The sequence below is a fragment of the Lynx rufus genome, unplaced genomic scaffold (assembly GCF_022079265.1).
Source record: "Lynx rufus isolate CCGP_SWC_20201006 ecotype Redwood Valley unplaced genomic scaffold, mLynRuf1.p SCAF_20, whole genome shotgun sequence".
Taxonomy (NCBI): domain Eukaryota; kingdom Metazoa; phylum Chordata; class Mammalia; order Carnivora; family Felidae; genus Lynx; species Lynx rufus.
In genome coordinates, this window is record NW_025814835.1 from 53,082 (window position 1) to 183,895 (window position 130,814).

The following is a 130,814-nucleotide window of genomic DNA, read 5'->3' on the forward strand; positions in this document are numbered from 1 at the left end:
GTGGAGATTGGGAATGTTCCAGGAGGATGGGCAGTGCACGGCTACATGTGGCACTGTGACTGCGCATTCACCAGAAGATGACCAGGCTGGGGTGGTGGGCTGAGGGGATGACCAGGCACCAGGAAAAAGCAGGTGCTGCCCCAGCCCAAGACATTCAGGCAGCACCTCAGGCTCACCCAGGCCTGTACTGGCCCTCTCTTCCCCTGTCCTACCATCTGCCATGATGGCTCTGGGAAAACTGTCTCCTCATCCAACCCCCCTCCCTCACCTCACCCACCTCGGACCTTGCTGGACCCAGAGCACCAGAGAAGCCCAGAGAAGTCTTTGCAGTCAGGGGACCAAAGGCTACAATCTGCTCCCAGAGCTGGCCAGCCCTCTGGGGCCCCCAACACACCCCTGATGTTCCCTGATGGTATTGACAGAGATGCAGCTGGTGTCTGAGCTGTAGAGTCTGTTCATCTCACCTTCACTGAGAAGGGCTCTACCCGTGATGCACACTTCGATTTATACTCTTTAAGAAACATCTTCCTAGAGACTTTTATCCCAAGGTGTCTTCAGTAAGGCAAAAGTTCAGTAATGAGACTTCTTTCAGCACAATTTCCTTTTACGTGACTCCTTAGATGAGTCCTTAAAGCAGGTTGTGCATAAAACGAGGTGTGTAGTTTGCCATTTCTTTCAAGTTTGAGGCACCAAGGGCAGAGCACGCCTGATAGTTATTATTGTTGCTTTCACAGAATGCTGAGTTTTCCCGCCTTTATCTCCAGACCCAAGGAGCGAACAAAGGCCGGATGAATCTGCACACTTTGAAATGTGTGCAGGAATCTGAAAACCCAGGTTCCCACAGAAGTGAGCTAAATAAAGTTTAGGGACCTGGGTGACCAAAATGGGGGGAAGATAGCAAGTAACGAAAACAAAGTGTCACGGTGTCTGCAACCTTCTCTACCTGTTCAGAGTGAGCCACAGCTGATAGGAGGAAGCCACAGTGAGCCTGGCTCCTCTTCTTGGGCTGTGCTCAGGCATAGCAGAAGCAGTGCTGAGCCAGTGCTGAGCCAGTGCTGAGTCAAGGGGAGAGGGAGCAGCCAGCCACGGGCAACACCTGCCAAGAACCTGTGGGATCAACTCCCAGCCCTCACCTGTGGTTTAACAATAGTTACAATTATTTGTGTTTTTACTGTGACCAGTCATGTGCTCAGTGCTTTGATTATATTCTCTCTTATTTGATTTTCTAAGCCACTTTATGGAGGTATGACTGACATACAAAAAGCGCTACGTAACAAATGTATGCAATAGACAAATACCATAAACATATCCATCACCTCCAAAAGTTTCCACTTGCACTATTTATTTATCATCATCGTCTCCACCATCATCTTCATCATTTGTGTATGTGGTACGAACACTTAACATATGATCCATCCTCTGAGAAAATTTTAATTTTGCAACACATCCTCGTTAACTACAGCAACCATGCGGTACAGATCTCCAGGACTCATTCATCTTGCACACCTGACAACTTTGACAGGCACCTCTCCCTTTCCGTGGGAGTCGGGGACTGGGGGTTGGGGGTGAGGCAGGGAATACTGTTTCAGGTCTTTACAGCTCCGATGTAGCAGAGGATTGGTGTCTTCCTAGTCTGTACAGATCCTCTGCACCTGGCCACGCCCCCTTGATCACACACCCTAAATCTCAGCCTGTCCCCCAGGCCCACCCATGGGTTGCAGAAAACCTTATTTCATGGACCTAAGAATACCCTACATATTCTCTTCTCCCTTCTTCCAATGACCCTCCTTGCTTCCCCACTGAAAAAGAGCTGGTGGATCCATTTCTGGGTTCTCTATTCTGTTTCATTGATCTATGTGTCTGTTTTTGTGCCAATACTGTACTGGGCTCCCCTTTCTCCAAATCCTTGTCAACATCTCTTGTTTCCTGAGTTGTTAATTTTAGCCACTCTGACCAGCGTGAGGTGGTATCTCAATGTGATTTTGATTTGTATTTCCCTGTTGATGAGTGATGTTGAGCATCTTTTCATGTGTCTGTTGGCCATCTGGATGTCTTCTTTTGAAAAGTGTCTCTTCATGTCTTTTGCCCGTTTCTTCACTGGATTTTTTTTCGGGTGTTAAGTTTGGTAAGTTCTTTACAGATTTTTTATACTAATGCTTTATCCAATGTCATTTGCAAATATCTTCTCCCATTCGTCGGTTGCCTTTTAGTTTTGTTGATTATTTCCTTTGCTATACAGAAGCTTTTTATCTTGATGAGATCCCAATAGTTCATTTTTGCTTTTATTTCCCTTGCCCTTGGAGACATGTCAAGTAAGAAGTTGTTGCAGCTGAAGTCAAAGAGCTTGTTGCCTATGCTCTCCTCAAGGATTTTGATGGTTTCCTGTCTCATATTTAGGTCTTCCATCCATTTTGAATTTATTTTTGTGTATGGTGTAAGAAAATGGTCCAGTTTCATTCTTTTGTATGTTGCTGTCCAGTTCTCCCAGCAACATTTGCTAAAGAGACTTTTTTTCCACTGGATACTCTTTCCTGCTTTGTCAAAGATCAGTTGGCCATACATTTGTGGGTCCATTAACAACTCAGGGAACAACAGATGTTGGTGAGGATGTGGAGAAAGGGGAACCCTCTCACACTGTTGGTGGGAAAGCAACTGGTGCAGCCACTCTGGAAAACAGTGTGGAGGTTCCTCAAAAAATTAAAAATAGCACCCTACTATCCAGCAATAGCACTACTAGGAATCTATCCAAAGGATACAGGAGTGACGATGTGTAGGGGCACATGTACCCCAATATTTATAGCAGTGCTATCAACAATAGCCAAATTATGGAAACAGCCCAAATGTCCATCAACTGATTAATGGATCAAGAAGATGTGGTATATGTGTATGTGTACACACACATACACACACACACACACAACAGAATATTACTCGGCGATGAAAAAGAATGAAATGTTGCGATTTGCAACAACGTGGATGGAACTGGAGGGTATTATGCTAAGTGAACTAAGTCAGTCAGAAAAAGACATATATCGTATGTTTTCACTAGTATGTGGAATTTGAGACACTTAACAGAAGACCATAGGGGAAGGGAAGGAAACATAAATTACAGAGAGGGAGGCAAATCGTAAGAGACTCCTAAATACAGAGAACAAACTGAGGGTTGGTGGGATGGGGGCGGGGAAGTAGGGAAAATAGGAGATGGGCATTGAGGAGGGCACCTGTTGGGATGAGCACTGAGTGTTGTATGTCAGTGATGAATGACAGGAATCTACTCCTGAAGCCAAGACTACACTGTACACACGGTATGTAGGCTAACTTGACAATAAATTATTTAAAATTATTTAATTAATTAAATTTAAAAAGAAAGAAAGAGCTGGTGGAGAAAAGGTGAAGTCAGGCTATGCTAATAACGACACACATGTGGGGCCTCCTGCTTCAAGGAGGGCTGTTGACAGTGCTTACTACTTCACACATTTATTTATTCCTCATAACAACCTCAGGTAAGCAAGGGTCGCTATTACCTTCATTTCACACATGAGAGAGCCGAGGCAGAGTGCTGGAATAAAGTACCCAGCCTCACACACGATGAGTGGTCAGAGATGCAATACAACCCAGATGTTTTTAACCTGGGCCTCACCTAAAAGGAAGGTTCTGGTTCCAGCCCCCCATGAAATGTAGCCACATCCCACCTCAGGTTTTAGGAGACACTGCTGGATCCTCATCTTAAATCCCCTCAAGATCAACAGGCTCTCAAATAATCTAAGTTGTCAAGTTACTTCAACCTCAGGCTACAAATCTGAAACACTGAAGACAGATTGGGAGAGCCCAGGACACAGACGAGGAGGAAGCAGCCACCCAGCTGGAGAAGGGGGAGGGCTTGGGGAAGTGGGACACATGTAGCCAGGAAGGAAGAGCTTGTGGACCCTCTCACTGCCCTGCCTCCACTCAAGCACAGACTCTTACCAAGTCCAAGGCTGCATCAGGACTCTCCTCAACAAATGTCTGCGTAAGAAAAGAAACAAAATGCATAGTTGTGTTGTGAGTCAGAGAGACTGAGCTATGAGAGGCAGACACAAGCATCACCTGCACTCTGTCCAGCACATGCACATGCCCAGAGGTAGGTTCTCCACAAGTCATTTCAGACATTTGTGGACAGTATCTGCTCTTCCCCAAGCCGAGGAAACTGAGACTCACAGAACTCAAGTCTCTGGACCAGGATCACATGCAGTCTGCAGACAGAAGGTGGGAAACACCAGTGTTCTGGGAGGTCCCCATTACTGATGGAGCCATGGCTGAACACGCTGGTCAAGAGCCAGACAGGATCCTTTTGCAAAGCTGCGAACCTGCACTGGGCTGCCACTCTATTAGGTGACTTATAACAGATATGCATACTCATGGCAGACGCTTCAAAAGTGCAAAAGAGAGAAAATAAAACTCCCCCGTGATTCCATCCCAAGATATACCCCACCATTAATCTACTGATGGGCCTCCTTCAGCCTCAGGCTGAGCTGCTCCGACCTGGAGTTTGGTCTGGAGTGGATGCCACACGCCACACACTATTCCTGGATCTGCCGGTGCACAGCTGAACAACACGCTGAGAGCCTAAGGGTGGGTGCCTGTGGCCGGGAGAGCCTTCGGAGGGTGTTGACTGGGAAAGGTCCTGGGCTTGGAGCATGGGTGTGAGTGTGTGTCTTCATCAGACCTCTGCTACTCGTCAGCCTCGCTGCTCAAGGATGGTCCACAGAGCAGCTGCTGCCTCACCGCTAATTGGCCTGATTTGTCTCTTTCTAGCCCAAACACCACAGCCCGCATTACCAGTGGGACTGACACCAAAGCTGCCAACACTAAAGTCAACAGCCACCTGCCCCAGCTTTTTAGACCCTGCCCCAGGGCAGAGAAGGAAGGGGTGGGGTGGAGGTACTGGGGTGGTCACTCAGAGTTAGGGAACTAATGAGCCCTCTATTCCTGACTTCTAAGGATGGGGCACCAGATCACCCAACATTGGTGGACAACAGAAGGTCCTCAAACTTGACCAAGCTAAAGGAGAGGATGGCCTGGGTTGGGGGATGGAAAAGGGATGGTCCAGGATCCTGAGCTTCTCCTGGAGGCCAGCATTACCACACACCCATGTTTGTCACTTTGGCACCACTGACATTCTGGGAAGGATCACAGGATCACAGTGGGGGATTTGCAGTGGGGGCTGTTCTATGCGTTGTAGGGTGTTTAGCTGCATCCTGGCCTCTACCTGCCATCAGCACACCCTCCAGACATTGCAAAGTACCCTTGCAGAGAGAGAGGGTAGGAATTCTGTTTAGAAACCCCTGAACTTATCCTGCTGCACAAACCCAGGCTCTGGGCAGCTCTCACGCCAGCCATGCATGCAGGACTCCCCTCCTAGCCTGGCACTCCAGGAGGTGAAGCAGGGTGGGTGGCCCTGGCTGGTTCTCGACTACTTCACAGACTCTTCTCCATCACACTTGGAATTGACAAGATGTGTGGACAGCTGATTTAGTGACTCACACAAGGTTGACATTTCTCTCTTTGTTATCAGGGCCTTAAAAATAATTTATCACTGTGTGTTCCATTATTAAATACTAACGATTTTTCTGATGATGGTACCTTTAGTCCTCAACTATTTAGAAGTTTGAGATTTGAGGGCCACCTGAGAGGCTCAGTTGTTTGAGCATCCAACTCTTGATTTCGGCTCAGGTCATGATCTCAGGGTTGTGAGATCGAGCCCCGCATCAGGCTCTGTGCTGAGTGTAGAGTCTGCTTAAGATTCTCTCTCTCCTGGGGCACCTGGGTGGCTCAGTGGGTTAGGTGTCCAACTTCAGCTCAGGTCATGATCTCATGGCCCCTGAGTTTAAGCCCCACATCGAGGTCACTGCTGTCAGTACAGAGCCCGCTTCGGATCTTCTGTCCCCCTCTCTCACTCTGCCCCTCCCCTGCTTGCACTCTCTCTCTCAAAAATAAATAAATCTTAAGAAAAAAAAAATTTTCTCTCCCCCCCCACCTTCTCCCTGGCTGGTGTCTCCCTCTCTCTCTCTAAAAAAAAAAAAAAAGGAAGAAATTTGAGATTTTTTAACTTTATTACTCATTCCATTGTGGATGCTAATGACTGCAAGGTCAGGCCTAGGGCTTTGGGGAACATATTTTCCTGGGTCTACAATGTTTCCTTTTTGATACTGGGGGACTTGGTCATCATTTTGGATGGATTGTCTGAAGCCAAACACGTGAGGAGGATTAGGCCCCTAGCTCTCCCACTTTTCTTTCTCAGCCTCTGTCTGAAACCAGCTGCTCACCCTGTACAAATGGTAAGGGTGTATCTCTGTGATCCAGGCCTCTGCCTCGGCCATGAGCTTCTCTCATGGCTGATACACTCACTCCTGGCACCGACTCTGCTCCAGGCCAGGCGGGAGACCCCTCGGAGCACTTCTATTGGCAGAGCACTTTTCAAGATTTCACAGTGGGACCCATCTGCCCCATTATGATACCAGGATACTGCCAGGAAGCTGCCAAGGCACCCGCTTCACATATAAAGAAACCTGAGGCCCAGGTAAGTGACATGCTCAAGTTCAGGTCCTTTGTGAGATGCCTGCACAACACACAGCATAAAGACAAGGCCTACCAAAATTTCCAACACCTTTGCTGAGAGTCTCAATTAACTTCACCTAACTCTCTGAACACTTTACTGAGGCAGCTAGCTCCACGATCACAAACAGAACAGCAATTAGGAGTGTGCGTCCGGCCTGTGACTGGGGCATAGCACGAACCATTTGGAGCCCACCTGCCCCAGCTAGAGAGAGCCCAACAATAGGGCTGCCCGCTGCTCCTGGGCTCCTGTGGTTGTGTGTCAGGCCAGGATCTGTGGGGAGATTTGCAATCATGCTGCTGGATTAAGAAGCTTTTCCATCTGAAGGTTTGGCCCAGCCACTTGGTTTTGACTCTACCCGACCCACACACAGGCTTGAAGCCCAAAAGAATCACCTTCAAGTCCCCCCTGGAGACTCAGGCTCCGTCCACATACATGTCCTCCTGCTGACCATGCCCCTCTAGAACCGACAGAGCAATAGAAAACTACAAACAAGGACACACAACCCAGCAGAGGATCTTGTTCAAGTGCAGATTCTGCTTCAGTGGGGCTGAGGGGGGTATTGATGAGAAGCACCAGATGGGACAAATGTAGCTGGGCCACAGGCATGACAGAAATGATCTCACTTCCATCAAGGATGGAATTTTGTAGCTTCCAGCCCTCTCCCCATCGCCGAGCCCTGAGTAGGCCAGTTGGTGCCCTGCACCTGCCCACATCACCTAGAATGCTGCCCAACTCCTTCACCCCTTGTCCCCACTTCTTAAGAAATCTACGGGGTGCTCTCCCCCCAGCAAGATCACTGTTTGCTGACAGTGATGACCATTCTCAACAATCAGCAATGGCCACAGACCCACATTGCCATTTAGGGGATTTCTCTTAGAAAGTCAGCACCTCCGTGCACAGTTTGCTCTCTCAGCTGGCAGAGTGTGTATCTCTTTGGAATTCAACTTGGAATTTATTAAAATTTGAATTGATAACAAACCATTATATCAGGTCCTTTGTAGTTTTCACACCAGTGGACATCCTCAAACTTTTTTCTGGAATAGTCTTTTCCTCTTGGCATTTCTGCCTTAATTTGGAATCCTGTCTACATGACTGGACCCCTGGCCAGATTGGTGTCTTTTTTAAAAAGCAGGAACTATAACTCTATGCCTCTGCAATGTCCCTGCAATGCCCCTGGCATGTATGTAACAGGAGATCTTAGTGAAAAGAAGTAAAAATTAAATTCTAAGTGATACAGTTTGCCAATCTGTGTTAAAGGATTTAGATATATGTGTGCTCCGTGACATAGTCATTCCATTTTTTTGCAGTCAATTCTAATGAAATAATTAGAAGTAAGTGAATTCAAGAAACACAGTATGTTATAAAAGCTAAACATTGAGAACATCTTGAATATCCAGTAATGCAATGATTAAAAATTATGTCTATAGGGGCGTCTGGGAGGCTCAGTTGGTTAAGCATCTGAATCTTGATTTCGGCTCAGGTATGATCTCCCAGTTTATGGGATCGAGCCCCACTTCGGGCTCTGTGTTGGCAGCATTGAGCTTGCTTGGGATTCTCTCTCTCCCCCTCTCTCTGTCCCTCCCCTGCTCGAGCCCTCTCTCTCTCTCTCAAAAGAAATAAACAGTTTTTAAAAATTATGTCTATATTTATATATGCAGCTCTTAAAAACCTTATTTAAGAACATTTAATGAATGTGTTTCTTACATAACATGAGGTGAAAAAAACAGGTTGCAAAACTGGTTAAACAGCATGATCACAATTTTATAAAATATATAAATATATATTCAGAAAAAAACCCATAAATAATATATACCAAAAGGTTAATAGAATTGATTGCTGACCAGTATAATTGTAGGTGACCGTATTTTTTTTCTTTCAATTCTTGTATTCTCCAGATTTCTTTTATAGTAATTTATAGTAATTTCATAATTGCATAACTTATAAATTACGATTATTTATGGTATACCATAATATAATAATATTTAACCTTACTTGTCCCGTCTTCTTAGCTCCATCACAAATTCCTGAAGGATGAGGATTTTGGTTTCCCACTTCCAGAGGGAAGCTTCCAGCTCCTCTTCCAGAGCCCTCTAGAAAATAAGTACACAGGGGCGCCTGGGTGGCGCAGTCTGTTGGGCGTCCGACTTCAGCCAGGTCACGATCTCGCGGTCCGTGAGTTCGAGCCCTGCGTCGGGCTCTGGGCTGATGGCTCAGAACCTGGAGCCTGTGTCCGATTCTGTGTCTCCCTCTCTCTCTGCCCCTCGCCCGTTCATGCTTTGTCTCTCTCTGTCCCAAAAATAAATAAACGTTGAAAAAAAAATTAAAAAAAAAAAAAGAAAAAAAAAAGAAAATAAGTACACAGTGACGGTGCTAACAACCGATTCCGTCTTTCTCCTAAGATACCCTTTTTTTCATTGGCCTTACGGAAGACTTCCTTTCCATCGGATAGGCCTAGAGGTGCTTCTGACCCTCTCCTTGCTTCTACCTGTGCTAAGTACGCCTTAGGAGTTTGCCTCCTTGCAAAACTTTCGCCTGGACCCATCTACTACCTGGCAGCTAGTACCGACAGGTGTGGCCCGAGGGAGTCAGTCAAGCCTCCACTGGTTCGCGCATCACCCAAGAAAATGACAAAAACCAACCCAAATCAGCCCCTTTCCCTGGCCGCCCAGGGGAGGTAAACAGAATCATGGTGGAGGGGAGATGAAGGAGAAGTTGCGGGCGCCCAGGTGTGAGTGAGGCGCCCCGAGTTGGTCCAAGCTTCTTTTCCCTGCTCCGGTCGCTGCCACCTCCCGCGGAGCAGCGGCTTTGGGGGCTGGCCGCGGGGGCAGGTCCTCGGGGCGCCGGGCGGGACCAGGTTCCTCGGGACTCGTGGGGCGGGTCCTCGGGGAATGGGGCGGGGATTGGGGGGCGGGCCCTCGGGGCACGGGGCGGCACTAGGGTCCTTGAGAGTCGTGGGGCGGGTCTTCGGGGAGCGGGGTGGGCAGGGGGGGCGGGTCCTCGCGGCGCGTGGCGGGACGTGGGTTCTCGGGACTCGCGGAACGGGCCCTCGGGGGCGGGTCCTCTGGGCGCGGGTGAGACTGGGGCCCCCGGAGCTTTGGGGGCGGGCCCTGGGTGGGCGTGGGGTGGGGGGGAGTTGGCGGCTCCTCGGGAAGCGGGGCGGGCCCTCGGGGCTCGCGGGGCGGAGATTGGGGGCGGGTCCTCGGGGCGGCGCGCGCCGGCGTCCCCCCGCTCCTCCCGCGCGCGGCCCCTGGAGTCCCGAGGCGCGCGGCCAGCCCAGCTCCGGCCGCCGCACTGAGAGCTGCGGGGCGGCCGAGCGCGCGCGGGCCGGGGCCGGGGCCGGGGCGGGGGGCGCCGCCCCCAGCGTCCTCTGCAGCCCCGGGAGCGAGGAGCCGAGGCGAGGACGAGGCTGAGTGGGGCCGGAACCATGAACCGGAGCTTCCACAAGTCTCAGACCCTGCGCTTCTACGACTGCAGCGCCGTGGAAGTCAAGAGCAAGGTAAGCCGGGCCCCCCTGCGAATGAATGGGCGCCCCCGGGGGGACTGGACGCTGCGGGAGGTACCGGGGCAGGCGACAACTTTGGAGTGCGGGGGTCCAGCCGCCTTTCCCGCCGCTGCACGGACACAAAGCCCGGCCGCCCGGCGGGTGCAGCTGGAGCCCGGCGGTAGGAGGGCCGCGCGGGCTCCGGACCCCCGCGGGAGCGGCTCTTTTGTTCCACGAGCGGGAGGCGACCCGGCGCGCCACACGGTGGAGGGGCGGCGTTTCCGGGGCGACCCGGGGGCTGCTCGGAGTGGGGTCGTGGGGGGGGAGGTGCTGGGGGGCCCGGGCCGGGGGAGGGCCTGGCCGCGCCGCCTCCTTCGCTGCGGAGGAGGCTCGGGACTAGCGAGGGGAGAGCGGCAGCGGGCCGGGACCACCCCCCCCCCCCGCCCCTGGCCCAGGCTCTCTGGGCGCGCCCGGCCGGTGGCCCCTCCCGCTGTCCGCGCCCCGGCCCGAGCGTGCCCCAACTTGAGGGCTGCTGTGCGCGTTCGGGTAATTGGCTGATAGGATCTGGCGCTTCTGCCCTCTGCGGGGGCGGCTCATTCGCGGCTGACGCTTTTGTCTGCGAGGGTCTTGTTGCAGTTGCTCAGGGTCCCGGAGGAGGGGGCTCCTCGGGCCCTAAGCTGCTGCCGCCTGGGGGTCGGCCCTCTCGCCCTTCCTCCACGCCTCCCCCCTCCTGTAAAGCGAGGCGGAGCAGCTTGACCGGTGGGAGAGGGGCAGGGCCGGAGGGTGGGCTCAGACCCCCATCTCCACACGCACTTGGGCGCCGGGCGTTCGTGTCTAAGGAGCCGAGTCCAGTGCCCCCACTGTGCAGGCCGCCCCTGACCGCCAAGGGCGGAGGGGGTCCTCTGGTAAAGGGTTTACAGGGCGTCCGCCGAGGATGGGGGGCGGCTTCTCCGCAGTGAGCCAATGGAGTTTCGGGATTTCGTTTTCATCTTGAGGAGACAGTCTTTTTATGAACCCCTCACTTCTGTTAAGGTCGCACCCTTCCCCCGAATGCTGACTCTGTGACCCTCGCCCGGAACTCATCCCCTCTTTAGCCCAGGACTGCCCCCAGCCTCCCAAATCAAGTGTGCCTGCTGCGGGGTGTGTGAGGGAAGAACCCACAGGCATGAGTGGGAGCTCCAAACAGTTGTGGGTTTCTTTAACTGGGTGGAGACAGCTGATTGGAGCTCCCGGACCACTACCATAGGCATTGAGCACATGTAGTGGTTCCTTTTTTTTTTTTTTTTTTTGACTTTTTATTTTGAGATTATTTTGGATTCACAGGCAGTTGTGGGAGAGAATACAGACTCCCAAGAAGGTCACTTGTAGTGGCGCAGTGTCATATCCAGGACCTGGTCATGTACCTCTGCTCTGTGCACGTCCCTGGGATTACCAGCAAGCACAGACAAGCCACAGAACACTTCCATCAAGGGTCCCTCCGGCTGCCCTTTTAGGGTGTTTGATTTCAGGTGTAAACTGACTAACACTAAACGCTTTCCCTAAATCACACGAGCCACATTTCTCATGCTCAGGAGCCATGTGCGCCTCACAGCTGCCTGATGACAAGCACAGCTCCAGAGGACCGATCTAGAAGGACAGATCTGGAGGAGAGGCCCTCACCAGGCCTCATCACACAGTTCTGGACTGCTGGTACAGGGCAGGCTACTGGGGGCCTGCCTTTGCCTCTCCTCCAGGACAGGAGTGAGAGGCTATGGGGGTTCTGGCTGCCCAGCCAGCTGTGTCAGACTGCCCTACCCCTTCTGGCTCCCCACTTGCTGGCCCGTGCTCCAAGCTTGGGTTCAGGTTCAGATGCAGTGAATGTTCCCCTGGAGGTGAGCGGCAGAGCTGGCGTTTGGGTTGGATTTGGGAGCACCCCTGAAAGGGCCACACCAACCTGGGTGCAGGGAGTGCCTGCTGAGCTGGCTGTTGGACACACACACGTTCCATTTTGGATGACGGGGCTTGCCTTCTTGTCTGTCCAGAGAGTACACCTGGCTCTTCCTTCCGCGTACACCCTCCCACTGCCCCCCTTAGTGGTTAATACTTGACACCATGCGTCCATCTCCGCAGGGAGCCTTTACTCCAGCTGCTCTTGTCAAAATACAGGAAGCAAAACTTGATGACAATGATGTCTTTATTCAGGTTAAACGTAGCGCCATAGCATCTCGGTTTGCGTGTGGGGAAAATGGTGCCGGGGCCTGAGTCCAGCTAGGTCTGCTACCTACTTCTCTTTTGAACTTTCAGGAAAGTCATTTAAACTTTCAGAGCCTTGGTTATTTCATCTGTAAAATGGGCATTGTTCCTGTTCTGCTTACTTCCCAGGACAAAAATGAGGTAATGAATGTGAAAGCACGTGGAAGACTTGAGGAGTTCCTGCAGTTGTAAATGTCAGTTCCTGCAGTTCAGAATATTGGGTATGAAATTGTGTGGCATTTCAGGATATTGGGTCTGAAATTCACCTCTCACCCTCTCAGAATTTTGGGCCATGTGCTACAGCTAGTCAATTCCCAAAGCCTTGACCTGGTGGCTCTCCCCCATCACAAACATTTCCACATACTTGTGATTGATCTGTTCCTCCCCAGACCAACAGAATGTACTTCCTACTCCCCAGCCCTGGCAGTGGGACTGCCTTTTTGCCACTTGCTTTGACTTTTGCCTCTCCTCCCATGAGACCTGCAGTGTGGAGGGAGGAACTGTGCACAGGTCTGGGGGAGCATGTTCAGGCCCAAGGGAGCACATCTTGGAGCCTCGTAGGGGTAGCAAGAAGGCCAGTGTCTAGGGGAGGTGTCTGCAAGGGGCATAGGAGTTAGAGGATGTCTGAAGGAGCACAGTCACCCTCTGTCAGCAGTGTGCCCCCCCCGCACAAGCCCCTGCCTTCTAGTTGAAGACCCTGGTGCTAAAGGAGGCCCATCATTGTCCAGATACCCAGTCCCAGTCGGGCCTCATTCACATTCTCTTAACCTGGTGGCCTGTCTGCCATGGTTATGTAGCTTTCCCCCACCTGAAGTGCTCTCTGAGAATCCACGCTGTGCACCAGCCCTTTCCTACAAAGCCCATCCGATGCCTTCACCAGGCCAAGCCCCCTCCAACTCCTGACCCCTTCTCATCTTATGGCCCTTGTCACAGTGTGGCACAAGGCAGTTGTTCACAACAGAGACCAAAGACTGTGTTTACAACTCAGGGGCATGTCATGTCCATTGTGTTTGGCGGAGATTCACTGCTAAGGGTTTTAATCCAGTGTTTGCTGCTTTGTTTAAATCATGTTGGAGATGGGGCGCCTGGGTGGCTCAGTCGGTTAAGCGTCCGACTTCGGCTCAGGTCACGATCTTGTGGTCCATGAGTTCGAGCCCCGCATCGGCCTCTGGGCTGATGGCTCAGAGCCTGGAGCCTGCTTCCGATTCTGTGTCTCCCTCTCTCTCTGCCCCTCCCATTCATGCTCTGTCTCTCTCTGTCTCAAAAATAAATAAACGTTAAAAAAAATTAAAAAATAAACAAAAAATTAAAAAAAAATCATGTTGGAGGCTTTTCTGGATTGTAAACAAATATGTTGTCATTATAGAAAATTTAAAAACTGTATCAGGCACAAAATGGGATAAGTCTCCCATCCAGAAATGAGCCACTGTTCAGCGTTGCTGTGTGTCTTCTTGACCCTTTATATGCATATGTAGCATCTTTATGCTACACAATCAGGATCATATTTTACAGGCATGTCATTCTATAGCCTGCTTTCCCCCGTCAGTTTAACAGTGTGTTTTCTCGTGTCATTAGAATTTTCTTAAAAACATTCTTAAAACATATTTTAAAATTACTACTTAGTATTTATTTTATGTGTAAACCATAATTAACTTAACCAGTATCCTATTTGGGTCATTTCCAGTTGTTTTGTGTAATAAACGATGCCATGAATAACATTTATATTTAAAGTCTAAATAAACATTACCTACAGAGTATGTATAGATATGCTACATAAAAGGTATAAAGAACTGCTGATTTATTAAGTCTTATTGTTTCTTCAGGACAGATTCCTAGAGTGCAGTTGTTATGTTAAAAACATGCACATTTATAAGACTTTGAATATATATATATATGTATATATTGCTAAATTTTCTTGCAGAAAGTCTCTTCTGCAGATTTATATACTGTTTCACATCTGCCCACCCATCTCTGTCACCCCTCCCTCCCTCTAGCACTGATATTTCCTCCTTTCTTTTCTTTCTTTCTTTCTTTTAGTTTATTTATTTATTTTGAGAGAGAGCACGAGTGGGAGAGGGAGACAGAGAGCTGAAATCCAGAGTTGGATACTTAACCGACTAAGCCACCCAGGTGCCCCTGCCCCTAGCACTGGGCATTATTCTTTCCCAGGTAGATAAGTGGAACCCCATCCCATTGTTTTAATTTGTATCTTTGAATTATTGGTGAATTGAACGGTTTCATATTTGTGGGCTATTTGTCTATTTTTAGCTGCCTCTTTCTTTCCTACATGCTTTTTTTTTTTTTCCTGTTAGTCCTTATTTTTTATTGAATTATGGGAGCTGCTTGACAACAGATTTTCCCACCTGTGCTGAGGTAACAGTGTTTCGGCCCACAAGTTCCCTGGTCCCCAGACCTTATCTCTGGCTGAGGTTGTTGGCTGCCCGGTGCTGCAGGAACATGTCTTTCCATCTGGTGGGCTGGGGGCTGGGCCAGGCCCTCCCCATGGGGTGATTGGGCACTTGCCTGCAGCCAGCCAGTTAAGAACTGCCTGACACAGTTTGACTCACCTGTGTGTGTCAGCTACACCCTTTTAAGATTCCAGCTTTGTATGTGTGCACGTCTGTGTTCAAACAGGTTCGGTGACTTGATGTGGGAAGCTGCATCTGGAGGAGACTCTCACCAGGGACCCAGGTAGCAGACGTCAGTCTAGTGGGTGCCAGTGGTGTCCATGCCAACCTTTTTGGGTCTCAGAGCCCTGTGAACTCTCCCAGAGGGTACTCCAACTAGTCAGGAGTTCGAGCCTTTTTCTAGGACCCATGGCGTTTCAGATGGAGGGTTCTCCCAGTTTCAGGGAAGGAGTGTCAAGAATTGGAAGGTGCAGCCATTCAGGGTATCAGAAGCTCAAAGGTTTCTGAGTCATGTTTAAAATCAGTGAAAAAGGAGAGGCACCCGACCCTTTCCCATGAAGGTGCTCCCCGGACCTTTAGAGGCAAGCAAGGAATGAGCTAGGAACGATGGCAGCAGAAGCCACCGTGACAGTAGTCGTCGAACAAGGGAGCATCAAGAGTTAGGGTAAGACTTGTTCAGCTGGCCGAGTACGTGTTTACTGGCTCACCACTTCCTCCTGGCAAATCTCTGGTCTTCTGTGAGCCTGGGGAGTGATGGGAGGTACTGTGAGCCTTTTTAGACCCTGCAGCTTTCCTCTGAAGCTACCCCTGGACACAGCAGGGGTATACAGATGGTCCAGGCTGGACACTCCCCTCTGTGTACAGGGTGCACTCAGAAGTATTTCTTCAAGTTTGTTTAACTGCAGATACACACGCCAGACACTGTTCTAAATACACAACAATTGCAAATAATAGTTCCTTAAGTCCCATCACAGCCCTGCAAGATGGGTTCCGTTATCACCACCAGTATGTAAGAGAGAACACTGAGGCCCAGGGAGTTCCACGAAGCTGCCCAAGGTCAGAGACCCCCAGCAGTCTGGCTCCAGAGTGCATGCTCTTTGCCATGAACTGTCAGCGGCCGCTGGGGGAGGAGGGCTCCTGATTTCTCTTCCTCTGACAAGCCCTGAAATCCAGGTCTGGGTATTGATGCAGGTGTTCCTAGCATGCCCTGTGCAGAATGAGACAGACCCCCTTGGGCTGTCTGGATCTAGAGCTTGTAAGGGTAAGCTCTTGTGCTTTTGGGGCAAGAAGTTCTATTTTTCTTACATCACCATTATAGGTTCTTATGGGATGGTCTCAAGGGAAGTTTTCTACTCAGTAGTTGTTCTGGAAAGTCTGATTCCACAATGCGTTGATTTTTATTTTATTTTATTTTATTTTATTTTATTTTATTTTATTTTAATTTACTGAGCAACCACTATGTGCCAAGCATAGGGCTCATGATGGGCGTACAAAGATAGCTAAGACAAATGTTATCTCCTCCTTATAAAACTATGCTCCAGGGACGCCTGGGTGGCTCAGTAGGTTGAGCGTCCGACTTCGGCTCAGGTCAAGATCTCACAGTTCGGGAGTTCGAGCCCTGCGTTGGACTCTGTGCTGACAGCTCAGAGCCTGGAGCCTGCTTCAGATTCTGTCTCCCTCTCTCTCTGTTCCTCCCCCACTTGCACTCTGTCTCTCTCAAAAATAAATAAAGATTAAAAAAGAAAGAAAGAAAGAAAACTATGGTCCAGTGAAGGTTTGGTCTGGCACGTGGGAAGATTAGGGTGGGGGTGGGGGTGGGGTGGAGGTCCTTCATTCTGATATCCCAAGTGTCACCAAATCACCACTTCCCATTTCCTTGAGCTCAGAGGCTTCCGGCGCATCCCAGCTGGCCTGTCAGCCCACCAAGACCAGTCATGGTGGTCAGCCTCCAGGAACCACCCGCCTGCTTTCTAGCAGCAGCAGCAGCGTCAAAGTCTGCTATGGTTGCTTCGAGATAAGTCAGACCACCTTCTCCCTTCATTGCTTCCAGAAGCAGCTGGGCTCTGGCCTCCACTTTTCCTCATCTGGGGGCTCTCCTCTGCACTAGACCAGGAGGCCAGCTCCGAAAACTGGCTGCATTTCTCAGTGATCTGCTCCAAGGAGAAACTCGGCATCTAAAGTGTGAAAAGCAGTGTTTTGCACACAGGAGGTGCCCAAAAAATGTTGGCTGAGTTGAATTCAGATAAGGAACAGCTGGATTTTCCTGTTGGCTACTAGTCCAGAAGTTGTTAGGATACTTTAGAAAAGAACTACTTTTTGAGGAAGGTGACCAAAACTTGGCTCACTGATGGGATTATTCTCCGGGCACCTCTGAGAGGAGCCTTGTCCCCTCCCTGCCAGTGCTGCAGGGGACAGCGTGGACAGAAGCGGGGAGAGGATGAGCTAAACAGAAAAGAGAAACTTTGAGAGTTGAAAGGAAATTGTTTTAAAAGTCCATGTTGATATTTCTGCTGTGTTGGTGTCTGCTAATTTCCTTAGTGTTTGATCACAGGCCGAGAGCCCCAGGGGGTGCAGCCCGTGGGCCCCTTTTCAAAGCCAGCTCTGTGTGCGTCTCCAGGAGCCAAGCTCATAGCCCTTCCTTGCAAGCTCCATTGGCCCTACATGCTTCCTCCTTCGGAGCTGCCGCGGGCAGCCCCGAGTTACCTACAGGTAGGGGTAACAGGCCCAGGACACTCACTGTTACAGCTGTGACATCAGTTACCTTTGATGCCTTTTTTTCCATGTCCCCTCATTTCAGTTCTTCCCAGGTTCTCAGGGTCCAGGGATGTGTGTCCCACACCCCAACACCCATCACTCTGTCTCCTCCCAAGGCCGTGTTCCTCATTGGGGCTCTGAGCAGATGCTTGCCGGCACGCTCCACTCCTCATCCCCAACCAGAGCACCTGCTCTGTATTTTGGGGTATGTGTGTTGCATTTTACTTGGGGGTAGAAAAAAAGCTTTTGCTGCTCACGGAGTTTGAAAACCACCCAGAGCCTCATGCATGGCCCAGCCCTGTTAAATTCTTGGTTTGTCTCCTCCCCCTGCTCCACAGGCTGACCTTCTTACAACCCGATCCCTTCCCACTCTTGCCCAGGCTTGAGGCTGAATAGCTGCCTTTTCAGTTGGCTGTTCCAGACCTACTTAATGCGGCAGGCTCTCTCCTTGTGACACTAAAATACACTAATCTCAGGCGTGCAGCTTAATGAAAGTTTGCATGCTTACACACCCAGGTGACCACTATGCAGATCACAGTGTGGAACATTCCAGTATCCAGGAAGCTTCCCTCATACCCTGTCTAGTCAGCACCCACCCCCAGTGTAACCACCATCAGGGGCTCGGTCACTAACGATGAGTGTTCTGGTCCTGTGACGTAATGATACACTCCTGTGTCCAGAGGGTACGTTGTGTGCATCAGTGGAGATTTTTTATGGGTGCCAAGTGTTGTGCTTCTGCCTGTGTTGATGGTGCCCAGAGCCGCGTGCATGTCCTTTGGTGGCTGTGTGCATGAGTGCCTCTTCAGTGCACTCATGCTCTCCGCTGGCCTTCGCGATACTGCTATGCTCGGTGCGGGGGGACACTGAGCTGCCCTGGTGGTCCTGCTGAGTCTAACCCACCACGCAGTGCGACTGTTCTCAGCTCGGGCCCTGGACTAGACTGGATTTAGGGGAGTGGCTGCTGTGGGACGTCTGAGCATTTGAGAGTCCCAAAGGCCTTGAACCACAACGTATTAAGTGTGTGTTGATTAATAAATTAAAATAAATCAGGAAGAGATTCTTTGTCGCAGAATTTATGTTTCTGCCGCTGACTGGTGAAGGGACTCTGATACTTCTCCATGTGATTCTGTGGTTCCTTTTGCTGTTCTCTTGCCTTTCTTGCCTTTCCTTCAGTCCACACCAGCTTCCATGGGCCCCTCTGGTGGACCTGGCATTGTGCAAGAAGCTGAGACTCTGGGCGAACAAGGATGGGCCTGCGGGCTGCTCGACAGGTCACAGGGCATCTCACGCACAGGCTCTTCAGTGAGATGCGTTGTCTCCTTTTTGAATAGTGTCTGACCTTCATGTGTAGAATGAAAACCCCACAAGCAGCCTCAGCTTGGTGGGCTGTGGACACCTGCGCAGGTCAGAGCTTTCAACCACCTCCACCCTGGGAGGTTTGCTGTGTTACCCGGAAGCTCTCCCTGATACACACCTGTGGATGTCGACAGATCACAGTGCAGCCACCGGTGGGGCTTTGTCTGCTCCTCCTAAAAGCCCTGCCCAGTGAGCAGGTGTATCTGTTCTCCGTGTTATCACATCGGTGTGCTTGCCGAAAGCTGGATTAGGCGTCAGTGTACCAGGCAGACCTCTCTTGGTATCTTTGCTTCTGAGGCAAGGTGAGGACAGACAGGGCACCCCTTTTGGGGGACGTGTGCTTTGTGGAAGGACCCCAAGGTCCCTGGGTAAGGGCTGTGGAAGAGAGAATTGTGAGGCACAGCTGAGAGAGGTGCCATGCTGGAAGGATGTGGAGGATAAAGTAACATCCATATCCTGTTTTCCACGGCACGGGGGCCTGAGCCACTGGCTCCCCACCCACAAGTCCTGACCTGACTTCCCCTGTTGGCCTGGGATAATGATGGGGTGTTGCTATGGGACAAAACAAACTTCTGTGCCTGTAGGATGTTCCCTCACGTGGGGCCGCAGGTGGCCCCAGCCTCAGGCCCATCAGCAGCTGTCCAGACCCAGGGGCACAGGCCCAAACCTCATAGGAACATGCTCCTGTCGACGGCAGGTGAGGCAGGGGCTCTGCTTCTCTGGGCAGATGCTGGCAGCACCGTCAGGGAGACACTCCCGGGTGAAACAGCGTGTTGAGGAACACCCTTCGCTGTTCACGAGGTGCGGTGAGCTGCCCTGGGGTCCCCCTCACCACGCTTGGAGGCGCCTGTCCCATCCCCCATCTCCCAGGGGCATGGCCCCATTGCCAGTCTGTCAGTGGTGCCTCTTCCCAGCCAAGGTGGCCGAGGACTCTCATCATGGCGTTGCCAGAGATGAGCACGTGGCCATGAGAGTGGCCAAGGCTGTGCCGTTGAGGGTGCTGTGCATGTCCCCTCAGCTGGGTTTCTGGGAGGCACACGGTCTCTGGGCCCCCTCCCTGCACCGGGAGCCTGGCCAGCCTGGTGGGAGCATCTGCTGCTCAGGTCACATCACCTGGAGAGTCTAGGTGGCTATGACCCTCTCTGTTCAGTTGTGGCTTCCTTTCTTGAAGCATCAGCTGTGTGCTGTGCTTTCTGCCAGGGCTCCCGCCAGGTCTTCGACATAGATGTTTTCCTCAGAGCTCATGACACGGTGTGCATGGACTGTCGTGGGGAGCACCCTTGGGGCTTGACCAACCTATTAAGTCAACTAAGCAAGGCCCAGGTATAAGTGGCAAAACCAGACCCTAAACCCTCAGTTGCTTCCCATCTGTTTCACATTGTTTCCTGATTCTATCTGCTGGAAAATAGACAACAGCTACCTGCCCGGATGTGGTCTGAAGTCACATCCTCTATCTCTCCACCTCCCTCCCCAGCACCTCCTGGACCCTGGCTCAGGGCTGTACTGCTTCCTGTGTGTCCCTCACGGGTCCTGTGAAACCCCCTCTCCCAACAGCCCCATGAGCTCCAGCCTGTGCACCGTCTGTTTGGTGCAGGGATGAACCTGATCCCACTTCCTCCTCTGGTACCCCATGGGATCTTCGCAGCTGTGGTCAGAGTAGTTGGTGACCACCCCAGTCCCTGGCGCACCTGAAGTGCCACAAAGCGGATGCCCCTTGAATTGCATGGCTAAGGGTGCACAGTGCCCACTGGGCTCTGAGCCTCCACCTGGAGCTGCGGGGTTCAGGTCATGCTCATGAGCACAGCTTTTCTCATACAGAATTATAAGGAGAGTGTTTCATCTGAAACATGGACCTGAGAGATAAGTGCGAGCCAGGGATGGAAGGGACGGGGCTGAGGAAGGTGGCTCAGCTGAGGAAGGACGAGTTGCTCTCAGTGGCCCACAGCATGTTTGGGTCTCTGAGAAGGGCTCCCCAGGATCAGCTGTGCGGGAACGCTATGCACCTTCTCCAGGCAACCTGGCCAATAGCAGCCGTTGGCTGGGATCACACTCTCAGGACAGCCCATGTATTTGTATTTGAGTCTCACAAAAACCCTATGAAGAATATATTTTTGTCCCTTTTTCACAAAGGAGGAAATATGCTCAGGGAAGTTTACATTATCCAGAGTCACACAGCCAGGAAAGGTGAGTTGGGAATTTGAACCTGCAGAGCCTTGAGCTTAATGACTCTGCCCTCCTGTCTGTTGTTGGACACCATGGCCCAGATCTGGTGCCATCGCAACCCATCCCCATCCCTGGAAACTGCCCCTTTTTTGTGCATCGTGAGTTCATGTTGGGCTATGACTCTGCTTCCCTAGGGGGCCAGGGACCCAGGTCTCTGCCTGGGTGGCTCTCTGCTTCTGGTCCCAGAAAGGCAGGGTCAGATGGCCTCCACATCCTGCATGCTGTGGCCTAGGCAGACCTTCCAGTCGGCGGGCTCCCCCTCGCATAGCAGCCGGGCAGCCTAGCTCTCTGTCATGCTGCTCCGCCTGCAAGAGCCCCTCCTCATCCACACACTCAGTGGTTCAGGCATCCCTTCCCACTTGCGGGTCTGCTCCCAGTGCCCGAGCTTCCACATGGGGTTCTCACCACGCCACTGGAGCTCTCTGGCTCTTTTCTGCATTCCATCTGGTATTAGCCTCAGTTTCTCCATTTACTGGGCTCATGACTGAGGACAGGGATTGAGTCCTTCCAGGTCTCAGTGTCCTGGCCTTTAAAAGGGGACTAGTGACATCTCTGGATTTCTGTTAGGATTAAAAAGAGCTTGCACACAATGTGTGGCACTGATCATACCTCGTCTACCATACTGGAAATCCCTGCCAGACAGAAACCATAGACCACGTTCCTAAATTTCTGTGTTCTCCACTCCTAGGCCCACCCTACACCTACATTTACCAGTGCCGGGTCCCTGGATGCAGATGGCACATGTGACCTGGAGAGTATGTATGTGAGCAGAGGAGTGCATGCAACACCTGCAGCGCACACACACACACACACACACACACACACACTCGCTGAGGTGACCCAGGTACACTGGGCTCTTGGTCCCCAGCAGCCTCACACAGGATGTGGTGCCTGTCTGAGCAGTTCTGCAGCTACTGGTGGCTGGGACGTCATTGCTCTGGATCAAGATGGGTGCATGGGGCACAGGAAGGGGCCTTGCTCCGCTGCCGGCTCCACCCCGTCTGACTCACAGGTCTGTGGCCTGATTTTAAACTGCCCTAACATGCCAGCCCAGGAAGTCATCCCATGGTGGGGTCCCACATTCTGACAGATGCCACATGAGGATTATGACCTGTGCTTCCCGATCATTTCCAAAAGGGGGGTCTTCCCACAGATTTCCATATGGCCTGCACGTGCATTCGTGCTCCTTGGCCCTGTCCCCAAATGGTCCAAGGTGTTGGCATTACCTTATGAAAGTATGCTGCTGAGATCCTTCACACCTGGGCTGCCTGGCTCCTTCAGTCTGTGCGGCAGGTGACCTGTTCCTATCCTCTCTTTACCTGAATATTTCCTTTCCTCAAACACAGAGTTTCAATCAGGGCCTGTGTCCTACAGTTTCTTTGTTTGCATTTCCCAGTTTGTAATTACACATTTGCATGTGTGATTACTGTCCAACATCAGGCTTTCAAACAGCCATCAACCCAGTGAAGACGCTCAACACTAGCACGGGGCGCCACCCATGTCCGGCATTCAGCAAAATTTTGTTCAGTGAACAAATATGTAAACAGATACCAAAACCCAGCACATAGCAGTGACTAGCAAGATGCTTACTGGGATGTTTGCAACCGTGCTTTTCACACTCGTGTGCACAGGAGTCGCTGGGGGTCTAGTTAGAATTCAGGTTGTGACTCCCTAAGCCTGGGGCCTGAGTTGACGGTCCCAGGTGACAGTCAGTGATGCTGCTCCTTCAAGGAACACACTTTCAGGAGTTTCTGAGCTCCGGATCCCTGGGCCCAGCCCCAGAGGTGCTGGCTTCCTGGCCTCAGGTGTGCCAGCTGTGCACAGCTCCCTGGGCTCTTCTGTTCACAGCCCTGGGCTGGGCCTTGCTGCCTTGTTTGTGCTGCACCCCTAGGATCACACTAGATTCGGCTTTGCGTCGTTTTCTTTCACTGCCCACGTGGTAAAGGCTTCCTTGAGTCATTAAACCCACTAATACAGCGTGCATCTGTTGGCTTAATTATATTTCATCCTGGGGATGTACTTTGTTTGGTGAACTTTTACAGTTAACATTTTATACTACTGTAAATATTTTTAAATGTTAATTTATTTTTGAGAGACAGAGTGCGAACAGGGAGAGAGAGAGGGAGAGACAGAGACAGACAGAATCTGAAGTAGGCTCCATGCTCAGAGCTGTCAGCACAGAGCCCCAGTGGGGCCCGAACCCACGAACCGTGAGATCATGACCTGAGCCCAAGTTGGATGCCCAACCGACTGAGCCACCCAAGCGCCCCAAAACTACTGTATTTTGATGAACGTTTTCCTTGAAAATCTCTGTTTCTGATGACTTCCCGCGATTGCTCTCACCTGAGAGGCCTGGAGGCGGGGCCTCACTGGGAGGGGTTCAGGGGGTGCGGTCTCAGAGCCTGGGTGGGCGGGGCCCGAGCTGAAGGCGGGGCGTCGGTGGAGCCCTGCAGTGACGCCTCGGAGGGAGCGGGCCTGGGACGCAGGGCCCCTAACGCTGGGCCGGGGGAGGCTCCGGGAACTGCAGCGATAACCAGGGTAAAGTGAGTGTGGCATTTTAGGTCTGGGTTTGTCGTGCGTGAAAAGACAGAGTAGCCCCCCTGGATGCCCCTCGGGAGTATCTTTTATCCAAGATAAGTAACATCTGACGCTAGGAGTCCCGGGTGGGTCGGCCCCACGCCCCGGTCCTTGCGTGTCCGAATGAGATTTAGTGGCTAGGACCCTCCTTGGCCCCTCAAGGTTAGGGCAGTTTCGAGATAACTGAGGACTCTAGCCCTGAAGAATTTTTTTAAGTAAAATACTGTTCTGTGGTAGTTGTATTAATACAGTGACCAGGAGTAGAAGCGGAGGGAACCTGCTCTGTGCTGGAGCTCAGGATGGGGGGCTTGTCCCAAGTCCTCTAGTCCAGGGCAGGAGGAGCAGGGGCCAACCCAGCCCGGACTTGGGGAAGAGACCCAGGTGGCCCTTGTGCCCTGATGGTCTGCACTCCTACATAACTCCCAGCAAATTGGAGAGCACACGTGGCCTTCTTAGCTTATTCTGGCCTTTCGCCCGTGGCACTTACCAACTTCTAACATATTCTATGACTTAGGCGCTCGTTATTTTTAGTTTGCTACCTGTCTTCCCTGCTGGAACTTAAGTTTCATAAGGACAGGCATTTCTTCTGTTTGGTCACTCCCTTCCCCAGTGTGTAGGAGAAGTGCCTGTTGCGTAGAACCACTCCATACATTTTCACTGGATGATAAAAGCAGGGGCCATACATTACACTAGTTATTCAGTAAATGTATTTTGTACGACTACCGTATGCCAGGATGGGGGGTGGGGCAGGGGAGGAAATGGAGACCATATTTTCCTTTTACAACTGTAAAGACCAGCACAGGAAAATATTTGCTTGGTGAATAAGTTCCTATTTGGTATTTTGGAGGAGTGAGTTCAAATAAAAGACACATGTCCCTTAGTATGACACTTTTGGAAAGTATCCTGGTGATTTGGTGGTTCTTGGGGTCGCTGTCTGGTGAAAGGAAGCAGTGAAAGCTAATGATGCTTCTCAGACGTACTTCTCTTTTAGAGTCAGTTCTGCCCAAGGAAGGGATATGAGCTGGGAAGCAGGTGGGACATGGCTGCAGAGGCTCGTGGGAGAGTGCGTCTGCCTGCAGCAAGTGTGTGGTGGGTGATGCATGGTCACTAGCGGAAGGCACAGCCTGGTGTCCATGAACCAAGGGCTCCCACCCAGGTTTATCGAGAGCGGAGGGCATGTGGTCAGAGAAACTGACTACCCTTCCTTCCTGGGAAAGTAATTTGGAAACCAGGCCTTTCTTTAAGAAACAGCTTCAGGCAGCCCTTCGGTGTGATTGAGACCCCATGACCTTTCCTGCCTTTAAAACTGGCCGTTACCATTGAGCCATCTGAAGCAGGGTCACAACCTGATTACCACAGAGAGTGTGCGTTACGTGGCTAAAGACCCCTCAGTTTGCCTGTTTACTCACCTGTTTGCAAATAGTCATTGGGACATTGTCTCCTTGGTTTTGACGGTGAAAACCTCACCCTTGTGTTGGGGGGGTTGGGGGGACTGGCATTTGTCTTCAAATCTAACATACATGGGACAGGGCTGATGTGTGACATGGGACATGGTTTGGGACTTCATGCTTGTATCTCCTACTGCGTTCCTGTTTTGAGACTGTCAGTCAATGTCCACTTAATTAAAATTCCAGAATTTTATTTTAAAACCAGTTGACAGAAGTTTAATTCATTAATTCAATGAAAATTTGTGTGTCTACTGTATATTAGGGACTCTACTAGTCTAGAACAAGCAGACCCCATGCTCCTGGGCTCGTACTCTAGTGTGAGCTTAGGCAGTTTGCTGCCCTAACTCATATGGTAATTGCAAATTTGTAAAATAAATAACCAAATTTGTGGCTCCCTGGGGTTTGGGAGGTGCCTTAGAAGTGACCCAGTTACTAAGCAAATTTTAACTGGTAAAAACTCTACCTTAACACCTGGCTCCTGTGACCTTCCCTGGTGAGTCTGACGATACCCTGTCACGTCCCTGACTGTGGGTACCTTACAAACCAGGAGCCAAGTGACTTAACCTTTCTCAGTTCAGGGGCATCTGAGAGTTAGAGATTCCTCCCTTACAAGACCATGAGCATCCAGAAAAAGAATGTTTTCAAAATATAGAAGATAAGTGGGGAAAAAAAAAAAACCCTCCAGAGTTGACCAGTGTGGATAGCATGCTACCATTTATTTAGAAAAGAAGGAATATAGATACAGTTCACATGTGCCTTCACATGCAGAAAACACCTTTTGAAGGGCGCATACAACTGAAATCACCAGCTCCAGTGGGGAAGGGGCAAGGTGGCTGGGAGACTTTTTACTGAATACCTTTTGACTTTTGAGCTGTGTGATTCTACCCCTGTTCAAACCGTAAAGAAAAACACACCAAACAGTGTGTAGTTCGAGTTTTGTTCTGTTTTTTTTTTTTTAAGCATACATGTTGGAGAGGCCTCCACGAACATCCTGTCACACACTGCACAGATGTCTCAGTGCAGTGTCCCTGCATGTGACCCTTGTGAGCCAGCCCAGGTACTGAACTGACCCCAGAACTCTGGGCTCCACATGGCACCTCAAGTGTCATACCAGAAACTAGACCTTGATTTTCCTCTTTTCTAGGCTTGAGATTAAAAATGGTGTATGTGCATCTCCTGCCCCCACAAAACTGTTAGAAATACAAACGTGTGAGCTTTTAATCCTCAAGTGATAGAAACAGTGATTAATTGCCTCCCCTACAATCTTCGCAGCATGTGGGGACATCACATGGGGTTCAAGCCCTGAGTGCCCTCTTTAGCTAGAAAGACACTGTGTGAAGCGGCCTAGATGAGAAGAAAGTGCTAGGTTTGATTTCCTCCTCTTCTCTTTGACTTTAGCCCTCACAGAGGGGATGACCTTGTGCCACCTTGTGCCAGAGCTGCTTCTTAATCATCAGAAATGTGCCATCTTAGGGGCACCTGGGGGGCTCAGTCGGTTAAGTGTCAGACTCTTGGGTTTCAGCTCAGGCCATGTTCTCATGCCTTTGTGAGTTCAAGTGCACTGAGAGTGCAGAGCCTACTTAGGGTTCTCTCTCTTTCCCTCTGTCTCTGCCTCTCCCCTGCTCACAGTCTCCTCTCTCTTCCTCTCTCTCTCTGAAAATAAATAAATAACTTAAAAAACATTTTTTTAATGTGACATTTTAGAGTTTTTAAGTAAATGTTACCTGAGTGAGTGTAAGAGGAAATCTGGGAACCATGTTTTCAGTGGTAGGAAGAATGGTTTTTTCGGTTAGCTTGGAGTGGCAGCAGCTTAGCACTGCCCGTGTAGAAAAGGATCAGAGTCAAGAAATGGAGTTTTATTTCCAACCTGGAATCAAGGATTTGTGTGGCCTTGGACAAATCTCTCACCTTCTCTGAGACCCTCAGTGTGAACTCTTGGAAGGGCACTTCCCATGGGGAAGCTTAGGACTTAATTGTGTGCCTGAAGACAGCTAACCCAAACAAGCCTTTTGTGCCCTGCAGTGTCCTACACAAAATAGATTTGTTTTTAAACGGGTAAGTGTAGAAAGACCTCATTAGGTATCAAGAAAAATTTTTTTACATTTTTAATATTTTTAACTTGGAAAATAAGAAATAATCATGTTAGTGGTAACAGATTATCCTTGGAGTCACATGACATTGATTGATGAAAATAGATTTGTATTGCCAGAGCCTTGGGACTCCAAAAATATTATTCATATAAAGTTTTAGTTTCTGACTTGGACAAGAGGGACTGAGAGCCTTTTGCAGTTTGGGGCCAGGGTGGAGATGGGTGTGAGGGAAGGCAAGTTCTACCCTGCTCAGAGTGCCTGCCCTCTGTCCTTACCAATTCAACACTGTGGACCAACTTGAACTGGAAAAGCTTGCCCTACCAGCTTGGACTAAGTCTCAGGACCCAGCAGTAATGACGGGGGGGGGGGGGTGTCCCTGGGGGGTTCCCTGAGTTCTTAAGTTTTTATCTTCTAAATTGATGTGTGCTGACAACAGATGCTTGGACACTTGGTCCTTTAGCGTTTCCTGTATGCCTAGAGCAAAAGCAGAGCCTCCATTGTACTTGGCCAGTGTCACTCTCTGGGGTTTCCAAGTTTCTGAATACAGCTTCCAATCAGTCTTCAGTCGGCTATTTTAGAAAATTATTCTTTGAGGTGAAACCTTTTTAAAAAATAACAGCTCTGTAAGCTATAATTCATGTGAAATAAAATTCACAAGTTTAAAGTACACATTCAGTGGTTTTTAGTATATTCACAGACTTGTGCAATCATTACCACTACCTAATTTTAAAGTATTTTCTTCACTCCAAAAATAAACCTCCTACCTCTTAGCAGCCGTTCTCAATTCCTTCCTGTCCCCAGTCCCTGGTAACCACTAGTCTGTTTTCTCTGTGAATCTGCGTATTCCATACATTTCATACAAATACATCATACAGTACGTGGTCTTGTGTATCTGGCATCCTTCACTTAGCATGTTTTCAAGGTTCATCTTTGTTGTAGCATGTATCAATACTTCATTCTGGGTGACAACACAGGCCCGTTCCACTCACAAGAGCTTGGCACCATCCAGGGAAAGCCAGAGGCCCCACACACAGTGTTGCCACTTTGGACCTTAGTCTGGCTATGGGGTCAGTGTGCCTGATGGAGACCAAGTACACGCTGCCAGCAACTACAAATGTTGGAAGCAGGAAAATAAGCTGCCTCTGTAGTTGTCTCTTAATCAGAAGAAACAAGTTACAAGCAGGCAAAAGTATACTTTTCTGCCATTTACATATACCTCTGTAGTTACATTTAACATTACTGTTTATTCCAGTTAATATATAGTGGTCTTTTATTTCAGCCTCAAGGATAGCTTTAATATTTCTTGTAAGGCAGGCCTGCTGGTAACAGTTCTCCCAGTTTTTGTTTATTTTGGACTGTCTCGTTTCTCCTTCATTTTTTGAAGGGTAGTTGTGCTGGATATAGAATTTTCAGTTGGCATTGTGCCCCCAAACATGTTACCCCACAGCATTTTAGCCCCCGTGATTTCAGATAAGAAGTCAGTTATTCATATCATTGCAGATCTTTTATATAGGATGAATTGTTTTTCTTCTTTTAAGATTCTCTCTTTGGCTTTGGGTTTTACAGTTTGACTAGGATGCATCTAGTTGTGTATCTCATTGAGTTTATGTTAATTGTAGTTTGTTGAACTTTTGGATATGTAGTTAAATTCATTACATTTGGGAAGTTTATACACATTGTTTCTCCAAATATTCTTTCTGCTTTTTTCTCTCTCCTGCTCTGGGACTTCCAGCTGTGTTTCTTTCGATGCATGGTAATACGCCACAGGTCTCTGAGGCTCTGCTCATTTTTCTTCATTCTTTTTTCTTTCTGCTCCCTAGACTATACAGTCTCAATTGATCTATCCTCGTATTTTCTGATTCTTTCTTTGACCACCTCTGATTTTCTGTTGAGTCCCTCTAGGACATTTTTACTGTAGTTATTATATTCTTCAACTCTAGAATCTCAATCTGATTCTTTTTTTAAAAATGATTTCCAGGGCGCCTGGGTGGCTCAGTCAGTTGAGTGTCCGACTTCGGCTCAGGTCACGATCTCACGGTTCCTGGGTTCGAACCCCACATCAGGCTCTGTGCTAACAGCTCGGAACCTAAAGCCTGCTTCGGATTCTGTGTCTCCCTGTCTCTCTGCCCCTCCCCCACTCACGCTCTATCTCCCTCTCTCTCTCTCAAAAATAAGTAAACATTAAAAAAAAATTTTTTTAATGATCTCCATCTCTTTGTTTTTATTCTGTGTTTGGTTAGACATTGCTTTCATGATTTCCTTCAGATCTTTAGACTTGGTTTCCTTCACTTATTTGAACATAATTATAATAGCTGATCTAAAATCTTTGTCTCGTAAGTGCAGCATCTGGGCCCTTCATTGGCTGCTAATTTTCCTCTGCATGGAGGCCATTTTTTTTTTCTGTTTCTTGATATATCTCATAAATTTGCTGAAAACTAGACATTTTAATTTTTTTTAATGTTTATTTCTTTGCTGCTTTTTGTTTGTTTAGTGACTTTCCTGGACAAATTCTATAAAGTGTATTATTTGTTATGTGCGACCACTGTTAGCTTCATGGTCATCTGGTGATTGCACAGAGGTTTCCTTACATGAGCTCAACCAGTAGGTCCCCCAGCCTCTGCTCGAGGCTCTGTGTGTGTGTCAGTTCCAGCTGCTTGTGCTCCACTTTAGCCTTCACTTCCTGACTCACAGAATCCCAGGTCAACCAGATAGAGATTCTATAGCCTTCTTGGGTCTCTCCTGATCATGCACACAGCACTGCATGTGTGTGTGGCCTTCTGTGTTTGTAGGACTTTCAGAGCTTTTCCCAGCCTCCTGTGGGTATCTTATTCCCCTCCATTTTTTTCACTGTGGTAAAATACACATGACATAAAATTTGCCACTTAACCATTTTACGTGTGCTCTTCAGTGTCACTAAGTACATTCACACGGTTGTGCAGCCGCCGCCCCCCCCCCCACCTCCATATCCAGAACTCTTTTCATCTTGTAAAACCAAAAGTCTGTCAGTTAAGCAATAACTTCCCAGTTCCTTGCAACTACCACCTGCTTTCTTTCTCCGTGATCTGATGGCTCCCGGGACCTCCTACAAGTGGGACCACACAGCCTTCACCCTTCTGTTGCTGGCTCATTTCACACAGCACAGTCCTCCAGCTTCGTGCATGTTGCAGCAGGTGAAAGAACACCCTTCCGTTTTAAGGCTGAATGACACTCCATTGTATGGATATATACCAGTTGTACTTAGGAGTTCCCTGTATATTCTGAGTATTATCCCTTTTTGCAGGCTGTTGTACTCTGTGGATAGTGTCTTCTGATGCGCAAAAGGTAGTTTTCATTAAGTCCAGTGTCTGTTTTTTCTTTTGTTACCTGTGCCTTTGGTGTCATATCCAGTAAATCACTACCAAACCCAGTGTCCTGAAGCTTTTGCACTATGTTTTTATATAAGAATTCTGTAGTTTCAGGTTTTACATTTAGGTCATTTATCCATTTTGAGTGACTTTGGTAATGGTGTTGTTACATAAGAATCCAACTTCAGTATGATAAAAGCATTTTATTTAAATATATATATATTAGCATGGGGTACTGACTTTATATTTTTACTTCCCTTTATATCAGGTTAAACAAGTTTCCTCTAAATGCAGACACAATTCGTTGGCATATAATTCTTGGTGTACTTACCAGAAATTGAAAAAGTGGTTCCAAGGATTGGGCAGTAAATATTGCAAGTCCAGTGGTTTCCAAGACTTTGCTTTCAACAGCATTGAAAATTGTCCTAATTGTCAGCTAATAGATTATTAAAAATATTGTTAATGATAGACCACTCTATGATTATTTATTTTTGGCACATTACTTGGTAAGAGTCACAGAGCTGAGGTCTGGCATGCCTTCTGAGCCCTCAGTCCCATCAACTTACATTCACAGGGAGGAGAAGGAGCAAAAGAGCCAATGTTACTCTGACCTCATTTAGCAAAAACACTCCTCATGAAAGATTTTTTAGGTGTTTACTTAGGATGGTTAATAATTATTTATGAAAATGTGTAACTGTTTCAATCATGATTTAATCATTGTGATGACTTAGGCTACAAACTTTCTACTGTAAAAAATCTATTTATTTTATGTTACTGTATAGTTTTGGTCCATAACCCAGGCATTAAGTTCACCATCATAGCCAGTTTCTGAGCACACAGTTCACAGTATACAGTTTACATTCACACCGTTGTGCGTACCGTCCAGTACTCTTTCCATCTTGCAAAATTAAAACTCCATACCACTGACACCAATATAGAAATATTCTCCACAAATAGAGCCTTGTGGCCATGTGAAAAAGAATGTTTAATTCAATTTATCTGATTTTCTTGCATAGAAGAGTGGCAGGGTACTCCAGCATAAATTATTATGATAAAATACTAGGCTTCAATCCTCTTGGAGCAGTGTGATAGAAACAAGGGACCAAACAGAAAAAAAGCCCATGTGGAATTTCTGGTTGTTATAAAAGAGTTGGTTATTCTATTTTAAAATGCATGATGGTAACATCATATCACTATGGCATTTAGCTTTCATTGACTGTATTTAAAAGATCATCTGATAAAATATTTATTTTTAAAAGAAATACAGTATGCTGGAAATTATATCCCTTGCAACTATTTATTTTTGTTATGAAAAATTTAGATGCTAACTTAAAAATATGTTATCCTTTTTATAGTGGTAGTTTTTCAGAATTCCTCAGGAGGTATGTGACATTTGAAGACCACTGCATTAGTACATAGGGATCCCTATGCAAATGCCTGAACCAACTTTAAAGTTTTCTGGAGACCAGCCTGAAATGCCAAGCCTCGCTATAGGAGTTTGTTCCCGCGGCAAGGCTCATGACAAGGTAGTGACGGTTGAGCGTCAGACACTCACCTGCTGGCCCACATTCAAACCTGCAGAACTCCACAAAGGGAGGTGTCTGTTTGGGAGGCCGTCTCCTCAGTCCAGAACAGGTACAACTTCAAAGCTAAGTGCTCACTAAGGAAAGTTTTAAGAAAAACTGACATTATGGCACCTGCCCTAGGTTGGCAGGCAAGTTAGACAGCAGCCTCAATCTACCTTTTCCTCCTGTGCCCTGCTCACAGCCGTAACATTTCCCCTTAGAAGGACCCAGATCCACAGAGTAAAGCAACCCACAGAATGAGAGTGTTTCAAATTATATATTTGATCAGGGGAATGAGCCAGTTACAGAAAGACAAAAACGGATGATTGCACTCATATGAAGTACTTAGAGGAGTCATATTCATACAGACGGGCAGGTAGGTGGTGTCACCAGGGACTGGGGGAGGGGCTGGGAGTCCGTGTTTAATGGGGACGGACTCAGTTGCACAAGACACGAAGACACATGGATGGGGACAGCTACTCAGCAGTGTAAACTTTAGGGGCACCTGGGTGGCTGAGTCCGTCAAGCATCTGACTTCGACTCAGGTCACGATCTCACGGTTTGTGAGGTGGAGCCCCACATCCACCTCTGTGCTGACAGCTCAGAGCCTGGAGTCTGCTTCGGATTCTGTGTCTCTCTTGTTGTCTGCCCTTCCCCTGCTTGCACTCTGTCTCTCTCTCTCAAAAATAAAAAAACATTAAAAAAGATTTTTTTAATGGTAAACTTTATGTTATGTGTATTTTGCCATAATAAAAAAAATTGGGAAAAATGCTAATATCCCATTTCATACCTCTTTTTGCCAAACTTTGGGACTCATTCAACGTAAGAAGCATTGTTCACCATACTGCTGGATGGATTAACAAAGTCAGCCTCATTATCAAATACACATCAGACTTGCTTTCTGTCAGGAAGCAGTCTGGATTCATTTTCGTTTCCAGTGCACACGTTAAGACGTATTTTGAAGAAGGGGCACCTGGGTGGCTCAGGTCATGATCCCAGGGTCCTGTTTGTGAGCCCCATGTCGGACTCCATGTGGAGCCTGCTTAAGATTCTCTCTCAGTCTCCCTCTGCCCTCTCCTCTGCTCACTCACTCTTTCTCTCTCTCTAAAAAAAATTAAAAAAAAATTATAAAGACGTATTTTGAAGAAAACCACTAAAAGATTGGAGAAACAAATTAGACTAACCTTAGATTGACTGCCAAATGCAGGAGGGACTTGGCCCAGCATGGGCTGTTTCTCACTGCTCACCTGGGATGTGGCCTAATCCAGGGGGAGTGAGTCAGGAGAGGCAGCCGGTGTCCCTTAAATCAGAGTGAGTGCGTGGTGTCCAGTTTGGGGGAAGAATCAAGAACCGCACATGAAACTCAGAGGCATATGCTGATTTCATTGGACACCATTGAACTCTCCTTATGTGCTTAATGAAAAGAGGGTGCATACTGATAAGAACTAATTGCTCTGGAAGTTAGCTTGTATTAGATCTGAGATTGGAGAGATGACGGCTATTGTTGAAATAAATATTCATGATGTGACGACATAACCGAATCTGAAAAAAGATCACATTAAACTAATGTAGGCTTGAACTCTTGTGTCTTCAAAAGTTTTGTGGCCCCAGGATGTAAGCCTGCGTGTGAGAGATTGTGTGCTGCTCACCCTGGGCCAGCCAATGGTGCATGCTGGGATAAATATGAAGAAGAGGAGGAATGCTGACCTCTCAGCAATGCGGGAGGGATTTCTCGGTTTGCTGTGCGGTGTTCACAGGCCCCATCTCAAGATGGGCACTTCTGACAGTGGCAGAGTGGCGGGGGAGAGCCTTGCCGCGTGGCCCTCTGGGCTGAGCCCGGAGCCCCTCCTCCCCTGACCCAGTACGTGGGAGGAGGCCTTAGGGGTTGTGCTTGCCCATCGAAGGTGGCTTTTCTCGAACCAGTATTTCAGAATGTCCCACTGTCCTGCGTGCTGAAGTATTTTATTCCTGGGGCAATGTGGGATGGGTGAGAGGTTTGTTTTGTTTTTTAAAAGGGGAAATGGAACAGCAGACTCTGGTTCTCAGAGATCTGTGGCCACGGAGATTTGGAGACTGATTCCCTTAAAACCAGTGGTTTTATGGTGTGGTCCCCAGCCCAAGGGCATCAGCTTCTCCTGGGAACTTGTTAAAAATGCAAATTATGGGGCCCGCTCTCCAGATCAGCCCAGTCCAGACCTCTAGGGGCCTCCAGGTGATTCTGATGCCTGCCCACTTTGAGAACCACACAAACCCATATGGTTTGAGTTGATTTGCCCTTGACTAGTTGACATAATGTCTAGATGATGTAATGACTCGTATTGTATAAACATTAGACATTTCATTTTTGTGTATTTTGGAACCACTATAATTAGTTTTCAGTTGTGTTGAAGAGCATTGAATCTGTGCTGCCTGATGAATAAAGGTCTGTATTGCCAAGCGAGGGACGACAGCATGTCCTAATCCAGAAACCCTTAGGCCAAACAGAGGTGGTGTCCTCGGATCCCAGGATGGTTCAGCCCGTGGGAGGTGACCTAGGGTCCTTTCCTGGCAGAGAACTGTGCCAGGGCCAGGGACTGTCAGGAAAGTTGGGCCCTGGGCATCTCCCAGAGCAGGCGGAGTGAGTACCGTCTTTTGAGAGAGAAACCTGCTCTGTGTTTTGGGCGGGACCAGGGCCCACGTTCGTGTCTCCCTGAGATTTGTGAAGCCTTCTTTTTACCACAGTCCTTCCTTCTTTCACTTTTGCTTCCACTTTTGATCCTTTGGTCTTTTAAAAATACAAATCAGAGGCCCCTAGGTGGCTCAGTCCGTCAGGCATCTGACTCTTGATTTTTGCTCAGGTCATGATCTCACGTGGGGCTCTGCACTGACAGCACAGAGCCTGCCTGGGATTCCCTCTCTCTTGCGCTCTCTCTGTCTGCCCCCCTGTCGCTCCTACGTTTGCTTTCTCTCATTCCCTCTGTCTCTCAGTAAATACATAAATTTTTTTTTAAAAATCAAATGCAAATCATATCAAATCAGTTCCTTGCTTAAAATTGAAATTGTTCCAGGACCACCCATTGCCCTCAGGAAAAATACAGAGCGTTCAGCTGGCCTTGCTTCCCTCCTGCCTATGAGTGTTTGCCCCTGTCTCGGGGCTGTGCGGACACCGCAAGCTGAGCCTGGACAGCCACCCCAGGTGAAGGCCCTCACTAAGCACAGGCTCCCGTTTCAATCTCGTCCACCATACTCATAATACTTTTTGACCTTGCTTTTTCTTCAGTAGCCTGAGCTCCAGCACCTGTCCTGTCCTCAGGACACAGGTCAGCGTTGAGTGAACTGATCCCCCACATTCCTGTCTCCCCTTTCCTTGTGTGTTTGCAGAAGCTCTATGAGGACAGGGACACAGTTCACCACTGTGTCCGGGCCTCACGGAGGCTCAGGACGCGCTTGGCATGACGTGAACAAGCCTTATTTCCCGTCCTTTCCCTGCTACTTATGTCCCCCCTGTCTCTTGCATTGTAGTTTGGGGCTGAGTTCCGGAGATTTTCCTTAGACCGTCAAAAGCCAGGGAAGTTTGAAGACTTCTACAACCTGGTGGTTCACACGCACCACATCTCCAACACAGACGTGACCATTGGCTATGCAGATGTGCACGGCGACCTGCTGCCCATCAACAACGATGACAACTTCTGCAAGGCGGTCTCGAGCGCCAACCCCCTGCTCAGGGTCTTCATCCAGAAACGAGGTACCGGGGGCCGCTGCACCCATTTCAAACATGCAGTTTTCGGTTTTGTCTGTTGCTACAGAGCCACGCGATTCTCTTTTCTAGCCTGTGGTCGAAAAGAAGGTAACGTGTGTTTGGTCAACACCAGTTTATTAGAAGGTCTTCAAAATTTTAAATGCATTTTCAATCTTAAAGAGTGTTGACTTCTGATTTTTAAAAACTGAGGAAGAAATACTATTGATGCTTTCATATTTTAACTGGATGCGAGTTCGCTAACAAAACGGCATTAGCCAGTAACCCAGGAATGAAACTTGTGGTTGCTAGTGTGTGTTTTCCACTGTCTTTTTAGGATTGGAAACTTATGCTAGCTTTAAATTATAACTTTGGCTAACTTTTAGCTCTGAGGGTCTAGCTGTGCTGTAACAGTATCATTTTATGGGAAAACCGGCTGCTAACGTAGGTTAATGGTTGGGAGGGCGTGTGCCCCGCTGTTGAGTCGAAGCTGGGCCTCGTGCTGGTCTCATCTCTACACTTGGGAGAATCTTCCCATTTCCAAATAAAATACTGAAGGAAGGAGCCGCCTGCAGGGAGGCGTTTCCTGGCTGACTTGGTCGTGACTGGAACTTCTGTGCCCACAGCGAGCGCACAGACCGCCCGCAGGGGACACTTGCAGGGTGACCGCCGTGGCTCGCTGTGTTGGCTGCAGTGGCCTCAGTGGGGGCAGGAGAGCTGAGCAGAGACCGGGAGCAGCAGCCACAGTGTTCGGAACAGAAGGAGGCCGGGACGCTGGAGGCCGAGGCGTATAGCCGGGCGCCTGGTTCTGAGGGCAGGCGGTGCCTCAGTCCCTGCTGCGGCATCACGTTGTCCCGAGGGGAGAAGGCGCACGTGCGGAGAGCTCAGGGCGTGCTGGCCGCGGTTCCGCGAACATTCTCTCTTCTTGTTTGTGCTGCTGGAGGGGAACAGCGGGAGACCCGCTGACCTCACCTTCTGCCTGGTTCTCTGGCACGAGATCAGACAGCTCTGCGTCTTCAGTCCCTGCTGAGCCTGGCTGTCCCGCTGATGGCACTGTCACTTCCGCGTGGTGGCTTTTGCTTCGTCCCCAGCCCTGCCGCGCTGCTCCGCTGCCTCCACGTGACCCCGGGCTCTGCCGCGTCCTCCTGCCCGCTGCTCTGGCCGCACCTGCGCCCGGCTGCCCCCCGCCTGGAGCCGCCCTCTGAGAGAGGCCCGCCCTCAGACCGCGCTACCCAGTCACCTCGTGTCCCCTCGGCCGTTCTCTGTCCTGTTACTCTGCTTCTCTGTGCCTTACTTAGCGGCCGTTCTCAGGGCTCCTTGCTGGCCCTCGGGGCCACGTCCCGCCGCTCCGCCCTGGCCATCCCGGGTCACAGTGCTTGCTCTCAGGGTGCGGGAGGGTGAGCAGTGGGTGCGGAGCACCGTGTAAACCGGAGATCTGCACGCGGGCTTTGTCATCCATCGGTCACAGAGGGAACGAGTGTTGTCTGTGCGGAGCTGAACTGGAGGTGCCACCGAGGGCGCGCCTTTCCCTCACAGTGCTGCTGACACCTGGCACCCCGTGCTGTGGACCCTCTGAAGCTGAGGTGACACAGGAAGCTCTGAGGTCTGTGTGCCCACGAGTGTGCCCACTTCCCAGGGGCGGCTCTGGCGGCTCTGCCTCTTTTCAGCTTGCTGGCTGAGGCCCTGTGTCCTGTCTTCATTGTCTGCTTTCCCTCTGCCACTGCCCTGAGAGAAATAGCTCAAAGTTTAATTGGCTGGCTTAGGGTTTCTTCCCCCGCCCCGTAGTGTGTCACCTGCAACCCGTGCCTTTCTCTGTCACATGACAGAGACCTCTGTCAGGGACCCCAGTTCAGACCCTGCCTCTAGCACCTTCTCACTGACTCTGACCAGCTGATCCCTAATGTTCTTTCTGGTCTATCAAATGGGAGAGCAGCGCCTACCTCAGATAGTTGTCATACTTGGGGCACCCGGGTGGCTCCGTCGGTTAAGCATTTGACTTCAGCTCGGGTCAACACCTCACAGTTCACGGGTTCGAGCCCTGCGTCGGGCTCTGTGCTGACAGCTCGGAGCCTGGAGCCTACTTCGGATTGTGTCTCCCTCTCTCTCTGCCCCTCCCCAACTCACACTCTGTCTGTCTCTCTCTCTCCCTCTCTCTCTCTCTCTCTTTCAAAAATAAATAAACATAAAAAATTAAAAACAAACAAATTATAGTTGCCATACTTAAATAGGAAAGGGCTTCTGGGGTGCCTGGGTGGCTCAGTCAGCTAAGCATCCAACTCTCTTTCAGCTCAGGTCATGATCTCACGGTTTGTGAGTTCGAGCCCCACGGTGGGCTCTGTGCTGACAGCTCAGAGCCTGCCTGGGATTCATTCTCTCTCCCTCTCTCTCTGTCCCTGCTGTGTGCTCTCTCTCTCTGAAAATAAATAAAAGAAAAAAAGAAAGTACTCCTAATATTCACAAAGCTCAGCGCCTCGATTCCATCACTGGGGAAACGGGCTCTGCTCTCGCCATGCTCAGTGGACTCTTGCTGTAAATACTGCGTCCAGGTGGGAGAGGCGGGACAACTGTGTTGCTGTGGATGGTAAGAAGCAGGAGTCGTCCTGATACCCTCCATGTTCAGGATAGACTTGCTAACTGTGTGAAAGGCAGTGCCCATCTGCAGGCAGGGCATCGCTGAGGCTACCCTGGGAGGTGACACTCGGGTCCCACGTTCTTTTCCTACAGCAGGTGTTCCGAGATGTCAGTCACAGTAATACTGTTTTCATGATTTTACTGCAGCCACCCTCACTCTGTCACTTACCTAATAACTTTCTATACCGTGGTGTATATTTTAGGAGAAATCTGTACTCCTATCACAAGTGAAGAGCCATCAGCCTTCTAACAGATGTTGAAGTAAACCCACAGTTATGTTTAGGAAACATACTTTGTCTGCCACTCATTAATCTCTTACCCCAAACCACACATGCACATCACAATGAAACTTCAGGCCAACCTCCCTTGTGAATACAGATGTGGAAACGCTTCGACAAAATACCAGGATGTGGGAGTCCTATTCCCACACAGGAACTTATGCGTGACTGTTGACTGCCGCGGTGTCCGTGATGGCCAAAGGGTGCAAACGCCCCAGTGTGCGCAGACCAGCGAGTGCACACAAGACGTGCAGTGGGACAGGACTCAGTCGTAGACGGGACTGAGGGGACACAGCTCGCGGGAACCCTGGAAGGAGGGGCAGGTGAGAGTAGCCGGGTGTGCGGGCCGCTGTTGGAGGCGTGCGTTCAGTCTGTGCTCTGAGGTGCAGAGTCTGTGTCTGCGGAGTCGCTAAAACTTATTTGTTGCCCCAAAGCGATGCTCAACGCTCGGCGGCCACTTGCAGACGCGCGGGGCAGTGGAGGGTCGGCCGCCAGTGCAGCGGGGTCCGCCTTCTCGCATCAGGTCTTCCGGCACACACGTGTCCTTGCCACAGTCGATTTACTGCCATGTTTCCCACTTTTTTGTGCTTATTCTTTCTTAATAATTGTGGCAAAGTACATACGACAAAGCTTGCCACCGCTGTATACCCATCCGTCTCCACGATGCTTCTCATCCTGAAAAACCGAGCCATTCTGTCTTTTAGACCCTATCTCCCCGTTCTGCCCTCCCTCCAGCCCCTGGTGCCCACTACCCTACTTTCTACCTGTGTGACTGTGACCCCTCTAGGAGCCTCCTGGAAGTGGATTCCTGCAATATTTGTGACTGGTTCGCTTCACTGAGCATTATGTCCTCAAGGTTCTTCTCAGGGGAGAGACTGCCAGCATTTCCTTCCTTTTCCAGGTTGAATGATACTCCATTTGAATAGGCCACATTTTGTTCATCATTCACCCATCAGTGGACATCTGGGTTTCTTCCATGTTTTAGCTGCTGTTAACATGAGACAAATATCTCTTTGAGACCCTGTTTTCAATTCTTTTGGGTATAGACTCTGTAGTGTAAATATTGCTGCTTCACATGGTAGTTCTACTCTTAAGTGTTTGAGAAACCGTCATACTGTTTTCCACAGCAGCTGCACCATTTTGCATTCCCACCAACAGCGCACAGGGTCCCAGTTTTTCCACACCCTCACCAGCACCTGTTGTTTTCTGGTTCTTTAAAAGTAGCCATCACAATGGGTGTGAGGTGGGATCTCGTACTCTTGATTTGCAAGTCCCTAATCATTAGTGATGTTGGTGTTTGCAGTGCTTCATGGGCACTTGTACGTCTTCTTTGGAGAGACATCCGTTCGGGTCCTTTGCGCATTTTTGCACAAGGTCGCCTTTGGTTGTTGAGTTTCAGGGGCTCTTTGTGTTCTGGATGTTAACCCCTTGTCAGATATGGACTCGCAAATATTTTCTCTCATTCTGTAGGCTGCCTTTATACTCTGCACATTGTCTTTTGATGTACAAAATTTCTAATTTGGAACAGAGTCAAATTTGTCTATTTTTTCTTTTGTGAACTGTGCCTTTTTATAACTGGCCGTGTGCTGGCCTGCCCCGAGACCTTAGTTCTCGCACGGCCTCTAGTGACTGTCTCCTGTCCTGTCCTTGCGTCTGCCCTACTCCTGGGAACAAGCAGCTCTTGCAGAAAAGGTCGGTGGTCCCCACCTCCCACAGCGTTTGTCTGTCTGGGAACGTCTTGATCTCCCTCTCGCTTTGCGGCACGGTCTTGCTGGGTATAGGAGTCACACGTGACGGGTCTGTCTTCGTGCGGCGTTTTGAATGTGTTGTGCACTTTCTCTGAAACCCAAAGTTTCTGGTGAAAAATCTGCAGATAAGCTTACTGAGGGCCCCTTGGGTGTGATGATTCCCCTCTCTCTTGGTGCTTTCAAGATTCTTGGTCTTTTGAAAGTTTGGTTACAACTTGTCTCAGAGTGGGTCTGTCTGAGTTCATCTTATTTGGAGTTTGCTGAGCGTCTTGGATTTTATATTCATGTCTTTCTTAAAGTTAGGAAGACTTATAGCCATTGTTTCTTCAAATATTCTCTCTGCCCCTCTTTTCCTTTTGAGACTCCCACAGTGTGTGTGTCGGTCCTCTTGACAATGTCCTATGGGTCCCTCGGTCTCCGTTTTCTTCATTTACTTTCTATTCCACAGTGTTGATGATTTCCACTGTCGTGTCTTCAGGTTCACTGGTATTTCTTCTGTTTGTTCAAATCTGTTTTGAATCCCTCTAATCAATTTTTCATTTCAGTTATTGTACTTTTCAGCTCCAGAATTTCTTTGGGGTTTCTTTGCTGGTTTTCTCCTTCTTTACTGATATTTCCATTTTGTTCATACTTTTTTTTCATGATTTTATCCACATCTTCTAGTTCTTTCAGCATCTTTAAGACAGTTGCTTTAAAATCTCTCTAGTAGATCTGACACCGGGTCCTTTTTAGGGACAGATTCTGTTGAATTATCTTTTTCTTTTCAATGGGCCGAAGTCCCCTCTTTCTTTGTGTACCTTGTGATTTGCTGAGCGCTGGACATTCGAATCTCATGATGCGGTTACTCTGGAAATCAGATTCTCCCCCTTCCCCAAGGTTTGCTGTTGCGTTGTCGTCGTTCTTTTCTTGGTTGCAGGCTCTGTGCCGGGGGTCAACCTGAGGTGTCCGTTTAATGTCTTCCCCGGTCTTTTCTGAGCCTTTCCTTGGACATGTGCCGTCGCTTCCTAACTTCCCCCAAATAGGCAGCTGTTTTTCAATGTCCTAGTCTTTAATGTGTGGCTCCCAAAAGGGGAAAAGTGGAAAACAAAAGGGGGATAAGAGGGCACTTATCCCCTTGAAGTCACTCGAGCTGGAGCTGGAGGGGTGACAGCAATGGCCGCCAGCCTCTGAGTCCGCACCTGTGTGGTCAGAGCATGGCCTCCTGCCGTTTGGGGGACGGGGTCCTTTTCGTCCACCTGGCTTCTGCGGGCTGCTCCAGAAACACGTGCCCGGCTGCCTGCCACATGGCTGGGGCGCGGGACGGGTAGGTGCTGCTGTGCTGCGAGCTGGAATGGACCAAAATCGACTACTTCTCCCGGACACGTGGCAGGCCTCGGGCAGAGTCCAGAGTTCCAAAGCAGTCCCATCACACAGGTTCCGCCCCTGCTGTTGTCATCTGGGGGGGAGAGATTCCCGGGGCCCCTGCTCTGCCATCTTCTCAGAATCCTCCTGTGCTTTTCTTGTGATTTCACTGTTGAAAATGACTCCATGCCTAGTGCAGGAGTGCTACTGAGTTTTCCTAAGTGCAAGAGGGATGTGATGTGCTGTACATAGAAAGTGCTCTTAGCTATGAGTTCAACATTAAGAATCAATAATATATACTAAATACATGTCTTTTTTAATGTTTATTTATTTTTGAGAGAGAGAGAGTGGGGCGGGGGGTGGGGGACAGAGAGAGAGGGAGTCGGGATCTGAAGTGGGCCCTCTACTGACAGTCTCTGTGGGACTGAGTCACGAGCCATGAGATCATGACCTGAGCCAAAGTCAGATGCTTAACTGACTGAGCCCCTCAAGCACCCCACTAAATATATATCTTTAAATAGAAACACATATAGCAGAAGGTTTTATGTTGCTCAGTGGATGAAAACGTTGGTCAGAGGCTCACAGGAACCTAACCGTGTATTTTCCAAATAGCCATGTTTCAGTACTCAATAATTCAATGTTCACGGAGACTTTATAGAATATAACTACCATGTATAATGAGAGTCAACTGTGTATGAGAAGTCCATAGAGACAGAAACAGATTCGTGGTTGCTAGGGAGAAGGGAGTATTGGGAGGTTAGGGTTTCTTAACTGGACACTGAAATATTCTGTAATTCAATAGTGGTGTTGATTGCAGGCCTTTGTAAATATACTCATAACCATTGAATTGTAGTCCTTAAATGGGTGAACATTATGGTATGTAAGTTATTTTTCAATAAATTATATCTCAGTATCTCTCTTACAAAATTAAAAAGTATAAGATTCAAACCAGAGTCTCCTGAGTCTGAGCCTTGACCTTGGGTGACGTCATCTGGGCTCATCTTTAGCCTTTATTTCCAAAATTCAGCCATTTTCAATATGTGTAAAAACTTGGAGTTTTTAATTAATTTATTTACCATCAAAACTCCAGACAGTGCTCAGGAACCTGCAGCTGGCCTCTATTTGGGGTCCGTTGGTAAACTTATGAGGTATGTAACTGGTCCTGCACAGCAGGGGTAGCAGGGCCTGCAACTTTGTTACAATAGAAATCATGGATATTCTCATATTGTGTGTTCATGTGCTTATTGTAGCCAGATATTTTGAATGTTATTTACTGTAAGCACTATTTTATTATTTTTTTTAAGTGTATTCACTCATTTTGAGAGAGAGAGGGAGGGAGTAGCAGAGAGGGAGGGAGGGAGAGAGAGAGAGAGAGAGAGAGAGAATCCCAAGCAGGCTCTGGGCTGTCACCACAGAGTCCAATGCAGGGCTCGATCCCACAAACCTCGAGATCATGATCTGAGCCAAAACCAAGAGTTGGGCACTCAACTGACTGAGCTACCCAGGTGCCCTTGTAATCATTATTTGAAAACACTGGTATGGATTGTTATTCATTGTGTTAGTAAGAAAGCACATACAGTGTTATATCACATATTGGCTGTAGTATTTTGATCACTGTCTTCAAAGTAACTGATTTCCTTTATAAATACACGTATTTTACTTGATGCCTTTAAGAACATTATTCTGAGCAGCCATTTCCCAGCACCATCTCGCCGAGGGCCCTTGGAGCGTGCAGGGTTAGGAAGCCAGTTATGGAGAGTCTGCATTTGAGAGCTCAGATGACAGGCCAGGAATGACTTGGATTTTGTCCTCCCGGGACCCAGCCGGGGACATCTTCCTTAGGATGTTAGATGGCATTTCTGCCCAGGGGGGACAAAGGACCATGCCTTTGGCCTTCACACATACAGGCTTCTCTCCTGCATTTAGTAGACTTCTTTAGTCCTCTGTCCAGCGCCGGACCCCTGCTAAACACTGCGGGGTCTCCCCTTGTATGCACAACAGACATCATCATGCCTTTCACTTGAATGCTGTGCCCACTTAAGTAAGTTGCTGGAATCGAATTGTCCCAGGATCTGCGTATGTGGGCCACACACCCAGCCAGTGCTGGGGAGCCAATCTTCCCTGTCTCCTGCTCACTCCCCTGGTCATCCCCAAGGATGCAGGAACATTTCAGAAAGCTGGCCCAAACCAGAGAGAATGCAGGACAAGACCAGCAAAGATACTCAGAGTATCTCTTTCTATTTTTAGCAGAATAAACAGGAAATGCAAACACTAACTTTTCACCACATATCCTTCAATAAATCCCTCCAACACCAGCTTCCCAGCCCTCTTGTTATTTAAGAGATGGGCCTCTTTGCCTCCCAGGCCCCAGCCTAGAACTGGAGGTGGAATCCTGACTGAGTATCCGTGGCTCTTCTGTCCCCAGGGTGAGTGGCCTCAGGGTGGCCTCAGGGTGTCACAGGGGGCTTGAGAAGACTTAATTATACCACAAGATTTTCAGCACATTTAGAATGCTCTGAAGTGTTTACTTGTAAAAGAAACATAAATACTGTGCGCTTCCCCGTATCTGTTCGCTGTTCTTGGTGTCGTGGTGTCCTTCTCAGTGCCTTGAATGAACAAGAGACATATGTCTGATTTATCACAAGTTGCATGATTGGGGAGGGGGAGGGAGGGAGTTACCAGAAAAAGTAATTACGGGATGTTCTTCAAAGTAAAACATACAGAATCGCTGACAATTTGGTTACATGCACTGGAAGAATCTTAAAGTGTCAGGCTGTGTAAATCCTGCTTATAATTGCTTTTCTCAGATACTTCATTAAGTCCCAGAAGTTGTGTTCGGTTTTTAGGTTGGGGGTTCACTGTTTAGCAGGAAGCACTCAGGGTCTCTGACGTTTTAGGGTGCTACAATTCTCTTTCCTGAGACACTGCCCCGGGTCGGAGGCTGTGTGTGTTGAGGGCAGGGAAAAGCCTAGTTGTGCTGAAGTAACCTTGTCTGTGTCCCTGTGCTTGTAGGAACAGATGTAACACCCTCTGCTGTGGGAGCTTTTTCATGAGACATATTTGCTTCTTTAACTGCCACTGATTCCTGGAAGTTTGCATATTTGGAGAATTTCCTTTTTTTTTTTTTTTTTTTAATTGAAAGAAAAGGCAAACACTCTCCCGTGGCTCCACCGTGGGAACATTCAGAAAACAAAATGCCTGAAGCCCGCATTCACCCCTGGAGTGGGAGTGGAAGGGGGGAGAGAATGTGCTGATGAAGCTCATTAAAAAGAAAACAAAGCCAGAGCCACCCACCATCCAGAAGAATCCAGGGGCTGGTCCTGGGCAAACTAGACATCTGTGCAGGCAGTCAGAAACCACGAGGTCATCGGCATCTCCTGGACACAGCTTGGTGCACCTGTGCCCCGGGGCTGCCCCTGCCCCCCAGCTGAGCCTGCGGGAGGGCGGGAAAGTGCCCCAGCCCAGTGAGCACCTTGAACATGGTGGTGACATGGAGGTGGGTTTGACCTTTTCTTGTTTGTTCCCTGGTCACATGGTTTTTTTTTACATATTCAAGCCCAGGGTGTGTTTATAATTTGGACTCGTGCTGTTTAAAGTCCTAATATATCATAAATATATCCTGTCATTAAACTCTTTGCAAGACTTTTTGTTTTTATTTTTTTTTTTTATTTATTTTTTGCCTTTTCTTTTTATTTACTTTGAGAGAGACAGGGAAAGGGAGAATCCCGAGCAGGCTCTGTGCTGACCCTGCGGAGCCCGATGTGGGGTTCAATCTTACGAAACCATGAGATCATGACCTGAACCATAGTCAAGAGTCGGACTGAGCCGCCCAGGCACCCGTGTAAGACTGTTTTTAAAAGTCTTTTCGGGGCGCCTGGGTGGCGCAGTCGGTTAAGCGTCTGACTTCAGCCAGGTCACGATCTCGCGGTCCGGGAGTTCGAGCCCCGCGTCAGGCTCTGGGCTGATGGCTCAGAGCCTGGAGCCTGTTTCCGATTCTGTGTCTCCCTCTCTCTCTGCCCCTCCCCCGTTCATGCTCTGTCTCTCTCTGTCCCAAAAATAAATAAACGTTGAAAAAAAAAAATTAAAAAAAAAAAGAAAATTGTTACCATTTAAAAAAAAAAAAGTCTTTTCTGCTTATAACATATTTGTAAAAGAAAATTCAAACAATGTGGAAATAAACAACTCCACCACCCCCAATGTAACCACCGTTAGCATTTTGGTGACCCCTCCCAGATCACATGGTATAGGTAAATAAGTTGGACATAGTTTTACATAAATAGGATCATAATAAACATACACTTTTAAATTAGTTTTAACTCACATTGTTTTAAGCTAGTATTGTATTTTTTACTTTTTGTAGATGTATGTAGACACAAACTATCTTTTAATGGAGATACATAAATGTATATATAAATGTTATATCAATGTAACAAAACATAACCAACCCCTTATTTTATATTTAAAACTTTTCCAAATTTTCATTCTTACAAACTGTGTTATGCGTTTTTACCTATGTGTCCATCTGTCTCTTCCGGGAAAATTAGCCGAAATGTCTTGCTAGGTTAAAAAGCATATGTATTTTGAGCTAAGACATTGCCAGTGGAATTCTTTTTAGGAGGGCATTAGAATGACATTTGAATGGAATCTTCTTAAACACATCTTGGAAGACTGTCCTTGTGTGGCAGGAAGACTCATGAGCCTTGAATTTGCCCTCCTGAATGCTGCAGTGAAGGCCAGTGAGGGTCTCCCCAGAGGTGGGCTGTGGGCTGCTCTCCTGTTAGGACAGCAGCCAGCTTTGGACCCTGCAAGTCTGGGACCACAGCTGCCGCCTTATGGGCCTCTTATCCTGCTCTAAACAGCTGATATCTTACGTCCTGTGTGTAGGGAGCTCCTCTCAGCCTGGCCTTGCTGGGTGCAAGCTGCAGACCCCAGGGCTAAAGTTTAGAGTAGAGGCTGTGGTTTTTGCATGGGGACATGGTTCCTGCCGAAGCTTCCACAGAGGCCAGAGTACTGTTTGTCTGGAGGTGACCATCTCACTGTTTCTTTTCTGTCAGGGCAGAGTGGCTGGTCATATGATGAGTAACATGTTTATTTAAGCCAGTTCTCAAAGAGGACGAGGTCAAGGATTCCAGTTTGATGGGAAATAAGGCCAGGCATGGAGGCACAGCGTGGGGCTTTCTTTCAACATTGAAGCCGACAGTCCTGAGCCAAGTGATTGGTTGTCAGGCTGCCTGTGTTAGCAGGATTTCTCTTTGAAACAAATCTTTTTAAACAAAAAGCAGCATACTCCTCAGATAATGTAACAGGGCTGTGTTTCTGTTTCCAGGGTGGGTTAGGGTTGTGTACCTTCACGTATTTTTAGAAGAGAGGGATTCGTCGGCCCTTTGGATGGCCTGCCTGGTAAGCCCCACACCCTACAGCCTGTGCCTCCTGCGAGTGCCTGACTGTTTAGAAGCTGCTCAGAGCTGGGCGATCAGGTACTTCCCGTGGGAGGTGGAGCCCTGGTGCCCACCTGACCACACAGGCCTGCAGACTGGTCATTCCTTCCTGGATTCTCTAAACCCCACGCCTTCCTCAAGCACCGTGGCGAGCAAATTGGATAACGTTCCTGCCATTTGAGTCAGGTGTCTCCTGGGGGCGTGTGGGGGTATGTAGCAGAGCCCCAGAGATGGGCCTGGCCCCCGCAGGGCCGTGCAGATGGAGTTGGGTGATGGAGAGCCATGGGCAGGGTTAGCAGGGTCTCTGTGGGACCTGACGGAAGTGTCGCTGCAGGGGTTGGTTCGTGGGAAACCTGCCGCGCTGCCTTCCCTGAAGCCTGGCGGTAACTGCGCACTCCTGCGTGTCCTAGACCACATGCTCTGGGAGGCAGGGCCCCACCTGTTCATCTTTGGAAGCGTCTCCCATAGTCAGGACCCAGGTTCAGTCAGGACCTGGTTGTCTGGAGTGGATGCTACTGTTTTGTTCAACATTGCCAAAGGCAGGCAGAATGAGAAATGCCAGCCCCCTTTGGGGTTGAGCTTTCTGGCCCTTGTTGGGGATGGGCAGACACAGGTGTCAGCATGGGGATTTTAGAGGGATGATCTAGCTTCTAGTACCTTCTGAAAGTCAGGTCCTTGCCAGTCCCTTTTGACCCTATTGATGGTACCTGGGGAGGTCGCCAGCCCTAACTTGGCACCATAAATTATGGAGCCCTCCCCTGGGGATTCACTCATAATGGCTACAGAATTACCAGCTCTTTGCTAGTTTCCTCGTTCAGCTAAGACGATGTCTCAACAGGCCTCATCCCAGTTTGTGGTTGTGCTTCTGCTCCTCCATTTAGCACCCCATTACTGAGCACCCACAGGTTGGACAATTACAGGCTCACCTCACATACAGGCTCCTGCCCTCGAGGGACTGGGGAAGACAGTGACCACCCAGGTGAGTGTGCTGTGGGAGCCAGAACGGAAGGTCCCGGAGGTTTTTCATGAGGAGATGGCACCAGGCTAAGCACAATGGGCAGACTGAAAAGCGTGTGTGAGTTCATGGGAGAAGCAACAGGTTGTGGGGCTCAGTCTTGAAGCACCAGGCTGAAGTGAGCCTGGGAAGAGATGGTAGGAGAGGACCGGGGGCCAGCGAGCACCAAGATGGTCTGGTGATTGTTCCCTTGCCTGCCAACAGTGGGTGTGCACTAATGAGCTGGGACTAGAGTAGGAAGCCCCTGGCAGAGGACGCCGTCGGCTAAGAGACCCCACAGGACTGGCAGACAGGAGAAGACATGTAGGGAAAACGCCTAGAGTGATGTACAAGCTCTGTGACCAGTTGCACGTCTCAGATGACCTCAAGTTGAGATGGGTCTTAGCATGTGGCTGATTCAAACATCTTCTGTAGGTAAGGAGTAGTTGATAGGTATTAATCTTAAATTGTGCTCTCTTAAGCATCTTGCATTCGAACCATCTTTGCTGGAAAAGGGCACCAGGATCTGAACACATTGAAATTCTTCCTCTTAGCCACAGGCTAGCCCACTGAGTCTACGCCTAAGTTGTGGTCTTAGTGTAACAAAGCTGGGGGCACTATTTATGTTCCTATTGTTAGTCATGTTGAACCCGTCGAATGTCACTCCATCTGGAGGAAAATCTTTTTAGGAAGGAGTGAAGTTACTTAAGAGAGCCTACAGTTACCTTCGACCCTGGAGGGCCCAAGAGGCAAGGACGCCCCTGGGACAGGCTCTGCCCGCTCTGTGTAGCCGTGTCTGTTTAAAAGGTTTTCTTGTTCCAGAGGGCAGGTGTGGGAGGCCAGGAGCCGGTGGAAGTCCAGGTGGACTCTCAAAAGCCCACGCTCCAGCTGAATCTGGCCTCAGCAGAATTCACAGGGAACAGAAGGGAGTCATCCCGCATGGGCAGCTGGACAGGAAAGGGGATGGTCTGTTTTAGAAAAATGGTTTCCAAAGCCCTGTGTGAAATTACTGTGGTGCCCCTCCATCCCAGGCCCTTGGACTCACAGCTCTGGAGATGTTTGCCTATTCATTTGTTCCTTTTTTACTTTTCTTTCTCCATCACTTCCCAGACTTCCAGCACCGTTATGCCAGCCTCACCCCCTTCTCTGTGTCTGTGTGACTCCACTGGGTGGCCGTGCTGGAGAGAACACAGATGATTTACCTGCACTAGCTTGGAGTCCAGAGATATAAAAATTTCCACTGTGAACTTTTCTCTCCCAGAAGCGTAAGCAAGATTTGGATTTCCTCCTGCACAGTGGTCTGTCTTCCTGTTTTTGCCGGTATCTCTATTTTCCACCCTGTCCTGTGGGAAAATGATTCAGCACGGAGGCCACCGGCCACAGCACATCCCCTGGCACCCCAGGTCTTCTCCCGAGCCGTTGCGTAGCAGCCAACACGTGCAGACAGAACTGGGACGAGGCTGACAGCTGGACTGGGGAACGCAGGCAGGATGCGGCCCCTGGCCCGCCAGCCCCACCCCTGCCCACCACCAGGCTGGGAGACCGTGCAGGGGAGCGTCACTACAGTGTGTATTAATCACTGATAGTGGAAAAACCTCCGTAACATAAAACTTACCATTTTAACAATTTTAAGTGTACAGTTCGGTAGGGTCAGGTGCGTTCCCACTGGTGCATGGTCGCCAGCCGTCTCCTGAACTTACATCCTCCACACTGAAACTGTACCCATTAAACCTGACGTGTTGGGTGAGTTCAGGTCAAGCTCCGGTCGGATACTTTCCCAGAACATATCCATGTATATCTGATGTACGTCTGTCATCTTGTTAAAAATTTCAAATCAGAGGGTAAGGAATTATACTTTTTCCAAAAGCACATTGTCACTTGCTGATGGGAGTCACCACATCCCTGCAGAGAACCAGGCCTTCCTTGGGGGCTGCGTCTGTGGCCCAACCCTTCTCCCTCTGGCTGCTGGTGACCGCACCGGGACCCGGGGCTGGCAGGGACGGCCGTGCATGTTGTAAGTCTCAAGTTAAATTACCCCAGGAGGAAGCGCCTTCCAGACACTCTGGACATAGCAGGGCATGAGCCATGACTCAGAACAGTTGGTCACCCCATCCCTGTCCTCCGCTTGCTGGGGACCCTCTGACCTGTGGGGAGTCCAGGTTGGGAAGTCATCCCGCGATGGCAGCCTCTGTGCTGCCTTTATGTGCTGGGACAGGAGACCGCTGACGGCCTGGGGCTTCTCTGTCAGTCCAGCAACAAAGAGCTGCGGATGTGCTTTCTCCTGGACATCTCTCATTCCGTGTCCCAGACACTGGGGGGGGGGGGGTACATCGTGACAGCCCAGCTACACAGCTCCCTCCCTCCCTGTGGCTGATAAGCCTGGAGGCTCCACTGACAGACCTAAGAGCAGGAAGATGGTGAGGTTTGGGGCGGTGCCGCTGCTTTTCCAGACCCAAGTGCTGCTGCTCTAACCATCCTGCCTCCGCCCTGCCTTCCCCGGCATCACCAGACCGCCTGTGGCACCCCCTCCCTGGGTGTCGCCGGACCGCGTGCGGCACCCCCTCCCTGGGTGTCTCTGGACTGTGTGCAGGGCCCCCAGGTGTCGCCGGGCCGCGTGTGGGGCCCCCTCCCCGGGTGTCGCTGGACCTTGTGCGGGGCTCCCGGGCGTCGCCAGACCGCATGCGGGGCCGCCGGGTGTCGCCGGAACGCATGCAGGCCCCTGGGTGTTGCCAGACCACGTGCGGCACCCCCCCCCCCCCCGGCGTCGCTGGACCGCGTGCAGGGCCCCCGGCACAGCCTACCCTTCAGTGCATCCCAACAGCCGGCCCTCAGAGCAGTCTCCCCTCAGCCTTGGCCCGCCCTGGGCTGCAGTTGGGGTGGACATTTGGTTGAGGCCTCTCGGGGGGGGGGGGGGTCCCTGCCCATCCCCATGTGACTTCAGTGGAGAGGTCGGCCTCAGTGACCCCAAGAGAATAATTATCGATGCCGCTTATCTGCAGGAGCACGTGCCCTGCCACAGGACACTTTGTGTGTCGGTGTCTCCTGTAGAGTGCCCTCTCACATTTGACCTGAGCACCACCCAGGGTTTTCCAGCTTCCCTCGGTGGTTGCACAGAGGTTCTTTGTGTGGTTAACACGGAGAATATAAAGCACACATTTTCGATGTTCAGGATCACCAGTGGGCGGAGTCAGAGGATTCGGGGTCTGGGAGACAGGTTGTCTGGGTGAAGAGGGGAACCCCCACGTGGGGAAAGTGTAACCTGGACTGTGTCTCTAAGGAACGAGTCTTCGGGGTGCCGCCGCCCCCCCCCCCCCCGCCATTGCCCAGTGCGCAGGCACGAAGGGTAGCAAACGCTAACAGAGCCTCCTGCTCCGTCGGGATCACAGGAATTTGAGGTTGCTGTAACGCTAAGGGGTTGTGTAGTCCAGCCCCATGACCTACAGGTGAGGACACAGGCCCTGCACGTGGTGCTGCAGATCTAAGGGGCTGCCGATTCCACAGGAGGCGTTGCTGGGGTTCCTGCTGACTGCCAGGCGCCGCTGAAGTTAAATCTGCCCTAAACCCTCACTGCTTTTCAGTCTTCATGCCCGGTGCTGCAGACCCAGATAATGCTCCCGTGCCCCCCTGCTGCCAGGGTTGTTCTCCAGATGCTTTGCCTGGCCTAGCCAGTGACTGCTGAGCATTCCTAGGACGGGTGTGGGTGGGGCGGAGGGGGGTGACAGGCTGCACACATGGTGTGTGTTTCACAGGCGTTTCTGAGTCGGTGTTACAGACAGGCACTCGTGAGCCCTATTTTCTGCACGTGGGCAGTGATTTTCTTGTGTGGGCTGCAGGGGCCAGTGAGGGTCCAGGGGCTGTGCGGTCGTCACGGACGAATCAGGGCACCCTCGCCCACAGACCCCACAGCACCCTTCCCCCTGCCCACCACTCCCCCAGCCCATAATGTGGGGCTGGGCTGTCTCTTTCACAAAGGAGAACCTGAGCCCCAGAGAGCTGCCAGGGTCCAACCTGTGCCTGGATCTGCCTGTCCAAAGCCTGTGCTCTTGTGTCTCCTCCCACGGCTGTAGTTGCGAAGAAAGCAAGCCCTGGGCACAAGTACTGCCCGGCACATGGGTTAGAGTCTCCGTTTGCCTGAGGGGGAACGTCAGGAAATGGCCTAGGATGGCAAATTCCTTGGACGACAGCATCTGGAGGGTGAGCCAGCGTGCATTGTGGCTCTCTGTCTGCCCACCAGGCGTGACCCCAGCCAGGACTTTCCTGGCCCAGATGGTTGTTGCCGCACTGGGCAGCTTCTTAGAAATGCCAGGAAGATGACGCGTTCCAGGGGTTTCAAGACATATTAAGTGGACAACACAGAGTTCAAAACTGCGTGTGCTACCTTGCCCTCCGTAATGGAAGGCGACGGTAAGAATCTCTGTTCATATTTGCTTACATTTGCATAAATAGACTGCAGATAAATAAGCTAAATAAACTGCAAAAATCACAACGTTGGGTGGGGGTGGAGAGTGGCTCTGGGTTTGGGGGTTCTGTTTGGGTGATGAAATGTTCCGGAATCAGTTACATGGCTCTGTGAAGCACCAGAAACTTGATTTGCACACATTCAGCAGTGAACCCTGGTAGATAAATCACATACCGTGTGATGTCTCGGTTCAGCTGCTTAAAACATCTTCCTGAAGCAGCACCGCGTTTGGCTCAGAGCCTCCATCCAGTTATTTGACACTAGCTGAATTCTTGGCGTTTTGCCCCTTCGCTCCAGAAGGAGATGGAGGGGGGAGGGGCTCCCGTGAACCCTCGTGGCCCCAGGAAGGACTGGGGGCAGGGGCTGCACCCCGAGCATGGTGAGGAGGCGCCTCGCGTGTGCTGCTACAGCTCTCGCTGGTGTCCGTGCGCAGGAGATGTTAGTGCAGGAGCAGAAGACGGCAGAAGTTGGCGGTCTCCTTGGTGGGCTCAGAGGAACAGAGCCGTTGGCCCAGTGGCCCTCCCCTTAGGACGGGCTGCTCCTGCGGGACTGGGCCTTGGTGGAGTCAGGAACGGCCTCTCTGGGGCTTCTGCCATCCCCTCAGAGAGGAAGGAGGGTGGTCGGTCCAGCGCGCCAGCCAGGCCTGGGCTGTTAACGCCGGCATGAGAACCACTGAAGGAGGTCCACTCTAAGTACAGGCTTTCCTGCCAGCGGTTATTTTCGGCTGTTTCGATTACAGTTGTCCTCTCCGGTAACTGCCATGATGTCCCATAAACACAGGCTGAAGCACAACGTGGCTGCAGGGCCAGGGCTGGGCGGGCAGACACGTGGATGGTCCTGCTCCTCCTGGAGGTGACAGCGACCCTGTGAGGCTTCAAGTAGAGACTCAGAGATTGAGCCAGTGAGTGGCAGCCATGGCCTCCGACTCGGTGGATGCTGTCACCGATGCACCCTCTGTGGGCACCTGAAACTGCTCTGTGAGCTGGGGACGCACAGCTGCAGCCGATCACCCAGCCCAGGCTCTCCGGGCCCCACCAGGCTCGACCGTAGGTTAGGCAAGCTGGCTTTCCCGAAATACCCACTGTCCATTGTGCCCTGGCAACTGCAGCGCAGAGCAACTGGCATGGATGCCGTCCTGCTTCTGAGACAGGCTCCCGAGAAGCTACGGGAAGTCAGTCGACGATTTCGTTGGGAATTGGGAGGGGTTCTCGTTTCTGCTTTCCCATCACCTTTCTCCTACGCCACAAACAAGGCTTCAGTGTCCGGTGTGGAAGACAGAGGGCGCTTCTCCTTGGGAAGGGGAGGGGAGGGGACAGGACCCGAGTCACTTTGGTCACCAGCAAGGTTGGGTGGGCCTGCTGAGGCGAGACCTGCTCCTGGTTGTTATTCACCACTGGGGATGCCAAGTGCAGACCGCGGGCCAGGACAGGCCAGTGTTCTTTGTCCCTGGTTGGAACGGAGGGTGCACAAACCATCGCTTCTGGGTCTCAGAAGGTGGCCCCAGAGGCCTGGGGGACACCAGCTCCATGTCCTGGTGCCCCCTCACTGTGCCGGTAATAGCTGGGCCCCTGGAGCCATGGGAGCACTCGTGCCCACTTCCCAGTGGTTCCTCAGTCCAGTTCGGGGACACAGGACGAAGCGGCGTCTGACTGCTTTACAGCAAAGACTTGGGAGGAGCAGGAACCCTCTAGAGTGCAAAGGGTTGACTGAGTCCACTTCTGGCTTGTGAAGTCTGTTGTCTGAGATCAGCTCTGTGTTTCTGTTAGTCTCGCTCCCTTGGAAACACCCCTGTCCTCCACTTCCTGGGTTAGCCTTCACCCTTCAAGGGGACCACAAGGAGAGTGAGCCCCAGCTTCTCAGCTCACCGGCCACGCCGCCCTGGGCAGTCCCCTTCATCTCTCTTGTAACCCAGCGTCCTTCCTGTCAGACTCAGAAATGTTCCTGGCATATCAGCTCCAGCTGCTGCCACCCTCCTTCCCCTTCCTGTGGCCCCTGGAGCAGGTGCGCGGAGCTGTGGGTGCAGGAGGTGGGGCACAGGTGCCCCAGGACCTCCCTGAGAATGAGCTGCACCCCTCATCAAAGCTGGTCTTTGGGCCCCCCGTGTGCATGGTCCTCACACTGCCCATCACATGTGTTCTGTCTGCAGGACGACGTTCCTCCCACTCCGGAGCGAAACTTAAGAACCAAGCTTCACTGTTCTTAAGTTTCGCTCTGGAGTGGAAGGAACGTCGTCCTGCAGACAGAACGGTTCCATATTGAGCTCTCAGTGGGAGACACCTGCTGTGCAGAGCTGTGGGGACTGCCTTACGTCCATGGGGGATACCATGAGAACTCTTTTTTTATTATTTAAATTCAAGTTAGTTAACATACAGTGCAATATTGGTTTCAGGAGTAGAATTTAGTGATTAATCACTTGCATACAGCACCCAGTGCTCATCACAAGTACCCTCCTTAATACCGGTCCCCTATCTAGCCCATCCCCCACCCACCTCCCTCCATCAACCCTCAGTTTGTTCTCTGTCATTAGCAGTCTCTTGTAATTTGTTTCTCTCTCCTCTTGTTTCCTCCCTTCCCATATGTTCATCGCTTTTCTTTCTTAAATTCCACACATGAGTGAAATCATATGGTATTGGTCTTTCTCTGATTGACTTATTTCACATACTATAATACATTCTAACTCCATCCATGCCATTGCAAATAGCAAGATTTCATTCTTTTTTATGGCTGAGTAGTATTCCAGTGTGTGTGTCTGTGTGTGTGTGTGTACGTGTGTGTGTACATGTGTGTGTGTGTGTGTGTGTGTGTGTGTGTAAACACCACATCTTCATTATCCGTTCATCAGTCAATGGACATTTGGGCTCTCTCCGTAGTTTGGCTATTGTTGATAATGCTGCTATACACATTGGGGTGCATATATCCCTTTAAGTATGTATTTTTGTATCCTTTGGGTAAATACCTATAGTGCAATTGCAGGATCATAGGGTAGTCCTATTTTTAGTTTCTTGAGGAACCTCCATGCTGTTCTCCAGAGGGGCTGCCCCAGTTTGCATTCCTACCAACAGTGAAGAAGTTTCCCCTTTCTCCTCATCCCCACCAACATCTGTTGTTCCTTGTGTTGTTAATTTTAGCCATTCTGACAGGTGTGAGGTGGTATCTCAATGTGGTTTTGGTTTGTATTTCCCAGATGATGAGTGATGTTGAGCATCTTTTCATGTGCCTGTTAGCCATCTGGATGTCTTCTTTGGAAAAAAAGTCTATTTGTGTCTTCTGCCCATTTCTTAAATGGGTTACTTGCTTTTTGGGTGTTGAGTATAATAAGTTTTTATAGCTTTTGGATACTAACCCTTTGTCAGATAGGTCATTTGCAAATATCTTCTCCCATTCTTAGGCTGCCTTTTAGTTGCGTTAATGTCTCCTTCATGGAGATAAAAGGCTCCTGTGCAGAAGTTTTTTATCTTGATGAGGTCCCAGTAGTTCATTTTTGTTTTGGTTTCTCCTGCCTCTGTCGATGTGTGTAGTAAGAGTTGCTCAGGCTGAGGTCAAACAGGTTTTTGTCTGTGTTCTCCTCTAGGATTTTGATGGTTTCCTGTCCCACTTTTAAGACAAAATTCATCCATTTTGAATTTATTTTTGTGTATGGTGTAAGAAAGTGGTCCAGTGTCATTCTTCTGCACGTCACTATCCAGTCTTCCCAACACCATTTATTGAAGAGACTTTTTTCCATTGAATATTCTTTCTTGCTTTGTCAAAAATTAGTTGACCATCCAGTTGTGGGTCCATTTCTGGGTTTTCTGTTCTGTTCCATTGATCTATGTGTCTGTTTTTGTGCAGGTGCCATACTGTCTTGATGACTACAGCTTGTAATATAGCTTGAAATCCGGAATCATGATGCCTCCAGTGTTGTTTTTCTTTTGAAGATTGCTCTGGCTATTCAAGGTTTTTTGTGGTTCTATACAAAATTTAAGATTGTTCTAGCTCTGCAAAAAATGCTGGTGCTATTTTGATAGGGATTGCATTAAATGTGTGTATTGCTTTGGGTAGTATTGGATGTATAGAATTTATAGTATTGAAGTATAGAATGCTTTCCCATGTCTTTGTGTCTTCTTCAATTTCATGTATAAGTGTTCTATAGTTTTCAGAGTATAGATCTTTTACCTCTTTAGTTAGGCTTATTTATTCCTAGGTATCTTACTGGTTTTGGTGCAACTGCAAATAGGATTGATTCCTTAATATCTTTTTCTGCTGCTTCATTATTAGTGTATAGAAATGCAAGATTTTTGCAGGTTGATTGTATATCCTGCAACTTTGCTGAATTCATGTATTAGGTCTAGCAATTTTTTGGTGGTGTATTTCAGGTTTTCTACATAGAGCATCATGTCACCTGCAAATGGTGAAAGATTGACTTCTTCCTAGCCAGTTTGGATGCCTTTTACTTCTTTTTGTTGTCTGATTGCTAAAGCTAAGCCTTCCAGTACTGTGTTAAATAGTAATGGTAAGAATGGACATCCTTGTCTTATTCCTGACCATAAGGGAAAGGCTCTTAGTTTTTCCCCATCGAGGATGATACTAGCTGTTGATCTTTCAGATATGACCTTTATGATGTTGAGGTATGTCCCATCTATCCCTGCTTTGTTGACGGTTTTTATCAAGAAAGGATGCTGTATTTTGCCAAGTGCTTTTTCTGCATCTATTGACAGGATCAGATGGGTCTTATCCTTTCTTGTATTAATGTGGTGTATCACATTGATTGATTTGTGAATAGTGAACCAGCCCTGCAGCCCAGGAATAAATCCCACTGAATCATGGAGAATTATTATTTTAATGTGCTCTTCAATTCGATTTGCTCCAATCTCGTTGAGAAATTTTGCATCCACGTCCAGGGCTATTGGCCTATAGTTCTCCTTTTGAGTGGGGTATTTGTCTGGTTTTGGAATCACGGTAATACTGGCTTCATAGAATGAGTTTGGAAGCTTTCCTTCCATTTCTTTTTTTTTGGGACAGTTTGAGAAGAATAGGTATTAACTCTTCTTTAAATGTTTGGTAGAATTCCCCTGGGAAGCCATCTGGCCCAGGACTCCCGTTTTTTGGGAGACTTTTGATAACTGATTCCATTTCTTTGCTGCTTACGGGCCTGTTCAAATTTTCTATTTCTTCCTGTTTCAATTCTGGTAGTTTATATGTTTCTAGGAATTTGTCCATTTCTTCCTGATTGCCAAATTTGTTGACACATAATTTTACATAGTATATTCTTGTAATTGTATTTCTGTGGTTATAATCTCTCTTCTTTCATTCATGATTTTATCTATTTGAGTCCTTTCTCTTTTCTTTTTGATAAGTCTGGCCAGGCGTTTATTAATTTTGTTAATTCTTTCAAAGAACCAGCTCGCGGTTTCATTGATCTGTTCTACTGGGTTTTGTTTATTTGTGTGTTTTGTTTCTATATCATTTTTTTCTGCTCTAATCTTTATTATTTCCCTTCTTCTGCTGGCTTTAGGCATTATTTGCTGCTCCTTTTCTAGCTCCTTTAGGTTTAGAGCACAACTCTTAATTGGATTCCTGCTCAATTTCTTACGTTGGTTCTAAGACCAGAAAAGATAAGACATTGACCATGAGGTAGATTTTAGGGACTGGGGGTGAAATGCTTGTTAGCGCTCAATTACAGATGAGACTGAGCAGCTACCTGGGGTTAGAGGGTGAGTGTGCATGAGTGTGTGTGTCCTACTATAACCCAGAGTCTTTGGTTATGTGCCTGGAGTGATTTTGCTTCGGGATGGCATGACGTTCAGGTAACTTTGGCTCCAAATTTAGGGAGATAGGAAAGACAAAGTTAATTTACTTTCATTAATGTTAGTTTTTAATCCCTTCTTCCTAATGTGTTAAAAAGTCAAAACACCTTCTGAGGACATAATTGGCCATTCAAAATGGATTTGTAAGTAGATACCCAGTGGCTTAGGCACCTGCGTGCACCAGGGAATTCATTGCTCATACTAGCCAAGTGAATCAGCACTCACTAGACTTTTACTAGTTGAGGTAAATTACTGGCAAATATCCAGGCTGCCCACCTAAAGTGTACAGGACCTTGCAGATCATCATAGACTATGATTTTCTTTTCTTTCATTTAAAAAAAAATTTTTTTTGGGGGGCGCCTGGGTGGCGCAGTCGGTTAAGCGTCCAACTTCAGCCAGGTCACGATCTCGCGGTCCGGGAGTTCGAGCCCCGCGTCAGGCTCTGGGCTGATGGCTCAGAGCCTGGAGCCTGCTTCCGATTCTGTGTCTCCCTCTCTCTCTGCCCCTCCCCCGTTCATGCTCTGTCTCTCTCTGTCCCAAAGATAAATAAACGTTGAAAAAAAAATTTTTTTTTAATTTTTTTTAATGTTTATTTATTTTTGAGAGAGAGAGAGAGCACGCGCAAGCAGGGGAGGAGCAGAGAGAGGAGGAGATACAGAATCTGAAGCAGGCTCCAGGCTTGGAGCTGTCAGCACAGAGCCTGACGTGGGGCTCGAAGTCACGAACCGCGAGATCATGACCTGAGCCGAAGTCGGACGCTCAACCAACCGAGCCCCCCAGGCGCCCCTACGATTTTCTAATAGTACTCCAGAAAGAACAGTTTCCTTGAGTCCAGAGCAGGACCTGGGAGGATAAGAGGGCCTGATGTAGACGCGTGCCCAGCCCTGTGTTGGATCCTGAGTGTCGGCAGGGCGCTGGGAGGCACCGGATCCAGGCACAGATGATGAGGGGAAGCCCCAGAAAACAAGCCCAGACACCTGCTCCAGGTTTATCTCCGGGCTTGGCCTCTCTCCTCACCGTGCTGGAGATGGCTTGTCTGCTGAGGTCTTGGTTGTGCCTTTGCCAACTCAGAGGACTGGACGGGGGTCTTCCCCACCCAGGGGAGCGAGGCCCCCTGTCCACAGGTCGCAGGGAGGGAGGGTCTCGTCAGCCGAGTGAGGAAGGCGCAGGCTCTCAGGGCTGCCCGAGGTGGTGGCCGTCACTAAAGTGGTGGCTTGAGGGTGAAGGAGGCGCTTTCCTCGTTCCAGACTGGTGTCATCTGTCACCGTGGCACCTGAATCTCTGCCTCCATCCTGCCTCTCAGTTGCTTATCTGGTAAAGGTGCCATTACAGCTAATGAAACAATGTTGGTGAAGTGCTGAGGCTCCTTGGTTCGTGTGAAGCATCACCGAAGCCACGCGAACACGGGCTTCGTTTCACCACTCTCCTCCCTTCCACGGACTGAAACCAACGGCAGATGTTTGTCACCACCCTGGGAATGCTGCTGCCTCTTCTGCAAAGCCCGAGGCTTCACTGCTGTCGCCTGCGAGACCTTCACAGAAGCTGGGATAGAACTGTCTGGAATGGCCAAAAGTTCCAAGTTTGTACAAAGTAGGAGGAAAAGAGCCTTCCGCACAGTGGATGGCCGCCGTGGTCAGAAATGCACTACAAACCAGCACGGCTGTGATCACGGCACCTCAGAGGAGTGGGGGTGGGTGGGGGAGGTCTGCAGTCAGCCAGGCCTTCCCAGGTGTGGCAGCCCCTGTCCCCCGCCATGAGACCCGCAGCCTGGGGACAGGCGTGGAAACGGAGATGCGAACATATCCAAGAAAGCGAGGCAGGCACTGGGTCGTGTGGTTTAACTTCCTAGCAGTGATTTTAGTCCACTTGAGAAGGAGAATAGATTAAAAGTCAGGAGACGGTTAGGATCTCTCACAACTCTTTTCCTTAGGAGGCGTTCTGAGACTGCAGCACCAGGGAAGCGTGTGCTGTTGGCCGGTGAGACCGAGTGCTTCTTGTTTCCTCCAAAGCTGGAAGGAACCATTTTATTTTGTAATGAAGTTTTTTGAACAAAGACTTTATTGAGATATAATTTATATATCACATAATTCACCCATTTCAAATGTGCAGTTCAGTGGTTTTTAGGGTGTTCACAAAATTGTGCCACCGTGAACAAAATCAGCTTTAGAGTCTTTTCGTCACCCCAAAAAGAAAGTCTGCACCCGTTAAGTTCTTTCTCCCCCAGCCACTGGGCTGGTCTCCATCTCTGTGGATCTGCCTGTCCTGGACATTTCACGTAAGTGAACTCGTGCAGTACGTGGTGGTCCGTGACTAGCGTCTTTCACTCCACACCGTGTTCCCCAAGGGTAACCGTGAATGACACTCCATCGTGTGGATGGGCCACGGTCCGTTCCATTCCTTCACTGATGGACACTTGAGTTGTTTCCCCTTTTGGCTGCTGTGAACATTTGTGTACAAGTCTCTGCACGCGGGGTTCCATTCAGTCTGGGGGTTCCTCGAAAGCGTGAACAGGGAGTCACCGCGTGACCCAGCAGCTCACCTTGGGGGTCACTGTTACTTCGTCGTCTCCCCCCTGGGCACCTCCCGCGTCCTTTTCTCAGCTAAGTGCCCTGACTAGAACCTCCAGGGCAGCATCCCGTCCAGGAGCGGACGTCCTCGCCCTGCTCCTGACCTTCCTGATGGAGGCTTCACCTTTCACCATCCCCGTGACTATTGCCGTGGGCTCTTCGTGAATGCCTTCTATTGGGTTGAAGGTCTAATGTTTCTTTCTTACATCAGGGGTCAAATGCATCTGGGGGAGGGTTCTTAATTTCATCTTGTTTGAGAAATAAAACGGACCAAGGAAAACAGAGCTACTGAGCACTAACATATTCACAAAAAAAAAAAGAAAATCAATAAAATCAGGGTTTGAAGCTCTTTCTGTAGCGTCAACCTTCACTGAACACGCATCCCTGGAGTTAGAGTTTAGGTCTGTGTCTGTACAAGTGGCTTCTTTAACTGCTCGGCGCAGATGAGGATGTGTGAGTGGATCTCCTGACTTGGAGAATTTTAACTTCATGCCACAGCCTTTTGTACAGGATACTCTTTTCTCCCCACCCCACTTTTTCTTTTCTTTTTTCCTTCTTTCTTAAAAGAAGTGTAAGAAGTCATTGAGGTTGGTTTTGATATGGAAAGATCATGCTGACTGGTTTACTAAATTCAGCTTTTGTGGCCTGAGGGCTGGTGGGGAGCTAAAGCCAAAGGAATGTCTGTAGAAGGAAGGAGGTTTTTCCCCGTTATTCATAGCACAGGGACGGAAACAAAGGATGAAACCATTCAAGGCCACACTGGAGGCCCTGCGGGAGCCAGGCCTGCAGCGTATGCCCTCGGGGACCAGTGAGAATTGTCTCAAGGGTGCCGGCACAGTCTGTCAGTTGGTTGTTTTAGTTTTTACAAGAACCATTGGGAAGACCAGCATATTTTCCCCCCTCTGCTGTTTGTGTGTCTGCCCAGTGCTCAGTCATGGCTAGTTTCACGGAAGCTTCTCAGGTCTGGAGGTTCTCATTTCTTTGATGCCTCCTTCCGACAGTGAACTTGCGGGAGGATGCGGGCATGTGGGCCGGTCTCCAGGGAGGACCTCTGAGCCTCCCCTCTGCGCTGATGGCCGCTGGCTGGCCCCCAGGCTCGGGGGATCTCTGACCCATGGCTGGCGTGCTGCTCCAGCTTTCTGTCATGTGGTGCCCTCGACTACTGCACAATAGACTAAGGCTGTTTATCACCTCCCAGGTGATTTCAGGGTAATTGAGAAAAGTGTTGGATTAGCGCCCGTTTTTCCAGTGAAAGCTGTCTTTATGCAGTTTGTGTTCGTTCTGAGAACACATTGGCCAAAAACATTAATACCTTAGAGTGTGAATTAACTTTTAGTATGTATTTTCAGATATTATTAGAAATAAGTTTAGAGTTGAGGTATCAAAATGTGTCAAGGTTGATCCCTCGGCCATTAACAAATAAACGTGTTTATCGTCAGTAGAAGCTGAGTTCTCTAAGATGGTTCCAGAGCCCAGAGCCACACGCAGCACCTGTCCTGGCTCCTTCAGGCCTTCCTTGAGTGCGACTGGGAACGGAAAGCAGGGCTGCTACTTGTCTGAGCCACCCAGCAGAGTGGCCAGGCGTTTTGGGAGAGGGACTCCGCAGTTCAGGGTCAAAGGCAATGTCACACTGTGGATGCAGGAGGACCTCGAGTACTTTGGGTGACATGGCCAGCAGATGGCAGGACACCCAGCCTCAGTTTCCCTCCTAGCACAGGTGAGGAGCAGAGAGGCAGATACAGGTGTGTGAGAGCTCTGGCTCACCGGGGCTTCCCACCGGCGATATGCACGTGGTCCCAGGATCTTGTTAGGGTGCAGGTTCCATCGAGCCAGGCCAGCTCTGATTTTGCTCGTCTCGCTCCCTGGGCAGCTTCACAGACCAGCCTGCACAGCAAGACCCTGCAGCGGCTCACACAGGGCCGGCTTGGTTCCACTGGGAGGGGCGACACCAGACCCCGTCAGAAAGGCCAGGAGTAGAAGACGGGTCCCAGTAGGGGCCACGCTGTCATGAGAATGGCCCAGCCCTCCCCTGCCGGCCTCCCGTCCCAGCCTGCCATAGGCCCGGACCCAGACTACACGCCTTGTGTGGACGCTGGGGTAAGAGAAGGGTCACTTCTGCAGGCAGCTGTGTGGGCGCTCCGTGTCCCGAGTCAGAACCCAGGATGGCTGGGGGTGAGTTCCCACGGAGGCCCAGGCTCAGGTGTTCTGAAGGCTGCTTCCTACACCACCCCATGTGTTCCCGTGTGCACACTGCGGCTCCCAGAGACCCGGCCGGGCCAAGGACAGCCACATGCCCGTCACCTGCCCTCCCGGGGCTCCTCCATTGTGGGGATGTCGTGCCTGCTCCCGCCCCAGGACCTGGTTTCTCCCGCTGACCGTAGCCTGGTCTTCTGGCCCATTCCCTGTGTGTGGCCCACAATCCCTTCCAAGCCTGAGAAAGGCTCCCAAGTGCCAGGCTCTTGGGAAGTGGACAGACAAGCCCTCCTGAGGCTGCAGCCAGGAGACAGGAGCACAGGTGGCTGCAGGGAGTAAGGGAGGGGGGCTGTCCAGATGTGGTTTAGGTCAGGGGCCCACCTGCACTGCACCCTCACAGTGGCCCAACCACACACAGACACCACAGGGCCACACTGGTTCTCTCGTTCGACCCATGTTTTCACACAGTGACTGTTACTCAGTTTCAGGCCTCTGGGCAGCCGGACTCTGCAGGGGGCCACCTGCCACGTGCTGGACATGTGTGCACATCAGGGGTTGTACCTCGGCACTGCCGCCTAACTCTGCTGTGGGGGCATCCTGCGTGTGTGGGGTGCTTATCAGCACCCCAGCCCCCTCCCGCATGATGCCAGTAGCACCCCCAGTTATGACACCACGTGTCCCTTGGGGTCAGGAACCTCTGGGGTAAGTCATGACTGTTCCCTGGGTGTCCTTTTCGGTGCTGTGATGAGGAAGGGGCTGGGCTTACAGGCTGAGGGTCTTGCTTCCCCAGGAAAGGCCAGCCCCCCACCCCCGACCCCCCTGGCTCTCAGGCATGTGGAGCATGTGCTGACGTAATAGGCTGGAGCTAGACCAGTCTTGCTTCTTACAGAGATCAAGAGTTCCTACCATGCTGACTACCCCATCACTCTGGCATCATAGAGACAAATAGTTGTTGTTTTTCTTAATGTTTACTTATTTTTGAGAGAGAGAGAGAGACAGAGATAGAGATAGCATGAGTGGGGGAATGGGGAGGGGCAGAGAGAGAGGGGGACACAGAATCGGAAGCAGGCTCCAGGCTCCGAGCTGTCAGCGCAGAGCCCGACGCGGGGCTCGAACTCATGAGCTGTGAGATCATGACCTGAGCCGAAGTCAGACGCTTAACCGACTGAGCCACCCAGGCGCCCCAAGACAAGGAGTTTTAAAAATGAGCCGGTCCTTCCGGAAACTTCCAGGGGCCATTTGCATGCCCCAGCCCCTGGGGTGGTTTCCAGCTCTGCTGCAGGTTAGCATCACAGGGGAACTTTAGGAGAATAAGGACACCAAGTCCTGGGCCCACCCAGGGGCTGGCTCATGCCCACGATCGTGTTCATGATCAGTCAGGAGGGCCCAGCGTCCCTGCCTACTGTCCTGTCCCACACCCTACCGGGAACCTCCCTGCACAGGAGCAGGTCAGCAGGTCTGCCCAGGACTGTACCTCCCAGAGCAGAGCAGACTCAGAGCCTTGACTCTGGGGCCACCAAACTTGACTGTCCCTTGTCTTGAACACGACTTTGGACCCTGCCAGAGTCACGGCGCGCAGTCTGGTCAGACTTCTGCCTCCGTCCACAGGGAGGGGCCCGGTGGGCGCAGCTCTGCCAGCCGGGCCCCCACCTACTGCTGCTGTCTCATCAGTCTCTCCCAGAGTCCTTAGCTGGCTGCCAGGAAACCCGCCTGCACATCGGAGGCTTTGGCACAGCCTCACAGGTCGCAGCCCATGGGAACATCCGTGTTAGAGCCTCACCCCTAACCGACGCGTGCGATCAGTAGGATCGTTTGGGATCTGTGTTGCCCCAATCATTTGCTTTCATGGGACGGCACTCCCCGTGGTAGCGATGACCACCAGGCTTCAGGGGTAGCCATGGACTATTCGGGGTAAGCCCTAGCATTGTTCTCTGCCCCGGCGCTCACTTATCCAATGAGAAGGTGCAGCCTTGGGGGTGAAGCGGCTGTGCCAAGCCCCAAGCCCTGGGGGCACCCGTGCCCGTCTGCTGGCTGTCCCACGGCCAGCACAGGCCCCACTCCCAGCTGCTGGCTGGCCTTTCCCCCTTGGATCTGGCCGACGCCAGAAGCGCAGCCAGCCCAGCAGCTGAGACTGCATGCAGGGAGGCTCAGGGGCAGGAGGAGGCTCCAGGGCAGGGGAGGGGAAGCGTGGCATCGTTGGGGGACTCCACTCCCGTCCGCCCGCTGCAGTGGTGTTGGGGGGCCAGGACACAGCCCTGGCGGGGGAAGGAATTTCCCTGCACCGGCTGAGTGGGCAGGGGCGTGTTGCTGCAGTTCGAGACATGTGGCCTCATTGTGAGGGATGATATCATCTTGCCCTGGCCTAGCTGTGTGTCTGAGGCTGCCCCTCTGAGACACACCTGAGTGATTTCAGCTCCCAGCGATTACCCAGTAAAAATGTTCCCCTCTAGTTACACAAATATGGCTGCGGTCATGCTTCCAGGCCCTCCCTTTAGAGGCTCGTGGGCTTGGTGCCGGGAGGTTTGGCGAGGAGTCCTCCTCCGGCTCCTGTGGGCTTGAGGCAGGAACGGCAAGTCCCAACTGGGGCTTTGTAATCAGCGCCCCCCCCCCCCCCGGGTCTCTGTGGCTTCCGCAAAAATGTAGGAAATCGGGTGGTTGATTCTTTCCCTTGACTCTGCACGTTCTTGATGAGTGGTCGGCCCAGATTGGATTTTCCTTCTCCCTTCTCGTTCTTCCCCTCCTTCCCAGCAGGAGGGGTAAGTGGCATAAACCCTTAAGGCCGTTTGGGAGTTAGGCAGGGTCGGGGCCAAGGTCAAGGGGAGAATTCGCTGCCCAGTGACTGGCCAGGCTCAGGGAAAGACACCTAAGGAAATCACGTTGAGTGCCCAGAGGCCCGGACACAGTGCCCCCCTCACCCCCTCACCCCCTCACCCCCTCACCCCTTTTGTCGTAGATCCACATCCTGTTTGAGCAGCACAGAAAAGTTAGCCCCCGCCATCATCCCACAGACCCTTGTCCGTGACTGACCTTTGCCCTCTGCCATGCGTGTTCTGCAGATGCAGACTCCCTTTGGTTTTCCAGGTGGGCGTGACCAGAGCTGAGCTGAAGGCGTTGCTCCTTCAGACTCTGAATGCCCTCCCCCCCCCCCCCGCACCTCCCACCCCCACAGATCTGCTGCCCCACCCCCGCTCCCTGGGGCGGCCCCGGAGCAGAGACAGCCCAGGAGTCTGTGTGCCTGTCGTGGGCAGGGTGAGGGCTGGCCACTAGGACACATGAGGAATCAGGCTGTTGGCTTGTCAGTTTCCCAGAAGACAGAGGCTCTGGAGAAGTCTTCCTGCCTTGAGTGCAGCCCTCAGGCCACAGCCGCGGTGACCACAGAGCTCACAGAGGACCAGAGTGGCTTGAGAGGCGGGAGTGCTGGTCCTTAGCCCTGGGCTGGCCCGGCATGCTCTGCTGGGTGGGGTTTTGTTGAGATGGCCGCAGTTGCTGGAGATCACGCAGAGATCCTGTGTACGCAGCCCGCATTCCCCGATGGCGACACTTTACACTGTGTGGCAAAATGTCACACGTTGACACGATCCGCCCATCCTGTTCAGGTCTCCCCGGCTTCCCACACGCAGTCACTTGTGTGCACTCATGCAGTTTTTCAGGGCAAATCTCAGCACTGCGATACCTGGTAAAATCAAAAACGTCCGTATTTACTGTCTGTGGCAATATGTGCTGTTTCGTGGGACTGATTTCCCCTGTGCTTGTTTCCTGTGTTTTTTAGGGCTCAGCGAAGGGCTCCTTACTTAAGCAGTGGCTCACCTGCGGCCTGTGTCTGACACCTGTCAGTACTTGCCCTTGCCTTGTGGCCAGGCCCTTAGGGCTGGGCAGTGTATGAGATCTGCATTCCCAAGGCAAGTGGGCCCCAGGGGAAGCCTGCAAGGCTGCCTTGTGTTTTTATTTGTTCCCGTTTTTACGTCTGTCTGTCTCCACTCCCTTCTCCCGCTGCCCCGGCCGCAGTAACGGGCCCTTCCCTGAGTCCCAGAGCGGCCGCTTCCTCTATGGGCTGGGGCTTTGGGGGGTTTTGTTTTCGGTTTTGATGGGAGTAGGAAATATACTTTAAAAGTACGATAACTGGCTCTAAAAAACACTCACATTTTCGAAATCCAGACTTAGGGTTAGCATGTGTCCTGGAGTCTCTTCTCACTGTGCTGGACTTTTCCAGGTGGAGACATCAGGAAAAATGTCTCCTCCTTGCACACACACCTGAAGTCTGGTCGAGCACCTGCTCTGATGTGCTGCCTTTCCTGTCCCCGCAGCACTGCTCCCTCCTGTTGGCCGTACTTCTGTTACTGATGCTTTCCAGGTAAAACATGAGTTCCACCAGCTTTAAGAAGGTGTCCCTTGGGTCCCACACATCCCTCCTGACCTGTCCCGACCTCCGTCTTCATTGTGACTCTTCTCCATTTTCTGGGCCATTCCTCCCCACGACCCTCAGAGTAAAACCACAAGCCCGCCCTTCCAAAGCATCTCCTCCAGGAAGCCTGTCAGGATTTCCTGTTCTCCAGTCAGAGGACACAGTAGGGTGCTGGGGCTGCTGGGCAGCGGGGCCACCGGATCCAGAGGTGCTGCCTGTGGGGCCTTCGTGGAGACAGGCTGACGAGGAGCTCGTCGCGTGTGTTGGCTCAAGGCTCAGCACCCTCACTTCCAGGTACACGTGGGTGTTCACTGGAGAGCGGTTTGGGGGATCACATGTTAGAATAGGGGCACGTCCTTCCTGCGAGCCCTCGAGCTTAGAGGCAGCAGATTGCAGGAACAGGCTGTGAGCCGAGTGCACGTGCTGTGGGCCGCGTCGTTGGCTGCAGATCTGCACAGTGAAGCCTCAGCCCCAACGTGAGTGTCGTGAGGAGGCAATTAGGGTTAAATGAGGTCACGGGCGGGGCCTGGTCATCACGGAAGAGGAGGAGCACGGTCTTCCCCACCAGAGCGCCCCTGCTGGGCAGCAGGTCCACAAGGAATGGCATAAACCACCCAGCACGCCGTGTTTTGTTACCGCAGCTGGAGCTTACTAACAACGTGTTTCCAATCCTGCAACAAAACAGTTATTAAGGTGTTACTTTATGTATTATCTGTATGCCATACTGTGATGGTTGATTTTATGTGTCAGCTTGAGCCTGAGGGACGCCAGGGTAGCCGGTAAAACATCACTTCTGGTGCATCTGTAAGGGCGTCTCCAGAGCAGACCAGCCGGCTCTCTCTCTCTCTCTCCTTGAGCTGGAGCGACTTCTCCTGCCTCAGCCAGCCGAGCTCCTGGCTCTCTGGCTGGCCCTCCATAACGTCCTGAGCCAGTTCCTGTAGCAAAGCTCTTCTTCCACACGTGCTGTGCACGCCCCATCGGTTCTGAGAGCCCTGACTAGTGCACACATGTTTCCTTGCACGAAATGGTCTGGGGAAGCGTGTGCCAGACTGTGATCGGGAGGGGCAGGATTACCCGGGCGTTTTCCTTCTGTTTTGTGTATTTAATCCACTCGAGGCAGTCTGCCCCCAACACATGGAGTTGAATGTGCTGTCTGCATATCGTTTAGAGGAATGCACGCGTGAGAAACAAGGGAGCAGAGGGTAACGGGGGCTTTGCAGTGACACCTTCACTTCAGCAGAGGAGCAGTGCCCCCGGGTCTTCCTCTGCATCCCACGTGGTGCAGCCACGGGAGCACCTGGGTGGCCCCATTACTTGGCGCTGTTGAAGGAAGCTGTCATTGGCCCCGAGGGCCAGAGGACCAAGGAGGAGACGGGCGGGAAGCTCTTGTCTGGGCCCCGCTTCCAGGAAGGGGTATTCTCAGCCAACTTGGCTTCTCGGGGCCTCAGGAAAGTCCCCTGGGAGTGGCTGTCTGGCCCACTGCGTCTGCCCCTAGTCTATGGGCCTCAGGGATGCCGGGCTTGAGGGCTGGGCCCCAGCACACGGCTGCGCAGCCGCAGCAGGTCGGGGGATGGTTCAGGTGGTGAACTTCCAGCAGGCCTCTTTGGGTTTCGTGCTCAGGATCCCTGGGAGATGTGGGCACCGGCTCAGGAATGGCAGATAACTCGCCCTGGGCTGACAGGGCTGGACCGTGGGCCGGGCTTCTTCCTGTGTCCTGAAACCACGAAACTAAGAAGATCAGGTTCAGTGACACACTTACCACTGACCTCAGTGTTCACGTCAGTAACTGGGACCCTGAAATCAGCAGAGTGTTGGGAGCTGCCCAGGACTAAGGACACAGGAGCCCCAGCATCCTTCATGGTGTGCTTTGAAAGTCCAAAAGCCGTGGCAAGGTATTTCAGAACTAACTTTATTTTTACTTTGAGGTGCTTTCCAGAAAGATCTGTTGTTTGAGGAAACTTCTAATGGAAAAGAACGAACGTTGGTTTGTGCTTTCTTCCCCCTTTTGCAGGCGGGTCAGGGACCAGTTCTTGTTGTCTTGGCCTGCATCTCGCATTCTCCTCCACGATGGGCTTTTCCAGCAACCCAGAACAACGCATTTCCCAGCACACATCACACTCATGTGAATTTGGGGAAACTAGTAGCTGTACTCGTTGGTACTTAATCCCTTAACTCAGAACTTTCCACACTGCATAGTGGGTTTGTTCGTTTTTACGTCATGCTGGTTCCAGACAACTTCTGTACACGCCTGGTATTTGGGGTCGGACGTCCTTTCCGGGACAGACAGAAGGAGCTCACAGACCAGACCCCAAGCGCAGGGTGTTATTTGTGTTCCTGTTTTTTTGAACCTGGGCCACAGCTGCCTTACTTAGAAATGACCTTGGGGTCAAACAGGGGCATGACTTTGGATGAGGTGATGGTTTCCTAAATATGACACCAAAAACAACAAAAGAAAAGACAGATAAACTGGACTTCATCAGAATTTTAAGCTTTTGTGTCAAAAGATACTATCAAGAAAATGAAAAGAACCAACAGAATAGAAGGAAGGTATTTGCAAGTCATTTTTCAGAGACTTCTATCTAGAATATCGAAAGAACACTCACATCAGTATAAAAAGACAGCACAGGGCACCTGGATGGCCCAGTCGGTTGAGTGTCTGACTTCGGCTCAGGTCACGATCTCGAGGTTCATGAGTTCGAGCCCCGCGTCTGTGCTGACAGCTCAGAGCCTGGAGCCACTTCGGATTCTGTGTCTCCCTCTCTCTCTGCCTTCCCCCTCTCGCTCTCTGTCTCTCTCTCTCAAAAATAAGTAAACGTTTAAAAAAAAAAGTAAAAATAAAAAATAATGATAATAAAAAGACAGCCCAGATGAAAGTGGGCAAAGCATCTGGATGCACTCGTCTCCAAAGATGACACACGAGTGGCCAGTGAGCACAGGGAAAGGTGAAAGATGGATAAAAACAGATGTGGCAAAATCTTCAGGCGGTGCTGGTTGGTGGGAATATAAAATGGTGCAGCCATTGTGGAGAACGTGGAGAACAGTTTGGGGGTTTTCAGAAAGCTGGACATAGAGCTACCGTCTGGCCCAGCGATTCCACTCCTAGGGATACACCAAGAGAAATGAGCACATGTCCACGCGGAAACTTGGACACCCGTGTCCACAGCAGCATTATTCACAACAGCCAAGAAGTAGGAACAACCCAAGTGTCTGCCAGGGATACAAGGATAAACCAAATGTGGTCCGTCCGTACCACAGGATAGATGATCAACCATGAAAAGAAGTGAAACACTGGCACCCACTGCAGTGTGCATGAACCTGGGGAACACCACGCAAAGTCAGCGAAGTCAGACACAAAAGGCCACGTGTTGCGTGGACACTCAGAACACTCGACCGACACAGAAAGGAGAATGGTACTTGATAAGGACAGAGGGAGGAGGGCCCCGGATGTGCGTTTCTTTGGGGTATGATGGACATGCTTTGGAATTAGATAGTTATGATGGTCCCACAACATTGTTACTATTCTAAAAACCACTGGATTGAACACTTTAAAATGGTGTAAATGGTGAATTTTATGTTGTATGAATTGTATCTCAATAAAATAAAACTTCAAGGCAAATGCGCAGGAATGCTGCACACGGGCCGGTGACACCCAAGTAAACAGCTGGACAGGTGCCTGTGTCCTGGAGCACTTGGTGCCCCGTGCTGACCTCCCCCACCCCCATGACTGGGGCAAGGGGTGTGGCAGGTCTTCCCCAGGGGATTCCAGGTGTGAGAAGAAAACATAGTAAAGTACTGACAGTGATGACCCGGTAGAGGGGGTACAGCTCTATAGATTTTTAAATTTATATTTGCTTCCATCTTTTCCCATAGTGAATATGGGTCATTTGAGTTAATTCTTTTAGTAGAGGGAAGTAATAGCCCTAACCCAAACAAGAGGCTTCTCAAATGCTCTCCAAGGAAGTTTAAACCCTCTTCTGCTACTCCCTTCCCTGTGTCTCCTTGCCTTGGGCTTGGAGGGTGGGGGGAACATTCCAGAAACAGGACCCCAAAGTAAGTCAGGAATTTTATGCCCTAGGCTTCCTTTCTTCCTGTAGTGGTAGAAACAAAATGTTCTTTAAAATTACAGAAAATACTACCTAGGTGAAAACTAGCATTGTGTTTTTCGTCAAAAGAAAAGCTTGTTGTCAGTTTCTAGCCTCTCTGAAATCTCACGTGAGGAGAGTTTATTTTGGAAAAAATGTGTTTTAAAGTGAGCGGAAGGAGGGCTCAGGACTGGCGATCTCGGTGGTGGGTTTGGGTCCTGTGACAGCAGGATCCAAACTGCCTCCCTCCCCCTCAGCCCTGAGTGCCTGCAGGGCACACCTGCATCCCCAGCTGGCGTCAGGTTCTTTCAGCTTCTCTGGGCAGACAGGTGTGTCTCAGCCCACCTGCCAGGGCCATTCGTGACCTGGGCATCCTCCTACCCTGCCGCGGAGGATCCAGGGCTCCGCCCACCGCGAGGTTACTGCTAATGATAAAGAACTGAAGATTTCTAATGACACAGTTTACACAGAAGAGCGGATCCACAGATACGATTATCATAAGCACTCGCTTGCTCTCTGCCGACTTCTGGGGAGGGGGTCAGCTGCCCTGAGGCTGCTGGGTCGGGGGACGGCGAGGCTCTCAATCTGGTCAGTCGCCTGCCCTGCCTGCCCAGCACCACCCCCTCCTAGGCTGAGGGGTGGGTCCTGCTGCGAGAGAAGGTGATTGCTCAGGACCGAGCCCTGCCGAGCACCCAGTGCTCCTTTGTCAGCCCAGAACCAGTCCCTGGGGCGAGATGTGCTGACAGGACCACAGAGAGCCTATCTGGAAGGTGCCAGGGAGGCAGGACAGGCAGTCCAGCAGGCCTAGGGGGAGGGAGGCAAGAAGGAAGGAAGGGAGGGACAGAGGAGAGAGGGAGAGAAAGAGGAAAAAAAAAAAAAAGTAAAGTGACAACAACCAAGTTCAGAAGATACCACTGTGCTACTTAGAAACAGATCCTGTAACTTGAGAAGTGAGAGTCCCCAAAAGCCAACTCTAGATCAGGGACCACTGTTCAGGGACAGAGGCACCCTCCCTGCCATGGGACATTGCAGCTCACCGAGAGGGGTCCCCGCCTCCAGGGAGCTCTGTGGGTGACCTCAGGCCCCGGCCTCTTCCCGGCCTCTCCCTCAGAGCCTCCTGACAGCATCTGCCGGGGCCCTGCCAGGGCCAGCACCGTCTGCCCTGTCCTCAGTATGGGTCCGCCTGCCCTCGTCCCACAGGTGGTCCTCGGTGACCTGGAACTTCCAGGTCTTTCCCTGATAGGGTCATTAGTAGATGAACTTTGACGGGTGCTGAGTGTCTGCGCAGAACCCTGTGAGCGTGCAGCCAAGAACCACAGGTGCCTCGGGGTGGGAACCCTTCGTGTTGGTCGTGTGATATCGTGCCTGTAAAGGACCGAAATGCGCATTTGCCTTCAGAGATCATCTTAGTTGCTCTGGAAAGGGGTCCTGGGACCACAGCTACAGGAGGGGCCCTGATTGGCCTAAGCCTTGGGACGCCCAAGCCCTTGACTGAGGAGTGGGTTGAGAGGTCTGCAGGGAGCCCCCAGCAAGGAGGAGGAAGACAGGCTGACCTGTGAGCACCCAGCCCTGCAGTTTACAGCTGCCGAAGCCACACGTCCCCTGCGTCCTCTGAGCTGCTTGACACCAGAGTCCAGCAGACTCCGCCAGTCTTCTTACTGTGCATTCGCCTGGAGTCCTTTTGTAAAAATGCTTATTAAACTTGCTTTGAACGTGGGACCAGCCCCGATAAAAGCAACCGCAATGCCAGGACAGATGTTGGAGCACATAAATGCACGTTCCCAGGTGCCCTCCCGCCTGCCCCTCTGGTGCTCCCAGCAAGTGGGGAGGAGGAAGGAGAGTGCGGGGAGGGAGTCAGCTGGTGGGCCAGGCGGAGCCTCTGACAGCGAGACCTGTGGTCCCGGGAGCACCCCCCTCTGTCCCGAGCTGCGGTGCGGGGCAGCACGAAGGTGGGCTCGGGGACCACCTGATGCCTCCGAAGCCGTGGACGCCTTTGTAACATGTGGCACAGTTGGTTTTGCAACCTAGGTGGCAGACGTTTAAAATGTTGACATTTCCGGTATCTTTAAGAGTAAAATCTTGTTCTGACCTGTTTCTGATCCAGTAGTGTGGTTCCTCCAGAGGGTTCTGTGTGTCTGTCCAATTATGGAAGCGAGAGCTTCTCGGTCTTAACGACCCTTGGACAAGCTGGGACTGGAGGAGGCATTTTTACGCGGTGAAACCGCTCTGTCCCCTCCCCTGCTGTCCCCTTCACTCTCCCCTCAGTCTCCCTCCTGTCCCCTCCCCCTCCCCTCCTTCCCTCTCTTCTTCCCCTTCCCCCTCTTTCCCCTCCCCCTCCACGCTCCCTCCTTTCACTTTTCCATTTCTAGATTTCCTTCACCCTGAAGCCAGCAGCCACTTCCTTGCAGCACTTCCTGTAGGGTTTTGTCCCCAGGTGACTCTCCTAGGTGACTGAGGTGGGACAGACTCAGTGGCTCATCTTGTGATCCTGAGATCAAATCGGGCTGATCGGTGGCTCTTCTCTTCATGATGCCTTAAAGTTGAGGGAGAGAAAGAGACCCTCAACTCCTGGGATGAGAAGTGGAGTCTGCAGCAGTGAGGCAGGTGGGCGAAGCTCATCTTCTGGTTCTGTAGGAGAAGCCATGGTTTCTGCATCTGCCTGAGCGTATGCATGGAGCACCCCGTGGACACCCCCGCAGCCCTCACCCTGGCCAGCCCCTGCATGTCCACAGCATCTGTCAGGCATCACCACGGCTGCCTCTTTGCAGAGTAGAGCAAGCATGTGCACAAGGCCACTACCATCATTGCAAATCAAACGTAGCATACGTGGTGTTTTCTCACATTTGTGTACTTGTGGTGTCACTGTGAGACCCTGGTTGCCTGGGGATGTACAGGGCAGGGCATGCTTTCCAGCTGGAGGGACAGCCTGGACCTCCTGTTACACTCGCACCGAGAGCCCTTAGATGTGCTCACTGTCTGACCTGGCAAATCTGGTTCTGGGAATTCACCTTAAAGAAAAGATCAGAGGGGCACCTGGGCGGCTCAGTGGGTTAAGAGTCCGACTTGGGCTCAGGTCATGATGTCCTGTTTCGTGAGTCCGAGCCCTGTGTTGGGCTGACAGCTCAGAGCCTGGAGCTGCTTCAGATTCTGTGTCTCCCTCTGTCTCTGCCCCTCCCCCGCTTGCGCACATGCTCTCTGTCTCTCTCAAATATAAACAAACATTAAGGGGCGCCTGGGTGGCGCAGTCGGTTAAGCGTCCGACTTCAGCCAGGTCACGATCTCACGGTCCGTGAGTTCGAGCCCCGCGTCAGGCTCTGGGCTGATGGCTCAGAGCCTGGAGCCTGTTTCCGATTCTGTGTCTCCCTCTCTCTCTGCCCCTCCCCCGTTCATGCTCTGTTTCTCTCTGTCCCAAAAATAAATAAACGTTGAAAAAAAAAATAATAAAAAATAAAAAAAATAAAAAAATAAAAAAAAGAAGAAAAAAACAAAAACGATCAGCAATGTGCACAGCCACCTGACTCTTGTCTGTAAGACCTCAAAGTTTGGGTTAAATAAATTCAAGCAAATTTATACAGCGGAATCTTACGGAGTTTTTAAAAGTATCTCGAAGCAGAATATTTACTGACCAAATGTTTCCAAACCATGGCATTAATGGGAAAACCATCACACTATACAGCAGCATAGTGTGTATTAGAAAATACAGCAGTGAGCGTGTATTGTTTCTGAAATGAGAAGAAAAGGCATTAATTAAAGCACAGCCACCAGCAAAAGAGCAGCCGTACGGGACACAGGTGCCCTTTGCGACAAGAATGCTTCGCACTCTGGGGCTGGAGCCCTGGGTGCGACCTGTGCCGGCTGCCCCGAGGAGGTGTCTTGTACATGGGGGAGGGGGCTGTGATGGGTAGTTCACACTCCAGCTGCGCGGGGTCAGAGGGCCGTGGGGGCGGCGCACAGACAGGCACGTGAGTCCCACCCCAGAGCACCTGCTGCCATCGACCGCTCCCAGGTCCTGGGACGCCAGCCCCGCAAAGGGGGCGCAGCCACGCGGAGGCCAGTCTTGGTGCTGACGCACCGGCCCTGCCTTTGGGCTCTTGGGGGCCACGTGTCCCTCCTGTGGGGTGGCCCAGGCACCTTCCACCATCTCGGGGGCACGAAGCCCTCTCTCCTAAAGGGAAGGGGAGCCCGGCTCCTAGGCCACCAAACAAAACCCCTCTTCCCTGTTCTGTCCTTGATACAGATTGTCGGTGTTCCTGGTTCCAGAATAACCGAGGCTGCCTGGGACACACGTGCTGGTTGGCTAGAGCTTTGTTTTATTTTTGCCAGATAAGCAGCAAGGCTGACAACATTCACTTTCCCCCTTACCTCCTGCCCCGACAGGAGACCGTGTGCCACGGGTGTGCGTGTTCCCAGGTAGGAACGCACCGGGAGCCGTGGCCGCTGCTCTGCCATCGCCCGGAGCTGGTGGGCAAGACCTGACGTCCCAACGAGTGGGGGGAAGCTGAAGCTAGGAAGCTGTCCGGCTGGCCCCTGGGCCGGTCTGCCCTCCTGGTCTGCTTCCCCAGGGGCTGTCCCCCGTCGCACCGCTGCTGTGGCCTGTCTGTCCCTGTAGACACGTCTAGTCCTGGAGTTGACTGGGCAGGGAACTACGTGTGGGACCGTGAGCTCCTGAGAGCAGGTGCCACCTGGCCAGTGTGCCTCCTGCAGACTCCAAAGGAGCTGTGAGCTGAGCAGACGGGTGGCCGGGAGTCAATGGCAACTATTTTACAGTTAAAAGCTCACGCATTTGATCACATTAATTCAATAAGCGGTTACTCTGTTTTGTAAATGTCAAGCTTTGACTTTCCTGTTAGCTCCTGTTTTTGCAAATTATGCCATAAATATTGAAGCATGCCCACAGGTGCTTCAGGACTGATGCTGGTGAGGAAGGGTGTACGGGTTCTGTGCTTGCAGAAGTATTTACTGAGGGCCTCTGGCGGACAGCTGCACCATGTGGGGGGGCTCGAGGCAGCTCCTTCCTTGGCCCCAAGGTAGCTGCTCAGTGTGACGGGTGAGGGGAGCAAGGCGCTTTCCTTGGGCGTCACCCCCCGGCCATCAGGTAGAAGAGGCGTGCGGTGTGTCCCAAGTGCTGGGCAGCAGGAACCAGGGAGTGGCAGGGGGCAGCTGGGAACTTTCCAGGGCACCAGGGACGGAGGTCCCGCAGAAGAGACTGTGTTTGCAGCTTCTCCCCTTCGTGGGGGAGGGTCTGGGCTCCGGGAGCCTAGTGCTGGCCGGCTTGCCAACGTCCCAGCCAGGTCCGTCCCAGGTCAGGGAAACCACAGGCATGGGGTGAGAAGAGGGTCTTGCCTCTTTTTCAGGCCGACAAACTGCGTCTTGTGCTCTGTCCCTTTGGCTCCTCATCCAGGTGAGACGCACAGGTGGCAGGCATCCGTGCTCCTTGGGGCTATAGGGACATGGGGCCCTGGTGGGCTCTGGGGGCCCAGACTGGCTCTAAAAGGGGAGCCAGCTCCAAAAGTGTTTCCGTTGCAGGACAGGAGACAGGCAGAACATGTGGTGACTTCTAGATCTGTCCGTCCCCTCCCCTCCTGTATCCTGGAGGGCTGCTGTGCCTTGTTTTAGAAGGAAGGGGCGCCTGGGTGACCCATTCGGTTGAGCGCCCGACTCTTGATCTCGTCTCAAGTCATGATCTCATGGTTCATGAGTTTGAGCCCCGCATGAGGCTCTCTGCTGACTGCAAAGCCTGCTTGGGATCCTCTCTCCCTCTCTCTGCCCCTTCCCCACTCGCTCGCTCTCATTCTCTCTCTCAAAATAAACAAACAAACATTTTTTAAAACAGGAAGACAGGTCTTAAACTTCGCCCCAGTTTACAGAAGAAGTGTTTTCGGTTTCTCAGTGCTGCGTCGGCTGTGGACTCTCCCTCGTCACACCAGGGCCGCTCCTGGTGAGTGGAAAGTCTGGACCCTTTCCCACCCCTGGTCGTACACTGATTGACAATTGCTGCCGACTGCTGGCTTCTCTGGCCTCGATGCAGGCTGTGGGCTCTGTGAGGCAGACAGAGGCTGTGGGCACAGAGCGGGCAGGTGCTAGTGCGGGAGTGAACACCCCCTGGCTCCAGAGCAAACCAGGGTCTCCTGACGGATGCCCGAGGCTGAGAGCCCCGACACAGCCCTGCTGCTTCCCGGCTCTGGTGTTGGGGTGCCCACCAGCCCAGCTGGCCAGGGTAACTGTCTAGGGGCTGCGAGAGTGACACCCACACCTTGTAGAGACTTCCAGGCACTTCCTGTAGCTGGTCTGCAGCATTTAATTATTAATGCATAGTTTATTTAAAAAAATTTTTTTTTTAATGTTTATTTATTTTGGGGACAGAGAGAGACAGAGCATGAATGGGGGAGGGGCAGAGAGAGAGGGAGACACAGAATCGGAAACAGGCTCCAGGCTCTGAGCCATCAGCCCAGAGCCCGACGCGGGGCTCGAACTCACGGACCGCGAGATCGTGACCTGGCTGAAGTCGGACGCTCAACCGACTGCGCCACCCAGGCGCCCCCAATGCATAGTTTATTTTAAAGAAAATGGTTGGTTACACCAAGGGAATGGTTTGCTTTGCGTCTGAGTCCTAGAATGATTTTTAGCCTTTCATGTTTTCAGATGTTTTAAAAATTGATAGACTTCATTTTTTCAGAGCAGTTTTAGGTTCACAGAAAAATTGAGCAGAAAATACAGCAAATTCCCATATACCCCCACCCCACACACACTGTTTTTCCTACCAGAACATCTCGTATTGATGTGGTGCATTTGTTAGGGTTGATGAGCTGATGCCGTCTTTAACCAAAGCCCCTAATTTCCAGCAGGGTTTGCTCTCAGTGCTGTTCTGTGGGGTCTCCCAAACGCACGATGTCACGTGTCCAACGTAACCCTACAGCCAGAGGAGTTTTGCTGCCCTGGAACCCTGGGCTCTGCCTGTTCTTCCCTCCCTCCCCCAGCCGCTCAGCCCCTGGTCGTCGTCTCCTGTCTCCACGGTTCTGCCTTTTCCAGAGTGTCCGATGGCCGGAATCATCCAGACTGGCTTCTTCCACTTAGTGATGAGCACTCAAGGCTCATCCGCGTCTGTTCATGGCTTGCTACTGTGTTTCCTTTCAGTGCGGAACAATATCGTCTACATGAACCACAGTTTATTAATCCATCCCCCTCTGCAGGACATCATGGTTGCTTCCAAGTTTTGGCAGTTCAGAATGAAGCTGCTATACATATCCTTGTGTAGGATTTTGTGTGGAAACAAGTTTTCAGTTATTTAGATAAAACCAAAGAGTGTGTTTGCTGGATTGTGTGGTGAGAATGTTTCGTTTCTTTAGAAACGGGCACCCATCTTCCACAGCTGGTTGTACCGTTCTGCATTCCTTGGCCTTTCTCGTCTGTCTCATTGCTCTGAGGGACTCCACCCCTGCCCCTCACTTCCCCCTCCTCCCCACGAGGGTCCGTCCCTCACCTAGCACCACGTGAGAACACTCTGTGGGCGAGTGGGAGAGGACCCCCACCTGGAACACGCTGGTCTGAGGACACCACCTCGTCAGGTGCTGCCCACTAGGCCTGGCCCTAACCCCACCTGCGTCCCCCTTGTCACGGCCCCAGGGGTCCGCAGAAGTGCAGGAGCCATGGTGTAGTGCTACCTTAGTAACAGCTATTTTTGTCACGATCTTTCTGTAATAGCAGCAGCAAATTAAGAAATAGTGTGCTGGTCTGCCAGTTAAAACAAGAATATTTCTAATTGTTTCATCAGAATTCTTCGACAACTGGATGCGGAGGGTGAAGCTCCTGCCCAGAGGTCGGCCATTAGCCCAGCGGCTCCAGCTTGTGTCCCAGTGGTGCCATTAGGTCACAGGGGTCCTGTCAGCCTTGCATGTTTCTGGGATTGTGCTTGACTCTCTTGGCCTGGCCTGGAGGGCTCGCCTGCTGGGTGTGCCTTCCGGGAGTCGGTCGCTGGTAGGAAGCCCCCCCCCCCCCCCCCCGTGCCCGTCACCCACCTTCATCTGCATCGGGTCCTAAAAAGCTGTGACATCGTATGTTTTCAAACTAGAGAGGATTCTAAGAAGCGTTTTCTCACAGAGTTGTCCCCACGGTCATATATGTGTCTGACATGGGCTAAAACAGTTCCTGACTCTGATCCGGCCTCCTCACCCGGAGGCAGGCTGGGGAGGCTGGTAAAAACCTGCCCCTTGCCAAGTTTTTAGTGCCGTCTTCCCGACAGAACCCGTCTAACTGGACCTGGGCAGAGGGAGAGAGACGGCGGTGGGGAGGCAAGACGCCTGCTCCCGCTTTTGTGCTCTGGCATCCTCGGGGAAGCGAGGCCAGCACCTCCTTCTCCTCCCGTTGGAGATATCTGAAAACAGAAGCAGAGAAAAAACACGTAACTTAATTTGAGTAAAAATGTGTAATAGGAGGGGGGAGGTGGACTTTTGCCCGAATCTGTGGCCCACCCCCCCTTAGTTGTTCACTTTGGAGAAAATATGAGATTTAACATAGTACTTGATACAAAGAAGCTGTGACAGTTTTCGTCTTGTAAAAGTTATTTTAGGAACCAAAGTTGGAATCTTAGGAATGGGATATTCTTTGTAACAAAGTTTGTCCTTAAGATAGTTGAGAGTTTTTGACTAATAAAGTGCATATGCGATGGTTTATCCGTACAAGCGACAGGGAACATCCGAGTGCTGTGCGGAGCTGGATGCAGAGGTGGGGGCGCCCGGGGACACGTCCTTCCCGGACACAGAGAGAGCTGTGTGCTTTGCTGCCTATGCCGTGGCTCGTCGGAAAGTGGAAGAAAGGTTTCTAGCCGTACCTGCCCTGGGCCCGTGGCTGCTGGGATAGGGGTTTGGAGCAAAGCCGTGGCCAGCCCACTCCCCAGGAACCCCACGCTCGCTCTCCCTCTTCCTCACGAGGCCATCTGCACTTTTCCACGTTCGAACCACCCACTCTTTGACCGATGCCCAGAGACTCCTTCGTCTCTGGTATTCCTTAGCTCAGCAGTTTCCTTGTTATTCGGAATCAGCCAATGATCCGAGGGCATCAGCCTCCCAAGGGCTGTGGGGCTGCACCGCAAACCCCAGGGTCAGACTTGCACAAGTCCGGGGTCACTGGAAAACACTTCGCCCATTTACAAAGCAGGTCCTCGAAAATGCCCTGGACACCCTCATCCTGGGCCACGTTCTGGTCGTCCTCACCTCCAGCTACAAGTCCCAGCCGCACCCTGAGGAAGAAGGCAGGAGCATCTGAGCCCAGGGAGCCTTGTGATGACAGACACTATGTGTCAGCCTGACTGGCCACAGATACCGGCAGCTCGTAAAACATCTCTCTGGGTGTGTTTGCCAGGGCGTTTCTGGAAGACAGAGTACAGCAGACCACCCTCTCCAGTGTCGATGGCCCTCATCCAGTCCCCAGTCCGTTGGGGACCTGACTAGAACAGGAAGGTGGAAGAAGGCAGATTCTCTTTTTGCACCTTCTCCTGCCCTGGGACAGTAGTGCTCTGGTTCTCGGGCTTTGGGGCTTGGTCCACCATTGGCTCTCCAGGGTCCCCAGCTTACAGATGCAGACCGTGGGATTTCTGTGTGAGCCAGTGTATAATAAACCTCTCTCTATACACCCATACCCCCCACGCGCGCGCGCACACACACACACACACACACACACACACACACCCTATCAGTCTGTTCCTGGGCTGAGCGGCGTGTGCAAGGGTGGGAGGCCGCACCTGCCAGATTCTCTGGGTACCATCACGGCTGCTGCCCATTGTAGAAGCCCCTCTTGGGATCCTGTCCCACCTCCCCGAGGAGCACCTCTCAGGTCTCTGAGCCTTTGCTCGCTGCCCACATGTTATGCCTACACGTGAGTTTCCCAGTGGATGAGGCGTTCCTGGGATGGAACCACAGAGGAAAACCCAGAAGGGGGGAGGTCCTCTGCTCCTTGACACCCCATGAGGCCTCAGAGGCCCCTAGTGGTAGCAGTTTACTTCCTTTGTTTCGACTGCCCAGCTTCTGCTGAAAAGTAATAAGCATCCAGTGTGTCGACACTTCAGGCCACCTTTAGATTTGCTAAAACTTGCTTGAAGGTGCTGCTAAATAAACAAGGGTAGCTGAACATTCAGGGTTAGGGTCAGTGTTGGATGCTGAGTCTTGCCAGCATGGTGGGGGCCAGATGTTAGAGGCCCTGGTGTTGTGGGGTCCCTAAAGAAAGGACTGGTGTCGAGAAAGGACCCAAGTCAGCCCCTCTGGATCTGTGATGAAGAGAGCAAATCCCGAGGACCCAGTCTGGCCACAGACTGGTCAGGTCCTTCTGGCTGTGGATTTGCAAGCCTTGTGTCCATGGTCCGGGCCTGCACAGCCCTGCTCCTCCAGAGGTCACTGAGGACAGAGATGCATTTTGTAAATCGGCACACGTGTGGTGGCTGTCAGAAGCAAGAGTTGGCTGAAAAGGGCCACTTGTGTAATCTCTACTGAAGACATTTAGCAAAAAACTGAAATGTTATTTTGTTGTCAAATAAGAAACTGCCACTGAGAAGTTGTGTTTTCTTATCTGGCAACTAATTAAAGCCCTCATGATGGAAGGGTGGTTCCAGGGTCGAGCCCCGGACAGGGAGGTTGTGAGTAATTGTTTACCATAGAAACTTGTTGGTCTTTAGATTGAAATGGGGGAGAGGTATGTGTAAGTACATGGGTTTACTTTGGTAATTAATACCAGTGTTCAGTTTCAAATACTTATCTGGTACAGATAGAATATCCTATCATTTAAAACAGACTAACAATCTTAATGTTGAAACACAGCAACGTACTATGTGTTGTTCAAGGAAAAGTGTGAAAACCAAAATTGTGCACAGAAAAAGTCAGGATGATTAAGGAACTCAGAAACCACCACCTTCACGCTGATATGCTTTTTGCGGGAACGGATAGTGTTTCGAACGAAAAATTTGCATTATTTGGAAGTAGGGGCTGGCTTTTGTTAGAACAGCTTTCTGACTTGTAGTCATGTAGATTTTTTGTCGTTGTTGTTGTTGTACACATTTTTCTTTACTTTTGAGAGAGAGACAGAGCGTGAGCGGGGGAGGGGCAGAGAGAGAGGGAGACACAGAATCAGAAGTGAGCTCCAGGCTCCGAGCTGTTTTTTTAAACAAACCTAAGTCCAGACCTTTCCACCAAGAGTCTTCCCGGTGCCCCGCAGGCTGTGGAGGGGGGTCCGGTCAGCGGCACCCGACACACACCACTCCCCCCAGACCGCACCGCCTCATTGGCAGAATGAAGCGGGGTTTCCCAGCCGTCACTGCCGGGCGCGTGTTGTTTGGGGTGGGTGCGGCTGATAGCGGGAACACGGTAGTTAATGACCAGTGCCAACCTGACCGTATGGCCGCGGGGGCCGGGTGGTGCGGTATGGGGAGCACTGTTGGCAGGGCCGGCTTCGTCTCCGAGGAGGAGCACACGGGAAGAGTCAGCGTTTGTTTACAAGTCCAGATGGTGACAAAGTGGTAGCTTTGTCACTCAGGAAATAAGTGGAAGTGATAGATGACAACGTTTTCTGGCAGCTTCACAGAGGTTGGCGATTCAACACCATTAGAAAAAGCATTCATTAAAATGAGAAGTTGGCCGGTACCGTACTTTACATTGTTGTCAGCTGGGTAAATGAGGCTCCTCTGTTAGCATCGAGCACCCCAGGACCCAGTGGGTTCATGCCCTCACTGTGGACCCAGTGCTCAGGCAGGATGCTCGTGGAGAACAATATGGACCCTACAAAGAGCACTTAAACATGAAAGCTACAAGCCATGTAGCCCTTTAGACAAGAAGAGAGAATATCATGGAGGGGATGCCCCTTGAAGTTTGACAGATTTCAAGTCCAAGGAAGAGAGAACATGTGTTGACCGTCGCTTAGACTTGGCATGGGGGCGTTGGGATGGCCCGGTGAGCACGTAAGGCAGATGGGGAGGAGAGGCCCCTGCAAAGCGGGAAGACATGCTTAGCAGGCTGGGCCACGGAGAACCGGAGGTGATCCGCAGAGCCCCGACAGGCCTGGAGCACAGATGGGGACACGTGAGGTGCCAAGGGCCCGGGACCCGGGAGAGAAGAGCCACGGACCAAGACTCAGTGGAGAAGGGCCAGGCGCCACTGGGGGTGGGTCCAGGACCTGGTGGGGGAGGGCCACAGGATGACTGAGTCCCCAGCAGACTGTGACAGGAAGACCATGCTCTTAATTTCATTGATTTTTCTCTGTTGTTCCAGCTTCATGGACTCCCTTCCTGTCTGGATTATTTCCTTCTTTCTGTCTGTCCTGGGCTGCAAGGCATGGGGCCCAGAGGACTGACCGAGGCGCACCCGGCACCCCATCCCACCCCACCCCAAGTGCTGTCCTGGACTGTGCTTTATTTTCACCCTGGTCGGGGTTGGTTTTGTCCCTTGGAGATTATTTAGAAGGGTGTTACCTCCGAGTGTTTGGAGGTTTTCCTGGGTTCTCCGTACCAATCTCTACTTTGACCTCAGGCACCAGAAACACCATCAGAAAACACACGGCAGGATTTCAGGCTGTAAGCACATGTTGAGGCCTGCGGTGGCAGAAGGTGGTCTGTCCCACGTGCGTCCCGTGGGCACTTGAACAGAGTGTGTGCTCTGCTGTGGGGGGCTGTTCTGGAAATGCCACCTGGGCCCTGCCGGTCACGGTGCCATGGGGTCTCCTGTTCTGCGGACCATGTGTGGATCCCACCCGGTTGGTTCCACGCGCAGAGGTTGGCTCACACACGCTGCTGCTCCGTGGTGCTGCGTACGCGCAAGAGTGTCTCAGGGGTCACCATTTTGTCATTGGGCGGCCACTCCACCCCGTGGCCCGATTCTTCTTTATCTCACGCACGTGGTCGCGCTCCGTGTTCGTGTGCACTCTGACTTTTAGCCTGCCTGCCACGCACATCGGTACCCACGTGCAGCTCCTTACTACTGGCTGGAGGGCGTGGGCTCCACTGACCCCAGGGGACTGTCCACCTTAGCACTCGGGCACAGGGCAGATATCCAGGCCCCTCATGGCCTCTGCTCACCAGGGCTCCTCACTCAGCCTTTGCTGTTGATTGTGGCTGCGTTTGTCTGTTGTGTTTGGATGGGGTGGGGCGGTCAGGGTCTAAAAGCTTCTCTTTCAAGCTGCCCCTTTCTGGCTCATGTTGGTTCTCATCTGGGACGGTTGGGATGTCTGAAGGGAACAGCACAGAACAGCTGGGGCTCAAGCCTCCCCTGCGCCCCGCCCCGTCTGCCTTCCTGTCCCTCAGTGTCTCCTCACGTGGCTATCGAGTGCCGAGCCCAGGGTTTCGGTTGGACTCAGCAGGAGGGTGGGAGACACACCCCCCGTCTTCTGGGAGCGGAAGTCTCTACACCTGCTTCTGCTGCTGTCTGGAGGCCTCGTCTGCCTTCGTGGCCCCGTTTCATCCTCCTCCTCTGTCCCCCAATGTCTGGGCTTACCCTGGAGCCTCCGTCTGGTCAGTCATGCACACGCCCAGAGTGCCTGCTCACCCGTGGGCCCGGCCCTGGTGACACAGAGGCTGGGCCACGTCCAGGCCTGCGAGAGGGAATGTGCCATTAGAGTCGGGTAAACTGAGGCTTGAAGACAAGCCAGCTTGGGGGGAAGGGGGGGTCTGCTGCAGCTCTAGGTCTGTGGGCCAGTGGTGTGAACAGAGAGGGACTCAGGCCACGTCTGTCCTCCCACTCGGCCCCCACCTTCCCACCCCACCCCCCCCCACCCCCCATGTTTGTGCGTAAGTCCTTCACACAGGGAGACGCATGTGTGGCCCAGAACCGGCCTGGTTCCCACCTCCCCCCACATCAGGCTGGCCAGTGTCCAGTTGAGGGCTTGGCCTCCGGAGCACCCAGCCCTGTCCCACCCCTCCCTGAATAAACAGCCTCGGGCGGGGCCCACCTTCAGGAAGGGGTGTGGGCCGTGGCCACCTGCAGCCAGGACCTGCCACAGGGGTTTGTCGGGAACGATGCCCTCAGGACAATGTTCGGATCTGTTACCCATGGAGACACTCCAAGGCCCCGGTCCAGGGAACTGCCGTGTCCGGCGTGGGCTCCACCTGGAGTCGGCCTACCCTGAGGGGGAGCTGCTCATGGGAGCAGATGCCTTTGTTGGGGTTCCGCTTTTCGTCTGGGGGGCACACTCCGTCCCCGACGCTGGGCCGCATCCCAGCGGCAGCTTCGCACCCCTTGGGCCCGCAGACACAGCTCCCTCCCAGCGGCAGACTCACCGTCCCACCCTGCTACGCCAGAGGATGCCCGGCCGGTGCTCTGCCCAAGGCGTCTCCCGAACAGTTTTATCCCAAGTCTTGTCTGTGTCTCTCTCCTACCAGTTCCTGGTTTCCTCGGGGCAGGGGCTCCTGACCCTGGAAGGACTTCAGTGAGCACTTGCTGCCACGTGAGGTTCAGAGCCTCCAGCAGCAGCGGGAAGCAGGAACCCTTCCGCACGATAAGGGAACAAAAGCAGCCGCGGGTGAGAATCGCAAGATCCATTTCGATGAAATCGCAAAAGCACAGACAAGCGGTGGTCACGTCTGCAGAGGAGTGCAGGACGTATTCAGGTGTCACAAACACAATTTTAAAAGTTGCCTTTTCTCAAAAAATCCTGGGATCCTTGCGATATCCGTGCGGATAAGAAATGACAAGAACTCGCTGAGGTGTGATCGATTGACTGATAGGCTCACACCTGGGAAGGGGCTCCTGGAACTAAGAGAAGAATCGCACATTTTGGAGTTACGAAATGGAGAGAGAGTGGCGATGGGCACTCCCAGGTGCTCTGCCAGCGGCGCCCACGATGGCTGTGGACCACTGTCCTCCTGTCTCCCCCCAGCGCTCCCACTCGCGCTTCCTGGCGCTCATCTCCGTCTAATCAGTCGGTCTTCGGTCCCGCGAACGAGGAAGGGCCAGTGTTGACACGCAGACTGTCTCGTGGGTGCCCGTGAGTGTTGTCACTGCTACCGCTGCAGGGGCCTCTGGCAAGTGTGAAGATGTCCGAGATGCAGCCGACTCCCTGGGATCAGGCGCGGGCAACACGGACACACGCGTGGGGCCAACTGCTCGGCAAACCCCTGTCATCTGGTCCCAGAAGCACTTTCCTCGGGGAGCCGCAGAGGCTGGATGTGTGCGTGCAAGTGTGTGTTTATCGAAAAGAGAGGAAAGAACAACAAAACGATGTCATTCTGATGAGAGGAGACGCTTCCTTCAGGGCTCCCAGAGGCCACCTGCCTGTTTCCTTCCTCTGCTTTCAACTTTTGAAAATGTTCCTTTAAGTCAAGCTCCTGACAGGGTCTCCCTGGTTGATGAACGAATGTGTTTGGCCTCAGTCACGTGCCACCACGGCCCATGGAGGGTAGAGCATCCCACGCACCCGGGCCACGTCACGGGCCCGAGCGTCCTGACTTCACCTGAGGCCCCTGGGACACCAGGAAGGAGTGTGGAGGGTGCACGGCCGTGCCCGAGGCTTCCTCCACCTCTGCAAACACCTGCAGGACTGTCCGAAGGAACAGCCTTTTCCTACTTAAGGCGCTGCCTCCCGCACTCCCTGCTTGTCTCGTCCTGTCATCTACTAACCAAAAATAAGGAAGAATGACTCACTTTCTCTACCGAGTACTAAACACATCTTCAGTTACACTGCTGGTTGGCAAACACTTCATTCCTGGGTGCTCATTTCTGATTAAGCTAGGAAAGGAAAGGAGTCTCTGATTTAGAAGTGCAAGAGAGGGGCGCCTGGGGGGCTCAGGCAGTTAAGCGTCCGACTTCGGCTGGGGTCATGATCTCACAGCTCTTGAGTTCGAGCCCCATGTCGGGCTCTGTGCTGACAGCTCGGAGCCTGGATCCTGCTTCAATTCTGTGTCTCCCTCTCTCTCTGACCCTACCCTGCTCCAGCTGTCTCTCATAAATGAATAAATGTTAAAAAAATTTTTTTTTAATTTACAAGTGCAAAAGAGGAAATACATAGAACATTTTTAGGAACTCAACAGGAGTTCAAGGAGTCCTTGTGGCCAGCTTCCTGTCCCCAGGAAAGTTCCTGGCACCTGGAGCGCCCCCCACCCCAGGCTGGCGGTGGGAACACAGAGGCATGACCTTGGCCGGTGGGGGACGCCCTGCACTACAGAGCGGCGCTCCCGTGAGGGTGCCCCTGGAGCTAGGGCAGCCAGAGCGCACATCTCACTCACTAGCAGGCCCAGGGCTTCCCCTTCCCAGCACGGATTGTTTTCGTGTTTTCGTATAATGCAGCGCACGTCTGTCCCTGGCCGTGTGCAACCATGAACATCCATACCGCGGACGATGAAAGGGAGTGATGGTCACTGGCTGCTCCCACCCTCAGCCTACCCAGCTGACACCTGGTGACCAGGCTGCAATGCTGCCTTTGAAGGCAAAGAAGGGAACGTGCAAATGCTGCCACCTAGAATAATTTTTTGGATTTTGTTCCCGTTTTTTATTGTGGTAAAGTGCTCATAAAATTTGCCATCTTAACGATTTTTTAGCGTAGGACTCAGTGTCCCCCTCACTACCGTGCGTCTGCTCTGTCAGCTTGCAAAACTGAAACGCAATCCGCATGTAACACCGACTCCCCCTGCTCCGGCACCACCACCCTGCTTTCTGTGTGACTGTGACTCCGCCAAGGACTTCACGTGAGTGGGACGACGCAGGATTTGTCTTCTTGTGGCTGGCTCACACCCCCCGAGCATCATGTTCTCCGTGTGGCTCGTGTCCCACAGGCGTCGGGACTGCCTTCCTTTTAAATGCTGAATGATATGCCACTGTGTGGATAAACCACATTTTGGGTTGCTTCTGCTTTGGGGCTATTAAATAAGGGTGCTATGAACATTTCTCTATTAGTGACGTTCAACATCTTTCTGGGTTTTGTGAACGTTTGTGTGTCTTCTTTGGAGAGTGTGTGTCCGAGTCCTTTGCCTTTTGTTGTTGTTGCCGCCATTACCACAACTGGATTTTGGAAAGTGAGGCAGAGTCAGCATTTCACATTGTAGCCGTTCAGGTGTGCAGCTGGTGTATAGAATGATATACTAGGTATGCAGAGGTTGTTTGATATTTGCATATATTGTGAACTCTTCCCATTTCTGAATTGGGACCTTGTTACTGAGTTTTAGGAGTTTTCTATATTCTGAATATTAATCCCGATAAGATACACAATTTGCAAACACTGTCTCCCATTCTGTGGGTTACCTTTTTTTCACTGTTGTTCACACTTGTGATGCACAAAGTTTTTAAAATTTGCATGAAGTCCAGTTTGTCTTTTTTTCTTCTGTTGCCTCTGCCTTTGGTGTCAAATCCAATAAATCATCAGGTATTATGAAGCTTTTCTCCTGTGTTTTCTCCTAAATTGTATAGTGCGAGGTCTTACATTGAGGTCTTTGATCCTTTTTTTAGTTAATTTTTGTGTATGGCATTAAGTAGGCGTCCAACTTCATTCTTTTGCATGTGGCTATCCAGTGTTCCCAGCCCCGTTTGCTGAGAAGACACTGCTTTCTCCACTGACCGGATCTGGGGGGCTTACTTATGGTCTCTCTATTCTATTCCATTGGTCTATCTGTCTTTATCCCAGTGCTACACCTTTTTGATTACTATAGCTCTGTGGTTACTTTTAAAATCAGGAAGTGTAACTCTTCCAGTCTTGTTCTTCATTTTCAGGATTATTTTGGCTGTTTGGGATTTCTTGAGATTCAATATGAATTTTAGAATGGGTTTTACTGTTTCTGAAAAAAAAAAAAAGCCATTCGGTTTTAATAAGAATTCCAATGCATCTATAGAGCACTTAGGGTAATATTGACATTTAACAATAAGTCTCCCAGTCCATGATCATGGGATGTGTTTCCATTTATTTAGGTCTTTTTAAAAATATTTTTGAGGAGGGGAGAGGGGCAGAGGGAGAGAAAGAGAGAGAATCTTAAGCAGGCTCCATGCTCAGCAGAGAGCCTGACATGGGACTTGATCCCGTGACCCTGAGATAATGACCTGAGCTGAAATCAAGAGTCAGACGCCCAACCGACTGAGCCACCCAGATGCCCCCTCGCCCGTTTATTTATGTCTTAATTTCTTTCAGCAGTGTTCTGTAGTTTTCATTATACAAGGCTTCACCTCCTTGGCTAAGCTAATTCCTAAGTATTTTATTCTTTTTGAGGCTGTCAAATGGGATTGTGTTTGTAATCTCCTTTTCAGATCATTCACTGCTCGTTTATGGAAGATGCTTTTTTGTGTGTTGATTTGTATCCTGCTACTTTGCAGAATTAGCTTATTGGAGCTAACAGCTTTTTCATGGAGTCTTTAGCATTTTCCACATTTAAGATCAGATCGTCTGCAAAGAGAGATGGTTTTACTTCTTCCTTTCCAATTTGAAAGTGTTTTATTTCTTTTTCTTGCCTAACTGCTCTGGCTAGGACTTCCAGTACTGTGTTGAACAGAAGTCATGGAAGCAGCAGTCTGTGCCTTCTTCGCGCTCTTAGAGGACAAGCTTTTTTTTCCACCATTGAGTATTATGTTTGCTATGATTTTTTCGTATGTAGATTTTCTTATGTGGAGGCGGTTTGCTTTTAGTCCTATTTTGTTGAGTGTTTTTATAATGAAAGGGTGTTGTATTTTGTCAAATGCTTTTTCTGCATCAAGATGATCATGTGTTTTTCCCTTCGTTTTGTTGATATGGTACGTCACATTGATTTTTGTATGTTGACTCACCCTTGCATTCCAGGGGAGAGTCCCACTTGTCATGGTGTATAATCCTCTTAATATACTGCTAAACTTTGTTTGCAAGTATTTTGTTGAGTATTTTTGCATCAGTGAGCATAAGGAATATTGGTCTGTGGGCTTTTTTCCATTGTGCTGTCTTTGTCTGGCTTTGGTATCAGGGTAATGCTAGCCTTAGAATTAGTTTGGAACTATTCTCTCTTCTTCAAATTTTTGGAAAAGTTGGAGAAAGATTGGTATTATTTCCTCTTTAATGTTTGGCAGAATTCATCAGTAAAGCCATCAGGTCCAGGACTGTTCTTTGTTGAGAGAGCATTGATCACTGATTCAATCTCCTTACTATTTATAGATCTATTCCGATTTTGTATTTCTTCATGATTCAGCCTTGGTAGGTTTTATGATTCTCGAAGTGTATCCATCTAGGTGACCCAACTTGTTGGCATGCAATTGCTCCTAGTACTTTCTTAAAATCTATTTCATTTCTGTAGAAATGGTAGCGGTGTCCCCACTTTAATTTCTGATTTTAGTCATTAGTCTTTTTTTTAAGTTTATTTATTTTTGAGAGAGAGAGAGCGTGCGCACGTGCGTGTGCAAGTGGGAGAGGGGCAGAGAGAGAGGGAGACACAGAACCTAAAGCAGCCTCCAGGCTCCAAGCTGTCAGCACAGAGCCCTTATGCAGGGCTCAAACCTTTGGCAAGGTCATGATCTGAGCCAAAGTTGGATGCTTAACTGACTGAGCCACCCAGGCGCCCCAAGTCTTCTCTTTTTCTTAGTCCATTTAACGTTTTGTCAATATTATTGGTCTTTCTGAAGAACTAACCTTTTCTGTCATTGATTTTCTCTATTGTTTTTATATCCTGTACCGCATATATCTCTAATCATTATTATTTCCTTCCTTCTGCTTTGAGCGTACTTTGTTCTTATTTTTCTAGTGCTTTAAGTTGTAAAGTTGGGTTGTTGATTTGAGATCTTTCCTGATATTAACATAAGCATTTATAGGTATAAATTTCCTTCTCAGGATTGCTTTTGCTACATCCCTTGAGTTTTGGTTGTGTTTTTGTTTTCATTCATCCCTAAGTATTTTCTCATTTCCCTGTGATTTGTTCTTTGAGCCATTGGTTGTTACAAAGTGTTGTTTAGTTTTTACATTGTAGTGAATTTTCTAGTTTTCTTTATGTTACTGATTTCTGCCTCCTCGTGCTGTGGTCAGGGAAGATACTTTGTATGATATCTATCTTTTAAAATCTATTGAAACTTAATTTGTGGCTTAACATTTGGTCTATTATGGAAAATGTCCCAGGTGCACTTGAGGAAATCAAGTATCGTCTTCTTCTTGGGTGGAATGTTCTGTATGTATCTCTCAGGTCTAGTTGGCTTATTGTGTTATGTCCTCTGTTTGCCCACTTATCTTGTCTGGTTTTTGTGTCCCTTATTATGAGAGGGGTATTGGAGTCACCAGCTGTTATCTTAAAACTGTTTCCACCTTCAGTTGTGTCAGGTTTGCTGCCTATCTTTTGATTGTCTGTTACTAGGTGTGTAAATGTTTGTAATTGTTTTATCTTCTTGCTCTATTGATCCCTTTATTAATATGTAATATCCTTTGTCTTGTGTAACTTTTTTTTTTAATGTTTATTTATTTTTAAGACAGAGAGAGACAGAGCATGAACGGGGGAGGGTCAGAGAGAGAGGGAGACACAGAATCTGAAACAGGCTCCAGGCTCTGAGCGGTCAGCACAGAGCCCGACGCGGGGCTTGAACTCACGGACAGCGAGATCATGACCTGAGCCGAAGTCAGACGCTTAACCGACTGAGCCACCCAGGTGCCCCCCTTGTGTAACTTTTTTTATTTAAAGTCTGTTTTGTCTGATATTAGTAGAACCACGCCTGCTTTTTCATGGAAACTTTTTCCTTTCACTTTCCTGTTTGTGTCACTGGGTCACAAGAGAGTCTCTTGTCAAGACAGCATATTGTTGGATCATGTGTTTTTATTCATTCTGCCAGCCTGCATTTTCATTTGAGGGCCTGATTCATTTGCATATAAAGGAACTACTGATAAGAAGGGACTTCTGTCCCTGTGCTCTTGGTTTTCTATATGCCCCTTAGCTTTTTTTGTCCCTCATGGCTTGCATTCCTCTCTTCTTTCGTGTTAATTTTTTTGTAGTGAAATGTTTAAATCCCTTCTTAATGTCCTTCGTGTCAATTCTATAGTAATTTTCTTCGTGGTTACAGCTAACTTCCGAAGGATCTAATGTAATTGATAGAAGCAGACATTTGGTAACAGCACGGCAGCTCCAAACACAACGCTCTGTTGTTGGTGCCACAAAATTACATTATACATGTGTGCCCCAAAACACAAACTGATAACCCTTGTAAACACGTAAGTCGTCTATGTTGTGTAGATGACAAAATTTGACGTTACAAACCAAAGTTACAATAATACCAGCTTTTAGACAAATAATTCTTATCCTTTAAATATATTAGTTTCTTGGGGCGCCTGGGTGGATCGGTCGGTTGAGCATCCGACTTCAGCTCAGGTCATGATCTCACGGTCCGTGGGTTCGAGCCCCGCGTCGGGCTCTGTGCTGACAGCTCAGAGCCTGGAGCCTGTTTCCGATTCTGTGTCTCCCTCTCTCTGTGACCCTCCCCCGTTCATGCTCTGTCTCTCTCTGTCTCAAAAATAAATAAACGTTAAAAAAAAAATTTTTAAAAATAAATAAATATATTAGTTTCTTAAATCATGTAGAAACAAAAAGAGCACCTACAGACTATTGTGATAATAGTCTATTATACAAGTTATATATTGTTATAATAATGCTAGCTTTTATAATAGTCCTTGTATTTACCTTCATTCAGATCTTTATTTCTCACACAGCTTCAAGTTACTGTCTAGTTGTCCTTCACTTCACCTGAAAGACTCCCTTGAACATGACTTGCCAGGCAGGTCTAGTGATACAAACTTTCTCAGCTTTCATATATCTGGGAGTGTGAATTTCTCCCTCACTTTGCAAAGGCAGTTTGCTGGATATAGGATTCTTGATTGACAGTTATTTTCTTCTAGTACTTTGAATGTATCAGCCCCCTGCCTCCTGGCCTCCAGTTCCTGATGAGAAATGTTAATGATAGACTGATAATCTGATAAGGGTCCCTGGTGACTCATTTCTTGCTGCTTTCAAGAGTCTCTCTGTCTTTATAAAGTGGATTATAATGTGTCTACATGTGGGTCTGTTTGAGTTCATCTTAGAGTTCATTGAGTTTATTAGATGTTTATATTCATGCATTTCATCAAATGTGGAAGTTTTCAGGCATTATTTCTTCAGCTGTTCCCTGGGCCACATTCTCTTCTTCCAAGACTCCCATGATGCATGTGTTGGTTCCCTAAATGGTGTCCCAAAGTTTCTTTAGGCTCTATTCACTATTCTTCAAGCATTTTTTCTTTCTGTTGCTTAGACACGCTAACTTTCATTGTCTTATATTCAAGTTCACTGATTCCTTCTGCCTATTCATATCTGACAATGATTTTTTTCATTTTGATTATTATACTCTTCAGCTGCAGAATTTCTATTTGGTAACATTTTAGGTTTTCTGTCTCTCTATCAATATTTCCATTTTGTTGATATATCATCTTCTTACTTCCTCCAAATCTTCCTTTAGTTTCTTGAGCATTTTTAAGGCTGGTTTTTTTTTCTAATTTTAGTAAGTTGCATTGTAATATTTTCAGGTGTATGGTAGTGGTTCAACAATTATATACATTATTAAATGGTCACTACAGTAAGTGTAATTACCATCTGTTACCAAAAAAGTTGTCAGTATTATTGACTATATTCCCTATGCTGTACTTTTCATCACTGACTTATTTTATAACTGGAGGTTTGTACCTCTTATCCCCTTCACCTGTTTCATTCTGTCCCCTAACCCTCCTCCCTCTGGCAGCCACCAGTTTTTTCTCTGTATTTAGGAGTCTGTTTCTGGTTTTGCTGTTGTTCTTTTTATTTATTTTGTTTTTTTAGATTCTGCATGCAAGTGAAATCATCCAATATTTGTGTCTCTCTGACACAATTTCACTTAGCATAATGCAGTCAAGGTCCGTCCACATTGTTACAAATGGCAAGACTTCACTCTTTATGGTTGAATAATGTACATATATGTACATATATGTACATATATTGTACATGTATGTACCACATCTTCTTTATCCAACAGTGGCACTGCTTCCATATCTTGGCTATTGTAATCAATGCTGCAATAAACATATGAGTGCCTATATCTTTTCAAATTACTGTTTTTGCTAATGTTTGTATATGGTATAAGATAATAGTCTAGTTTCATTCTTTTCCATATGGTTGTCCAGTTTTCATGGCCTATTTATTCAAGAGTGTCCTTCCCCCAGTGTATATTCTTGTCTCTTTTGTCATAAGTTAATTGACCATATATGTGTGAGTTTATTTCTAGGCTGTCTATGTTGTTCTATTGGTCTGTCATCTATTCTTTTTAATTTTTTTAAATTTTTTAATGTTTATTTATTTTTGAGAGAGGGGGGCAGAGAGAGAGAGAGGGAGACACAGAATCCGAAGCAGGATCCAGGCTCTGCGCTGTCAGTACAGAGCCCGAGGTGGGGCTCAAACCCACCAACCATGAGATCATGACCTGAGCCGAAGTCAGATGCCTATCCAACTGAGCCACCCAGGCACCCCACTTTTTAATTTTTTTAATGTTTACTTATTTGAGAGAGAGAGAAAGTGTGAGCGGAGGAGGGACAGACAGAGGAGAGAGAGAGAGAGAAAATCCCAAGCAGGCTCTGCTCTGTCAGAGAAGAACCTGATGTGGGGCTCAATCTCACGAACCATGAGATCAGGACCCGAGCTGAAATCAAGAGTTGGACGCTGGACCGACTGAGCCACCCAGGTGCCCCGGTCTATTGTCTGTTCTTATGCCAATGCCATACAGTTTTGTTTACTACAGCTTTGTAATCTAGTTTGAAACCAGGGAGCATGATACCTCCAGCTTTGTTGTTTCTCAAGATTGCTTTGGCTGTTTGGGGTCTTTTGTGGTTCCATACAAATTTTAGGGTTGTTTGTTCTATTTCTGTGAAAAATGCCACTGGCATTTTGATAGGGATTTCAGTGAATCTGTAGATTGCTTTAGGTAATATGGACATTTTAACAACATTAATTCTTCCGGTCAGTGAGCATGGAATATCTTTCCATTTACTTGTGTCTTCTTCAGTTTCTTTTGTAAGTGTCTTAGAGTTTTCAGTTCATAGATCTTTCACTTCCTTGGTTAGGTTTATTCCTAGGTGTTTTATTATTTTTGTTGGAATTGTAAATGGGATTGTTTTCTTAATTTTCCTTTCTGCTAGTGTGTTATTAGTTATTATACACAATAGATTTCTGTATATTGATTTTGTATCCTACAGCTTTACTGAATTCATTTATTCTAATAGTTTTTTGGTGGAGTCTTTAGGGTTTTCTGTATGTAATCTTATCATCTGCGAGTAGTGACAGTTTTACTTCTTCCTTCCCAATTTGGATGTCCCTTGTTTCTTTCTCTTGTCTGACTGTTCCACCTGCAACTTCTAATACCATTTTGAATAAAACTGGTGAGTAAACATCATTGACTTGTTTCTGATCTCAGGGGAAAAGATGCCAGCGTTTCACTATTGACTATGATGTAAGCTATAGGTTATCATACATGGCCTTTATTATGTTGAGGTATGTTTCCTCTACACCCACTTTGTTGAGAGTTTTTATCATAAGCAGATGTTGAATTTTGTCAAATGCTTTTTCTTCATTAAGATGATCACATTTTGGGGCGCCTGGGTGGCGCAGTCGGTTAAGCGTCCGACTTCAGCCAGGTCACGATCTCGCGGTCTGTGAGTTCGAGCCCCGCGTCGGGCTCTGGGCTGATGGCTCAGAGCCTGGAGCCTGTTTCCGATTCTATGTCTCCCTCTCTCTCTGCCCCTCCCCCGTTCATGCTCTGTCTCTCTCTGTCCCAAAAATAAATAAACGTTGAAAAAAAAAATTTTTAAAAAAAAGATCACATTTTGTTAATGTGGTCATCACACTGATTGATTTGCAGATATTGAACCTTCCATGCATCCCTGAAATATATCCCACCTGATCCTTCTAATGTAGCATTGAATTTGGTTTGCTAATATGTTGTTGAGGATTTTCACATCTATGTTCATCAGAGACATGGCCTCATTTTCTTTTTTTGGAGTGTCCTTGGTTTTGAGTTGCATGTCATGGTAATGCTGCCCTTGAAGAATGACTTCTAAAATTTTCCTTCCTCTTCTATTTTTTGAAATAGCTTGAGAAGCACAGGCATTAACTCTTCTTTAATGTTTAGTGGAGGGGTGCCCAGGTGGCTCAATCGGTTGAGCGTCCACCTCTGGATCTTGTCTCACGTCATGGTCCCAGGGTCATGGGATCAAGCCCCACATCGGGCTCCATGCTCAGCTGGGAGCCTGGGATTTTCTTTCTCCCCTCTTCCTTGCTCATGCTGTCTTTCTCTCTAACATAAAATAATAAGATAAAATATTAAATATAAAATATTTGGTAGAATTCACCTGTGCCAGAGTTTTCTGATTACCAATTCAATTTTGTTACTAGTAATCTGTTCAGATTTTCTGTTTCTTCCTGATTCAGTCTTGGAAGATTGTATGTTTCTAGGAATTTACCTATTGCTTCCAGGTTGTCCAATTTGTTGGTGTATAATTTTTCATGGTAATTTCTTATAATCCTTTGGATTTCTGTGATGTCAGTTTTAAATTCTCTCATTTATAATTTTATTTACTTGAGTTCTTTTTTTCTTGATGAGTCTGGCTAAAGGTTTATCAGTTTTGCTTACCTTATCAAAGAACGGCTCTTCGTTTCATTGGTCGTTTATATTGTCTTTTGGTCTCTATTTATTTTTGCCCTGGTCTTTTTTGTTTCCTTCCTTGTGCTAACTTTGGGCTTTATTCTTATTATAGTCTTTTTCAGGTGTAAGGTCAGATTGTTTGGGACTTTTTTTGTTTCTTGAGGTAGGCCTATATTGCTGTAAACTTCCCTCTTAGAACTGTTTTTGCTGCATCCTAAAAAAAAACTATTGTGTTTCCATTTTCATTTGTCTCCAGGAAATTTTTTTTATTTCCTCTTTGATTTCTTTGTTGCTCTCCTGGAATTAGGCTTTACTGGTTTTCAAAGCTTCCAGGGTTAAGCCTTGCTGATTTTTAAGGCTAGATATTATGGGGACTCATCTTCCTGGTGCAGGTTCCCAGGACCACGGATGCCATGCCCATTGGGCTTGATCCCCTTACTCCTCAGGGAGTGTGATATCCTCTCTGCATCTGTGATTCCCTTCTCATGTGCCAGGGGTTTGTTTCCTGACTCAGTCTTTGCCCCTCCTGTCCTTCTTGGTGTGGCTTTTTCTTTCTGTCCTTGGCTGTGGAAGAGCCACTGTACTAGCTTCAGGTTGTTCTCAGATTGAGTTGCATTACATGTAGGGGGTGCCTGGGTGTATTCAGTGTGTCTGTGGGAGGAGGTGAGCTCAGAATCCTCCTATTCCACCATCTTCCCCATGGTCTCAAGGCAATTGTGTTAAAGTCTCTCAAGTAGATCTGACACCGGGTCCTTTTTAGGGACAGATTCTGTTGAATTATCTTTTTCCTTGCAATGGGCCGAAGTCCCCTCTTTCTTTGTGTACCTTGTGATTTGCTGAGCGCTGGACATTCGAATCTCATGATGCGGTTACTCTGGAAATCAGATTCTCCCCCTTCCCCAAGGTTTGCTGTTGCGTTGTCGTCGTTCTTTTCATGGTTACAGGCTCTGTGCCGGGGGTCAACCTGAGGTGTCCATTTAATGTCTTCCCCGGTCTTTTCTGAGCCTTTCCTTGGACATGTGCCGTCGCTTCCTAACTTCCCCCAAATAGGCAGCTGTTTTTCAATGTCCTAGTCTTTAACGTGTAGCTCCCAAAAGGGGAAAAGTGGAAAACAAAAGGGGGATAAGAGGGCACTTATCCCCTTGAAGTCACTCGAGCTGGAGCTGGAGGGGTGACAGCAATGGCCGCCAGCCTCTGAGTCCGCACCGGTGTGGTCAGAGCATGGCCTCCTGCCGTTTGGGGGACGGGGTCCTTTTCGTCCACCTGGCTTCTGCGGGCTGCTCCAGAAACACGTGCCCGGCTGCCTGCCACATGGCTGGGGCGCGGGACGGGTAGGTGCTGCTGTGCTGCGAGCTGGAATGGACCAAAATCGACTACTTCTCCCGGACACGTGGCAGGCCTCGGGCAGAGTCCAGAGTTCCAAAGCAGTCCCATCACACAGGTTCCGCCCCTGCTGTTGTCATCTGGGGGGGGAGAGATTCCCGGGGCCCCTGCTCTGCCGTCTTCCCAGAATGCAATCAGGCACTTTTAAGCCTTCCAGCCATTGTTAATTCTCTTTATTGTAGTCTCATTCCTGCCTCTTCACCTTGCAGTCATGTTGGTTGTGTGGGGGTGGTTTTGGACAGTTCCAGAGAGCTAACTGTAGGGACGCGATTGGACTTAACGATACGGCCAGCCCAACTGATGCCAGATGGCTGTGGGCTCTGAAAGTTACTCCAGCGTATCATCCTAGAGGTTGAGACTTTCCAGAAAAGTGAAGTCCTATACATATGGGCGAGACTTGTAGGGAATTAGCTGAAAGACGTGATGTGATGGTGGTGCCCACTGCCTCAGAGTTCTGTGGGGTCCCAGGGCACATCCGAGGAGCAGCCCACAGGTAAGCGGCAGAGAGCCGGACCCCACGGGCAGCCCCAGCCCTCAGGCGTCGCCGTGCTGTCCGCTGCCTCCCCCTCCCATGCCCCGCCGCCCTCCTGACCGCCTCCCCCTCCCGGTGCCCCCTGTCCTGACCAGCCATCCTGACCAGTACCTCCCCCCATCCTGACCGCCACCCCCTCTGCTGTTTCAGAGGAGGCCGAGCACTGCAGCTTCGGGGCCGGTGGCTCTCTATCCCGCCGGAGGAAGGCGCTGGCGCTGCGCGAGGACGGCCCCCGCCGGCGCGCACACCTGCACATCGGCCTGCCGCACGACTTCCGCCCCGTGTCCTCCATCATCGACGTGGACATCCTGCCCGAGACGCACCGCCGCGTGAGGCTGTACAGGCACGGCTGCCAGAAGCCGCTGGGCTTCTACATCCGCGACGGCACGAGCGTGCGCGTGGCCCCGCAGGGCCTGGAGAAGGTGCCGGGCATCTTCATCTCGCGCATGGTGCCCGGCGGCCTGGCCGAGAGCACCGGGCTGCTGGCCGTGGACGACGAGGTCCTGGAGGTGAACGGCATCGAGGTGGCCGGGAAGACGCTGGACCAGGTCACGGACATGATGATCGCCAACAGCCACAACCTCATCGTCACGGTCAAGCCGGCCAACCAGAGGAACAACGTGGTGCGCGGCAGCCGCGCGTCGGGCAGCTCGGGCCGCTCCTCGGACAGCGCGGCCAGCCGCCACAGCCTGCCCGCCGCGCCCGCGCTGCTGCACCTGCAGCCCGACGACGCGGACAGCGACGACGAGCCCGACGTGGTGCTCGAGGGCGTGCTGGAGCCGCGGCCCGCGCCCAGGCCGCCGCCCCCGGGCAGCCAGGCGCGGGTCAACGGCGCGGGCCCGGCGCACAGGCTGCTCAGCTCCCTGCGCGCCGACCCTCGCCACAGCCTGGCCCTGCCGCTGCCCCCTGGCGCCGTGGAGGAGCACGGCCCGGCCGTGACGCTGTAGGGCCGCCGCGCCCCCTGGAGGCGCTGGTAACCGCGGGTCCCGGGTGCGAGTGGGGACAGGCACTGTGCGCTTCGGGCCCCTTGTTGTTGTTTTTATTTATCCCACCCTCTTGGCCCACACCCCGCGTGTGTTCCAGCTGACGGATAGAAAATACAGATACTATTTTTATAGACTTCTCCACGGAACAGAAAATGCACACGCGTGCAGTCAGTGCTCAGCCGGGGGCAGGTCCCAGCACTTTCGTAAATAAAGTGGCAGAGAGGGTCTGACCAGGTGCAGAAAATACTTCGTTTTGAAAATACTTTTATAAATGAAGCTTTAAAATTCCTTTTGAAACATAGATTCGTGTCTTTAATGTGACCCGTGCAAAAACAACCTGTGACGTCAGCACTGTTGTGAGCGCGCGCCCCGGCTGCCCTGCAGACTCCGCTCGCCGGCAGGAATGAGGGAGGAAGGTGGCAGCCAGAGCCTGGCTTTGAAGAGTCAGTGCGCCCAAGCCTGTAACAGGTATGACCAGTGACAATGAATTTCAGACAGCCAAGCGGGTGCCGGACCCCCACACATCCCAGGGGAAAAGCTCACGTGGATCACGGCACCTGCGGGGGCTCAGCCTCTGGGCGGGCGAACTTAGCCCTGCGGGGTTGGAAGGTACTGGAAGGTAAGTCTCAGCAATACTTTCGTGACCAAAAGCCATCATTAACTCGGAGATAAAAACTAGTCTTTTCCTGGGGTTTGAGTCTGAGGGCAATTTTTGAAATATTTTCAGTGGAAATGATGGATAAGCCCACCACACACCCCTGGCAGGCCTCTGAAAGCTCACAGCCATTTGGATGTGTAGTTTCTGTTATCTTTGTTTTAAATTCACAAGTCACGTGGAACTTACTGATTTTTAACACAGACTAAATTCATTATCACTTCCCTTTGATCTTCCACCAATATTTATATATTTAGTAATTTTATAGGTTTATTCATGTTTGATCCAATATTATATGAAGTGTATTTTGTTTGAATCCAATGTGGAGGAGAAAATGTTACACTTATACTCTGAGAACTAAACTTTGACCAAATAAAGCTTTCATATAAATACAAGTAAAAATATTTTTTTAGGATGCCTTTCTTGGGACAGTATACGGCTGCTTCTCCTGTGGTCCAGCACCCCCTGCTGGTCAGCCACAGAACTGTCCTGACTTCATGGATGTCAGGCTGCTAACAGATTGAAAATAGTATCTCAACATCTTCATTTTTCTTCATTAAGTGTAAAAGCAAATAATTTTTCCTTTGGAAACTATTTATTAGGCAGAAATAGCTTTTATTGAGCAGTTGTGGTTTCCTGCAGCTATGTTTGATTTTGTTATTTGTGTGCCAGGATCACTATTGGTTGTGTTCCTAAGCACAGGGAAGGCCAGAGATGCTCTCCCGTTGAGGTAGAGGGTGAGAGTCCAAACACATCCAAATTTATGGGCTCCAGTGAGCTGTATGAGCATCTTTTCTGGCATCCAAGCAGTCAGAAGTGGGGTTTTTTTTACTACGATAAGTATTATAGAACCAAAAGTCTAATGCTAGTTACTATCACAAATGAAATGTTCTTTTGCTGAGTTATTGCTGGTTTTTTAATATCTTGTTGAGTAACTGGTCTGTCACCAAGAAGGAAAGTTATATTTCTTAACGTGTTTTAAATTAAGCAAATGTGAATAATTTTTTAGGGAAAGAAGAAAAAAACCTACCACTCCGAGATTTGTATGCTGTTGTTTATAATATTAGGAGTTCTGAATTTCTTGGAACAGCTGCTTGAGTGTATTTTTGTACCCAGATCTTTACTTCTGCCATTTTCTTCTTAAACAAACAAAAAAAAACTATGTTGTATTACACATTAAAGTTTTGTTGGTTTTATATATCAAAGAATAAAAACTTTTTCTCTGCAATTAATGATACTTTTCACTTGTGTTCTAAATATTGGAGAAACGACCAGTTAATGCCGAGCAGAGAGAGGCTTACCTCAGAATGGAGCACCTCCAGTATGTACCCAGTGCCTATCTTGTGCCATATTTTTTCACTTAATCTTCATACGTGTTCTATGAATCTGTACATGTTCCATGCTCCATTAATCTTCATACATGTTCCATGAGGCAAGTAACACTGTCCCTTTTACAGATGACAAAATGGGCTGAAGCTCAAGCAGGTTGTGGGTCATTGCAGATAACCAAGTTGTAGTTGATGGGAGACAGATGTGTTTTAGGTCTAGAAACTTCTTTTTAAGTCCTTTTGAAGAAAAGATTTTCCAAATGCTTACTATACAGCGTTTCTTGAATATACCCAGGTTTGCAAAATTGCCATTAATGCTCCTTCATTCTGACATTGCTAAGCATAGTGCAGAGGAACGCGATCTACGCACTCAGCCATCACAGATATCACGGTGATAGCAGCGGGCACCGAGAATTCCCGGAAGAAATGTGCTTTCTACAAGCGTTCATCAACATAACCCTTTCAATGACACGGAGCTGTGGCAACGCTGTCCCAGTTCATAGTTGAGGAAACTCTGGACGGTCACCCCCACAGTCAGAAGAGACGGGGCTAAGCTGGTCACGGAGGTGGAGAGGCGGCTGCACACGCCTGGCTGTGCAGCTGGTGCACATCTGCCTGACCGATCATCCATCCACACCAAGCCCGGGGCATATGGTGCTCAGAGGAGTCAGCCTTTCAGCAGGTGATGAGACTGTCCAGTGAATCAGAGCTTATGTAGCATTTTGCAGTATTATACAAAGTGATCACACATGGGGAGTGGGTGTCATGGCAAGTTGAAAAATGCTGAGAGTCAAAAAATCCAGGGGCGCCTGGGTGGCTCAGTCGCTTAAGCATCTGACTTGGGCTCAGGTCACAATCTCGCAGCTCCCGTGGGTTTGAGCCCAACGTTGGGCTCTGTGCTGACAGCTCAGAGCCTTGGAGCCTGCTTCAGATTCGGTGTCTCCTTCTGCCCCTCCCCCGCTTGTGCGTGCTTGTTCTCTCAAAAATAAACATTAAAATTTTTTTTTTAATCCAGTTTAGCTAAAATCTGAGGTAAGTCTTCCAACAGAAGGCCATAAGTTATTCTCACGTCTCCGTCAAATGCTTTTAGAAGTTCTGATGCATCTCTCGGGCCCTCGTCTCCAAGATGACCAAGGAAAGGAGTAACAGTCATGGCAGAAAGGCCCACGGCTGCACATAGCATATCCGCTGCTCCAGCTGTGCCCATCGCAGGCCCAGGACAAAGCCATTAAGAAGTTAATTACTCAGGGGCGCCTGGGCGGCTCAGTCCTTAGGCGCCCGACTCTTGGTTTCAGTTCAGGTCATGATCTCACACTTTGTGAGATCAAGCCCCACATGGGGCTCCACCCTGACAGTGCAGAGCCTGCTTGGGATTCTCTCCCCCCACCCCCACATCTCTCTGCCCCTCCCTGGCTCTGCACATGCTCTCTCTCAAAATAAACATTTAAAAAAAAAAAGTTCATTACTTGGAACACAGTAGAGGCCACCGCCACCAGGGACATTTTGGAAGTGAGTCTTCGACGCCTGTGTGGTTCCGAGCGCATGTGAGACTACGTTACATTGTGAGCTTGCCATTCGTGGCAAGGGACCCGGGAGCTCCTGAGGCACCGAGGACAGAACTCCCCCACCCTGATTCAGGCCCTCAGGTGCTGCCCCAGGACCCCCATCAAAGCCTGTGTCAGGAGCTAAGTCCTTAAGGACTGAAGAAAAACTGTCTCTGGAAAAAAGTAAAATGGAGATTGTCCTTTAAAAATATATAAACGAATGAATGAACGAAAGCGCTGATGCAAGTATGAGCCAACTATGGTGGGAACATCCCTGGTAGTCCTTGCATGAAAAGAAATAGGCACGAGGATGGGTGGTACCAGGCTATTCTGCTGGAGAAAACGTGCTCATAACAGGAATTCGTGTGCTGAGGTTTCGTAGCAACACTAAACATCAGTCACATGCTCTGAAAGTTCAACTTAAAATTACATAATAAGGCTGAACTAGCAGCCAGTTCCTCAAAACACAAAAATATTTAATGAATCCCTAAATTCTACACCTGAAACTAATATTACACCCTATCGTAACTGCAATTTAAATAAAAACTTGAAAAAAAATTTAATATGTATTGTTCCTATTGCAAATATGAACCTGCTTAGCTGATTTCCAACTTGTAGGAAGATAAGGTACGCGGTGTAAACTTAGGGACTTCCCATTTGACGCAGGCTGGAGGGCTCTCCCACATCTCGAGCATCGATTGCAGTGGTGTGTCAGAATCAGCCAGAGTTGACTGCCCACCCCCCCCACCCCCCCACCCCCCCGCCACAGAGGCCTAAATTCAGGAGATCTGTGGGTAGGGCTTGAAATTTTTCATTTCTAACAAGTTCCCAGGTAATGTGGAACCTGCCAGTCCAGGAGTCACACCTTGAGAACCACTGGCTAATACCCCCAAAAATTACTGCCTAGAGAGTGATAGGATGTGCCTCAAAGCAAATGACCTTAATGACCAAGGCCCATCCAACAAGCATCAGGATCTTCCTCTGGTACATGCTGGCGCTGAGACCCTCATGTAACACCAGGTAACCTGCACACATACTTCCTGACGTGCAGAACCACTTCCTGTGCATCACCGTCCATTCCCCAGCACTCTCTGGTGCCATACCCGTGTACCTGCTCTTCCTGCCTCTAATGTTGGATTCCTGGGTGCTCCTTATCCCTGAAGACACCCCCGTCAATATGCAAGTTCTTTTTCCTTTCCTCACCTTGTTTTCTTCTCCTTTATCTTCATAAAAAGAGAACTTTTGGGGATTGAGAACTTGTCATTACTGAACCACGTTTCCAAGGAATGGAATAAACTCATTATGTTAATACGGAACAAAATGATTCAACGCTGGTCTCTCCAGCCCAGGAAACAAGTGCCATCTTCCAAACCCTTCCCCAGAGAGCTTTGAAAGTGAACACGTTATTTCTTGACCTGAACCCTCTTGACCTCAAGCTAATCTGCCAGGGGAGGGAGGGACTGTGCAGCCAGCACTGCTGGAGGGAGCCAATGTCTGTCATCCCAGGATGGTGACCTTTGCCTTCAAGCTGCGGTGGTTTTTTCCTCTCTACAGATGCTTAATTTTTATTCATAATGCTGTGCACTGCCACAAGTCCCTAGTTGACCATGTGGCCCTACACGGACCCTCATAACGCCTCCAAGTGGGAAACATGCCCTCGTTCCGTGCTAAGTCCGGGCACTCAGTCACATGTGGCCAAGTTCATGCTCCTGCACTGCACCCGAGTGGCACGGATGTAGTGCCGTAGACACAGTCCCCCTGCACCTGACTTTCCCGGCACCTCTTTAGGCGTTCAGGCGGGAGCCCGGGAATGCCACGAGACCTCTGAAGCTTTTACGGAAGGTTCACACCAGCTATCTTCATATACCGAACCGAAGTCTCTACCCTCAGAGCCTCCTCTTGTGCCCTTGTCTTCAAGTGGACGGAGCAGAACCATCCCCAAAGCGCTCCAGAAAGTGCGAGTCACAGAAACACACCCCCTGTGGAAAGACAGCTGCGAGGACACCTACACGGGTCAGCGCAGAAACAGAATGTCCGGCGTGGACACACAAAAGCACGCATACTATGAGCCAAAACCAGTTGTCTGGGAATGAGGTGGCACACGGTTCCTTTCTGACTTCTTGAGCTTTTCAGAAAAATGCAAGCAATCCATTCTGAAGTCGAAAAAATATATAAATTCTCTCACTTAAAAAAAATTAAAAAGTAAATGGAGCAAATGAGGGTAACAGAGATAAACCTGGGACCCCGCCCTGGGACTGCCACGTGCTCAAAGGACCCCGAGTGTCCTGACTCCTTTGAAGCCTCTGAAAGTTTCCTGAGAGACCGTGGGATTATGTGCTGGTTTTTTTAAACTTTTTGTTCTGATTATGAAAATTATATATGCTCATTCTGGAAATTCTGAAAAATAGCATGTGTATAAAGAAGAAAACTACCCACAGGAATCCCAGCAAACGGTGTTGATGTTTCAGTGCTTCCGTGGCAGTCATCAGCTATAACTCAAGAGATGCTGCCCAGCGATGTGCATCTTTCTCAGGTAACATAGCACAAGAATTTTCCTACGGCAATAAATTGTCCCAAAACAGTATTTTTACTTGCTGCAAAATGGGAAATATATCTAAATTAAGTTGGCCATTTTCCTGACAGATACCGGGTTATTTACAGTTCATATTACAAAAAAGTACGGGAGCTATATACGTAAATCTTAGCTTAGGTTTCTGATTATTTCCCTAGGACAGATTGCCAGAAATGAAATCACTGTAGCAAAGGGTATGAATACCCTCGGAGTTTCAAAAAAAACAACAAGAATCTCACAGAAAAGTTACAAGTACAGCCAAAAGAGCTGGAGTGTGCTACCAAAGGCCTGCCCCAGGACTGTCAGTGACAACGTCCTACAAACAAGGACATCTCCTGCCCCAGTACAGCCATCAAAACCCAGACTCTGACTCACCCCTCCCATGGACACGCCGGACCCACAGCTACATACGGACCAGGTTCCTCTCCTCTGACAACCAGCTGAGCAGCTGCTGCACATCCAGAAACAAGAAGAGAGCCACGTCATGGTGGGTGGCAGAGGCTAAGACTTGGTTTCACTGTAAATCCACCCCCGGCACAGCAACCCACAATCGGGAGGGAACTCACAAACCCAGACCTTCTCCCGGAGCAGCAAAGGGTTCTACCCCACATCGGACACCCCAACTTTTAAGACCTGCACCTGAGGAACAAGCCCTCAAAACATCCGGCTTTGAAAAGCAATGGAGCAGGTGACCGGGAGACCCAGAGGGCTGTAGCAGCCTGAGAAATACCTCTTAAAAGGCTTGCATAGACTCCCCACCCCAGGGCCAGTGCAGAAGCAGCTGTTTGAAAAGTGGCCAGACTTTATGTCAGAGGTCCATTTACTGATCTGAAAGCATCGGCCCCAGGAGCCCGGCCTGTTGGCATATTTCCCAAGGACAGAGGCCCTGGCAGGCGCCATTTTTATGCTCTCCCTCTTCCACTCTCCACAATAACAGTATCTCCCACAGAAAGCTTTTACAGGCATCTGGTGCCCCGGTTTTTGCAGCCGCAGCCAAGGAACACCCTTCAAAATTCTGGTTCTGGAGGCCAGGGGGCTTGTGTTCTGGGGTCCCACGGGACTGTAACAATCAGAGAGACACTTGTTGGCAGAACACTGTCCTGAGGTCACCACACAGACGGCAGCCTGAAACGTACATCCGTCTCTGAGAAAGTGGCAGACCAGTGTGGCACGCACCTAGAGGCCACGGAGGTGCTCTCAGGGGGCACAGGCCAGGGGACACCACCCTTCTGCCCCCCCTCTACCTCTGTCCCTCACTGGGGTCTCCCGGGAATGAGCTTACACCTTCCTGGCACCCCAAGTTTTGCACTTGCTGCCAGGGACCACCTGTTCATCACCTGGCTTTGTGCTAAGTAGTGGGGCTTTGTGCTCATGGGTCCCCTAGGCCTGTGACAAGTGCAGAAAGAGTTCTCAAACGGCCACCACTCCCAGGCCAGAGCAAGAGACAACAGAGCCAGGAGTTCAGTTCTTTGGAGAAAGAGGGCTGTAAGCTGTCATCGATGCTGCAGCCCGAGGAGCAGGCTTCTGATTAAACACACATCTAAGGCTTGACTGGAAAGCCTTCCAGAGCCCTTGGAAGGTGGTTTTACCTTCATCCCTCTGCCATGCTCCAGGCTGCCAGCATCCCTCAGAGGGGAGCTCTTACACATGCCTGGTGCCCTAGTTCTCACATCGGGTGTCCTAGTCTTTGTGGCTGCCACCCCAGAACACCTCCTTGAATGACTCTGGTGGCCAGGAGGCTTGCGTTCCTGGGTCCCATGGGACTGTAAAAGGCAGCTAGTTCTGGGTAGGCTGCCACCCCCATGGCACCACAGACTGGAACACATCCCTAGTCTCCCTGTAAAACAGGCCTATTTGCTTGTCCTGGAACTTCAGCCTCACGGGCAAGCTTCAGGTTTGGCACACATCTAGAAGCTACAGAGATGCTCTCAGGGAACACAGGCCTGGGGACCTCCAGATCACCTGTTCTGTGGCCAAAAGGGCTTATGCTCATGGTCCCTCAGGACTGTATATATTTGCATACTTTGAAATCTGCTACCTGAGTGTATAGCTTCCAATCAGCCCGAATCTACATGCTGACTGAGACTCCACCCACTGGGACACTAACAGGCCTTGCACACTCAACAACTGGGAGCTATTAAAATGGGCTGCTTGGACGATCAGAAAGGTTTGAGAGACAACCAAGAGCTACAGTAAGTTTAAGCAGTAAGGTTCATCTACCAAGACGATTCCTTCAAAACTGGAAAAGATGGCTGTTTCAGCTAATCCATAGAAACGCAAAGAGAGAAACAAGCAAAATGAGGAAACAGGAATATATTCCAAACAGAAGAACAACATAAAACCTCAGAAAATAACCTCAATGAAATGGAGATAAGTAGTTTACCTCACGAAGAATTCAAAGTAATGGTCACAAAGATGCTCTCCAAACTTGAGAGAAGCATGGATGAATACAGTGAGAAGTTCAATAAAGAGATAGAAAATATAAGTACCAAACAGAAGTCACTGGATGAAGAATACAATAACTGAACTTAAAAATACATTAGAGTGGGGTATTTGGGTGGCTCAGTTGGTTAAGCGTCTGACTCTTGATTTCCGCTCAGGTCATGATCTCACAGTTCATGAGATCAAGCCCGCATCAGGCTCCACACTAATAGCACCAAGCTTGCTTGGGATTCTCGCTCTCCTTCTCTGTATGCCTCTCCCCTACTCATGCTCATTCTCTCTCTTTCTCCCTCTCTCTCTCAAAATAAATAAACACAAAAAATACATTAGAGGGGTTCAACAATAGACTAAATGAAGCAAAGAAAGAATCAATGAACTCAAGTACAGGGCAGTGGAACTCACCCAATCAGAGCAGCAAAAAGAAAAAAGAATGCAAAAAAAAAAAAAAGTAAAGATAGCTTAAGGGGTTATAGGACAACATCAAATGGACTAACACCCACATGATAGGACTCCCAGAAGGAGAAGAGAGAGAGAAAGGGGCAGAAAATTATTTGAAGAAATAGTGACTGAAAGCTTTCCTAACTGGGGAAAGAAGCACATCCAGATCCAAGAGAGCCTAGAGAGTTCCATATAAGATGAACCCAAAGAGACCCACTGAGATGCATTATAATTAAAATGTCAAAAGTTAAAGACAGAGAATCTTCAAAGCAGCAAGTAAAACAACTTGTTCGGTACAAGGGAATGCCCACAAGACTCAGCAGATTTTGTAGCAGAAACTCTGTAGGTCAAAAGGGAGTAACACAAAACATTCAAAACGCTTCCAATCAAGAACTTCCAATCAAGATTACTCTACCCAGCAGAGTTATCGTTCAGAATTGAGGGAAAGAGAGAGTTTTCCAGACAGCAAAAGCTAAAGGAGTTCATTACCACTAAACCAGACTTACATGAAATGTTAAAGGGATGTTTTTAAGCTGAAAAGAAAGGGTGCTAATTAGTAACAAAACACATGAAAGCATAAATCTCATTGGTAAATGTAAATATATAGTACTGGTAGTTAATTACTTATAGCTGGTATGAAGGTTAAAAGACAAAAGTAGTAAAAATAACTATAACGACAGGGGCGGCTGGGTGGCTCAGTCTGTTAAGCATCTACTTCCAACTTTGGTTCAAGTCATGATCTCACGGTTCTTGAGTTCAATCCCTGGGTCGGGCTTTCTGCTGTCAGCACAGAACATGCTTCAGATCCTCTGTCCCCCCTACCCCCTCCACTTGCACTCTATCTCTCAAAAATAAGTCAACATTAAAAAAATAACTATAATGACATAATTAGCTAAGGAATACACAAGATAAAAAGAAGTAAAATGTGACCTCAAAATGTGGTAGGGAGTAAAAATGTACAGCTTTAGAATGTGTGCATACTTAAATTACTTTCAACTTAAAATAAACTGTTATAAATATAGATTGTTATATGTAAGCCTCATAATAACCACAAAGCAAAAACCTGTAGTAGATACAAAAAAGATAAAGAGAAAGAAATCTAAACACTCCACTACAGAAAAGTCATCAAACCACAAAGTAAGAGAGAAAGAGAAGAGAAAACAGAGGAACAACAAAACAGCCAAGAAACAATTAACAAAACAGCAGTAAATACACACCTATAGATAATTACATTAAATATTACATTAAATGTAAATGGACTAAATTCTCCAATCAAAAGACATAGAGTGGCTAAATTTAAAAAAAAATTCACTTGACAGGAGTATGGGCCCAAGTGCAACACAAGTCACGTACAAGAATGTTTGTAGAAGTAATTGCTAATAGTCCGAAACCAAAAGCACAAAATGCCCAAATAAATAATGGACAAATAAATAATAAGTATTGTTATGATGGAATATTTGCAGGAATAAAAACAAACCACAGCTATGTACTGCAACATAAATGAATGTCCAAGCATAATGTTGAACCAAAAAACCTAAACACAAAGAAACATACTGAATTATTTCATTTATGTAAAGGTCATCAAGTACTAATTGACAGTAATTATCACTGAGGAGCAGGGCAGGGGGGTGTCTGAGAGGCAGCATGAGGACTTCTGGGGATCTGGTCACATTCTCTTTCTTGTGTTTGGCGTATTCATTTTGTAAAAATTTATTGCGCTGTGCATTTGTGGTTTGTGTGCTTTTTTGTATTTGTGTTACATTTCAATAAACAGATAAAAAATCATTTTAATGGTTAAAAAAAATCCAGGACCCATCTATATGCTGCCTACAAGAGATTCACATTAGATATAAGGACACACAGAGATTGAATATGACGGGATGGAATAATGCAAATGAAAACCAAAAGAAAGCTGTGGTAGCTATACCTTGATCAGAAAAAAATAGACTTTAAAGCACACTGTAATAAGAGACAAAGACAAGCATTACATAATGATAAAGGGGTCAAGCCAATAAAAAGGTATAACGTTTGTAAATACTTATGCACCCAACATAGAGGCTCCTAAACATATACCACAAACATTAACAGATTTAAAGGGAGAAATAGACAGCAATACAATAATAGTAGAAATATCTAATACCAAATTTTAATCAATGAATATATCATCCAGTTAGAAAATCAATAAGGAAACATCAGTCTTAGATGGAACATTAGACCAGATATATACAAAGCATTCCATCTGAAGGCAGCAGAATACACATTCTTCTCAAGTGCTCAGGAAACATTCTCCAGGATAGACCACATGTTAGGCCACAAAACAAGTCTGAATAAATGTGAGAAGACTGAAATCATATCAAACATCTTTTCTGACCACACTGGTACAAAACTAGTAATCAATCACGAGAGGAAACTATAAAATTCAAAAATGCTACTGAAAAACCAGTCAATGAAGAAATCAACAACTTGAGATAAATGAAAATGGAAATACAACATACCAAAATTTATGGGATGCAGCAAAGCAGTTCCAAGAGGAAAGTTCATAGCAATACATGCCTACCTCAAAAAAAAAAAAACAAGGAAAATCTCAACAACCTAACTTTATACCTCAAGGAACTAGAAAAAGAACAAAGCCTGAAGTTAGTAGAATGAAGGAAATTATAAAGATCAGTGCAGATGTAAATGAAATATATTAAAAGGACAATTGAAAAGATCAACGAAACAGAACTGGATATTTGAAAAAGTAAACAAAATTGGCAAACCTTTAGCTAGACTCCCCAAGAAAAAGAGAGAGGGCTCAAGTAAATGAAATCAGAAATAACAAGAGATGTTAAAACTGATACCACAGAAATACAAAGGATCAAAGAGATGACTATGAAAAATTATATGCAAACAAATGGGACAACCTAGAAGAAATGAATAAGTTCCTAGAAATATACAATTTTCCAAGACTTAACCAAGAAGAAATGAAAAATCCAAATAGTCCAGTTACTAGTAAAGAGATTGAATTAGTAATCAAAAATCTCCCAACAAACAAAATTCCAGAACCAGATGGTTTCATTGGTGAATTATACCAAACATTGAAGAAACTCATACAAATATTTCTCAAACTCTTTCAAAAAACAGCAGAGGAGAGCAAACTTGCAAATTCTTTTCACAAGGCCACCACTACCTTGATACCAAAACCAGACAAGGACACCAGAAGAAAATTACAGGCCAATATCACTGATGAAGATAGATGTAAAAATCCTCAGCAAAATATTAGCAAACTGAATTCAACAATACATTAAAAGAATCATACACCATGATCAAGTGGGATTTATTCCAAGGATGCAAGGGGAGTTCAACATCTTCGAATCAATCAATGTGATACATCACATTAACAAAATGAAGGATAAAAATAATATGATTATATTAATAATGCAGAAAATGCACTCAACAAAATTTAACATCCATTTATGATTAAAAACCTAACAAAGTAGATAAGAAGGGAATGTGACTCAACATTTTTTTAAAAACCATACATGACAAGCCCACAACTAGCATCATACTCAACAATGAAAAGCTAAAAGCTTTTCCTCTAAGATCAGGAACAGGATGGATGCCCACCCTCACCACTTTTATTCAATGTAGTATCAGAAGTCCTACCCACAACGATAAGGCAAGAAAAATAAAAGGTATGCAAATTGGAAAGAACAAATGTAAAGCTGTCACTATTTGCAGATGACATTATATTATATATAGAAAACCCTAAGACTCCACACACAGAAAGAAACTGTTAGAACTAATAAATGAATTCAGTAAAGTTGTAGGATACAAAATCAATATGCAGAAATCTATTGTGTTTGTATACACTAATAACACACTAGCAAAAAGGAAAATTAATAAAACAACTCCATGTTTAACCAAGGAAGTGAAAAATCTATGAATTGAAAACTATAAGACATTGATGAAAGAAATTGAAGAACAAATAAATGGAAAGGTATTCCATGCTCACTGACCGGAAGAATTAATATTGTTAAAATGTCCATATTATCTAAAGCAATCTACAGATTCACTGAAATCTCTATCAAAATGCCAATGGCATTTTTCACAGAAATAGAACAACGAACCCTAAAATTTATGGAACCATAAAAGACCCCAAATAGCCAAAGCAATCTTGAGAAAGAACAAAGCTGGAGGTATCATGCTCCCTGATTTCAAACTAGATTACAAAGCTATAGTAAACAAAACTTAATGGTATTGGCATTAGAATAGACATATAGAGCAATAGAATAGAATAGAGAGCCCAGAAATAAATCCACACATATATAGTCAATTATTTATGACAAAAGAGAAAGAATATATACTGGGAAAAGATACTCTTCAATAAATAAGCCATGAAAACTGTACAGCCATATGCAAAAGGATGAAACTAGACTGCTATCTTACACCATACACAAAAATTAACTCCAAATGATAAGCTCTCTGACATCAGTCTTGGTTATGAGTTTTTGGATCTGACTCCAAAAGAAAAGGCAACAAAAACAAAAATAAACAAGTGGGACAACATCAAACTAAAAAGCTTCCGCACGGCAAAAAAAATCATCAACAAAACCAAAAGGCAACTTACTGAATGGAAGAATATATTTGTAAATCATATATCTGACAAGGGATTAATAACTGAGATAGATAACACACACAGCTTGATCAATGGCAAAAAAAAATCTGATTATATTTCAAAAATTTTTTTAATTTTTTTAAATATTTATTTCTGAGACAGAGAGAGACAGAGCATGAGTGGGGGAGGGGCAGAGAGAGAGGAGACACAGAATCTGAAGCAGGCTCCAGGCTCTGAGCTGTCAGCACAGAGCCCGACGCAGGGCCCAAACTCACAAACCTTGAGATCACGACCTGAACCGAAGTCGGACACTCAGCCGACTGAGCCACTCAGGTGCCCCATGTTAAAAAAAATTTTAAATAAAAAAAAAAAATCTTATTTAAAACTGGGCAGAGGATCTACATAGACATTTTTCCAAAGAAGACACAGAGATGGCCAAGGGGTACATGAAAAGATGCTCAACATCACTCATCATCAGGAAAATGCAAATCAAAACCATAATTAAATATCAGTTCACACCTGTTAGAATAACTATTATCAAAAATAAAATAAACAAGTGTCGGTGAGGATGTGAGGAAAAGGGAAACCTCATGCACTTTTGGAAGGAATGTAAATTGGTGCAGCCACTACGGAAATGGTATGGAGGGTCCTTAAAAAATTTTAAATATAACTACCATATGACCCAGTAATTCCACTTCTGGGTATTTATCCAAAGAAAATGAAAACACTAGTTCAAAAAGATATATGCATTACCATGTTCATTGCAGCATTATTTTCAATAGCCAAGATATGGAAACAATCTCAGTGCCCATTGATGAATAAATGGATAAAGAAAATGTGGTATACCCTATCAAAATACTAACAGCATTTTACACAGAACTAGAGCAAATAATCCTAAAATTTGTGTGGAACCACAAAGAACCTGAATAGCCAAAGCAATCTTGAAAAAGAAGAATAAAACCAGAAGTATCACAATCCCAGATATCAAGATATACTACAAAGCTGTAGTAATTAGAACAGTATGGTACTGGCACAAAGATAAACACATAGATCAACAGAAATGAATAGAAAGCCCAGAAATACACCCACATTTATATGGTCAATTAACCTTCAACAAAGAAGAATATGCAATGGGAAAAAAGTCTCTTCAACAAATAGTGTTGGGAAAACTAGATGGCTACATGTAACAGAATGAAACTGGACCACTTTTTTTGCACCATACACAAAAATAAACTCAAAATGAATTGAAGACCTAAATGTGAGACCTGAAACTTAAAAAGAGAGGAGGGAGGGAGGGAGACAGAGAGAGAGAGAGAAGAGAGCACAGGCAGTAATTTCTCTGACATTGGCCATAGCAACATTTTTCTAGATAGATCTCCTGAGGCAAGGGAAACAAAAGCAAAAATAAACTATTGGGACTACATAAAAACAAAAAGCTTCTGCACAGCAAAGGAACCAACCAACAAAACTAAAAGCCTAGTGAACAGAAGACACTTGCAAATGACATATCCAATAAAGGGTTAGTATCCAAAATATAACTTATATAAAACTCAACACCCAAAAAATAATCCAATTTAAAAATAAGAAGATATGGGGGTACCTGGATGGCTCAGTTGGTTAAGCGTCCAACTCTTGATTTCGGTTCAGGTCATGATCTCACAGTTTCATGAGTTCAAGCCCTGCATGGGCTCTGTTCTGACAGCATGGAGCCTGCTTGAGATTCTGCCTCTTTCTCTGCCTCTCCCCCACTCACATTCTCTCTCAAAATAAAAAAAAAAAAAATTCAGCCATGAACAGACATTTCTCCAAAGAAGACATACAGATGGACAACAGATACATAAAAAGATGATCAACGTCACTCATCATCAGGAAAATGCAAATCAAAACCACAGTGAGATATTACCCCACACCTGTGAGAATGGCTAAAATCAAGAAGACAAGAAACAACAAGTGTTGGCGAGGATGTGGAAAAATTGGAACCCTCACGCACTGTTGGTGGGAATGCAAACTGGTCCAGCCACTGTGGGATATAGAGGTTCCTCAAAATATTAAAAATGAATCACCATACAAGCTAGTAATTCCACTACTGGGTATTTACCCAAAGAAAACAAAAACACTAATTAGAAAAGGCATTTGCACCCCTATGTTGATTGCAGCATTATTTACAACAGCCAAATTACAGAAGCAGCCCAAATGTCCATTGATAGAAGAAGATATGGTGCGTATGTGTGTGTGTGTGCATGTGTGTAATGGAATATTACTCAGCCATAAAAAAGAATTAATCTTGCCATTTGCAACAACTTGGATGGATGTAGACGGTATAAACCTAAGTGAAGTAAGTCAGAGAAAGACAAATACCATACGATTTCACATATGTGGAATTTAAGAAACCAAACAGAAAAGAGACAAACCAAAGATAGACCATAGAGAGAACAATAGTATATATCTCTCTTTAATATAGAGAACAAACTGATGGTTACCAGAGGGGAAGAGGGTGGGTGAAATGGGTGAAGGGGATTAAGAGAACACTTACTGTGATGAGCACTGATATATGGAATTGTTGGATCACTACATTGTACATCTGAAACTAATATACCACTGTATGTTAACCATATTGGGATTAAAATAAAAAGAGAGAGATGAGATTAAAAAAAGAAAAGAATACATGGTATACACACACAATGTAATATCATTCAGCCATTTGAAACAACATGGATGGATCTTGAAGGCATTATATTAAGTGAAATAAGTCAGGGAAAGACAAATACGGTATGATCTCACTTATATGTGGAATTAAAAACAACAATAAAAACCAAGCTCTTTGATACAGAGAACAGACTGGTGGCTGCAGGGGTGAAGAACGGGAAAAATGGGTAAAGGGGGTTCAAAGGTAAAAAGTTCCAGTTATAAAAGAATTATAATTTATTATAAAAAAATCCCAGTTATAAAATAATTGTCATGGTGATATACACCAAGAGGACTATGGTTAATAATACCATATTTGTATATTTGAAAGTTGCTAAGAGAGTAGATCTTAAAAATTCTTATCACAAGAAGAAAAAAATGTGACTATGTGGGGTGAGAGATGTTAACTAGATTTATTTTTGTGATCATTTCACAATATATGCAAATATTGAATCATAATGTTGTGCACCTGAAACTAATGTTACATGTCCATTATGCCCTCAATTTTAAAAATAAATAAATAGAAAGTAAATGAGAATACAGATACCCTGGCTCCCTGGATTTTTCCATTAATTAATAAAATCTCCTATGAGAACCAAAAAAAAAAAAAATCTGTATGTTGATACACTATCATCTAACCCTTGACCCCACTCCTGCTTTGTCAATTGCCTTGATAATGCCCCTTTACAATAAAAGCACCACTTCAGGGGCACCTGGGTGGTCCAGTTGGTCAAGCGCCCGATTTCAGCTCAGGTCATGATCTTGCAGCTCATGAGTTTGAGCCCCACATGGGTCTCTGTGCTGACAGCTCGGAGCCTGGAGCCTGCTTCAGATTCTGTGTCTCCCTCTCTCTCTGCCCCTCCCCACCTCAAAAATAAATAAACGCTAAAAAATTTTTTTAAAAGCGCAAGTTCAGAATCCAGTCAGTTGTCTTCACTCTCCCTCACTGTGAAACGGTTCTCAGTCCTTCCTTGATTTTCATGACCTTGACACCTCTGCAGGCTACAAGCCAGTTATTTTGTAATTTGGTTTTGTCTGAAAAAACCTCACAGCTAGTTTCAGGCAATGGCCCTTTGGCAGGAGTAATCACAGAAGCAATGCTGTGCTCATGGAACATTCCAGCAGGCAGCACCCCACTTGTCTGTCCACCACAGATGATGTCCATTCCCTCTGACCACTTCACCCCAGTGGCATCTTCAGGGCTTCCCCACTGTGAAGCTTTCTTTCGTCCTTTGTAATTATTAAGTATTTTGTAAGGAGGTACTTTGAGACTATGGAACACTGCATTCCCCATCAAATTTCCAAGTAATCTGTTTGTTTATATTAGTACGGACGCCTATTTTATTCAATTCATTGTAAGTCTTTACTGTCATTATTTTGGTGTCAGAATGCCTCAGATTTGGCTAGTGGGAGTCTCTTCAAACTGGCTTCTGTGTCTTTTTTACATTTCCTCATTATTCTTGAAGCATATTCTTGCTTTCTGGTTCAACTAGATGTTTCATTTCATCTATTTTTCCTGCCTCAGCCCTAAAGCCAACCTCTCCCCACCCCCAGCCCCCAAGGCATTCTGATTTCTTCTGTGGAGAATGGTGTTTAAAAGCCAAGATCTGGGCTGTAGGTGTGCTTACTGCCCTGGGGTGCCACTATCAGGCCTCCCAGGACAGCACTGGGGGTTACTGCATGTGTGTGCAGTAATAACACACAAGAGTACACGTGAGCAAAGAGGGCTTCCGAGCCCCCTCTACACACAGGCTTGACAGCCCATCCCAAGCCACTGTCACCATCCCCGTTCCCACACATTGCCACCCTCTGCTGATGTGGGCTTCACGCCCCTCCATCCCCTCTTACCCAGCTTGGGCTTTCCAGGTACTGACCTCCCATCACCCTGCTTGCACTGACAATGACCGTTCTCACGTCCTGCCCGCCCCCCTTCATGCGTTCCTTTCTTGCCCTGCTTCAGGCATGCAGCCCCTGCTTCCCCCACCCATGTGGAGCTGGGCTGAGTCCTGCCACAGTTTAGGACTAAGAGGGAAGGAAAGGGGAAGAGGAAGGCTGTTTGAAGTTCTAGATACAAGCATACATATGTACTGCCATATTGCTGTTACCAAATTTATTAACTTACCAAAATTACAGAGAGAATCTCTCAGCTTGTCAGACTCTGACCCCACATCCTGAAGTCGATTCTCCACCACTGAGCTTCCCAGTGGGTCTCCCACACAGCCATTCCTCCAAAGCCACTGCACGCTACTCCTCGCTTGAGGCAGACCCTCCTTACCTCCTCCTGTTCCCCTCCTCCTCTGGGAAGCCTTGTCTGCCATTCCCATTCCAGTCTTCCCTCTCCTTGCTCCTGCAAGAGAGACAGACCACAGCGTTAGGGCTCAGAGTGGAGAGCTCCAGGAGGGCACAAACCCCATTTCATTCACTTTTCATCCCCACCAGCCATTAGGGACATGCACGTAATAGGACCCAGTGGGTATAGACGGAGAATAAATAAGCGATGGCTGCAACATTTCAGGAAAGAGGCAGGAGACATCATGAGTCACCATCCCATCTCTGCAGGCAGCTTAGCAAGCGGGACTGCAGCCAGCAGCCAGTTACATTCAAAGTTGCTAGATGTGGTGCTGAGAGGTTCCTTTATTCAAGAATTATTAAGTATGTGTCTAGACAGAAACTGTCTGTTTGCTGTCTTCTGGCCCCTTACCTGTCCCAGTGCAATCTCCACCTGGGGGTCAGTGGGGACAGGGACAGGCCATGGGGTTGTCTCCATCTCTCTGACCTCAAGTTACTGTGTGGGGTTTACACCTGCAGTTTTTTCTGCTCAATAAATGTAAGCAGTGAGGGAAAGAGATACGTTTCAAGAAGGCTTTCATGAGGCTGGTGGTGGCGGGATATGTTGCTCCTTCAACTCAAGTTTCATAGGTAGTAAAAACAGTGAAGTAATTGTTTATCCTAGAACTTCACTGTCGGGGGTTATCAGCAACCAACCAGATGACCTACTTTTTTGATTCTTTAACTTCAAGCTTTGAAACTTCTGCATCATCTAGGAGCACCTTACTTCAACACTGACAGCAACAACTCCATGTACAATGGTTTAATGGGGCAAAGGGACTCACTTTTTTTCAATTGGTAATGCTGTTAGATGGCACACCACTTATATTTTGAGAACTAGATAAATGTACATTCTAGAAAATTTATAAAATGAAAAAATACAAAGAAGCTAGGCTCACCACCCAGGTGTGGCTAGGGCTTTATCGCACATCATTCACTGATGACCCTTTTACTTCATAGTTGAGCCATACTGGACCTGTACATTCAGGGTTAATTAAAGCGATTAAGTACAATATTTGTATACCCATGTTCATGGTAGCATGATGCACAATAGCGAAATCATGGAAGTAGCCTAACTAATTTAATATCACTGAGCCTAGCCTTTAATATCACCTAGACTAATTTAATATCACTGAGCTGTGCAATTAAAAATTGTTAAGATGGTAGTTTTTACGTGTACTCTACCACAATAAAAATAATTGGGAGGAGAGAGGAGCTAAGATGGCAGAGTAGTAAGAGGATGCTAGGCTTGCCTCTTCCCTGAACACAGCTGGATAAATACCAAATCATTCTGAACAGCCAGAAATGGATCTGGGGACTGACAGAACACATTGCACAACTAGAGGGAGAGAAGAAGCCACACCACAGAAAGCAGGAGGTACGGAGATGTGATTTGGGGGAGAAAAGGATCACAGGTGCTACAGAAGGCCTTGGCCATGGAGAGGTGGGGGAGGGAAGGGAAGGGGCAGAGGCAGGGGGAAGGGGAGGAGGAGGAAGAGGGAGAGGGAGAGGGAAAACACTTCTCCAAAGCCATTGACCAGGAAACTGAAAGGGACTGTTTTTTTGTGAATTTTTACAACCAATGGGGCTCAAAGACTGGACTTTTAGAGGTCCATGTGATGCTCGGCGTGGAGCCCTGAGGGCATTACAGTGCTCCTGTGGAGAAAGAGGGCAGAAGCTCGGGAGCACAAGGTATGATCTAAGGACCCCTTGGGATGCACAAGAGAGATGGTTCCCCCTTCTTGGAGCACATCTGGGCAAGGTGGCATTGCCTCTCCAGGGACAAAAGAGCTGGCAGGCACCATTACCATCCCCTGCTCCTCAGCACAGGTGTAGAGACACCTGCTGAGAGTAGCTAACCTGAACACTGGCTCTTTGTTGCACTTTACTCCAAAACCAGTGCTCCTGCACTTTGGTGCAACTGCCCTTCTGAGACAAACCTGCATCAGTCCTAACACAGTAAAACCCTCCCCCAGTGGACCATCGTGGATCTCTGCCATACCAGGTCCCTAAAGCTTCGAGTTTTAAAACTCAGCCAGCCTTCCTGGGATAGAACACAGGTGTGCTGAGCTTCCAGGTGGGCAGACAGCCCAGACACAGTCAGGGTGAAGGCAGGGATCTGAGGGATGCCCAGGACACAGGAGAAGAGATAGTCTGCTCTTCTGGGAGGGCTTCCCAGACAGCAGCAGGTGCAAACTTCCCTCTCCAGGATGAGGGAGAGGGATTGCACCATTTCTCTCCCCTGCCCCTCAGTGTAAACTAATTTCAGTAAGCAGCACAATGCCAACAGTGGCAGCCTAAATTGCTTACACCAAGTCCTGCCCCATGTTCTGCAGGTGCTGCTTTTTGGCTCACACTTGTCTAAGAACCAGAGCAGCAGGCCCTTCCCCAGAAGACCAGCACAGAACCACCGAACACACAAAGTCTACTGACCACAGAGTGCTGCAAAGTTTCAGCTCTAGTGGAAATAGCATCAGGTCTCTTTTAGCATGCAGACCAAAGCACACCAAGTTAAAACTTGCCACACTCCAGAAAAGGTCCAAAAACTCCCCACTGCAGGCAAGGAGAAACTCTACATGGACTCACCTGAGGGAAGGAACAGCCAAAACATAGCAGCAGAGTGCATGCAGCACACATCAGAGACACACCCTGAAGCACAAGGCCATGGACAGTATATGACCTCTTATTTATAAAGCCACTACTCTCAGGAGCAGGAATTATAACAGGCTTTCCTAACACAAAGAAGAAGGCCAAGATGGAGGAACTCATCCCAAAAGAAAGAGCAAGAAAAGGTCATAACCAGGGATGTACTCAAAACAAATATAAGCAATATGCTTGATCCAGAATTAAAAAAAATAAGCATGAGGATACTAGCTGGTATCAGGAAAAGCATAGAAGACACCAGGAAGTCCCTTACCACAGAGATAAAAGACCTAAAAACTAGTCAGGCCAAAATCAAAAAAATGCTATAACCAAGATGCAAAACCAACTGTATATACTCACAAGAAGGATGGAAGAAGCAAAGGAATGAATAAGTGCTATAGACAGTAAAATTATGGGAAATAATAAAACTGAAAACAAGAGGGAAAGAAAAATATTGGATCATAAATGTAGACTTAGGGAACTCAGTGGCTCCATAAAGTGTAGTAACATTCATATCATAGGAGTCCCAGAAGAGAAAGGAAAAGAGGCAGGTTTATTTGATGAAATTATAGTTGAAATATTCCCTAATCTAGGGAAGAAAATAGATGTCCAAATCCAGAAGGTACAGAGAACTCCCATCAAAATCAGGCTAACACCAAGATACATCATAGTTAAATTTTCAAAATATAGAGAGAAAGAAAAACCATCAGCAAGACAAAAAAAGTCCCTATCATACAAGGGAAGACAAGTAAGATTAGCAGCAGATCTCTCCAAAGATATTTGACAGGCCAGAAGGGAGTGGCATGATATATTCAGCATGCTGAATGGGAAGAATATGCAGCCAAGAATACTCTATCAAGCAAGACTGTCATTCAGAATAGAAGGAGAGATAAAGAGTTTCCCAAACAAAAACTAAAGGAGTCTGTGACCACTAAACCAGCCCTGCAGGAAATATTAAAGGGGACTCTTTGAATGGGAAAGAAAGACCAAAAGCAACAGAGACTAGAAAGAAACAGAGAAAATCTCCAGAAACAATGATAAAACAAGTAATACAATGGCACTACATTCATATCTATCAATAATCACTCTGAACGTAAATGGACAAAATGCTCCAATCAAAAGACATAGGGTATCATAATGGATTAAAAAAAAAATCCCTGTATATGCTACCTACAAGAGACTCATTTTAGACCTAAAGACACCTGCAGATTGAAAGTGAGGGGATGGAAAAACATTTATCATGCTAATGGATGTCAAAAGAAAGCTGGAATAGCAATACTTATATCAGACAAACCAGATTTTAAACCAAAGACTGTAACAAGACATGAAGAAGGGCACCATATCATAATAAAGGGATCTATCCAACAAGAAGACTTATGCCCCCAACTTGAGAACACCCAAATATGTAAAAACAATTAATAATAAACATAAAGAAACTCATTAATAATACAATAATAGTAGGGGACTTTAACACCCCACTTACATCAATGGACAGACCATCTAAGCAGAAAAGAAAACAATGTATTTGAATGACACACAGGACCAGATGGGCCTCACAGGTATATTCAGAACATTCCATCCTAAAACAGCAGAGTACACATTCCTTTCAAGTGCACATGGAACATTCTCCAGAATAGATCACACACTGGGTCACAAATCAGCCCTCAAAAAAGTACAAGAAGACTGAGATCATACCATGCATACTGAAAGAACAAATATTGTTAAAATGTCTATCCCACCCAAAGCAATCCACACATTTAATGTAATCTCTATAAAAATACCACCAGCATTTTTCACAGAGCTACAACAAACAATCCTAAAATTTGTATGGAACCATACAAAAGCTCAAATAGCCAAAGCAATCTTAAAAAAAAAGGCAAATCGGGGCGCCTGGGTGGCGCAGTCGGTTAAGCGTCCGACTTCAGCCAGGTCACGATCTCGCGGTCAGTGAGTTCGAGCCCCGCGTCAGGCTCTGGGCTGATGGCTCAGAGCCTGGAGCCTGTTTCTGATTCTGTGTCTCCCTCTCTCTCTGCCCCTCCCCCGTTCATGCTCTGTCTCTCTCTGTCCCAAAAATAAATAAACGTTGAAAAAAAAAAAAAAAGAAAGGCAAAGCTGGAGGCATCAGAATTCTTGACTTCAAGTTATCAAGACAGTATGGTATTGGCACAAAAACAGATACATAGATGAATGGAACAGAATAGAAAGCCCAGAAACGGACCCACAACCATACAGTCAACTAATCTTTTACAAAGCAGAAAAGAATATCCAATTGGAAAAAAAAAAAGTCTCTTCAACAAATGGTGTTGGGAAAACTGGACAGCAACATGCAGAAGAATGAAACTGTACCACTTTCTTACACCATACACAAGAGTAAATTCAAAATGGATGAAAGACCTAAATGTGAGACAGGAAACTATCAAAATCCTAGAGGAGAACATAGGCAATAATCTCTTTGACATTGGCCATAGCAACCTCTTACTAGGTATGTCTCCTGAGGCAAGGGAAACAAAAGCAAAAATGAACTATTGGGACTTCATAGAGATAAAAAGCTTCTGCACAAGAGCTTTTTATCTCCATGAAGTAAACATTAACAAAACTAAAAGGCAGCCTACAGACTGGGAGAAGATATTTGCAAACGACCTATCTGATAAAGGGTTAGTATCCAAAATCTATAAAGAGCTTATCAAACTCAATGCCCAAAAAACAACCCAGTTAAAAAATGGGCAAAGACATGAATAGACATTTTTCCAAAGAAGACATCCAGATGGCTAACAGACATATGAAAAGACGTTCAACATCGCTCACAATTAGGGAAATACAAATCAAAACCACCATGAGATACCACCTCACACCTGTCAGAATGGCTAACATTAACAACTCAGGCAACAACAGACGTTGGCAAGGATGCAGAGAAAGGGGAACCCTCTTGCACTGCTGGTGGGAATGCAAACTGGTGCAGCCGCCCTGGAGAACAGTATGGAGGTTCCTCAAAAGGTTAAAAATAGAACTACCCTACAACCCAGTAACTGCACTACTAGGTACTGACCTAAAGAATACAAAAATACAAATTCGAAGGGGTACATGCACCCCAATGAACACAATATACATGTGTGTGTCTGTATACACACACACACACACACACACACACACACACACACACACACACAATGGAATATTACTCAGCCATCAAAAAGAATGAAATCTTGCCCTTTGCAATAACGTGGAGCTAGAGAGTATTATGCTAAGCAAAATAAGTCAGTCAGAGAAAGACAAATACCACATGATTTCACTTATATGTGGAATTTAAGAAACAAAACAGATGAACATGGGGGGACGAAAAGACAAAGAGGCAAATCATAAAACAGACTTTAACAATAGAGAACAAACTGGGGGCTGATGGAGGGAGGTTGGTGGGGGATGGACTGGATGGGGGTGATTAAAAAGGACACTTACTGGCATGAGCACTGGGTGCTGTATGTAAGTGATGAATCACTGAATTCTGCTCCTGAAATCAATAATTAACTGACGTTAACTGGAATCTAAATTAAAACTTGAATAAGAAAAGTTAACTGACTTAACTGACGTGTCTGACAAGGCTCTGTTTAGAATGCCTGTGTGCAACCATTCTTTTGAGCACACCTGTCCTGTTTCCCTATGGCCTGATGACACTTGAGGACCAAGAGTATGTGGAGCAATAAATCCTTTGGGGGGCGCCTGGGTGGCTCAGTTGGTTAAGCGTCCAACTTCGGCTCAGGTCATGATCTCGCGGTCTGTGAGTTTGAGCCCCGCATCAGGCTCTGTGCTGACAACTCAGAGCCTGGAGCCTGTTTCAGATTCTGTGTCTCCCTCTCTCTCTGACCCTCCCCCGTTCGTGCTCTGTCTCTGTCTCAAAAATAAATAAACGTTAAAAAAAATTTTAATAAATCCTTTAGGAGTCTGTTTTTGAATGGACCTTATAGGCCACATGACAGTTTTTTGAACATACCCCAATTACACTAATTTCTTGGCAATGTATCAGGCTGGTCCTTACTTGCAAGAAACAAAAATGACTAGCTGATGTAAGCATGGTTTGGAGTGTTTCCAGTGGGAAAGCGGGCAAGCAATAACTTGAATATGTTGCTTTCTAACTGGATACGAACTTCAGTACCCAGAGGAGGAGCACAGAATGAACACCACCCCTTCCAGCAAAGACAGAACCTTTGCACCACTTATATTCTAAAGGCTGTAAAAGCAGAGACTCTTGCTCTGCGCCTCAGCACAAGCTCAGCAGGGTCCACAATTGCATATAAGCACCTACCTTGGAAGAGTGCTCACGGTATCACAGGAAAGGTGCCCCAGCTGCCCCAAGGTTCTCTCCTGCCACACAGGGCAATGCCCGTATGGAGGTTCTCTCCGAAGGGGGCTGCGTGTGTGAACTTCCTCTGAACCTGAAATGAGGTGAGGCCCCGACGTGAAAGCAGGCGGGCCTGGGCTGTGTACCGGCCCTCGTTTGCATCCTCAGACACGACTGAGTCGCGAGCTCTGCACACCTCTGCACACTTTTTCAAGTATGTCCTGAGCTGGGGACAATACAGGATCCATCCTTTTCAAACACGGGAACATTTGCTGATGTTGGGATTACAGGCAGGGATTCTGCAGTCACATTTGCAACAGCTTCAACAGGCTGTTGTGATTTGTTAGACTTCCAGATTGCCCCGGCTTTGGAAGGATCTCTTTCTCTCTTTCCTTATCTTTCTGTGACCTTCTCTCCTATAGTTTCCTACCCTCCCTGGGGGGACAACGTCCTTAGAGGGCATGAAAGCCAACACAGGTTGACTCACTTGCCTGGTTTCCTTCATCCGGAGAAATCATACCGATTTAAAGCAACAGGCCATGTTATTCCTACACCAGGAACAGTGTTCAGGTGTGACTTAACCCCTCCCTCAGGCTCCTTCCAGCAGGGGAATCAGTGAGCTCGTGCAGCAGCACCTTGGCAGCCTCAGCTTCTCCCCATTTCTCCTTTAGTTCATTTGTTACAAGGCTAAAACATCGTTTTTTTTTTATTTTTTTTTTCAACGTTTATTTATTTTTGGGACAGAGAGAGACAGAGCATGAACGGGGGAGGGGCAGAGAGAGAGGGAGACACAGAATCGGAAACAGGCTCCAGGCTCTGAGCCATCAGCCCAGAGCCTGACGCGGGGCTCGAACTCACTGACCGCGAGATCGTGACCTGGCTGAAGTCGGACGCTTAACCGACTGCGCCACCCAGGCGCCCCTAAAACATCGTTTTTTAAAGGCCTGTCATCATTATGACTAGCTTATGCTAGGAAACAAGGCAATAGTTCCAATTTAAATCTGGCTCTACCACCCACTGTCCCATACGACCTAAGAAAAGTCACTTAATCCTCTGGGCCACTTTGCTCATTTGTACAAAGAAAAGCCTAATGTGCCTCTTGCACAGGATTGACAACACTCAGATGGGCACAGACTGCAGGTGCTATACCAATGCAGAATATATACTCTCAGGAACCATAGTCTATTGAAATACCAAAAAAAAAAAAAAAAAAAAAAAAATCACACCCATTCCTCACCGGGATTCCAGAAAGTTGCCTTTAAAGTAGTCTCCCTAATCACCATACAGTATAAGTAATAAAAATGCTCTCCCTACCACCCAGAAAGACAAGCTTAGGAAGGTAGGTTTCTTAGCCAGTCAACAGGGAATAGGTATTCAATTCTAGCTCAGGTTATGATGCAGGCAGTGGTGAGGTGTGTCCACCTGGGCATGCTCCCTCTGCCACCATTATTTAAGTTGTTGGGAACGACGGGACGACCGCAGGGAGAGATACCTGGATGGCCGTATGTGCCCGTCCACAACTACTCTAGTCGCCACTGTCAGTAACTGCATCACACATTTGGCATGGCACCACAGCATACGATAAAGATGTTTTCAGTCTGGGGGCGCCTGGGTGGCGCAGTCGGTTAAGCGGCCGACTTCAGCCAGGTCACTATCTCGCGGTCTGTGAGTTCGAGCCCCGCGTCAGGCTCTGGGCTGATGGCTCGGAGCCTGGAGCCTGTTTCCGATTCTGTGTCTCCCTCTCTCTCTGCCCCTCCCCCGTTCATGCTCTGTCTCTCTCTGTCCCAAAAATAAATAAACGTTGAAAAAAAAATTTATAAAAAAAAGATGTTTTCAGTCTGTACACTTTAATTACACTTTACTACATGTTGGAAAGTACAGCCCTTGTTCCACTCTCCCTGTCGGGCATACAAATGGCGGTAATGGAAACAAGAAAAAAGAAGTTAGTCAAATTGAATTAATGGCTACTTCTAAGAAGCAACTTCTACCAACTTAAAAACATAAGCATTCCATGTGAAAAGTTTTGCTATTCAAACTATCAAGCTAATAACCAATGCTATTCTTTGTACAGCCATTAAAAACTTTTTAACAATTCCATTCATAAATTAAATGTACAAATTTAGTTCATCCTAAAGTAATATTTATCACAGACCAAAGCCTTTGATAGGAGTCTGGAAGATCTATAGAATTGATGAGCTTGTGGGTGTGTGAGACATGCTGTGTTTGGGTTAGATCTCAAACACTGCTGTGATTTAAACACTAAGATGTAGTTGTATATTTAAATTAAAACGATTTGGATTTTAAGCTAGCTGAATACTTAGATTCCAACTGAATTTGCAACAGATAAAAGAAAGCTATTTGATCTATTTACTTTCTTTTCATTTCAGGCTATTAGCACTTGGCAAAGAGTCAAATGTTAGAAGATAAATCTCCAGGAGCCTCCAGTGATGAGGGATGGGGTCACTAGAACTCTTTTGGTGCAACGTTACTGACTTTGATTTTAGAAACCTAGAATATGTAATATAGTAGTGAAGACCATGCTAATCTAAACTTACTCTTTTTAGATTTTGGACTTGCAGTAACTGCACACCTTGAAATGAGGCGGATATAGAAAACTTTGATGTAAGACATTCTTAACGGCTCAAATGGAAAACTCACAAGCAATGTGTTCAATAGCTGAAGCGCTTCATCTTGTTTCATTTGGTCTCAAGCTGCCTTTGTATTTTTGTTACCATCTTTCTACTACCAGACACATCATCTAAATTGACGTATCTTTGAGGGGCAGACACATGTTTATAGCATAGACTCAGGGAAACTGGGTCCAAAACACTTCATTGTTGAGGAAGAAAGAGTTGCATTATTACACCCATAGTGAGATGTTTATAAAATACTGGATTGTTGCTGATAATCTTAGAGGATGCCCACAAATAGAGCTTTAATAGTGAGAAAACACTATTAGAATATAACATTACCAAATGAAGGGTAGCTGCTTAATTTTTTAAATAAATATTAAATTTTAAAAAGAAAACAAATCACTCTGACAACTCTCTTCCTGCACATGGCTTATCATCACAGCCAGAGGGACCTGACTATTGAGGGTGCAGGTGTAAAGAAAGGAACCTCTCGAGACTTTTATGCTAATCTAAGTAGTCTGAGTTATGTGATGCAACCAAATGACTGAGATTGAGGTAGACTTTATGTTGGAAAGCAAAAACACTGTTACGGGGTGGGGGGGCAGTTGGCTGGCTCAGTTTGGTAGAACATGTACCTCTTGAACTCAGGATTGTGAGTTCAAGACCCATGTTGGGCATGGAGCCTACTTTAAAAAAAAAAAAAAAAAGACTGTTATGGTTACCCTCAAGAATATACCGTGTTCCAAACTCTTTGAATCTGCCTGTCTAGTCTTTTTTGTGTAGACATTGGCAACCCTGTGGGAAAGCAAGTTATAGACATTAATTTGTCTTTATGCAGGTTACTACAAGTAAGCAGCTTGCTGATGAAGTGCCTAGGAAATGGCAAAGACCCATTCTCTATTTCCAGTGGATGGAAAATAAAATGTATGATTATATTGAGACTTTTCTTATGAAACACAGAAGGAAACACTTACCATCCCCCGCCATTTTGTAAATGGAAAAACAGGCATATGGGGCAAGAACTTGGCATACGTTCTCAGAACGAATAAGGTTAAATAGTTCTTTTTCAGAACTTCGTTAAGTATTGAGAAATTAGATAGGAGATATTGCTTAAATTATACTAAATCCCTCAGACATTATGGTGAGTATTTTGATCCTGGAAGCAAAATAGGTTTCATTTGGACAACAGTGTGCAGTCCTAAACATATATTTAAGGATTCATTTCTAAAGTGGGACCCAAATAGATTAGAACTTATAGACATGGTAATGTCCTTAGACCATTTATTACCGAATAGATCTCATACTGAATTTACCAAGTTTTTCATTTTAGTTTTTAAAATACTGAATCAACATGTTTAACATTTCAGTAGTAATGAATCTATTTTTGGTACCTCAATCTTACCTTTAGTCACCAAATCAGTTAACACAAAATATTATGTAGACTCCAAGCATCAGCAATGTCAATAGCTAGAATATGGCTAGAAAGTTGTACAGTACCGGGTGTTGATATATGTGTGTTCTGCTTACTTCTAAGTACCTTACCGGATGAAAATGGTCACTACCATCACCTGCAAATAAAAACGAAGTGAACAGTGAAACAGACTGTGACTAGGAAGCAGGGGCACCTAGAACCAGTGTCATACAACATCCAGTTCGTATGTTATTGATTTTCTAAGTTAGAGAAGCACAGTAGAACTGAATGTGGCTAAAAGGCCCTCATGGATGTATCTGGGGTCATGTGACCAGAGTGGAACAGCAAGTCACAGACAGAGGCTGAGTGTGGGTCTCCTTGTGCATTTCAAAAATTCCTGCCTCAGTTACTGTGCCTCCTTTTGTGTAAGTTATCTCGCTGACCTACACACGCACTCTATTTAGTGATTTGAAAGCACATATAAAATCTAGACTAGTTTTTTAAAATAACCCCAAATTACCTTCCCCACAAAGTGCATGATTTCACAAGTCCTGTCCCACGGAAGCGCCAACTGTAGAGGTGCCTTCTGTCCTTTTTAGGGCCAAAGACACTTTCCTTGTAATGAGAAGACCTTAAATGAAATCTACATGAAAACACTTTCCAGCACTCACTGGGCTATGGTCTATGTGATCGTATTAACGTGTGTGTGGTGTTCAGAGCGTGCGCTTTTCTGCTTATTCTCCACCACTCTTCTCACTGTGAGTATTTCATAGACAGCGCAGGGTTTTCCATGCCTTTGGTCTTCTGACAGCTGCTTGGTAGGGGGCTGGGGAAGCAAAAGGAGTCAACCTATCTGTAAACCCTGGAAAAACTTTTTTTTTTTATGGAGTTTACAACTCAACTATTATTTTGAGATATATCTATGTATCTGTACAGAAAAGTTGTCTTAAGAAAAACTACTGAACCGTTAAAACTTTTTCATTGCTATCAGTCATTCAATTTTCTCTAGCTTACTTC

The 130,814-nt window shown here is 48.3% G+C and overlaps 1 protein-coding gene and 2 long non-coding RNA genes across 4 annotated transcripts; 2 read left to right on the forward strand and 1 right to left on the reverse strand.

The window, feature by feature from the left end:
* The first annotated feature begins 9,947 nt into the window (after window positions 1-9,947).
* On the forward strand, window positions 9,948-102,071 carry PARD6G (par-6 family cell polarity regulator gamma). Of its 2 annotated transcripts, XM_047086208.1 has the most exons (3): window positions 9,948-10,094; window positions 35,578-35,800; window positions 99,353-102,071. In XM_047086208.1, exons 1-3 carry the CDS (start codon window positions 10,023-10,025, stop codon window positions 100,147-100,149), a joined length of 1,092 nt encoding a protein of 363 aa, XP_046942164.1. In that variant the 5' UTR covers window positions 9,948-10,022; the 3' UTR covers window positions 100,150-102,071. The 2 variants fall into 2 exon arrangements, with proteins under 2 accessions (XP_046942164.1, XP_046942165.1); XM_047086209.1 differs by lacking the exons at window positions 9,948-10,094; window positions 35,578-35,800 and adding an exon at window positions 83,660-83,850.
* Window positions 44,106-45,431, forward strand: LOC124517014 (uncharacterized). Its single transcript, XR_006963276.1, has 2 exons — window positions 44,106-44,215; window positions 44,932-45,431. It is a non-coding gene; the product is annotated as an uncharacterized LOC124517014 (long non-coding RNA).
* LOC124517015 (uncharacterized) lies at window positions 46,116-50,627 on the reverse strand. The gene is made up of 4 exons (XR_006963277.1): window positions 50,366-50,627; window positions 49,837-50,037; window positions 49,424-49,564; window positions 46,116-49,168 (listed from the first exon to the last, which is right to left on the reverse strand). It is a non-coding gene; the product is annotated as an uncharacterized LOC124517015 (long non-coding RNA).
* Window positions 102,072-130,814: the final 28,743 nt, after the last annotated feature.

What these genes read in the sequence shown, in the direction of transcription:
- PARD6G (XM_047086208.1), top strand. Translation starts at nt 10,023, where the DNA reads ATGAACCGGAGCTTCCACAAGTCTCAGACCCTGCGCTTCTACGACTGC. An exon ending in CCGTGGAAGTCAAGAGCAAG is followed by an intron (nt 10,095 to 35,577) that starts GTAAGCCGGGCC and finishes CTTGCATTGTAG; the next exon opens with TTTGGGGCTGAGTTCCGGAG. An exon ending in GGTCTTCATCCAGAAACGAG is followed by an intron (nt 35,801 to 99,352) that starts GTACCGGGGGCC and finishes CTGCTGTTTCAG; the next exon opens with AGGAGGCCGAGCACTGCAGC.